Source organism: Benincasa hispida, chromosome 12, assembly GCF_027475165.1.
Source record: "Benincasa hispida cultivar pf3 chromosome 12, pf3_genome.v1.1, whole genome shotgun sequence".
Classification (NCBI taxonomy): Eukaryota; Viridiplantae; Streptophyta; class Magnoliopsida; order Cucurbitales; family Cucurbitaceae; genus Benincasa; species Benincasa hispida.
Genome location: NC_143489.1, coordinates 46,418,734 through 46,562,912, shown reverse-complemented (window position 1 = coordinate 46,562,912; position 144,179 = coordinate 46,418,734). Strand labels below are relative to the sequence as shown.

Below are 144,179 nucleotides of genomic sequence, written 5' to 3'. Positions count from 1 at the left end.
ACTTATAGAATGGATTAGAGATATTAATTCTTGTTTGTAGATAAATTATTATAGAAGTGTGTTTCATTGCAGGTAACTTTATATTTAGTATTGTGGTGGAGTGTATTATTCTATCTATTGTTATATTTTAGGTTTGAGTTCAGTGAATTCATAGGTGGAAGACAAATATTGTTGGCTTGCCATGTAGAATATAACATACATGCATTACAATGAACAATTTATTTTTTAATAAAAAACAATGATGGACATTTTCTGACCTATAATGTCCTTTTTAACTTTTTGACTGACATTAAAAATGGATTCGACAACGGAATTTTAAAAAATGGACAATAATTGAAAAAACGGACATGAATTTTGGGCTTCAATGGCAGTTTAAAATCGACATTAAAGGGCTTTAATGTCGGTTGCAACTGACATTAAAGATAGTGTTATTAAGGCCCTTTAATGTTGGTTGTCTTTGATGTCGGTTTTAAACGGACATTGTATACCCTCTTCAAAGTCGGTTTAAAACCAACATTAAAGACAACCGACATTAAAGGACTTTAATAATACTATCTTTAATGTAGGTTGTCAGCCGACCCTAAAGCCCTTTAATGTCGGTTTTAAACCGACATTAAAGCTCTTCAATGTTAGTTTTAAACCGACATTAAAACCCATAATTCTTGTAGTGACTTGATCTTCCCTATTATTCTCTTGGACCTTAGATTGAATTGTGAAATTCAAAATGAGCTGAAATTTTAGGGAATATTGAAGTGCAAGGGATTGGTTTTCAGCTGAAATTGAAGAATACCCTCTTTAAAAAAAAAAAAAAAAAAAAAAAAAAGTCCAAATGACCTTGCATGGCCCCTCAATCTCAGGACATTCAGCTGAGTTTTATGAATTTTCAACATGCCAAGACTCTTCCCAAGAGTTTGACACCTTCTAAGTGCAATTGTGAGTCAATGTCCTAAATATGGGATAAACTCACTTATTTAGAAAATCCAATTTTCTAATTTAAAATAAAATTTTATTTAAATTTGATTTAAAATCAATTTACTGAATTTTCATTAAAATTTGGTTTTAATTTAATTTTCCAAAAATTAAATTAAAATAAAAATTGATTTTCTAAATTTAAATTAATTGAAATTTTTAATTTTTTGAATAAAATTAATTGATTTAATTAACTAAAAAATTTAATTAATTAAAATAATTTTATATCCATTATTAAATCATTAAAAAACCAATTCCACAATTATGGATTCCTATTCATGTAATTAGTATTTAAATCAAATTTAAATATTATCCAATTCTCCAATTTCGTTTAATTCAATAATTAAAGTGTAATTATATCGTATATAATTACTAATTCCCTTAATTTTAATTTGAACACTTTAAATTTTCTCATCACTATTTTCTATGGATTAATCCATTTGTGAGCTAGTAGAGGGACCTAATGGACCTACAGATATGGGCTCCAACGATCCGAGATTAACTGGCTAAGCTCTTTAACCTAAGTAACCAATATGTGTTCACTACCAGGTCACTCCACTAAAGCTCAATGGTTGCACTCCCCTCAGTGTAGATATATTTGTGTCCAGTTGATATAACCATAATCAGTAAGTCAATCATTCATAGGTTGTTCATAATAACGGCTGGTCAAAAGTTGTTTTACCCCAAGATTACATCTTGTTCCTTGAGTCCCACTGATCCTCTAATGAACAATTGGTTTGTGATCCAATCACTAAACCGAATCCCTCTCCAGCCAATGAGAGGGTGGCGCCCCTTGTTTAAGACCCAGAGTCAATACTCAAGGAAACAACCTCTCTACTATCTCTAAAAATGGGTAGAAGTGAATTCTATCTTACATCCATATCCCTATTTATCTAACCGACCTTACCCCTGAAATGGGAGGCTTGTTCAGCTGGCGCTGTTGAGCGAACCCTCATTCATGAAAATCTAAGGATAATCTCCAATAAACAGGAGTTCATAGTTAGCTTGGGATTAAGGTCATGTTACCTAGGTCATTGCTTTAAAATAGTTAGTCTTAAATAGTAAACATCGTTATAAAGTAAAAGTGACTTTATTTCTTGGTCCAAACTTATACAAACTCTTTACATAGGATGCCCCCACTCACATGTCTCCACATGAACAAATTAGGATCACCTCGTTTGTAGAACTTTACAACAATTGTAACATCTACAAAGTGGGTCACATCTGATAGTGTCCCCAGAATAAGGTACTCAACCTCATTCGTATACTATTGTAACGACCCGACCCCCTAGGACTTAAGTTAGGCCGTTACTAAATACATGCATGCATGGAACTCAAAACGATACTCAGTTATGGCGAAATAAATGCTAATTAAATAAGGTAAGTTCAAAAGTCTTTCATTAAATTCAAATACTAAAACAATAGTAGGATACCCATAAATCATAAAGGACAATAAATAAGTTTGAAAAATAATTCTTAAATGTAAGTTTTAAGCATCAAAACTAAAAGTTAAGAGAAACATGAAAAGAACTTTAAATCTCATGAGCGGAAGCGTAAAAACTAGTCTAGTGGCTCGATCACGAATTTCGCTAGTCACTCGCCAGTGCGTTCCTACTCTTACCTAAAACATAAGCATGAGAAAATAGTGAGTATAAAATACTCAGTAAGTAACCCCAACACTTTTTATATGAACTCCTGTACACTCGGAATTATCCTTAGATCTACATAGGTGAGGGCAGCTCATCATCGTTGGCCCAATAAGCCTCCCATTTCAGGGGTAAGATTGAGTGGATAGCTGGGAACATAGGGTGCAAGCCAGAATTCACTCCTACCCATTATAGGGATAGTAGATAGGTTGTTCCCTTTAGTACTGAATCCAGGTCTTGAACAAGGGGCCCCACCCTCTCCTTGGCCCGAGAGGGATTCGGTTTATAGGTTGGACCTTAAACCAATTGTTCATTAGAGGATAAGTGGAACTTAAGGAATAAGATGTAGTCTTGGGGGTAAAACGATTTTTATGACTCAGCCGAGATTACGAACAACCTGTGAAGGATTAGCTTACTAATTGTGGTTATATCAAATGGACACAAATATATCTATAGTGAGGGCAGTGCAACTATGAGACTATAGTGAAATGACCCGTTAGTTAACGAATGTTGATTAGCTCTATCTAAAGAGTTTAGCTAACTAATCTCGAATCGTTGGAGCCCATGATCTATAGGTCCATTAGGTTCCCCTACTAGCTCATATGGAATAAACTTAGAACAGTATGATAGAATAATTCGAATTGTTCGAATTAGGTGAAGAGAGAGAAACTGACAAGTATATGTGATATAGTGGTAGGGTTTTTCAGTTTAGAGATACAGCTTTAATATTTAAATGTGATTTAAATGTCAAGAATATGAATACGTTCATATTTGAAAGCTCGGAAATAATGGAAATGGTCAAAGATGTAAAAAGTTAAAGAGTTGACTTTTAACTTTGAAAAGTCAAATTTTGACCGACCTTATATTCAAATGTGATTTGAATTTCGAGAAAATGAATGTGGATTCATGCTCAAGAGGTCAAAATTAGTCAACATGGAAAAATCATAAAAAGTCAAAATGTTGACTTTTTGGTCAAAGTTTGACTTTGACCAAATGACTATTTTGCCCTTTGACTATGGTTAGTGGGAAAATCCAAAATTTTGTTAGATAATTCCACTAACAAAATAGTGGGCTAGATGTTGGTTTATAATGGAGACATTAAGCCAACTAAAATAGTGGATTATAGGTGTTGGATTTTTATAGATTTGATTCATGCAATTGTTGCATGGCTTTCTTCTATAAATTGGGCTTTTCAATTTAGTCGAAAGAGTTTTTGACAATTTGCCAATTTTTGTTTTTCAAAATTGGGCTGAAAAACAAACCCAAACCCTACCCAAATTCTCCTTTATTTTCCATTTCCTTTCTCTCTCTCAATTTTCTTCATCCACCGGGTCCCACAACCCGGTTCTGAGTCCAGAGGATAGTAGGTCAACTCTAGTGATGGTTCGGAAGAGTTCGTGTAGCAACCCGACCCTCTAGAACTTAAGTTAGGCCGTTACTAAAATACATGCATGCATGGAACTTAAAACGACACTCTTTTATGATGAAATAAATGCTAAATAGATAAGGGGAGTTCAAAAGTCCTTTATTAAATGCAAATATTAAAAACAATAATAGGGTACCCATAAATCATAAAGGTTAATAAATAAGTATGAAAAAAAATTCTTAATAATAAGTTTCAAACATCAAAACTAAAAATTAAGAGAAACATGAAAAGAACTCTAAATCTCATGATGCGGAAGCGTAAAAACTAGTCCCAGTGGCTCGATCACGAATTCAACTTATCCATCGCCGGTGCATCTCTACCCTTACCTGAAATAATAATATGAGAAAGAATGAGTATAAAATACTCAGTAAGTAACCCCATCACTGGGGTCAGGCTAGCCATCTATGTCCTCTAGATACCTACCTCTAGTGAAACATATAAACTGCTCTAGTCCTTATGGGACACATATGCACATGAAACAAGAAGAAGACTGAGTCCTATCCTACTATAGTTAAGTATGCCCACTACCTCTGATGAATCCCGAAGGAGACACAAACTGGTGAATCTCGAAGGAAACACAAACTGGTGAATCTCGAAGGAAACACAAACTGGTGAATCCCGAAGGAAACACAAACTGGTGAATCCCAAAGGAAACACAAAATCTAATGGGTATCTAACTAATCAGTAAGGATATTTGCACAGTCTCAATAAATAAATCTCATCATCATGGCTCTACAACATACACATATACCTCAACATCATGGTTTACAACATACATGTATACCTCAACATCATCAGTTTAAATACAACCATATGGAAGCATATACCATCTCATACTAGCATTCAAGTGTCTATGTGCATAAATAAATAATTCAGATCTCGTAACAGAACATACTTTAATCATATTATATTATCAATCTTTCATGTTGTCATTCTGCCATAACCTTCATTTAACATGCTAGCATACATCTAATGCTTGGCCCATGGGCAGTTCCAGTAGTAATTGAACTTTTGTGAAATTCTTGAATCCTTAATCAAGCCTAAACATAAACTAAGCTTTAAAATTAATAGTTAAGGCCAAATTCCAAACACCTAAATATTACAAAATATTTCCAGATAACATTACCTAAGGTGTGGTCTAATTCGAATTCACCTTCCAAACCTCCAATTTTAAGTCCAAATAATTAGAAAATCAAACTCTTTTTCATCTTGAATCAACCCCCTAATCATAATTTGAAATTAGGCTTACATGATTAAAGCTTGAATCAAATACATACTTCACTACCAATATCTCAAATAAATTATCCATATGTAGCTTCGTCAAAAAAATCACTTCCAAATGATTTTACCAAAATTTCTCAACAACCAAAATTAATCCACAAGAGGGTCATCAAAGCATAAAACTTACCAAAACTCGCTAAAACAAACTCCAACTTTACTGAACAGCACCTCAATACCTTCACAAACTTGAATCTAAAGTTGAAACACAATGGGTATCAACCAATTGATGCCAAAAGTAAATGAGTATTCAAGAATCAACCGAAAACAACTCAAACGGCAGAAATCTTACCCAAATTGATAGATCTAGTGACGGCAAAAGAGAACGACGCTTGAGCAGTGGTGGATGGAGGTCATAAAGAAGAAACTAATGCGGCAGCTTTGGGCGAGGAAGAAAAGGGGGGTGGGGCTTGACTTTTTATAAAAAAAAAACAACAATAATAATAATAATAAAACAAAAAAGGAAGTAAATATAATTACATTTAATTCCTTTCCGTTTTATACTATTAAATTTCTTTCCGTTTCAAAAGAAAACTAATTCCTGCTATTAATTTTCAATTTGAATTTCAAATTGAATAATTTCACGCCAACAATTAAATTTCTGCACTTACACTTGAAGTCCAAAATTCCAAAAATGCCCTCCAATTAATAACAATTACTGAAATTCCAAATAATAAAGTTATTTAAATTACATTATTACTAAAAAAAATGTGCGGGGTGTTACATTCTTCCCTCCTCAAAGAACTCTCGTCCTCGAAAGTTCATTCTTGAAAAAAAAACTCTGGTTACTGAGCCCTCATTGGTTTACCTCTTAATTAATGAAGCATCAACATACCATGTCAATAGTTCTTGAACATCTACTGTTACTAGTAACTCCATTTTAGCTTATTCATTCTCAATATTTTATTTTGATAACAGATTCTTGTGTTAAAACAAAGTTCCATAACAATCATCTATGTAAGCTATCTTTCCATCTAATACATATTGTTCCAAAGTCCCACATGATCATTAGATATTTTTCTTTTACACCAAAACAAATACCTTGTAACCCCTCTTATCAAGCCATCAAACCATACTTAACTAGGAGTTTCGAACACATTAAATTTTTTTCTCTTTACAAAAGAGTAAACTTTCTTAGATACTTTTCTCTCATTCACACTTATCTCTGATAAAACCACTAAATTTAAGACATCTTTTTTTTTTTTTCACTGTCCAATTGGAACATAATCTCTTTTCTAAGTTATATTTTACTTAATTTCTCTTTAAGTCTTATCTTTCTCACTAAGAATTTTCATCTTGTAGATTCCCCCTTGCCAATTTGCATACTTTTAAACTCCAAAAGACTTTTGTTTCTTCAAATTTGCGTAATCGGATCTCCTCATCACAATAAGATGTCGGGTTTAGTCTAGGTATACTAAAATAATCCTTCAACCTACACAAATAACACCTTGTTTTAACCCCTTTAAGTCCAAGGTCATGTCCAACTATTTTAGCTTCCTTTAATGACATCTACTTCGCCAGATATTCCAAAAGAATCCTTCATATCATTACACATATTTTACCTAGTCCATCACGTCGTAGTATTACCCAAATGATTATGACTTATGAATCCTTTCTAAAATTCTTCTCAAAATGTTGGGTTTTTAATATCTCAAAACCTTTAATAAATCTATAGACTCTTCTTCTTTTCCTCCTTATTCACAAAACAACTTTTAATCTTATACTTGAGCACTGGCCTGTGCATTTATACTTCCACCGATTGCACTATCCAACACAAATATAACACTAGTCCTTGATCAATTCTTGTCTCGACAATTTTATTCTTTGGCTTAAACATTTAAATACCTTCATTCCTAAATTTTCATAACTCTACATAGTTTCATCAATCTTTAGCATCTCTGAACTGAGGCATATATTTGTTTGTTCCTAACATAATTTCCATTCGATAAACTAGTACCAAGTGACCTCATAATTTACTCTATTTTACTTTTCTCCTTTTGCAGTATCGTACCTGATAATCCTCTTTTAATAACTTTTAACGAGTCACTGACCTAGCATTAGAACATAACTAGTGCACTTAAGCTAAACAAATATTTTAATGCACAACTTTCATAAAACTTGTTATTGATAAGACGTACCTGGCGATGACGAGGAATCCGTTCATGGGCCATAGGGACAATCTAGACTTACACAGTAAGTCAGTCTACAGAACCCAAAACATGGGCTCTGATACCAACTGTAACGACCCGATCCCCTAGGACTTAAGTTAGCCGTTACTAAATACATGCATGCATGGAACTCAAAACGACACTCGGTTATGGCGAAATAAATGCTAATTAAATATGGTAAGTTCAAAACTCTTTCATTAAATCCAAATACTAAAACAATAGTAGGGTACCCATAAATCATAAAGAACAATAAATAAGTCTGAAAAATAATTCTTAAAAGTAAGTTTTAAGCATCAAAACTAAAAGTTAAGAAGAACATGAAAAGAACTTTAAATCTCATGAGTGGAAGCGTAAAAACTAGTCCTAGTGGCTCGATCACGAATTCCGCTTGTCACTCGTCTGTGCGTCCCTACTCTTACCTGAAACATAAACATGAGAAAATGGTGAGTATAAAATACCCAGTAAGTAACCCCACTACTGGGGTCAGGCTAGGCATCTATATCCTCTACATGCCTACCCCTATTGGAACATATAAACTGCTCTAGTCCTCATGGGACACATATATACATCAAAAACTTATTTCTATCGTACTATAGTTAAGTATGTCCACTACCTCTAGTAAGTCCCGTAGGACCCACAACCTCTGGTGAATCCTGAAGGAAACACAATCTCTTTCGTACACATGGTTACGTATACACCTCTTTCGTATACATATAACCCACTGAATGTGTACCTCTTTCGTACACCTAGTTAAGTATACACCTAACTTACTAAGTATGTACCTCTTTCGTACATCTAGTTATATATACACCTCTTTCGTATACACATAACCCACTGAATGTGTACCTATTTCGTACACTTGGTTAAGTATACACCTCTTTCGTATACACCTAACCTACTGAGTATGTACCTCTTTTGTACATCTAGTTATGTATACACCTCTTTCGTATACACATAACCCATTGAGTATGTACCTCTTTCGTACATCTAGTTATGTATACATCTCTTTCGTATACACATAACCCACTGAGTATATACCTCTTTTGTACATCTAGTTATGTATACACCTCTTTCGTATACACATAACCCACTGAGTATGTACCTCTTTCGTACACCCCAGATCCTCTAGGTATGTATCAATTTCATATACACCAGCCCTAGTACATCACTTTCATGTACTAGCGCCTTTGGACGTGCATCATTTTCATGCAGTCACATTGTCTGGAAGGGAAAAGAGATTGCATCTAACTTCATATTACATATAACATTCACCTAATCATGATTCTTCTAAAAAATCTCCTGATCAAGGTCAGGCTAGTTAACCTCAACATACGTAATTAATCTAGTATTAATGGATCCACTCTAGTACATCACTTTCACGCACTAACTCATGTAACAATCAAACATTTGAAATTTCATAATACATCATATAACTTACGTACTTTCATAATAAATCACATCAATAAGCACATCAACAAAATGCTCCAACTTTCACCTAACTTTAAGACATTTTCGTATTGACGCGGTGGCTTTGGGCGGGCTCACGAACGTGAGGAAGAAAATGGGGGTGGGGTTTGACTTTTTATAAAAAAAAACAACAACAACAACAATAATAATAAAACAAAAAAAGGAAGTAAAAATAATTACATTTAATTTCTTTCCATTTTATACTATTAAATTCCTTTCCGTTTCAAAAGAAAATTAATTCCTGCCATTAATTTTCAATTTGAATTTCAAATTGAATAATTTCACGCCAACAATTAAATTCCCGCACTTATACTTGAAGTCCAAAATTCCAAAAATGCCCTCCAACTAATAACAATTACTGAAATACCAAATACTAAAGTTATTTAAATTACATTATTACTAAAAAAATGTGTGGGGTGTTACAACTATAGACCATTTTGGCTATTTACTCCAACTTGATCTACTCTTATGTATCCACATCAAGTTTAAGTACTCATGTAATAGCCATGGATCTTAGTTTATTGGATTTTAAGATTTTTCTAAAAATGAAAATGAGCAATTCAAGCATTCAATAATAACTTTGTTGAATCAAACTTCAATAAAATCTATATTGATTAATAGAATAAGTTTATTTTTTACAAACGACGAGTTTTAGGACATAAAACCCAACATAATAATATTATATCTCCTTGTAAGATAAAACATCTAATTCTATCCACACACGCACACGCGCACAAACACACAAAACACACAAACCAAAATGTTACCTCCACATATATCCAAACTGGTGTGTCATGTGCAGAAATCTCTGTGAATCCACTAAGCACTTGTTTTGTAAACCCCGAACCCTATTTTCCCTACTTAAGTATGTTAAGTATAAATTAATGTTATGTTTTTAGGAAAAAGCTTGAGGATGGTAAGGAAAGAGAAAATGCTCTAAGTATGGAAGATGAAGCTCTCGGCTAACAAGGTATTAACGTACTTGATAAGGGGAATTTTGCTAAGTGTGGAAGTCTAGCATTGATTGACTTGATGCGCTATTGGGAAGGCGGCAACCATGCTCATGGAGGTTAGACGAGCGCATGATGAACGTGAAGCATAGAGGAAATAACTAAGTATTAGGCAACAGTATGCCATGCGATGGGAGTAGGCTATGCATTGGCCAAGCTTCGGGTAAGGTTAGTCGAGTGTTGAGGTACGTAGTGAGGGGCGATATGCCTTGAGCGCTTACGTTGTATGCACGTTGGCCAGATGAGATATGTTGGCTAGACAAGGTCAACGAGCAAGGAAAGCCAGGTGATGACCCTAGGGCAGGCAATGGGCGCAAGACGCGATGAGTATGCATGTTGGCCTTGAGAGCATGGGTCTAAATGAGCCTTGCATTGGTAAAGTGCTGAAGGAAAGAACCTATGCGTTGGTGATTAGGGAAGTTCTGAGTTAGTCACTCACTCTAGTGGACTAGTTATCGAGATTAAGGGAATTAGTCCCACTTAGTGGGCTAGCTGGCACGTATGGACTTAAGTTGAAGCATGTAGTCTCAGCTATATAAAGGAAGGCTTCAGTTCAAGGGGTTGGTTTAAGCAAACTATTTGTGCTATTGAGGTGATTCTAGAGTCATTCAAATGATATTGAGTGTAGTTGATGCTCTAAGGCTGCCGGAAGGAATCTCCTAAGGATTCAAGTTAAAATATGAAGTTTCTCCAAGAAGGTCAGGCTCTCGGATGAAGCGGGGCTAGAGGTGAAGATTGAAGGTTTCCAGTCTGACCACGAGGAATTTATAGCTCAAATTTTAAGGTAAGTAAGTAAAGACGTTTTTAAACAAGTTTATAGAGGAAAGTTTCCAAGATAAGATTTGAAAAATAAGTTATTTGAGCTCGAGATGAATCTGGAATTTTGGTTTGAATAAGTAGGTAGCTGCTTAGGATGAGCAAGCAAGCAGCTTGAACAACCCGGGCATTGGCGCTGACGGACGTGCACGTGAAGAACTAAGTTGCATATAAAGGATTTGTTAGGCTGAGTGGTAGGTTGCATGCGAGGCACTGAGTGCAAGGGAAGTACGGTGTATGCGAGGATGTGCGACTAGTTGAGCGCTTAGGATATGCATTAGCACATAGGTGATGTTTGTGGCCACATGGTTAACCTTAAAACCAATAAATTTCCTAAGTGTTAAACGCATTGAGCTAGAAAGAGATGTTTTCAGTTAAACATTAAGCTTCTTAATAAGAGATAGTCTCACAAAGAGACCAATGGCATGAGCTAAACATGTTTATCATCTCCATAGGGTTAACCAATAGGGGAAACCTATCAACCTTAGGAGGAACGTCCAAGGCTGTGAGTGACAAACTAAATATTAACTCTTTAGACAACGCATGATTAATACAAAAGAATGGCTTTCATGCTAGCCTATGGAAAGTATATTAAAATGATAATTTTCAAGGAAACTAAGTCTTAAAAGGCTATAAACGCATGCTAGTTGAAAAGAAGTTTATGAAAGCATGTATAAATATTTATATACTTTATGTTAAAAGTATGCATTGGAAATTCATGGCTATGTACTAAAGATGTGTAAGCATATGTTTTATGTTAATATGCTTTATATATACATATTTTAATGAGGAAGTCTTATGATGAACTTGATACTGAAGGACAGTGAAATTGAGAAGGTATCTGAGCCATATTAGTACCTAAATACTTAGTTATTATCATGTGAACATAGGTAGACTAGACGTTGGTAATGTTGAGGTTACTTCACACCAACTAAGAATGGACGTTGAGGGATTGAGCAAAAGGGTTCTCTCAACTAAGGACACAAATGTTTAATGTTTACTAGCAATTTCATGTTTTAAAGTTTTAAGTATGGGTTTTCTTGGTAATTTCTAGTTTAAAACTTGATGTTTATGATTACTTGGTCACTCACTACACTAGTAGCTCACTCTTTTTAAATGTTTTCTCCTCCCCAGGTAGTGGTCAATTCCCCTAGAGGTTAACTGCACTGTTGCTCTGCCACTCGAAGACTCCGGTTAAAGCTCAAGTTAAAGAGAAGTTTAGGTGTTTACTTATAAATGTTTGTACATATGTGTGTGCATGTTAGGGACTAATGTTAACTGTTGGGACTCACTGAACTCTGTTTATATATGTAAGATGTAACTATGTTGTTTGTTGAACCTTGGAGGTTGTTAAGTTGTTTAAAGTTCTTAAAGCTTATCGAATGTTGAGTTTGTATTTTCAGGGTTTTCTAAGTAGGTTAAGGATGTTAGTTAGGCAGTAAGTGCCACAAAGGGTTGGTAACTGTTGTCGTCACAGTCTCTTTCGAATTAAGAGGGTAATCTGAGAAAGGGTGTGACATGTTTATGCAATGTTCTTTCTCTACCAAAATATGGACCATTATTGCTAATTCGAATTATGCATCTTTTCCTTCCTTTTTGACCTCCCTCCTACACAATCGGATGCACCTTCCACAAAGAAACAAGGCCAGCATTCTCTGGAGCAATATTATTGTGGTTGCATTATGGAGCATGTGGATTGAAACAAGCAAATGAATTTTCCAGGATGTGGACTCGACTAATGGTGGCATTTAGGAGGACATCATTTATTTGGTTGCCCTTTGGTGTAAAAAATCCCCACTCTTTAATGGCTACCATGTATCAACTATAGCACTCATTTGGAAGGCTTTCTTCTAGCCTCCTTTTATATTTATCTTTTGTCTTTGGCACACTCTTCTTGCTAATTGTACATTATCACTTTTTGAATGAACACATTGCTTTTGATACTAGGGTATGATGAGCATGCTACGAAAGTATAAATCTAGTTGAGATGTCTATGCCTAATGATCCCATATCCTATAAATTGAGAGAGAGGATGCATAGAATAACTAGGGTTTCACATTCAATAGAATTGCTTAATAGATACATACAGCTAATAACTTATGTATACTTATAAAAAGATTTAAAATACTAATCTAAGTAACAAGATATCTATATATAAACCAAAGCCCAATTCAAATACAAAATGCAAACTTAATTGAAATAACATAATCTAAATGTAGTAATATATGGTAATACAATGACAAAGAAACAAAACATAAAAAGTATTGGGTTGGAAATTAATAAAAGAACGGTGGGCATAATGTTAATTTTATGTGAGCATTAGGGTTGATTTAAAATTGATTGAATATGATAATAATAGTAAGAGGGTATATAGTTGGTGTGATGTGTCCTGGAGTAACTAAAAACAAAGGCAAAAACGTCCTTCACAACCAAACGAGACCAGAGATTTTACACATAATAACCCTAAACCCTTTGATTTCTTCCCCTTTTAAAGTCACGAGAGGCTTCCTGTTGTCTCTTTGTTGTTGTTTCAAGAGAGAGAGAGAGTGGCAGATGAACTGATAGAGAACTTTCAAAGCTCTTTTTCTTCAACACCCCATTACTCAACTACCATCTCTCTCAAACTCCAACTCCAATTCTTTTTTTATTATAAAATTTTCAAATACCCTCCTCCTACTCCCTCATCTCCCACCACATACTCTCTCTTTCTGTCTGTTTCATCATGTAATTAATAACTCTTCCCCACAAAAACAAAAAACAAAAACAAAAATCCTCTTTATTAAATTGTTATATATATTATATATATGTTTTGAAATAATTGATGTTGTTTAATCTTTTGGTTTACAGGCGATCCGAGGGCAGCCCTTTAGACCTCAACAACTTACCTGAAGATTATATCAGAGATGGGAAACAGATTATTGAAGATAGCTCAACTGGTAAGCTAAATAAAAGTATCAATAATGATGGTTTGGGAGTTAATAAAATGGTGGGAAGAGTTGAGTAAAATTAAAATGGTTTAGTATTATACACTATGTCTTGTTGTTGCAGGTCATCGGAAAAAGAAAAGTGGGTTGAAAGAGGGAAAAGAGGAGGCCGGAAAAGTGTATGAATGCAGGTTTTGTTCACTCAAGTTTTGCAAATCTCAGGCTCTTGGTGGCCACATGAACCGCCACCGCCAAGGCAAAATTACTACTCTTTTCTTTTATTTATTATTATTATTTGAATGAATGAATGATTAGTCATGTCATGGAGGAGGGAGTTTTGGGGGTATTTTGTTGTGTTTTTGTTTTATGGATGAATTATTATTAGTTGCAGCAGCCAGGTTTGTTTGTGTATGATTTGATTTTTGACTTCATTTGTGTTTGGTTTTTGGTCAGAGAGAGAGACAGAGACACTGAATCGAGCTCGTCAGCTTGTTTTCAGTAACGATAACCTCGCCGCCCAACCACCTCCTCCTCCTCATTTAGGGTATTCATCTCTCTCTCTCTCTAAACCCTTCTTCAACCTTTTTTCTCTCATCTTCCATCTTAAACCTCTCATCTTTAAATTCATTATTTGATTCTCAATTCAACTCTACTTATATTTCCCTACCTAACTATTATATTTTTTAAAAAAGTTTAAACTGAAACCAACTTGTTTGCTCAAACATTGAAAAATGGTAAGCTAATCTTGAGATGAAACTTCATGTTTCTCTTATACAACATGAGCAATGAGGCTGCAGCTAATCCTATACATCCCATTTTCTTTCTTTTTTTAAAGAAAAAATGTCATAGGGTAGATTTTTATTAGGATGCAATACTCTGCACCAAGTTTTTTTTTTTTTTTTTTTTCATACAACATAAGCTCTTAAAAAGGTTGAAATTTTTTAAATTTTTTTTGTGATTATAAAATAGTTTTTCTGTAATTTTCCACCTTTAATTTCTAGAATTGAAAGATTACACGTCCCTAATAAAATTTGTGTTTTTTTTATTAAAATAAAATTTGTGTTCTTTGGGTGATTAGGTGCTGCCATTCAATGGCACCGGCAAACTACCACACCGCGGGCGGCGGTGGCAGCGGCGTAGGAAGTGATTCAACGCTGCCTCTTAGGTTCCCAACGAGAATGTTTTCTGGGTCCTCACCGAGCAGCCTTTTGCCGCAGCCGCCGCCACCACCACTACCTCCGTCGCACCAGCCATATCTATACAGCTCGCCGTCACGGCCTTCGAGTTTCCCTTCCTACTATCCTCCTCCACAAGCCTCCATCAATGACTACTACGTGGGGCATGTCTTGGGGAACCCTTCACAGTGCAGCCATCAGACAGTGAACTACGGTTCCAGCTCTGTGGAGCCGAATAGCTACGCTTGCGTCGGAGCTCCGGTAGGGCATGGGGCGGCGTTCGGTGGACGAGATGGCGGTGGCAGTGGCGGTAGAGACGGATCACAGCAGCAACAGCAGCAGCAGCAGCGTTTGGACGTTCCTTCTTCGATCAATCGGTTTCAAGATGGATTCTAAAAAGAAGATTAGAATATTTTTTTTGTTTTGAAATTTTTCGAAGTAATGTAATCGAAATTCTGCAATGACACGCCACCCAGAGAAAGAGAGAGAGACATAACAAGCTGACAAATGGGGTCATAAATCATAATACAAGGGAAAAGGGGGGGAAAAGAGGAGGGTTCTTGTTTTGTTTTTTCTTTTTTTTTTTTCCTTTAAATTTGATGTGTTTAATTTGAAACAGCTTTTGAGCTCAGAAACAAGCTCAGCTAGTTTGGCATGGAGCTGTGGGGGAGGATGGAAGAAGGGGTGGTGTCTTTGTAATTGGCTTGTATTGTACTACCTATCTGTGAAAAAGGAGCAAACTGTGAAACAAGAGATTGATGGGACAAGAAGTTAGATATGAACTGAAAGTTCCCAACCCCCTTTTTGCAATTTCATTTCTTTTTGCATGGCTTTTGTCTTTTTTTTTTTTTTTTTTTCCTTACAAAAAATAATTGGAACCTACTAAATTTCTATAATAATTAGAATAGTGTTTTAATTAGTGCTTTAATTTCAAATGTGTTTATGACTTTAATTGGTTAGAAATTGAAGAGTAAAGAAGATAATTGTTAGGGGTGATTTTGGGATCAAAGGATAAATCTAATGAATAAGGGAAAAAATGGGATCGAGTCCAAGATAAGATCATGACGGATCAAGGGAAGAGAGTTGGGCTAAGCCCAACTCCTAGTCGCGCTCGGCCTCCAAGGCAATGGGCAATCCTATCTCCTCACCCTTGGAGGAGGAGACCAAGGAGTCCAACTTTCGCATAGGGAATGTCCAACACGCCCTTGAGCTCAAGACTTCCATATAGAATCTCATTAAGTTATCACATAAGTAGATTTTGAAAGGGAATAAGAGAAGACCAAGGTCAACCTCTCTAGAGCTCTATATGAGATAGCTTGAATCATACTCTCAAACTCTCTACCTTCCACATTTTGTTCACTCTTTGACCTAGGCATCGGAGTGTATATAGCAAACATCACACCAGTGTGCGAATTTTTCGTTTTGCAGGCTACATTCTTCTCCCCCTTCAAATAAATTCATTGCTAATTTTTTGTGAATTTCATGTGTGTTTCCCTATCCGAATTTTGGCATCAACAATAATTAAGTTTTATAAGCTTGAAACAACATAAATTTATTAGTATACTCTATAAGATCTCTCAAATATATGGAGTTTGAAAGAAATTTATATATGAGAAAGAGTTTAAGTGAAAATTGTCAGGTCGTGTTGTCCTTGGATTGTACCTGGTTGTATTGGTTTAATAAGATAGGACCACAATATAAAGTAAGTAGTTCAATCAAATTTTTTCATGTTTTCCCCCTTTTACGTAATGATTTTTATATTTAAGATCATATATGAAACTCATGCCAACTTATCTTTCAAGTATTTTCACAACATTTTTCTAACTTTATTTATCATGAATCGCTTCTTTCACAGCTTGATGATATATTGAGTAGTATACTTCTATGATTTTTTTAAAACAACTTGTCCGGCTATTGTTTTTGCTATTTCCTTTGTTATAACATCATGAAAGATGCGTCTTTTAAAATAAATACAAATGCAACACTCGTATATGGGAGGGTATTATATTATATTATTTATTATTATTATTATTATTATTATTATTTGCTACCCTTTGTTCTGCCCAATGAGAACCTTTTTTTTTTTAATTACTCATCCACTACTATACAAGTAAATTACTCAATTGAAATGCTTTCATGTGTTAATATTTATATGTCTCACACATATCATATTGTTTTTCTATATGAAAAAAAAGGGGGAGCTTGGTTCCATTTTGATCTAACATTTAGAGTCTCAGCCCAACTTTTTAGGAGTAGTTCTTAGTTTTTAATATACAAAAAAAAATGTCTAGGAATTCAAAAGCCATTTTAAAAATGAGAAAGAAAAAAGAGTTTAGATCCCCATTTATATACCATCTTTCAATTTTATCGATAATATTTTTTAAAGGTTTCGATCTTATATTTAATTAAAATATAAACTTAGACCATCTATTTTGATTACTATATTTATTTAATTACTAAATTAGAAATTTTGAATTATATGTTCCTAGATTTTCACTCTAATAGTTTCTTGTAATTAGCACAATTAAATGATTTATTTCTATATACTAATTGGAGAAATAGTGGTCGTTGTATATAATTTGACACAAGGAGTGTATGTTAACCGGATAAAATAGGAGGACAAGGCAGTAAATAAGTTATCGATTATTCCACTCTCCTGCTCCATTGAATTTTTTAATATATATCTTGAACCTTTCTTTTATCCACTTGATCTTACTATCTTATGCCAATCATGCCAAATCAATAAATATTTGTCCAATCAACATACTACAATATTATTTCAAGAGAAAAAAAAACATACGACATCAATTATTTTGAATAACGAGGACAATGCTTAGAGGAAAAAACCATTTTTTTTAGTGTTTGAAAATTATATTTGTTTCTAACACAATTTATATATATATATATATATATATATATTTTTTTTGTTCTTAAAAAAATAGATTTGAATTCGAAATCATTTTTTTTTTTAAATAAACTTTTAAAAACTGCTTTCATTTAAAGAAAAAAAAAGAATTGGCTGGTTTTCCTTTGAAAAAAAAAAATGCAAATAAAACAAGAAAAATATAGCTATAGGTAAAGTTTATAAGTTTAATGACAAAATGAACATAATTCAATTGACATGATCAATCTTGTACTGTTAGAGGTTTAATTTTTTTCATTCCATATATTATAGTTATGTTTAATTTTCAAAACTAAAAAATCTAAATCCAAATCAAAATGATTATCGGGCCTTTTTTATTTGATTGAAAATTTTAAAAGTTTAGTAAAATAAACTAAATACTTCTATGAAAGTTGATGAATTAAATTTATCGTTTTTTTTAATATAACTAAATTTGTAGCTTAGTTTTAATAATTTATGTATCATTAATTTTCAATAGCAACCTTATTTATATGTCAAAAAAGACGATGGTGTGAAAATGAGGTGAATATACCAATAAGTGTAAAATGAAAATCATGGCCGTACATATAATTGAGAGATAATATCTTTATTTTGTATTTTTAAAAAGAATGCTACACGAGGACTTTTCAAGTGGTCACCCAACTTAGTAATGCTCTCTCCTAAGCAGGCTTAATCGCAAAATTCTAATTGGATTCGATGCATGAGAGATAATATCTCTATTAATATAAGATATTTTGAGTGATTAAAAAAAAACCATGTAGGCTTATGATCAAATTAGACAAATACCATACTATTGTGGAATTATGTGAATGGTTGTCTCACAAGAGATATCAAAGTCATGTCCTAAACTTACCATGTTGATAAAATCCTTTGATGTCGAACAAAGAATTAAGTGGTGAACCTTTGAAAAAGGGGAGACTCTATATTACTTTCTTCGAGGAAAATATTAATGGAAAGTAATGTAACTAAAGAGATTCACGTTGGGAATGGAGAAGAGATCATGAATATATGGATGGTATGAGACCTTTGGATGGTTCTAAAAATAAAATCATAAGAGCTTATGTCCAAAGTGAAAAATATCTTGTCATCCACAAAGATATATGGATGAGTTCTAGCCTCCCTAACAATGTTAAATTAGTTCATTTTGTATAGAACGAACCACACTTATGTTATTAAGATTGTGAGGTCTTTTGATTTTTTTCAATATAATATAGAATTCTCAACATGCCTTCTTAAGATGATGTTTCTTTTGGTTCACTATTCTTGGATCACATCCCAATTTTTGTTTTTGGACCAAATGTCTATTTGAACATCATAGACACTGATACCATATTTGATAATACGAGATTCTATCTCAAAATTAATTGACAATGAGAGATTGTGAAGTTATTCTTTTATTTTCTATGGTGAGATCTCCCACCAGAACCAAAGTTCAAAGTTTGAATAAGTATTATTATGAATCAAGTCATGTGAAATGTAAGTTAATTTTTTTATTTTTTTTTATTTTTGTGGATGAGTATTTCCAATTCGTTAAATTTAAAGCAGCAAATATTGCTTTTTAACTTATAAATGTCATGATATCATTTTATCCATTAATTTTTATGTTTATTGAATATGAAAGCTGAACACTGGAAAAAACTTGAAAGATTTAAAAGAATAAAATAAAAATTTTAAAGTGAACAGATCCAAATATTATACAAATATTGTAAAATATGGAGAGGATGAGAGAGAACGAAGAAGCTAAAGTAAAGCTACTAATAAAGTGACGACTTTTCGCATCGAATTTAATCTTTTCATTTTAGGAGAAATAATACGCATGTAAATTACTACTAAATAATGCTCAATACTAACTTTGACATATGAACTAATAAGTAGGTTGACCTATACAATTTTTTAAACATTATGGACTATTTTCATAATTTTCAAGTTTTAAGCATTATGGATCTTTTTTAGGCTATGGATTTTCTTTTAGTTATATTATCTTTATTTCATTTCTTACTTTAATTTTGAAATTTTGTAAATATTATGAATTACAATACTATAAAGGCTTATTTGGTTAGGCTGATTTGCTTATAAACTCGACTTTCAGCCATAGTTTTCTTTTGGTAAATTGTATTATACTTTTTACATATGCAAGCCAAATTTTGGAATTTTTATTAGATGTTTTTTAAATATAAATATTTGGGAGTTTGTTTCTACCGTATATTTGACTTATTTTATTTCAAGCAAAATTTGAACAGTTTAGTTCTGTAACATGTTCCATGTCGTGCTACAGTTTAGTTCTGTAACATGTTCCACGTCACTTATTCTATCTTGAGATTGGTTCTTAGATGTTGACATGTGTGGTGCATATTTGCTGGGTGATTTCCTATCCTCTGTGTCATGTCTAACGAAATGCTAGAATATTGTCAAGGACATAGTAACATGACCAATAAAAAATTTTGAATAATATTTTTTTCTTTATATGTCAAGCTTATTTTATGTAGATTTTGTGGCATGCCGTATTGTTTTCTGAAGAGATGATTTCATTCCTTCCTTGAAATCTTCCCAAAGCTAGCCATATATATATATTTTGTGTTTTGTTCAATTATAGGGTTGGCCGTCTTGAAGATTCTTTGAAGTCGATTGTCTTATGCATTTTCTCATAAACCACAAGTGTGTCAATCTTTCATTGGAGAAAGATTGTATTGTTGTAGATCTTGAGACTTACTCTAGATCATGTTGGTTTATTCTACAACAACTTGAGAATCTTTCCGAAGCTAGCCATATATATTGCGTTTTGTTCAATTTTAGGGTTGGTCGTTTTGAAGATTCTTTGAAGTCGATTGTCGGTTGTCTTATGCATTTTCTCATAAAACATAAGTGTGTCAATCTTTTATCGGAGAAAGATTGTATTGTTCTTGAGACTTACTCTAGATCGTGATTTATTCTTCAACAACTTGAGAAGAGATTCTCAAATTGAGGGAGACCTTAAGTTCATCAAGTAGAGTGGTCTTCATTTGAAGGTGGAAAGATAAAATTTGGTAAAAAGGAGTTTCACACTTAGGGAAGCATAAGTGTCGTTGTCTAAGTTAGTCTATTAGAGTGTCATTACAATTATTGTTATTTATAGATAAGTATATCATTGTAATTGCTTGATTTTATATTAGTGAAAATACATCTTTCCATAGGCATACTGCCCCTAGACATAGGTGGTATTTACCTATGATTTTTTGGAAATTATGTAACATCATGTGTAACAAGTTTTTTTTTTTTTATTTAGTACAAATTTGAGGTAGAGGGATTTGAACTATGGTTCTCTTGGTCTCAGCACATACAACTACTAACTAAACTAAGCTTTTGTTGATAATATAACAAGTTTTGTTGTAAGTTAGGTAACTTTTATGTCAATATTTTTTTAAAAATTTAATTAAGAATTCAATATTTCTAAGAAGAAAATTGAAATGAGATAGAATTGTACTTGAGACTGCTGAAAGTCTCAATCTAGACCCTTTTTTTTCCATTGCACTAGCCTTTCAAAATGTGAGAGTAAAAATGTGTACTTTTTTTTTTTTTAATAAAACAATAGATTATAAATGTGCAACATGTACTGTGGCATAAGAACATTTAATTCTAGATCTTTGTGTTAAATAATGAATTATAGATTATTAATGCCATAATTAATTGATGAATTTTTTTTCTCTTTCCTATTTTTACCACTATTCATGAGTCAAGAAAAGCCCAATTTATCGTAGTCGATACTTCAAAACTTCTATCAAGATCCATATTTAAAACTTGTTAAATATTTTAGATAAATGGAGGAAAAAGAAGAGGTTAGAACCTAAAAAAAAAAAAAAAAGAGAGAGAAAAATGAAAGCAGTACATTCATTAAAATTTTCTTTTATTTTGTGAAAATCTAAATAGTTAATTCCGGCCTCTTACAATAACTTCAAGTTCAAATCTTGAACATTCAGTTTTCACTTTTCATCACTTGGATTCTATAACCATAGCTTCATCATTAAATTAAAGTTTTATTTTAAAAAAATTGCTGAAAAACACAATATTAATCTCCACCCAAAATGATAATTTCCCTTCTATCTGCATACCTCGATTTTCTCAACCACTGCATAAGATGTATTAAAGAGAATTTTTACTTGGATAAATTTAAAAACACACACACACACATCTCAAACAAAAATGAAAAAACAGTACATTAATAAATGATATCTTGAGATACCAAATTTGATTGGGTGTTGTAATTAGTGGTTGTATTGGGCAGGGGCTTGGAAAAGAGAGTAAGAGATTTGTCAAATTGAAGGTGGGGGAATGCAGTCTAAGTGGAAGTATGAGAAGCACCTTTTTCAGTGATAATTTAGTTAGGGGTTTCACTGTCAAAAGCCTAATAACCTACTAATATATATAAAATATATCTTTCTAATGACCAATTAACATTTATGGGTAGGGAGTGGAAGAGAAAGATGTTGAAGAATCAGGTACTGAAAAGTGCAAAACCCAAGTTTTAAAAGTAGCTTAAATAGGGTAGTGAGGTCTAGATTAAATATATGTATAAGAGATAAAGATTTGTGTGTATTGGAAAGAACCAAATGAAAAAAAAAAAAAAAAAAAAATACAATGAAAAAAGGCATATAGGGTAGCCCTAATTGGGTAGGGTAAAGAAGATGGGCAGAGTAGAGTAGAGTTAAGCTGGGACCAAACATGTTCAGCTTATATATCTAGGGTATGTTAGCTATAAAGAGGCTACTCATTGGGCCCTTCTTGTTATTGCTTAACTTAATTTGGTTACCCAGCTGGCTTTCTTTATACTACTCCTCCAAGCTAACATGACTCTCTCCCTCTCTCTTTTTAAAATATTTCACTTCATTTTTAATATTAAAATACTGACATGTCTCAATTGTTTAAGACATTCTACTTTTGATCTAAAGACTAGAGTTGATTATTATATTCCTAAGTTATTATAGTTGAGTTTTAATAGTTTGTGTTTGGGGTGTAGATTATTTTAGTTTTGGTTCTAATAGTATGTGTTTCAAGTGTAAACTATTTTAATTTGAGAAATAAATAGTAAATATTGTAGCAAAGAATAAAAAAATTATGAATATAAAATAGTAAAAACAGTAGCAAATAATAAGTACTAGACTATATCAATAGGATTTGGAATTAGTGTTTACTGTACCTAATTAGAGGTTTTGAAATAATATTTACCGTAACAAGAGGTGGTTATGATAATCTTTGCCCCAAGATATTTAAATTTATGTCCTATTTTATTGGACTAAAATTATTATTAATTTTATATGATTTTTACTCAATCAAATTAACAATGTCTAAACATAGTATTAAGTTTCAATCGACATGTCAATATTTTTATCGATATTTTCACGTTTTCGTAGATTTAACATCGATATGAGAGATTAATCGATATTTCTATTGTATCGTAGAAAAATTCATGAAACGTGAAAAATAAGTAAGAAAATGTCACTAACGTAAATATAATATAAATAATAGACATCTTAACTTATTTAAAAATCATAAAACCTTTATTTACTAAATTAAATTTATTCTTTGAATTTTATATTTTTATAATTTTTTCCAAAATATCCATCGAAATCGATTTTTTATTGATATTTCAACCAAAATTTCAGTAAAATGAAGACCTCGATATTTTCGTCGATATCTATATTTTAAACCTTCTAATATTTTTTTCAAAAAAATATTGAAAAAATTGGTTTAAATGTTTAAATATTTAAATTTGACTTGACTGCTTATGTTTATTGTATTGATGAAAGTTAAAAACTTGTAAATACTTGGTTTTTTGGGGTAAGCTAGAATTAGAGATGTCCACGGGACGGGGTGGGGCTGGGATGCCATTATCCATCCCATCCCCGCTTTCCATTTCATTATCCATCTCTGCGAAATTTCCCATGAGGATCGGGGCGGAGATTCCCTGCGGAAAATTTTTTCCATTACCTTTTGTTTTATAAAAAAGCAAATTAATTTAAATCATTAATATGAGCAAATTTTAATTAAATAATTAACTTTTCACTAAATTGTTTATTATGGTTAGTTTTACATGACAAATTGAATTTAAACATAAATTACTCAGATTTTAGCCTAAAAAAGCTAATTAATTTTTTTAATAGAAAGAAATAAATATAAATCAAATTATTCACATATATAATCTATATTTAAATATTAAATTCAAACATATTCATTATCTTTCCAAATAAATAATAAAATTTAAAATTTAAATGTAATATTTATATAAAAATAATAATAACATAACATTAAATAACTATATTAAATAAAATATAAATAAGTAGAAGCTAATCGGGATGGGGACGGGGAACGAGATAGGAGCGGGGGTAGGGGCGGGGACGGGGAATCCATTTTTTTTCCTACTTCCTCCCTCATTCCCCACTTAATCAGAAAATCTCCTTCCTCTTGAGCAAATTGGACATCTCTAATTATAATGTTGATCGATGAAGTTTTGACCATTCCAAGATTTGAAGTTAATTTCAAGTTTGGTCATCTCATCGATTAATCAAAAGTACATGTTTGGTCTCAAGTTTGAATTTTTATTTCTCATTGGTCTTTAATTATCCTCCGAGTTAAGTTGAGTGTTAGACTTTATTGATATATATATTAATTTTTAATGTTATATCAACGTTCCATTAGATCAACTGCAGTCAACCCAAACCATGAACAGATTAGAAACATATTTAATTTTAAACTACGAAGAGCAATCTAAAACAAAACATTGAACATATTGGCAATCAAACATGTCAATTTAAAATTTACCAAATAAAAACTAAATTCAAATTTCAAAAAAAAAAAAAATATAGTTTTAAAAATTCAAGTACCAAATATAGATCAAGTTCAAATTTTAGAGACCAAAAATGAATTTTTCTCTTGTTTTAGTTATAGATTTTGCATTAAAAAATCAATTTATATTCTTAAAATTTGGGGTTGTATATGAATTAAAATTTTGAACTAATAATAGTATCAATTTAAACTTGAAATTTTTGTAATTGTATCAATTTATATGCTACGCTATGTTCAATTTCGTTAAACATGGTGTGAGACTTATAATTTTATTGATTAAATCTCTAAACTTTTATAAGTGAATGAATTTTGACTCTTAGTTAGAATTTCATTGAAAATCATCCTTGTATAAATTCTAGTCGTCTACTTTGTTCATCTTGTTAGGAATGCAACTAAAGTCCTACATTGTTTAGATAATGGAATGATCATGAATACATAAGTGTGAACGAACAACTAGTCCGAAGTCTTATAAGTCAAACTAAAAATAAAATATTTATGATCAAAGTAAACAATATCATATCATTTTATACTCTTCGTTATAAAATTTAAAATCAGTTTTAGAGTTTACTTTTCAAAAAATACCAAAGTCTTTACCTATATAGTTTTTCCCTTATTAATTTTGGTAACATCTTAACGTTGTGACTTTTCTAGAATAGAAATTTTATTATTATTATTTTAACAAATTTGATAAATATTAATTTTAAACTAAAAATTAAAAGTAATTAATTGTAAGTTTTATTAAGAATATATAAACTAAAGTTGAGGTATAGACAGATTATAACAATGTGACAAATATGACAAAAAGTACATGAACAAAAAAATAATTTAACCAATAAACTACCATAAACTTCAAAACTAAATGTTTGGTAGTGGAGAAATGCTAACATGTCCGCATGAGCTAGGCAATAGGCATACACTACGGTATGCACAGCTAACATATTAAACAAGAGGTCACATTTATTTATTGGAATTACATTTTAATGGTGAAAAATAATAGTGGAATATAAATATATATCAAATATAATTGATTTAGACCAAACTCAGAGATTCAAATCTCCATATCCCATATTTGTTCTAACAAAATGACGTAACTAAATAGATGAGAGGTAGAAATTAATATGAACATATATAGAATTAAGATGTGCGTTTATATTTATAATATGGATGAAACTTGACCCTAATTTAGTATCATACATAGAAGATCAAAATATCAATATGCCGATAAAAATTTAAACCCCAGTTTTTATGAAAATGTCGATAGGCCGACGCCAAATCTTCCAAATCATCAAATGAATTGTACGTAAAGAGAGGGTTTTTTGATCCCCGATCTGAGTCCCGTCTTTCGAAGGGTCTCGTTCCGTTCATATGTCGCTCATTTATGGCAGAGTTTTGTATGTTTTAGATAAGTAAGACAAACGCTTCATTACACATAATTCTAATTCTAGTATATGCTCAACTGCTCCTACTTTTCAAATGGTTGAGCTCGTGTCCAACCAGGTCTCGGATGCCTTAAGCTTAAGTAGGAAGACAGAGTTGGCGACATTTAAGTGTGAGGCAGTGGACGGCCACCAGCAGGGTCACAAGTACCATATGGGGATATATCAATAAAATGTCAATCGATAGATATTGTTTAAAAATTAAAAGCAAAAAATAATTACACTACATATACACACACATCTTTCACATTAATGACAATTGTTAGCTTCTTTTTTATGTTTATGGATGAATTTCTTTTATGATATAATGAAATTGTCAATTCTTGAATCATATCAACGTCAAATATCGTATATGTAGAAATATAAATGAAAATGTCTCAAATTTAATAGAATCTAGGATATATTTAAGGAAGTGTTGAGAGAGTAGAAAAAGAAGGAAAAAGATGCTGATTTGAAAGGGGGTGGCGTAATTAAGAAGGCAGTGTGTATATTGGGAATAAAACAAAATATGATTAGAAAGAGACCCAATGGAAATACAAGTGTTGTATTGAATAATATATAATAGAAACAAAAAAGGGAGGGGAGAAATAATGTGTGTTTGTGAGAGGGTGCGATCCCAAGGGCTGAAGATGAGAAGAGTACGATGGAGAGTTGAGGTTGAGGAAGATGGCACAAGAGAAAAGGGAGTGTGGGATGTTTTGTTTGTGAGTTATAGGTGCAGAACTACTACACTAAAAAAGTTGCATTTTTAAAGTGTCAGAAAGAGACAGAAAGAGAAGGGAGGAATACATGCAATAGCTTAGCGCCGCAGGTAAAGTGGACGGCCATAGGCTCCCCTTCGTTGATGCAATAAATCAATAAGGAATGTTTAAAGCTGGCTTTATAGGGCTTTTACTAGCCCCCATTAGCCCTTTCGACCTCATCATCCTATTTCCTTTTCCTATTTTTTCCTTCCTATCATTTTCATGCTTTTAATTTATTTTCACACACTACCATGTTTAACTCTCACATTAACGAAGATAATGATGTGTCTCTACACTTATATACTTATGTTTTCATTATTTTTCATGATTAAGTCTCCCATCATTAATGAAGATAATGATGTGTCTACACTTATATACTTATGTTTTCATTCTTTCTTAATCGATGTTGGTCTTTATTTGCATTTCTAATATTGAATTTGTAGTTTTTTTTTTTTTTTTTTTTTTTTTTTTTTTTTTTTAAATTTTGTTCCTATTGTTTGAAAGATTTTTATTATGTTCACATTATTTGATTAGATTCACAAAAATGATCGACTAAAAGAGGATTTATGAGATCTATCAAATCATAAGATTAAATTTCGTTAAAATTATATATTAAACAAAATTAGAACTAAAGCTAAACTATTATGGAAAATTTTGTAATGCAACTTTGGTTAAATTGGTTCCTTTTTCTACCTTCTTGTACTTCATAAACGATCTAATATGAATTGATAACCTTTAAATTTCTATTTAATAGGTGTATTGAACTTTTAATTTTATATGTAATAGATCTTTCACTTTCTTTAAAATTTATATCGGATAAATTTTTAAATTTTCAATTGGTGTCTATTGTCTTATAGGTATAGTTATAGATCTTAGTGAATTTTAAAGATTTTCGAATAGGTGAATTTAAGCTATAGATGTATGTGATTTTTAAATTGTCTAATAGGATAAACCTATTAAACATTAAATTCATTAAGAATCGGATCCTTAGACCTTTTTCATCGTTCACAAAGATATATTACTATTAGATATAAATAGAAAGTTTAAGGATATTTATTAGACATTTTTTTAGTTCAAAGATTGATTTTAACTAAAATTTAACCTGAAATTTAAATGGCTAAATTAATAAATGTAATTGTTTTAAATTATAAAACTGTTGAAAATATTTTCAAATATAGTAAAATATCGTTGTCATCAATGGTAGACACTCATAGATATCTATTAGTGTCTATTACTGTATATCACTGATAGATTGTGATATTTTACTATGTTGATAAATAAGTTGACTCATTTTGTTATATTTAAAAACATCATAGTTTGTAATTTACCTTTTTATTATAAAATAATAATTAATTTCCCTTCTAAAATCCTCTCAAGAAATATCTTTGGAACTTTTTTTTTAGACATTAATTACTCATAATTTATGCGTTCAATGTCTAGGTGCAAGCTACGAGTTACGGTATCTTGTTTCTTTCGATATTTCCAGAAAATATTGATAAAACAATGTTAAGAAATATTAGTGATGAAATGTATTAGAGTTGTCGAGTGAATGAATAGAACGAATGCGATAAGATGTGTGTATATATGGACTAAGTAGTAAAGTATTATTTAGGTCGATTTGATAATTATTTAAGTTTGGTTGGTTAATCATTTCATTTTTTTATTTTTGATTTTTAAAAATTAAGTCTATTTTCTCTATATTTCTTACCCTAATTTACATATTTCTTATGGTGAAATTCTTAACTAAATTCCTGAAACAAAAACAAGTTTTAAAAGTTAATTTTTTTTAATTTCTAAATTTTGGCTTGGTTTTCTTAACCATGTGTAAAAAGTAGATTAGAAAAGAAGAAATTTGAAGGTGGAAATATCGTCTATAGGTTTAATTTACAAAAACAAAAAATCAAAAACTAAATAGTTATCAAACAAAGTGTTAATTTTTTTATTTTTAGTTTTTGAAAATTAAGATTATAAATAACCTTACTACCTCTAAATTTCTAGTTTTATTATCTATTTCTTTTCATTATTTTTAAAAATAAAATTAAACTATGAAGACTAAAACATAATTTTTAATTTTTTTATAATTAAGTTTGATTAAGAATTTAACTTTTTTTAATTTAGAAAAAATGTAAATCATTGTAAAAAATTGAGAAGAAATAGGGTATAGTTCTTAAAAACAAAAATTTTGGACCCATTTTATAATAATTTTTGTTTTTTGTTTTTTGTTTTTGAAAATTAAGTCTATCATCTCTCATTTTCTTACCATGGCGGGCATCTTTCTTAATTACAAAAGTTAAATTCTTAACCAATTTTTTTAAAAAAATAAAAAAAAAATATATCTTTTTTTAGTTATCAATTGTTTACTTAATAAAAAATTTAGCGATAGAATGAGTATTTATAGGTTTAATGTTAAAAAATAAAAACAATCAATTATCAAATAGACCTAAATAATCATGAAATGGAATCTTTATTTATTTTGGGCTAGTAAGAGAAACATCAAATTTTGAAGTTTCATTTGAAAAAATGACAAAACAGTTGCAAAATTATAAAATTAGCAAAACGAATTTATATAATAAAAATACTAATTAGTAAATGACAAAACTACCATAAAACAACAAAATTAAGCAGAAATGAAAATGCAAAGATACATTGCTTAAAAAATAACACGAATACCACAAATACACTCTATCTAGACATTCTAGAACTACAAATACATAGTATATAAACATTCCAGAAGCAAAATTAAAAATCACCCAATATGGTCATTTATGCAAAAGAAGATAACGAACAGGCGATGGGAGTCATTAGAAACTTATGAATGTAAACAACAATGGACTTCCTCTAAGGTGAGAAGGAGCAAAGTTGATTTTACCAGTAAAGTTGTTGGCAAGTGAATATGTGAAGGAATTGCAACTTCATGATGATGTGACCATTGGAAGTATGATTGCGTTTGACATTAAACCAGTTGTAGGGAGTCTCATCATCTTCATTCCATGTGACCATTTTGCTCATTGGATCTTAAAATGAACTTTAAACACTATCAATCCTAGAACGTTATTGTTGAAAATGATGTTCAAAGTAGAAACAAAAGTAGAAAACATGTGTGCAAGCGAAAAAAGGTCGGCAACTTGGTGAGGATGGTCGTTAAAAGCTAGCCAAGATGATGGAATTAAAGAAAGAGTTGCTGAACCAACAATCGAAGACATGAGATTGTAAAGGAGAAAATGAGATTTTGGAGACGACTAAGTGAAGAAGATGAAGATGATGAGATTTAGGTTTTTTTGTTATCTTCTTTTAATAAATAATAATAATTATGATAATAAGAATAAGAACAAGAACAAGAACAAGAATAAGAATACTAATATTAATATTATTATTAATATTAATAATAGTAATAATAATAAACTGAAAAAATATATATACACACCCACATGTTTCAAACATTTAAAATTTAATTCTCATTTATATGTTTCTTTTTAGGTTCAACAAGCCATTTTTACATGTTTGTATATGAAAAATTGAAAACATTGAAAATACGAAGCAAAACAATCAAATTAATTTGATAAAAATATGTATAAAATAATAAAAAAAATAGATACAATTGAATTTGCAACAAACATATAAACAAATTAAAAATTAGTTAGATAAAATCAAATTTGATAATAAAAAATAAATTCAAATATAAATTAGAGAGAAAAACCGTAAGTTTTTGTTTATTCTGATTAAAAAAAAATTGATAAGTAGTTAGATAAAATCTAATTTGATAATAAAATATAAATTCAAATATAATTTAGGAAGAAAAATCAGGAAGTGAGTTTGCTTATTTACAATTACACTATATTCATAATTCCATTTTCATAAGCTTCAACAATTACACTGTATTTATAACTTCATTAATCACAAAAACCTATAAAATGAGCCTAACTTGTTGTAGAGACATAGTAAAGACAGCAAGATTGCAAAAGTGAATACTTATTTGTTTGTTAAAAAGACAATTTAATGATATAATAATATAATAAGATGATAATGAATAAAAGGTAATTAAAAAATACAAAAAATGATCAAATTTAAACGAAATATACAGTTTATTAGATGATAATATGTATAAAATATTCCGTAAAATCCTAATTAAAATTAAAAATTTAATCCGAATTTAGAATAATAAAAAATGAATAAAATAATATAAAATCTAAAAATGTATTATAAATTAAAATTCAAATGGTGATAAAACTAAATATTGATTAATTTTGAATATTTTCGAAAAGTGGTTAAATCAAATCAAAACAAATAACTAATTTGAATCAATTAAGGGAGAAAAATAGGGAAGAGATTGGTTTAGTTGAAATCAATTCATGAAGTAGTTATCAAAATCTAGTTTTAATATTTAAAATAAATTTAAATTCTAAAAGAGAAAAAAATGAGAAAAATATTGGTTTATTTTAAATCAAATCCTAATTGTAAAGTCATAACAAAAAATAGTAGCGTGTTAAAGAAACCACATAAAACCTAAATCGATGAAACCTTTGTGTAAGTAACAAAAGTTATAGCAATATATGGAGCAACAATTGTATGACCATTTTTTTAAGAAGATATTTCTTTTCCCAAAACGCTAAAATGATATAAAAAATAGCATATACAACTAATCTATTAAGAATGTGAGAAATATATAGTTAATTTATTAAAAATGTATGTAAACAATTAAGAAAAACAATATAGAGATTTGAATAAAATATATGGATAAAAGAAGTTTTAATAATATATAGATATTTCAAATATAAATTTGATAAAATTTTTTGAATATTTTATTAAAGTGAAATAAATTTGAAAAGTGGTTAAACAGAATCTAAAATAATAATAAAATATAGAGATTATGTTAACCCCATGAGAAAAATTAAGAGAACAGTTGTCATTAAAAAATATCAACAATTACTATGTATATATACCTCCATCATATTTTCTATTTTGGAATTACCTAGCATTTGTACAACAACAACATTTACGAACAAGGCAAGAAAAAGTCAGGGATTTAGAATTTTTTTGTCATGTGCATGTCACATGAGTTGCCATAATTCTTATTCCTCGACGATTTTGTCATTTTTAGAATGAAATATCAAATTTCACCATACACTCAAGATTATGTTGGCCCAATCTATTTGCTCAACTCATGGGTTTGTTCAAGACAACTGAGATTTAACAAGCATTTTATTCCATGTACTCGTGCAACTATAGCTTACGGTAAGTTTTCAAATCTAGCCTTCATTCATTATTATACTGTTTACGTCTTTCCATATATTCATTTTCATTTATCGAAACAATTTAATAGAGTAACTCGTATATTTTATGGGATGCTTAATATATCTCCGAACGATCGTGTTTCTTTGTATTTAACATTCTTGAATCAAATCTCATTTTTATTTTTAATTATTTTTTTTCATTCTTTTTACAAGTTCCATGTTATAGGGTGTGGTCGATTCAAATTTCATTCTCATCTTTGTATGGTAGAAGCGTGTGATAGACGCTCACAAATAGATAACCAACAAACGATTATTTGAGAGGAAACAAAAACACTTTTAATTGAAAGACTCTTCAAGCTTAGTTAACACTATTGATTGAACTCTTTGTGTGTTTTTCTCTACGTACTTGGACGCATCAACAATGTCAATGTCGATCCTATTTATAGGATTGTCATGAGTAAATTTGAATACATAACTCATACTCTAATTAAATATATATGGAACAATTAAAATCCTACACTTGATTCTTGTGAAACTCTACTAAATTAACTACTACATTAACATACTTAATTAACTCTCATCCTTTAATTTTTCCAACTCTTATAAATTAATTCATCTATAACTTATCTAATTAAAACATCTTCGTTAAACATGTTTTCTGAAAACTCCAAGTAAAGTTCTTAACTTGTTAAGCACATCAACTTTGAGTGGTTTTGTGAAAATATCCACAATTTGATTTGCAGTCTTCATATTCAACTTGAACCTCATTTCTTGAAATGTAATTTTTGATCAAATGAAATCTTGTATCAATGTGCTTGCTATGATCATGAAACACTGGATTCTTTGCTAGAGCAATTGTTGACTTATTATCTACATGGATCACAGTTGCATCATCTTGCAAAATTCTAACTATCTTCAGCAAATTCCTTAACCAAATTGCATGACAAATACATGAGGCTGCAACAACATATTCTTGCATATTCTGCCTCACAAGTAGATAATGTCACAATAGGTTGCTTCTTAGAACTCCAAGTAAATGTAATATTACCAACAAAGAACACATATCCACTTGTACTTTTTCAGTCATTAACATCTCCAGCCTAGTCACTATCACAATAATCCTTCAATCTTGAGTTCTTTAGATGGAGAATAAAATAATCCATAATAAAGCATATCTTTAAGGTAACGAAAAATTCTCTTTGCCACTTTCGAATGAGTGATTGTAGGAGATTCTATAAATTCACTCACCAATCCAATGTTGAAAAGAATATCTAGTCGTGCAAGTCAAATATCTCAAACTTCCAATTAAGCTTTTGAAATATGAAGGATCAACAACATCCCCTTCTTCATATTTGGACAATTTTATCCCAACTTCAATTGGAGTTGTGACAGGATTATAATTGATCATAATGAACTTCTCAAGAATTTCTCTAGCATATCATTCTTGAGAGATAAAAATACCTTCCTCTGACTGTTTCATCTCAATGTGAAGATAATATGACATCAACCCAATATCTATCATTTCAAATTCTTGGGTCATTGCCTTCTAGAGATCTTCAAACATACTTGCATAATTTCCTGTAAAAATTAAGTCATCCACATACAGACAAACCAACAAAATATCTCCACAATCATTAGTCTCAATATATAGAGATTGTTCATAAGGACATCTCAAATACACATTGTCAAGGAAATATCTCTGTTGATTATGCTATTCCACATTCTAGGTGTTTGTTTTCAATCCATACAACGCCTCTTTTAATTTCAAGACTTTATCTTCTTGACCTTTCACAACATAGCCAAGAGGTTGTTCTAAGTATACTTCTTCTAAATATCCATTCAAGAATGTTGATTTAACATCCATTTGAAAGATCTTCCATTTACTTTGGGTAGCAATTGCAATTAACAACCTTATGATTTACATGCAAGCAACGGGAGCAAATACTGTTGGGTTTTATGTCCTAAAACTCGTGGTTTGTAAACAATAGAACTTATTCTGAGAATTCAATAAAGTTGTTATTGAACATATTGTTTTTTAGAAATCCAATAAACCTAAGTTCTTTGACTATTACATGAGTACTTGAACTTTATGTGGAGACATACAAGTGGATCGGGTTTGAGTAAATAGTCAAAATGATCTATAATATATGAATAAGGTTGGGTGCCTTATTCTGATAATACTATTGGATGCAACCTACTCTGTAGTTGTTACAAAGAGTTGTAAAGTGCTACAAATGACGTGATCCTAATTCATGCATGTTGGGACATGAAGAGTAGGGGTGTCCTGTGCAAATGTGTTTTTTGCAAGATCGGACCACGAAACTAGTCACTCTTACTTTATAATATTGTTTACTGTTTAAGACTGACTATTTCACAACGATGACCTAGGTAACTTGGCATTAATCCTGAGCTAACTATGAACTCTTATTTGTTTAGGGTTATCCTTTGATCTACAAACGGTAAGAATAGACTAACTGCCTCTGCTCAATAAGCTTACCATTTTGGGGATAAGATCGAATGAATAGCTGGGAACATAGGGTGCAAGACAGAATTCACTCCTGGGTTAGTAGAGAGGTTGTTCCTTTCAAGTACTGATTCTGGGTCTTGAACAAGAGGCCTCACCTTCTCATTGGCTCGAGAGGGATTCGATTTGATAATTAGATCACAAATCAATTGCTCATTAGGGGATCAGTGGGACTTAAGGAACAAGAGGTAATTTCGGGTGAAAACAGAGATTCGACTAGCCGTTATTACGAGCAACCTATGAAGGGTTAACTTACTAATCATGGTTATATCGAGTAGACATAATATATCTACAGTAAGGGGAGTTCAACTATGGGCTTTAGTGGAATCACCCATTAGTTAACGAATGGGGGTTAGATCGGTCTAATAAGTTTAGTCGATTAATTTCGAATGGTTGGAGCTCATGATCTATCGGTCCACAAGGTCCCCCTACTAGCTCGTAAATATATTAGCTCTAGAATAGCGTGATAAGTTGATTTGAAATATTCAAATTAGAATTAAATGAAATTGGAGAAATAATATTTAAATATGATTTAAATATTTGAAGATGAAATTGTGTAAAAATTAATTTAATATTTGATATTAAATTAATTAGAATTATTTAAATTGTTTAAATAATTAATTATTTATTTTATTAAGAAAATAATTTATGAAAATAATTTTTTAAAATTAATAATTTTTTCATTTTTATTAAATAAAATTGATTTATGAAATCAATTTTGATAAAATAAAAAATGAGGAAAATCACAAAGTTGGAAAATGGTTTTTCCATTGTCTTTATGTAGTAGCTCACCAACAACTCACTTTAAGTCTTCACTAACTCCAAGCATGAATTGAATCTCATGCAGTAAATCTCTTTGCATGAATGTTTGCAATATATTGAAGAGATTGGAGTGTTTTGAAGGTAATGCAACCGAACAAATTTTTCAGAAAATTCGTGAGAGAAGAAGTTGTTCTTCTACTGGGTTGCTGCTATGAGTTTCTCCAATTCCCTTAATTCAAGCTTATTTTGAGTCGCACTACTCAATCTAGAGCACCGAGAGGATAGTAGAGAAGATCTTGTGATGGTCTACAACAAGATTCAGAGGAGATTTGCAGCTAGATTCGAGCTTAGAGGAAGTTCTTCAAAAGTATGTCATGAAATCCATTTATTTCTATTGAAGTATGTTTTCTTTTCTGCCAAAATAATGAATTAGAGTGCTTATAGATCCTGATTTTTTTTCGCTGCGTATTGGTACCTTCTAACAAATACTTCATCACAGTTTATGCCTTTTCTTTGAGAGTAGCCTTTTGCAATTAATCTTGTCTTATGCCTCTCTACTTCTCCCATTTCATTTCTTTTTGTCTTGAATACCCGTTTGATACCAATTTCTTTCTATCCACTTGGAAGAGTAGAAAGTTCCCGTGTATCATTCTTCTTTATGGCCTTTATCTCTTCATCCATAGCAGTTTTCCACTTTTCATCTTGCAAAGCTTCTTCAAAATTCAAAAGTTCACTATCACCAAATAGACAAAAAAGAGTAAGATTATTAAAACTTTTACTTAATTCTTCAGTCTCATCATATATGTCTCAAAAACTTCTCATGCCACGAGGTCCTTCACTTGAGCTTGTAGATGATGAAGGTACGTTTTGTTATGGAGTGATTGGCAACATTGGTGGTGTTGATGAAGAAACAATGTCACTAGACTCATCATCATCATTAGGAGAAGGTTAAGAAGATATAGTCTGATTAAGAAGATATAGTCTTTTGGTTCATCAATCCAATTCCATGTTGCTTTCTCATAAAACACAACATCTCTACTTACCACTGTCTTCTCTATAGAAGGATTATAAAGCTTGTAGCCTTTTGAGCTTCCATTATAGCCAACAAAAATATGCTTCTCACTTTTATCATTGAGCTTCCTATGCTTTTGATCAGATATATGTATATAAGCTATACTTCCAAATATTCTCAAATGAGCAATGGATGGTGTTCTTCCTATCCATGATTGGTTTAATAAACTTAGCCACGACAACTTCCCAGTTAAGTGATGGTCTAAGCTGATCATCTTCTCTTAGTCACCAACGCAAGCCTCCTTTTGGTTCTTCAACAAGTCCTTAATGCATGACAGCCCCCATCAACGCACCTCATCCAATTTTCGCATGTCTTATGTTTAATGCTTCCACCTTTGCCTACCTTTGTCCGCATGCCCTTGTCCATCGCTTTGCTTCAAGACCAACGCCCATGGCTTTGCCTTGTGGCATGCCCCACATAACTCACTAACCTAGCATGGCCTAGATCACCACATGGCTTCCACAAAAGTTAGCTTGCTCTCGGCTATCACCCATGCTATACCAACGCCTAGTGTCTTAACAACGTCTAAGCAACGCTAGCGCATGCGTTAGTGCCACCCTTGCACCCAACACTTAGTCTTCAAGATCATCGCATGCATAGGCCACATCACTTAAAGCGTCCTACCTTCTTCATCGCAAGGCTTGACTAACGCATAGCCCCACCTTGTCATTAACACTCATCAACGCATGGTGCCTACCCTTGGTGTCATGCTTAGCCATGTACGACTTGCCAATGCACGCACGTCCATCCTCGGTGCAATCTCAACTTATTATCGCCTTATCTCACACGTCCAACATCCATGCTCATCAATGCCTTAGGCTTCCATGCCCTCGCGCGCACACCCTTGCCCATCTAAACTCTCATAGGCATTGGCCAACGCATGGCATCTCACTCGATCAACACTTAACTATTTCCTCCATGTTACATTCTCCCCAAACGTTCAACTAACCTCTTAGGAGCTTGATATGGCCACACACTTTAACAGCCTTCAACGCATGGCTATTTTACCTTCCACACACTTAGCCAATTTTTCCCTTACTAATGGTTTCCATACTTTGAACATTTCTCTTCTTTTCCCTTATCAAGTTTTTTTTCCAAGAAACATATTATTAACTTTTCCTTAATCTTGATTAACACGTTAATTATCACACTTTAAGTATGGAAACTAGGGTTCGAAGTTTACAATTACTTCCCCCTTATGAAATTTCGTCCTCGAAATTTGTCCGAACTTATTCCGGGATAAGGTTCCATAGTAACCTTTTCATAAAACTTCATAACACTTTTTCTATCACTATGTTTCTGCTGCGTCACCCTGATATTTGCTTCCTCAACTCTGTGGTTCCTTTAACTACGCTCATCCCTTAGTTACCGCTCTTCTAACGCTATTTATAGTGTAAAACACGCACCTTACTTTCCCTTTTTTCATTTTCTTTATTGTTTAAGTAGGGGAACTTAACCTTCGCTTACTTATTGATCTAGCCTTACAAAGAGAATTTTTGGCTAAGTGTTGGTCGTGTTAAGGGATGCTTGAACATCGAGTGGGCATAAGGCAGACATCGAGTAAATGCTACCGAGTGTCTAGTACAAGTGATCGAGGAAGGGTAGAATGTCGAGTATAAGGAATCGGGGAAGGGTCAAGTGTCCAGTATAAGGAATTGAGGAAGGGTCGAGCATCAAGTATAAGTGATCGAGGAAAGGGTCGAGCTCAAGGCTAAACGAGGAAGGGTCGCGGTTGACTACAAGCGATCGAGTAAGGAGCGTGCATTGAGCGAGCTCCCTGTACCGAGTTTCCCATCGAGTATCGAGTCCTTCCATCGAGTATTTAATAGAGAGTCACATAATCCTTCATCGAGTTTTCCCAGCGAGGATCGAGTTGTCAAAACGCTTAGTTTTAAACTTCTATTTTAGTTACCCGGATAGATGGCTTAATCTCGACTCTTAATCTCCCCTAATGGGTGAGGTGACTTAAGAAGATTTCACGCAAAGAATTGGATGGTAGTATAAAAAAGGAGGATAAATTCTAGGGCTCGTTTTGGGACGATTTAATCGAGCAAACCAGACAAACTTGGTACCATTAGAAAGCTCTCTAAGTCTAATTTCTAAAATCGAGCCATTGGAAGGGAGTTCTCATTGGAGAGAGGGCTGGAGAAGGAAGGAAGAGTCGAAGATTCTTTTTTTTTTCGGGCATTTCCGGGCACTCGACGAAGAAACATAGATCTAGACTAAACCACATGGAATTTTAAGTTGGAAATTTAAGGTAATATTGTTATCACCTTTATGAGTAAGTTTGTAGAAGAAACTTTGAGTAAGTTTGTAAAAGGAACTCTTACAAGATAAGGTTTGGGGTTTGAGTTACATATTTTGGAAGCTAAACCTAGAAAGTGTTGAATAAGCAGGTAGCTTCATGGTCTAGGGCCACTGGGGAAGATTTAAAGCTCCAGATCAAACCACAAAGAGTTTTATGCTGAAATTTTGAGGTAACATTGTTAACAAAATTCCGACCATGTTTAAATAAGGAATTTTCTTAAAACGAGTTATGGAATTCAAATTATTGACATTAGAATATGAATCTGGAATTTGTTGGGCGAATAGGCAACTACTTGTTAAACGTGGGCTTGGCGCCCCAAAAACCCTACTAAGTACTAGGTGTGGGCGTCAGAAAGAAGGTGATCCACTAAAGTTTATATCCTTTTAAATTCGACCAAGTACCTGACGCCCTAAGGTAAGTTATGATGTTTTGAAAGCGAATTGAGTAAATGTGAGCTTAATTCTAAAAGCGAGTCTAAAGAGGGAAACCATGATTAGTAACTAAAGTAATTTGATATGTTTATAGGGTTGACATTAGTAGGAGAAGTTCAACAATCTTAAAAAGTTTTCCCAAAGATTGTGAGTGACTCTAATGTTTACAAACGTTTATGAATGATTTAACAAGTCATCCTTTTATGAAAAGTCACTTATTGATAGCCAGCCTCAAATGTTTACCTAGCTATTTATTTTACTGATGTTTACGAATGCTTGGTAGACTAATAACTTATAGAGTATGAATAGTTATAGACCGGGTATGATGTTCTTAAGTAATTAATGTCTAGTGCTTATGAAATATGTTGCCCTAGACAAAACATGAATGGTTAGCGTATGCCACTAGGGAAAGCTAGGTCTATAAGACAAGATAAGTGTGAGATTTATGTGAAGGACTCCTAGTAAAGTATGTTTAGCTCAATACAAGTGGTAACTGAGCTTAGAGACGGTTGATGATAGAATCATAGCTACGTACACGTAGGGTCAGTATGACTGGGAAGGTGATGGACAGAGGATCCACATCCCAAGAGATGAATTCAAGTTTCAGTAAAACTTGTAAATGAAGAATGCTATGCGTTGAGTTAGTTCTGTATTAGCAAGAACGATGAAGAGGGATAAACTATGTCATTTAATGATAATTGTAGATAAGTTTATATGTTTTCAAGTAGTTAAACTTCATGAGATTGCTTAGCATTTTCCTCAAGTATGTACTTGTTTGATCGCATGCCAAGGTAATATGATAGCCTTATTTCATATAAAGCATTCTATATTGAAGCATGCGTTCTAAAGACTATAGCTAAGTTTCCACAAATGCTAAGCTTATAGCTACGTTTTGAAATATTCATAATATATATGATGTTAAAGCATGATATGTTTTTAGTAAGTCGAATATTGAAAGCATGGAAGGTATCCAGGAAGTACCTAAGGTGTTGACGATACTTAGAAAGTCCACTTGCACGTAGAAAGTTCTGAAAAAGAGGTGAGAGTATGGGTTTCTTAGGCCATATTTGAGAGACCGATGTATGGGTCTCCTAGGCCATATGCTAATGATCGAGGTTGAAGTATGGGTCTCTCGGCATGATACGGATGTTGGGAGCTTGAGCGATGAATACTCGTTCTCAACTAAGATTCAGGAAGTATCCACATAATGTTATTATGTTTTATGCTTCAAGTGTTATGAAGTTTTTCGATGAGTTACAGTTAAAGACTTAAGAAATGGTTAGAAGTGATACACCTCGACTAAGGTGATAGTGGAAGTTGGGTCGGAGGGTCCCTCCCCCAACCAAGCTGAGGTTTAGTAAGGTTACGCTCAAGAGCAGACCAGAGGAGTTGCTCTCTTGTAAAGATATTTAATGTGGAAGTTGAGGCCTAAGGGCCTCCTAGAGCTGATGTCTATGATGCCTATGTTATGTTTAAATTCTAGTAGAGAAGTTTTAGGTAATTACTTGCTTGACTAACTTCTCAGTTTTCAGCTACGTTTTTTAGTTCATGATCTCTTTGTTAAGCATGATTAATATGTATGTCTTTTACGTTTCATAGGTTAGTCACTCACTGGGCTTCTAGCTCACTCTGTTTAAATGTCTTTTCCATATGTAGCGGTCACTCCCCAGAAGATGACGCTGCTATTGCTCTATCACTCAAGACCAAAATGTTAGAAAGCCTAAGTGAGGGTTATGTATAAAGTAGTACACATGTATTATGTCATGTAGGGACTAGTGGAGTGTATTGGGCTTACTACTTATGTAAAGTGTACAAGTCGTATTACTGAAGAGTAATGGAGAACTCTACTAATGATTTTCATTTGTCTTAAGTTGATGATTGAGTATATATATGCATTTCAAGGTTCTAAGTCAGGTTAAGCAGGTTAGTAGGCAGTAAGTACCAGCAAGAGGCTTGGTAACTACTGCGGTCACATCTCCTTGCAGCTTTAAAGGGTAATCTGGGCAGGGGTGTGACATACAGTGGCTATGATGTTCTCTTACTAATACCACATCATCAACCATTGCAAAATAACATATTTCATCTTACATACTTTTGAACATTTAATAAAATACAAAGTGAACATGTTTGAAAGAAACAACATATAATATCAGAACTTATTAACATAAAGACAATCTACTCATTTGGAGTTACTTTACCTGTTACATTATTGTGCAGCTCTTCCATCTCTTGTTGAGTTATTGCATACATTCTGCCCCTGGTTGCCTTGCTCTTCCTTTCTGCTTGGCACCACTAGAACCTTCTTTTATAACTTTAATTTGTTTTGGGTGTTCAATAGTTTGAACTTCTTGAATTAACTGAGCACAGTTCTTGATGTGACCTATCAATCCATACTGGAAACAAACATTCTTTCCACTGTAACATATTTCTATATGATACTTCCCACAGTTCGCACATAGGGGTTTTCTAATTGTACTGGCTACAGACTCGCCAATATGCCTTGTCCCAAACACTTTAGTTGTAGTATCCAGTTGTCTGGATCTCTTCTTACTCAAACTCATCTTTTATGAAATTCTTGGCTGATTGTCATTCCTTTTCTGTAGTTGTTCTCCCTCAGCTAAACTCTTCTCAACTCTAGTAGTTGTTTCAACTAACTGAGTAAAATCCCTCCAATTACCCGTAGAAGTAATTGGAGTTCGGAACTCTTTCCTTAATCCCTTTTCAAATCTTCTACATCTATATTTTTTTTCGCTATAATCGGAAGTGCATATTGAGATAGTTTCGTGAGCTTCTGCTCGTATTCAGTGACCGACATTGATCCCTGAACTAACTTAAGAAACACATCTCTCTTAGTCTCCCTAAATGAGCTAGGATAATATTTTTCCTAAATAATTTCTCTAAATTCTGGCCAAGTCATAGGCTCAGATCAACTTCTCTTGGTGTCTACGATTTTCCACCGTTTCTCAGCTCCCTTCTTTAGTAGAAATACCACTAGCCAAACCTTATGGTCATCTGGACATCTCATCATGGTAAAGCATTTCTCTATAAAATCTAACCAGACCTCAGCGTCTGCTGGATCCGTAGCACCCTCAAATGTTGTTGCACCTAAGGCTTTGAGCCTCTCAATACTGTACCTTTTCTCTGGGTCTGCCTGTAAGGACCCTAAACTCGCTGCCAACCTTTGAGTGATTCTGTAAAAAAATTCTTTCCTTAACTGAGGATCTGCTCCCACCTGCGGGGTATTCGATTCACTTTTTGAAGTTTTTCCTAGACTACTAGATTTTTACCTCTGCTTCTACTTGAATCTGGATCCCTTCTAATTTCAGGATCTCTAATGGTAGGGTCAGGATCCCCATCTGCCATCTGCTTGCATCGCCTGCCACTTTTTCTTGGCATTCTTACCTAATTATGAAGTACACATTTTAAGGACTTAAAATAGGGACCTATACTAATGCATGGACTCTCTTCCCTTGCCATTGAACCTTATGCTCTGATACCAACGTGTCACACCCCCTCCCAGATTACTCTCTTAACCTAGATGGATGTATGACTATAGTAATTACCATCCTTTTATGTGGCACTTACTACCTAGCTAACTTGATTAGAAACCCTGAACATCATAGATAACAATCAAGAACTAACAGAACTTCAAACCTTAAGACAACCTTAGAGTACCATTCATAGTCACTTATAATATGTATATACACAGAAGCAAGGTTTAGGTCCCACACACTCATTACTAGTCCTTAATATGCAATACATGTGTACAAATATTTACAAAGTAACCACCTATGTTCCCTTCAACTAATCTTTAAGTGGCAGAGCAGCAGCGTAGTTAACTTCTGGGGAGATGACCGTTACCTGGAAAGGAAAACATTTAAAAACGTGTGAGCTACTAGCCTAATGAGTGAATAAATTTAAAAACATAAGTATAGTGCTTAAAACTGAAAGAAAGGACTGAGTGTTGTAAACTGTAAATTGAAAACATTGCCAAGTAAAGATTTACATAAAACCTTTTTAAACATAACATATCTGGAAACATAATTGAACTGATACTATGTTCAGAGGGAACCCTTTTATCCAACTCTCATGATTACCTAGGCTAAGGTGTGGACCCTTTTTCCATCACCTTACAACTGACCTTCATGTGAGGGGGAGACCCTTTTGCCTAACCCTCCATGTCGATCTTCTCTTAAGGGAAAGACCCTTTTTCTCAGCCCTTCATCCTAAAACTTTATACTTAACATACGTGCACATATAGCTAATCTAGATCCTGACATCAAGGTTCATAACTAAAACTAAGCTTAGATACCTTCTCCTAGTACTTCAATCTTGAGTTGTTCATACTGTAGGAGTATATCAGCATGCAGCAGAAGCAATAAGGATCAATAAGCATTCTAATTCATTAATTTGGCTATAAATAAAGCATGCTCATACAATAATAAGAGTGTTTCAAGACATACCTTTGTAAAACCTCTTGAAACTCGAATTTAGCTGCAAATCTTCTCCAAATATTCTTGTAAACCACCTCAAGGCCTTTCCTACTATTCTCTTGGAGCCTTAGATTGAGTTGTAGGACTCAAAATAAGCTTGAATGAAGGGAAATTTGGAGAAGAAGCTCACCGATGCAACTTAAAGAACACCTTCTTCAACCTCTCAAGTTTTCAGCAAAACTCGACAAGTACATCAGATTTTGCATCCTCGATTCTTAGTCCAATCTTCCCTATTTATTGCAAGACCATTACGCAAAGAAGATAGTTGCATGAAGAGCACTTCATGCTTGGAAGATTGAATCGAGAAGAAGATGGGAAATGAGTGAGTTAGTATATGGAGAAAGTGGAGATTTCTCACTTTTCCATTTTGTGTTTTCCAATTTCTTTCCAATTTCAGATTTATTTCTAAAATCAATTTTGATTTCAAAATTAGAAAAACTGTATTAATTTTACAAAATTAATTTCATAAATTAATTTTCAAATAAAAAATAATAAATAATTAATTAAACAATTTAATTAATTCTAATTAATTTAATATCAAACATTAAATTAATTTTAGACAAATGCCACCTCATGAATCCTATTCATGAAGTATATTTAAATTATATTTAAATATTAATTAATTCTCCAAATCCGTTTAATTTCAAAATTAAACATGTAATTATATCACATATAATTACTAATTCCCTTAATTCTAATTTGAACGTTTCAAATTAACTTATCACGCTACTATAAGACTAATCCATTTATGAGCTAATAAGGGGACCTTATGAACCTACAGATCATGGGCTCCAACGATCCGAGATTAATTGGCTAAACTCTTTACATCGAATTAACCCACATTCGTTAACTAATGGGTCATTCCATTAAAGCCCACAGTTGCACTCCCTTCACTGTAGATATATTATGTCCACTCGATATAACCATGATTAGTAAGTTAACCCTTCACAGATTGTTTGTAATAATGACTGGGTCAAATGTCTGTTTTACCCTCGAGATTACCTCTTGTTCTTTAAATTCTACTGATCCTCTGATGAAAAATTGGTTTATGACCCAATCAACAAATCGAGTCCCTCTCGAGCAATGAGAGGGTGGGGCCCCTTGTTCAAGACCAGAGTTAGCACTTAAGGGAACAACCTCTCTACTATCCCTAAAAGCGGGTAGGAGTGAATTTCATCTTGCATCCTATGTCCTAGCTATCTACCCTTTCTTACTCTTGAAATGGAGGTTTATTGAGCCGGTGCTGTCGAGCCAACCTTAACCTATGCAAATATAAGGATAATCCCAAATAAAGATGAGTTCATAGTTAGCTCAGGATTAAGGTCAAGTTACCTAGGTCATCACTTTTAAATAGTCAGTCTTAAATAGTAAACAACGTTATAAAGTAAGATGACTAATTTTGTGATCCTATCTTATACAAACCTGATAACGGCCAGAAATGCACGTTATCATAGTGTTAAGTTCTTAAACAATGTTGGATTGCGTTGATTATGTTAAATTGCGTCCATTAAGCATAAATTCTATAATATTGCGGTCGCATGCGTTCAACGCATTAGAGCTATTGATTTTTGTATTTTTGTGCAGAATATGCGTTAACGCAATGCAAAGATTGTGATCATAAGAATTCATTGGTTGAGCACAACTTCATTGGAAGGCTTTGTGTTGATCGTGCCCATAAACATTCGCCCGAGAATGATCGCCGTAACTTGGTCAGCGCAACATGGTGGGCGTATCTGGGTGAAAGGCCAATTAAGAGCGATGGGACAAAAAACTTATGACAGTCGAATCCAAATTAAGTTGACAGCCGATAACGGTCACAAAGTACATTTAGCTTTATCGGTAACAATCCTTCGGCACGTTAATCAGGAATTAAAGTTGTCCCATCTGTACAACCGGGAGAGAGAAGTCACCTTTCACCATAGATGCTCTATAAATATCAAGTGCATTCTTCAGAAAAGGGGTTCACGATATATGTAACCGGTTGTTCAGTTCGCACGTCTTGTTCTTAGTTTTCTTCCATTTTAAGGCGGAGCAAGAGAAGTGTGGTGGCGCCGGAGATCGCCCAGGGCAACTTGAGAGAGAACCTTGGGGTGTAAGAGTAGAGAGTGGGCCGACTCTCGCGAGAGCGAGAATATCTTTAGAGCACGAGTAGAAACAGTGTAAACGCCTGGCAGCAAGAAATTGCTACCAGGCTTTTTATTATACTTGCATTGTTATTTGTACTTCATCTTCATATCTATTTAATGGAAGTTCTATTTCTACATCTGCTCACTCTCTTAATACGCATGAGTAGCTAAACTAGTTGAATGGGTTGAGAAGAACTAAGCTAACATGACCTAGGAAGTTCATTACTTGCGATTGTCTTGTTTTATGCTGTGCAAAATACCCTTTAGAGTTACTCGAGAGAGAGTCTAAAGAAAGAACCTAATGTCTCAAGAGAGCTAGGTTAGAATCTGGACTCGAAAGAGCAAGATTAGGCTTGCATAAACAAGAGATAGAGACTTAGAGATAAGCTCTATTTGTCAACTTGCATCGCATGCATCCTAGGAATATAAATGATATTATGTGGTCGCATATTTGTGTGGATGTCATTTTGTCATTGCATAAATAGGAATAGAGGTTTATGTGTAAACCCTGTATACTTATCGCATATATATCGCGTGCATTCTAGCCTTAGAAGCCGTGGTATTCACACCGAGAGGTGGTTTACTGTTGTATGCATGTTGCATGATCATAAGCATGATCGCATTCTAGGGAGTGTTAGCCGAAACCTTTCTCAAACCGTTCACCGTATATTCATCGCATTTCCTATTTACCAACTCTTTTCAAACTCCGCCGCATTTATTATTTATTTTTAATCAACGCAATCGACAAACCAAACACTTTATTTATTTTCCCAGTTACTGCAAAGTTTTCATCAAAATTACCAACGCAATCTATTTTCACACATCCTGTGTTCGACCCTAGACTTACCAGGAAACTCAGAGGAATTTACACTTGAATTCTGCTGGGGAAACTTGAGTGCACAACGCAATTCTATCAATGCCTACCATATTTCCACTTCAATAAAATATTGCATGAAAACCCATTGCACAGGTTGACCCCACTCTTCATGTCTTAACATGTACAAATTGAGATCACATCGTCTGTAGCACTTTACAACTTCTTGTAACATCTACAGAGTGAGCCTTATCCAATATTATTACCAGAATAAGGCACACAACCTTATTCATATTCTATAGATCATTTTCACTATTTACCGAATTTGATCCACTTTTATGTCTCCTCATAAAGTTCAAGTATTCATGTAATAATCATGGATCTTTTAGTTTATATGATTGATTTCTTAAATGAAATAAGCAATTCATATATTCAATAACAACTTATTGAATTCTCAGAATAAGTTTTATTGTTTACAAACCACGAGTTTTAGGACATAAAACCCAACAAACTCCTACTTGGACTAAAACTCCAGTGGTAACCTATATATATGAATATATAATAATGAGTTTTTGAGATTTAGAATAAAATACAATAAACTAGGGCATCACATACCCATGGTTTACTATTTGGTATCCCATACCCAATTTTCTCCCACTTTCCCTAGGTTATATACCTGGTATTCCTAGTCTTACTAGAAGATTCTCAAACACTTTAACTGGGAGAATCTTTGTAAACATGTTAGTGTACAATAGACTTCCTATTAAACTATAACTCTTTATTGATATATGCAAGTTTTTATGGAAATAAATAATACAAGGTGATCTTGAACAATATTCCAATAATTGGAATGATGTCGAGAAAACAATTTAAAGCAACTAGAAAGTTTTTCAGTGGATTTCATGTTCTATTAAATAGACCTATAAATCTTAAACTTTCTATGCTTGGATCCAATCGAAGTATTTTGGTTTTATTTTACCTAATAAGTTTTGTACACTTTGAACTTTTCAAGTGTTCTAAACTTATCACTTAGGTTAAATAACTACTTGCCTTTATTGATTTCTAGCCGTTTTAAATATCTAAATATTTACAAATGGCTTTTAACTAGGTTGGTTCTTAACAGAAGTTGCTATGCAATAGAACAAACATAACTTTTTCTAATGAAAATTTCATTTACAAAAATATATACAATTTGTTCTTTACAACAAGATAAACTAACTCTTATTACAATAACAAAAGTTAATAAGATTATCTTGAGATAGCAACATAACCCACTGGTCATTCTGAGGTCAGCAAGAAATCTTCAGGAACTAGTTTGCCAGTTTTGCTTTCTCTACTCTCTTCTTAGCGAGGTATTGAGGGTAGTTTCTCTTACAATGCCCTTCCTCGTTGCAGTGGAAATACTTTCCTTTGTCTGCAGCATTAGCCTTGCTTTTTCTACCAATGGTTTTCTTCTTCCCTTTCCCTTTGTTCTTCTTAACAGGAATACTCTTACTCTGTTAAAAGGAAGCAACATCAAGATTTTTGGAGGACGTTCCTTTCTTCTCAGCAGTAGTAACGTGTACTTTCAGTTATAGACCTTTAACTCTGATCATTTTCTGGTAAGTCTGTAACTCATTCAGAAGAGTAGTTGATAGCTCTAAAAAAGAGCTATTCTTAATTTGAGCTCGTTAAGGATTTTATGTGTTTATTTTTCTATTTTGTAGGTAATGAGCAACGAAGAGGTAAAATTAGGGATTTGAAGCTGATCGTGACTAATTTGAAGCGATTTGGAGTAGATTTAAAGTATCCAAGCTTCATGGGATATTAAATGACCAAAATACCTCCAGCATTAACGTCACAACACTGTCCAATGCTTCAACCCAATGTTGTAAGATAGTAGCGTAGCGTTGCAATGCTTCTTTAGAGCATCGCGATGTTATGACATTTGACGAATGGATGAGAAGCGTGCTAGCGAGTGAGCATTACAACACTGCCCTGAATTTTTCTATAAATGTCTCCTTTTGCTAGGTCAAATGTATGCTTAATTGTATAGAAAAAGGCAAAAAACAAAAAATAACGCCGAACTCTTCATGGAGACAAAGGAGGCCTTTATTTTCTCTTTTTCCTCTATGTATTGAGTATCATAGGTTAGATTTATTTTTCCGGATTATGGTTTTGTATCAGATTGTATCCCGTTGCTTTGTCTATGAATTAATGAGGTAATTTTCGATTAGTTCTTGGACTAAGTGTTCCTTCTAATTAATGATTTATGTGTTAAATTTTGTGCTTCAAATAAGAATTGTGTTTTTCTTTAATCTCGCATGAATTATACTTGCTCTTGTGTGTTGAGCTGACGACCCTATCACGATTGCATATCTTTGCTAGTTAAATTAAGGCTCGCACGTATCCTTGTAATCGTCCATGTCTTGAATTTACCCCTGTAGCATAAATTAGATTAGCATGCTTAGGTGTATAGGCTAACCTTGAATCTTTGCATCATACATTTAATCTAGAATTAAAGAAATACTTTGATTATTTTAACATGGCTTTCCTGACACTTAATCAACATAGTTGAATCCTTGATTTTCATGCATGTGTTTCTAGTTCTTTATGGCTGCTAAGGACCTAATTGCATCTAGGAGCATATAGGCTAGTTAAGGCACGGTTTTTCCAGCCTCAACTACAGATTAGGATGCTTAATTTGGTTTGTATTAATTGATTTTCAACCTTTGAGAGATTGATTAGTTTTTATCAAATTAAGTAGCTATGCATGCATAATTCGAATATTAGTTATTTGGCATATAACAATGACATAATTTACATCGAATGAGCACTTGATCTGAGAACTATACGAGTCCTTTACTATTCCATATATCCCTTGCAGTTTACTTTTCTTGCATCTTTATAAATCAAAACCAAAACCCCATTTTTACTATTTTTCCCGCAGTCAAATCTAACACAAAAAGAAATTAATTCCTCGCTTCTTTGTGGTTCGACCCCACACTTAGCACTGTTGCTACATTTTAGTAGTAATAGGAGTAGTTCAGTGATATTATAAATTTTCTTTTACTTTGGTTCGGAGTTGATTAACGACGTCGACTCACGATCCGAACAAAAATGGCGCCGTTGTTGGGGAAGCAAGCCAATTAATGTCTTTTAGTTAGAGTTGATTGTTAAACTTTTCAAAGAAAAAAACTACATATTTTCTTTTTTCGTGTCTATTTGTTATTTTATGGCAGGAAATATTAACAAGTATGGTTTTCCATATGCAGAGCAATGGGAATCACTAGATGTACGAGAGGTTCATGGTCTCAGAGATCAAATTTCTGAACTAACCTTTGTTGTGCGAGTTTTGGCTAATATGCAGGTTCAATTTTCACACGGGCCTGAGTGCGGATATTATTCTCCTTAGGAGTTGGTTGGGTAAATACCGTTGCTAATGCCATATAAGTCTAGCCATGCATGTACTTCCTTAGAAGATACAGTTAGGTAACATTCTAATCGCTTTGGTGAGTTTGTGCAGGAACGCCCCTACTATGATCAAGAACCCATCAATTTCTGCAGGACGACCTCTATTTCGAACATGAGGTCAAAGCTGAAATTCAAAATTTGAGTGACCAAATCGCTCAAATTTTTGAATCAGTTAGGAAACTGGAGGAGTCTTTTGAAACACCTTCTGAGGATGCCGAGGTGAGCAGCAGAGATATGAGCATAGATGATCCGACAGAACCAATAGTTCGTCAAATTTTAGAGCAAGGTAAGGCACTGGGTTATTTAATATGTGAACGTACTAATGATTTTTCCAAGCATGCAAGAGATCATTTAGAGCCATTCCACGTCTGTGGCACTGAGCTCGATCTTATGATGGAATATGTGTGGATTGATTCGGATGATGATGTTTATCTTCTGGCACAACGAGAATGAGTTAGTAAGGTTAAGTATGAGCATGGGCTTAATTTAGAAGAATTTCAGGTAAAAGAGTTAGAGGCTCCCAAGCCTCGCTCTGTTCTTTGTCCGGTATTCCTCTTATTTTTTAATTATGCTGGCCTTCGCCTCATGAGTCAGTTGAGTCGGAGTCTTTCTTTTTCAGTTGTGTAAGTTTTAGAGTCTTTTATTTCCCCACCATTTTCAAAAATTGAAAATAAAAAATTCAACCTGTCCGGTTCATTTCAGAAGATGAGAAACCTTATAGCCTTACTAGGCTATATCAATTCATCCAAGAAAGGATCGGAGAAATACGAGAACTTCTTTGTACCTTGACAGGGGACGAGTCACATCGAGCAACCGACGTTAAAAATTTGCGCTTCCTAGAGGTAGCCAGGCTTTAAATTTTTTACTTTTTCATAGATATTATTTTATTTTATTATTTCCTTTTTAACTTTAAGGATGATATTTTTGTTTTGTTTTTACTTTAAGATTAATTTTCGATTAAAAAAAAATCGAATTTAGGGCACATTGTCATTACGTTATGAGACAGAACAACGTTAAAACATTGAGATGTCTCCCTTTCTTCTTCATCTTCTTCAAATTTTCTCTCAACCCCGAGCCAACCCTCTCACTTTTCCTCAAATTTCTTCACTATTTTTCACCTTCCAAACGTTTTTTTCCCATCCCTTCACGGTTTTCCCTTGAATCCGTGAAAGGATTCGTGGGGTTTTCGTCCACTCAAGATTTAGAAAGTTCTTGAGATTTTTTTTTTATTTTTTTCAGATTTTGTCACTCAAAAGGTATAAATCTTTAGCCATTCTTGTTTCCTATTGCATATTTCTTGTGTATGGGTATAAAGAATCTGTTTCTACTTGTTTGTTGCTTGGTTCTTGTATGGGTTTGAGATGATATTGAAAATTATATAAATATGTTGGGTCTTTCTGGATGCAGGTTGAAATTTTGGGTAATTTTTGGAAGTTGGGGGCAGGTTTGTGTGAGTTTTAGAAGAAGGGTGTTGGATATTATCTAGGAACCAGTTTTTGTGAACCCTTTTTGAAAAAAAATCTAAAATGGGTCCTAGAAGGGCACGAAGAAGCAAAGCTAGCACTAGTGGGCAAGACCCTGCGCCAGAATTTTACTAGGTTTAGTTCTAGGGAGCCCTAGATAGATATAACTATGTTGTCTCTTCTACGAGGTTAGTTCCCAAGGGAGCCCTGAGCCTAGAGGCTAACTATTAACCTCATATTACTAAGCAGATTTATGAGTGAGGGTGAGAATCTTTAGGTGGCCGTCATGGCGAGGCTATTGTACCCATAGTCGGGGAGTTTTACGCCAACATGGACAAGACTAGGGATAACTCGTTAGTTAGAGGCGTTAGGGTTTCCTTTTCATCATCACACATCAACCAAGTCTATGATTTATGTGACTTCAATGATGAGTACGACAGGTTTTGCTCCAGACAGTTCCCAAAAAAGGCGGTTATTCAGACCTTGTGTGGGCTAGGAGTTCAGTGGGCTAGATCACGAGGGGTCGCTGTGAGGTTCAGAAGCACAGATATTGATAACTTGTAGAAATAAAAGTTATTTATGCCACCTTATCTAGATATTGCGGCCAAAAGTTAGTGAATATACGCTAATTGTATGAAAATGAGCTTAGAATTACAATAATTATAAATGATCGCAATTACACCCACTAACACCATAAAGATGGAAGACAATCCGAATTTTACTCTGTTTTGTAGGAAACCAAGTCACCGCTTAAGCTCAAGGCTCACGAGAAGCTGATCAACGCATCTTTGTCACATTGCGCCTGTCAATCAACAATGAAGAGATGATTACCGTAATGACGACACAATGCGACAGTCGATTCAGAGCTGACTTTCAACCGCATGCGATAATAAAAACAACACCGTATACGAACTCATGATCGAAAGATGCAACTAAGCAATGCAAAAGTGGAGGATTGAGACACGTGTACAACTAAAGGTTGTGCAGAATTGATGGTCTGATTACATAATAGAAGGAATAATATCCCTCCATCTTCGGAATTACCATAACCATCAGTGGGGACCACAAGGCCAGATTCAAAAACCTGCACCTATAAATACCCCATAGATTTCAGAGAAAATGTATGCTACTTGATACGGGGCTAAGTGCTTCTAAACTGTTGAGAGAAAAGGCCGAGCTAAATGCTTAAGTGAAGAAATCCAGGAAGAAGACGAGATAAGGTTGAGAGGTGAATCTCAGATCCAACCTGCCGAATACCTGATCAGAAGCTCTGTGCATAGATCTCTGCTATCGGTGGAGCAAGCCTAAGAGGGAAGCTCTTCCTACCATCAAATCCATCCTATCCGGCAAGCATATCTCCATCGAATCAGTGCCAAGACATTGGTACTTGTTTGTATTTGTTCTATTTCTTTAATCATTGTATTTCACTTTCTCTTTATCTCTTCATTCACACACCATGTATCAAACGCTTAATAGACATATTAAATGTTTTGATAGCTTTCATATACCATTCTCTGTCTATTTTCGTTCCTCCATTAATCACTTTCTCCATGATGTCTTTTTTTTATCCCCTGATAGTTAATATGAATCAAACAAGTACTTAATCTGTGTTAAAGGTATAAAATGCGTTTAGCTAAGGCATGCTAGACGACATCTTCACTTGTGAGAGCAGAAGTGAAGATGCCATTCTGATCTATCGGAAGAGGGTTAGAAGAATGCGTTAACTAAAGAGAGTAGTACTTCTAGACATGGAAGCAACCTTGCGTTCATTACGTTATTCTCTGTTTCACCACAGACATGCGTTAACCTGTATCTTGTATCATCTAGCTTAGGTTTTTTGTATTTTATTTTATTATCGCATTTTTACTGCTTTACTTTACTTGACCGAAATTTTAATACTTGTACAAACACACCTTTAAAGATTGAAAAACCTGGGCGCATATATCATGAACATATCACAATAACCTAAAACAGTCCCTGTGTTCGACCTCGGATCACACTGAGAAACTTGCGGTGGAATTACACTAGGTTCCATCGTAAGGAAACTTGTGACAATGCATGGCATACTACGTGAACATCCATAATGAACGCATATCTAGTAGTAGTATCGCATCATTTCGAGCATAGAACATCATCAATCATACCTATCAGCGTTATCATCGACAAGTTTATGGCGCCGTTGCTAGGGACTGGTTAACGGTTTATTGTTTGAGTATGTTTTTGGTATTTTTCAGGATAAATCTCATTATACTAGCTGTTCAATGTGGAGAGCAGCCTGACGGTTTACGAGTCCTGGTGCTGAACCGGAATTCGAAGTTGACCCTGAGATCGAGCGTACTTTTCGCGCAAGGGCACGTCAGAATCGAATCAGACAAAAGAAGGCAGCCAGTATGGCAGACAACAATGACAATGCGGTATCGATTGCAAATCAAGGGGCTATTCGACCGGCTCAGGATCCTGTCTTCCTGGCAGCTGATTGCAACATCCCAATGTGTAATTATGTAGCACCCAATTTGTATGATTTTTCGCCTGGAATCTCGAGGCCAACTATGGAAGAGAACATGCGTTTCGATATTAAGCCGGTCATGCTGCAGATGATTCAAAACGTCGGGCAGTTTGGGGGTCTACAAGGTGAAGACCCACACGCCCATCTGACCAGCTTTGTCGAGATGTGCGACAATTTTTCCTTACCTGGCATGACCCCGGAGAATATAAGACTGTATCTGTTCCCTTACACTTTGAGGGACGAGGCTAAGAGGTGGGCTTACTCCTTTGAGCCAAATGAAATCACTTCATGGGATCAACTGGTAGAGTGGTTCATGAAGAAGTTCTTCCCACCCGCCGTCAACACAAGGCGACGAAAGAATGTGTTGAATTTCGACCAGATGGAGAATGAGACCCTAAGCACCTCCTGGATGCGATTTAGGAGACTGGTGAAAAACTGCCTACATATCGAGATGCCCGATTGCGTCTTGATGGAAACGTTTTATAATGACCTGAACAGAGCAACGCAGGCTATTGCTGATGCCTCCGCGGCAGGAGGTTTTATGGATAAGACATACACAGAGGCTAAAGTCATCCTCGACCATATTTCGCGGAATATGGATGAATAGATCGATGATGGATATGGAGGCCGAGGCACTGAGAGAAGGAAAAGTGAAACAGCCATTGTCCCTGCGGAGACAATGACCATGTTGGCCGATCAAATGGCCGCAGTGACCTCGATCCTTCAGTCAATGGTAGTCAACCAAAGAGCTATTGCTCCACAAACAGTGAAACCCGCTGCATCGGCTCAAGTGGCCACAATCAGTTGTGTCCATTATGGAGGGGCTCACGGAGCTGACTTGTGCCCATTGAACCTTCAGCAAGTGTGTGCTATCCAGAACAACCCCTTCAGCAACACCTACAATCTGGGCTAGAGGAGCCATCCTAACTTCGGTTGGGGAGGCAATCCTAACCTAGGAGGGCTAGTTAACCGTCAAGGGGGTAGTAGAGTGAATCCGTCTTTTCACCACAATCAAGGGCAACCAAGATCGCATAACCAGCAACCATCATCATCTAACACCTCGGGAAGCTCGTTAGAGACGCTGCTGAAGCAATATATGGACAAAAATAATGCAGTGATGCAGGCAGAAGGGTCTTCAATAAGGAATCTGGAGATCCAGGTGGGCCAGCTGGCCTCTGAGCTAAGAAGTCGAACACCGGGAACATTGCCCAACAATTCAAAAGCCCCGAGATCTACAGGAAATGAGCAATGTCGTTAAGACATTCAGCAGGCAAGCCTGATCGCCTACGGAGATGTGGATTGCGATTACTCATGACAACGCAATTTTCGGTCCATATCTCAATACTATGTTTAATGCTTTATTGAATTTTTGTCTCCTTAAATTCTGAATTCTGTCTTCAATTCTTCATTTAATTCAATTTTGACTTTATGAATTTATTTCCTCATTTATTTCTTTACATTTAATTATGTCTCATCTTAAATTCCTTGACTTTTTCTATAATTAATGCGATGAAATTTAGATGGTGAATGATTGAGTAATAAAGAGAAAATTTATTGCCGCAAGTCATAGCACTTGCGTTGATGAAAAATATATAATAAAAATAATAAAACAATTAACAATAAGAAAGCAAGGTGACAATGGACGCATCTCAAACAAGTAAGGAATGCTTTGCGTTCACCTAACTCAACTGTATTGAGTTGAGGGGTGTGTTGCACTCGTATATGTCCTTTGCCCATCCTTAGCTAAATGCACTATGTTGAGGTATCCTCCAGAAATGCATTGGTTAAGGGGTGTGTTGCGGGGATATATGCGCTGTTGCCCGTCCTCTACGAAAATGCAGTTGTCTTGGTAAGCACAATGTGTTATTCTTTATCATGCGTCCATTCAAATAAAATATTAAAGAAAAATTCTGTTGACAATTTGAGGGGGGAGTCCAATCGATTCGTATCCCCAAGCAATTATGACTTGGTAGACGAAAGGATAGCTTTATCTAAAATTCCATAAATGAGGGAGGTGGAACGATGCGCCTGTTGAGCTGCTTGAGGCCTGACGCCGCAAAAATCGCGTTGGGCCCTACCACGGCCCAACCTATAAATACGGCCTCCTCCTTCATATGAAGCTCTTTACCTCACTATGGCAAATTAGAAACCCTAAGCGTCTTGCAACCAGACCTTTCTTTCTCCCCAGCAGCTTAAGTTTTTACCAGACTTTTGCAAGCTCGTATCCATTGCTGACCAAACTCCAAACCGATCCACTTCACCTTCCACCCCTGACCAAGTAGCCATGTGAGAGGCAACATTCCTAACTACCAGTCGCAGGCTTGCTGACCAAGCCCACACTGTCCCCAGACTCGCCAGGAGAGCTCGGAGAAACCCTCTGGTTGTTAGGTCTTCTGTGTTCAAGAGAGGAAGAAGCACCGAGAGCATGCTTATGCCCGTCTCAACTGAAAGTGAAAGGAAGAGACGCGATGATACGAAGGTGTTTGGCAACATCTTGAGTACCTTAGAGTAAGGAAGTAGACAGCCCGAGGTAGGGGTTGTAAACCAACCACTGCCTACGGAGGACGAGGCGGTGGTAGTGGCGGATGGAGCATTAAAGGGTGGAGTAGTGGTGGTGAAAGAAGTGGTGGTTGAAGAAGAAGAAATGGGGAATGATGTTCTTGTCCATGAGACTTAGGAGGCAACTGTCATCGCAGAAGCCTATGACGGGGCTCCAAGAAGAGAAGAAGAAGAGATTGTGAGAAAAGAAAGAGAAGAGGAAGAGATTGCGATGGAGGAGGTCAAGGAGGGCGAGGTTGCGTTGAAGACCCCTGACATTTCATTGGAGGAGGTTGCGGAGGAAGCACAACCAGAAGTGGCTGAAGAGAAGAAGAAGAAGAAAAAGAAGACCAAGGGAAAGAAGGCTGAGGAGGCTAAATCCTCCATTCATCGCAAAGAAAAGAAGAATAGAGAGAAAAAGGATGATGGTGAAGATGAGGAGGCCAGGAAAGAGAGAAAGACGAAAGAGAAGGAAGAAAGAAAGATGCGCCGGCGTGAAGAGAGGCGCTTGAGAAAAGAAGAGGAAGCAAAGCAGAGGGCTGCGAGCCCTGAGAAGGATGGAGAATCAACCTCCGTAAGGGAGGATAGGGGGGAAATGGAATAGTTAATGGAATCGGCGCAGACCATACCAACGCAAATAGTTGCAACCGATGAAGGAGAAGAAGCAGAGGGAACCCCCCTAATGCGGCGTTGTAGGGAGAATGCACCACAAGGGTCCACAATTAACCCTCAAAGATTAATTTTGGCTTTGGAAGAGAAGGAGAGAAAAAGAAAAGAAGAGGAAGAGAAGCAAGAAATGATGGAGCGGGGTGCAGAAGGGAATAGAAGAAGAAGATTGGAGTTTGAGGAGATGCGAAGCAACAATGAGCTTGCCCGACTTGAAGGAATCCGGAAGCGCAAGGAGGAACAGTGGCTGTTGTTGGCCTCTGAGCAATTTGAAGAAGAATTTGCGAGTTAAGAAAGAGAAGTCGTAGCATTCGTGTTGAGAAATGATTTTCTATTGTATGTGTGTAGCATGATCGCATAACATGAACGTAATCCTAAGAAGTGTTAGCTAAACCTCTTCTCAACCCATTCTCCTGCATATTAATCACATCTTCCGTAGTATTAACTCTTTTCTTAACTCCGTTGCATACATTTTATACTATAAACAACAACCAAACAACTCTTTGATTTATTGGTTACCGCAAAGTAATCTAAAAATTATTGCAGCATATTGTTTTCCTTAGTCCTTGAGTTCGACCCTAGACTTACCAGGAAACTCAGTAGGATTTATACTTGGGTCCTGCTGAGAAAATTTGTTGCACAACGCATTTTCCATCACCGCAATTCCTTTCATTAATTCATCGCATAAAATAACGCATCACCTTCTGCATGAAATTTCCTTAAGCCACCTCACCCACTATTAGAGATTAAAGGCCCAGATTAAGCCATCTGTTTGGATAAGTAAAACAAAAGTTTAAAACTGAGTGTTTCGAGGAAACTCAATCCTCGCTGGAAAAACTCAATTGAGAAGGGTCATTACTCGATGGAAAATTCAATGGTTCTCTGTTGAATACTCGATGGGAAGGACTCGATACTCGATGAGATACTCGGTGCTGGATGGCTTGCTCGACACAAGTTCTTTACTCGATCGCTTGCATTTCATACTTGACCCTTCCTCGATCACTTATACTCGATGCTAAAACATTCCTCGATCGCTTATACTCGATGCTCGACCTTTCCTCAATCAGTTATACACGATGCTCAGCCACCACTCTTCACAACTAACACTTAGCCAGAAATTCTTTTTGCAAGGCTAGGTTAATAAGTATCCGAGAGCTAAGTTCCCAAACTTAAATATTTTACCCCATTACATTTCTTAACTCAAATAATAAACATAATGAAAAAGGGAAAGTAAGGTGCGGGTTTTACATAATCAGTATTTCTTCCAGTGTCTGTATTGTTCGCTCTGACTGATCATCTGTATATGGAGGAAAAGTCATGCTAAAATGTAGCTTGGTACCCAAAGCCATCTGCAAACTAAGCCAGAACTTCAAGGTAAACCTCAGATCCCGATCTGATACTATTGATAGTGGAGCTTCGAATTGGCTAACTATCTTGTCCATGTACATCTTAGCCAACCAGTCCAAGGTAAATGTAACTTTTACTGGTATAAACTTCTCCGTCTTGGTTAGCCTATCAATTATTACCCAGATTCCATCATACCCCGAGGGTGTACAAGGCAATCCAGACAAGAAATCCATCCTTACATGATCCCACTTCCACTCAGGCACTGAGAGAAATTGAGTAATGGGTCTCTGTCTCTTGGGTTTAACTTGTTGACAAATTATGTATCGGTCTACATATTCAACTATTTCTTTCTTCATCCCAGGCCACCAATACGATCTCCTCAAAGTTCGTACATCTTAGTGCTTCCTGGATGCATGGCATAAGCTAAACTGTATGCCTTCTCTAGTATGGCCTGCTTAAGCTGCAACAAATTCGGAACACACAATCTACCTTCCTTTAATAAAGCACCATATGCCTTTACATGGAAATTGGTTCTCAGTCCTTTACTTGCCTTCTCTACCAACTTTTGGAGGTTAAGATCCTTCAACTGTTTGCATACAATTTCATCCATTAAGGTGGGCCATACTTGAAATGAGGCTAACAATCCACCTGTTTGTTCTACTGCTAGAGTCACTGTGGGATTCATGAATTCTTGGATCAACATCCCCCTCACCGAATAAATAGTAACTTTAGACCATTCGACTTCCTACTTAAGGTATCAACCAATACATTGGCTTTACCAGGGTGATATTCAATCGAACAGTCATTGTCTTTGATCAGTTCGATCCATCTTCTTTGCCTCAAGTTTAGCTCCTTCCGCTCAAAAATTTACTTTAAACTCTTATGATCAGTGAAAATACGGCAATGCTCCCCGAACAAATAATGCCTCAAGAGTTATAAGGGTAAGAAAATTGCCGCTAACTCTAAGTCATGAGTGGGATAGTTACATTCATGATTCTTTAGCTATCGAGAGGAAGGAAGAGAAATGGAGGGCTAGCTGTAAGCAATGTCTTGCTTTCAGTAGATGTATGTCAAGGCTGCCGGTGGTGCCATGGATGGGCAGTGGAGTAGACTCTCTTGAGATTTAACTCCAGCGAAGGCTTCGGTCGTCACTCGGAATGATTGAAGGGATGAAGAACTCTCAAGCTATCTTCTCACACTTTTGTCTAGATCATAAGGATCCACCCGAACGTAGAAACTTGGATGGAAAACCTTGGATCCTTTGAAATTCTGCTCTATGGCTGCTATTTATAGAGTTTGATCGCCGACAACATTTATGGACCTGCTCTGAATCTGACACTCGCGGCGCGATGGTCCTTTTCTAAATCTCTACTGCTAACGCCGTGGTAGGTGAAATGTCAATATCACCTTTTTTATAATCCCAATGTATGTGTTCATGCTTGCATTTCAACAACCTTGCGATCACCCTTCTATTATGGTTATTATTCTTCTGTAGTCGCAATCTCTCTTCAATGACCGTAGTTGCTTGACAAACCACAACTTCTATGCGATGGATGCATGCAGTTAATGGCCGCAACATCCATGCACCGAACGTATACGATCACCGCATGCGATCGTCTCCGCGATAGCCTGGTTCCCGCATATGCGATCAATTTCTGCAGTTGCTAAAAAAATAAACAATTGAACGCATAATAGTGGGTTAGCCGAGATTCTTAATGCCGATAGATGCAAACTCATTTTCTCATGAATTTTAAGTATAATCGCCGCATCTTTTACTTAAAAGCCCTCACAATTCTAAATAAAAGCCTATAATGACGTGCATTTTTTCCTGTCATCACACCCCCAAACTTAGAATCATGTTTGTCCTCAAGCATGCTTTATACTCAAGAAATTCAATATTCACCCTCTGACTTTTCTCTGCGATGACCAGCCTCTCAGAATATAATTTACTCATACCTCTAACCATGGCAGCAATGCTCGCCTCCACTATGGCTACTTCTCCAAAGAGATCTTTTCTAAGTTTAAATCCGACAATCCTCTGCTAAAAAACCTTCTACTCATTCCCCGTAATTTTGCGTTTAGTTGTTCAGAATGTGTTGGTTGAAACAATTCAAAGCTTTGCAATTTCTTATTAGAATGTGGCGTTGAACTTGGTTACGCTCTTCGTTTTGGCTTGCCCTCACGTGTGTCATGCGGACAATCAACTTTGGTTGCATGCCATATTCAACTCAACTCTTCTCTTGGCTTAATTTGGATTGCGCCAAACAGAGGTGTTACGCCTATGCGTTGATCATGGTGACTTACTTTCGTTTTAGCTTGCCCCCACGAGTGTCATGCGAACATCTGTTGACCGTTTTATATACGCTAACACTGAGATGTATGATTGATGATGTTCTATGCTCGAAATTATGCGATACTACCCCTAGATATGCGTTATTTATGGATGTTCACGTAGTATGCCATGCGTTGTCACAAGTTTCCTTACGATGGAACCAAGTGTAATTCCACCGCAAGTTTCTCGGTGTGATCCAAGGTCGAACACGGGGGCTGATTTAGGTTATTGTGGTATGTTCATGATATATGCGACCAGATTTTCAATCTTTAAAAGTTTGGTTTGTACAGGTATATAAATTGCAATAAAGTAGAGTAAAGCAGTAAAGGTGCGATAATAAAATAAAAATACAATAAACCTAAGCTAGATGATACAAGATATAGGCTTCATGTTACAAGATGCTGAGGTCAAGCTGGTTGTGAAAGTTATGCAAAGAACGTGGAATGTGGCGGCAAGTATTATGAATAGAATAGAAAGACAAAGACAAAGAATATAACAACGAAAGTTCTCAATTGCGTTGAAGCTACAAATGTTGTTCCGCTCTTCTCTTGGCATACACCTTTCAGTGATCGGTCACGCTTCCACATGTCTATGGTGAAACAGAGACCAACGTAATGAACGCAAGGTTGCTTCCATGTCTGGAGGTACTACTCGCTTTTAGTTAACGCATTCTTCTGACCTTCTCTCGATAGGTCGGAATGGCATCTTCACTTCTGCTCTCACAGGTGAAGATGTCGTCTAGCATGCCTTAGCTAAACGCATTTTATATATTTAACACAAATTAAGTACTTGGTTAATTCATATTGCTTATCAGGGAATTAAGAAGATATCATGAAGAAAGTGATTGATGGGTGAAGGGAAATAGACAGAAAATGGTAAATGAAAGCTATTGAAACATTTCATATCTCTATTAAGCGTTTGATACATGGTGTGAATGTAGAGGTAGAGAAATAGTGAAATACAACGATGAAAGAGATAGAATAGATACAAAGAAGTGCCAATGTCTTGGCACTGATTCGATGGAGATCTGCTTGCCGGATAGGATGGATTTGATGGTTGGAAGAGCTTCCCTCTCAGGCTTGCTCCACCAGTAGCAGGGATCTTCGCACAGAGCTTTCAATCGGCTGTTTGGCAAATTAGATTTGAGATTCATCTCTCGAACTTATCTCGTCTTCTTCCCGGATTTCTTCACTTAAGCATTCATCTCAGCCTTTTCTCTCAACAGTTTTATAGCACTTACCCCGTATCGAGTAGTCTCCTTTTGTTCTCTGAAATCTATGGGGTATTTACAGGTGTAGGTCTTTGACTCCGACCTTGTGGTCCCCACTGATTTTTATGGCAATTCCAAAGATGGAAGGATATTATTCCTTCTATTATGCAATCAGACCGTCAATTCTACACAACCGTTAGTTGTACACGTGTCTCAATCCTCTGCTTTTGCATTGCTCAGCTGCATCTTTCGATCATGGGTTCGCATGCGGTTTTGTTTTTATTACTGCATGCGGTTGCAACATAGCTCTGGATCGACTGTCACATTGCGGTAATCGTCTCTTCATTGTTGATTGATGGGCGCAATGTGATAGATATGTGTTGATCAGTTTCTCGTGAGCCTTGAGCGCATGCGGTGACTTGGTCTCCTGCAAAATAAAGTAAAATTTGGCTTGTCTTCAATCTTTATGGTTCTAGTGGGTGTAATTGCAAACATTTATAATTATTGCAATACTAGGCTAATTTTCATAAAATATTTGCATATTTACTAACCTGGACTTACCAACTACAAAATACTAAATCTCTTATTGTTTGGCCGCAATATCTAGATAAGGTGGCATAAATAACTTGTATTTTTTACAAGTTATCACACCCCCAAATTTAGATATATGCTTGTCCTCAAGCATATCTTCTACTAAGGCAATCATGCTCAATTCCTATCCTCTATTTTTGGATGATTGGTTGCTTCTAATGTCACACTTAGTCACATTACTTGACATCGCAATTTCCTTCTATCCTTGCTAATTCTTAGCAATCCCTACTTTATTCTTCTATATGAAAAAATTCTGCTCAAAGATGCTTTTCTAGTTTTCAAAATAGAATGTTTATCTCTTCTTTGTCAAAACAACTCGATGTATCTACATGCGGCGAGTAAAAATTTGTGTCATTTCTTTATTTAGAGACTGTTGGTCATGGTTACACTCTTCGTTTTTGCTTATCCCCACGGGTGCCATGCGAACATCCAACTACGGTTGTGTTCCAATGTCAACTTCAACTCATGAGGATCAGAGGAGTTGTCTCTTGCATTCTTTTATTTTTGTTTTTGTTTCTTTTTTCTTTCATACTGCGTTGTTCTTGGAAACCCACCTTCGTTTTGGCTTACTCCTACGAGTGTCATACGAACATCCAACTACGAGTAGGCTCCTTTCACAACTAAACTCATATCAGGTTGGGACAGTTTTGAGGTTTTCCCTTGCGTTGACATTGGAGTTTCGCAAAAAAAAAAAAATAATAATTAAATGAAGATGGACACATTTTCTTAAATACAGTATAATCTTGATCTCATCTGCTTAGACCTTCCTCATCCTCAAATTTAAAGATGAGTAAGGTCTTCATTGCGTTGTTTGGAGAGACTAGACAGATACTTAGAAGAAAATTTCAAAAAGAAGGTTTGAGCAAAACTTTGAAAGATAAAACGTAAAGTACTGCTAAACTAAGAATTAACTAAGTGTTCGTTAGAATTTACTAAGTATGGGAAATGTTTCTAAGTATAAACATATAATACATCTTAGCAACGCAATGAAGATCGTAAAAATAAGATATTTAGAACGTCACAAAAATTAGCAAAGGAAGATAAAGAAAGAAGCACAGGGAAAAAGTGGAGTGAATATATACTCTGATTGTATTGACTATTAACAAAGTATACAAAAAAATTACAAATTAACGCATTACAAAAATGTACTATTGTTTGTACAAGAGTCAAAGAATTTGATTACTTTACAAATAATAAATTAATTAAATACAAATAAAGAATGGCCGTATAAAAAAAAAATCATACTGGAAGAGGGTGTAAATATTAAGGTTGAGGAGCAGGGGGATCCGGCGGGGGATGTTGAGGCGGTGCAACAGAAGCATTATCAAATAGTAAGTGCTGCCTTAGATGCAGAGGCACCATTGGACCATGCAGATAGGTGGTAAGAAAGTTTACCTACTCTTGATTGCGCTCCGCTATCTGTCTCTACTGCAGGAAGATCTTATGCATATTGCACTACATATTAATGAGTGCCTCCCTTGAAGTCGCAACACTACATTGAATCTCATCAATGCGCTCCATTACTACCTTAAATCGTTGATTGAAGAAGTGAGGTTGTTGAGAGATAAACTCTTGCTGTTGAGAGAAAAGGGTTCCCATTTCAGCTAACTCAGTAGCCATGGAGGTAGAGGATGGTTGTGCCTGCGATGTCTTTCCAGCACTGTTTTGGGGTTGGGCAGATGTGCCTTCACCCAAATCGTGTGGGTCATCAACTTGCGGCGATGGGATGAGGGGTTGTGGTGATGAAGTTGTTGGTGAAGGTGGGGCTACTGGGTAAATAACTGGAGAGTTGGGGACAAGAAGAAGGTTGTAAAATCTCATGTAAGGGGGAAGAGGGTTGCGCTGGCGGGCTCGGAGGGCTTGGAGGCTGGATGACTAAGGGAAGATGGTCCATAATTTCAGGATTTTGTGTTGGTGATTACTAGACCTTGTCTTTTCCCTTATCCTCTCTTCGTCTTCTTTTTGGTCTGGGTTCCAGCGGCGCATTCAAATCGATAGTAGGCCTCTTTGCTGGCAGCTCGGGGCAGTGTGGAGAATCTTTGAGGAGCATCCTCAAGATTTTTATGTTGATGAGGCCGTGGACTTCTGGCATGGGCTCCTCATCAACGCCTACACCCATAGACAGGCATAGACTTGAAACGATCAACAGGAAGAAGTACTGCCCCCGAACATGCCTCAATAATGCTCTGATCTGCCTCGCGATCAACTGCCCTACGCTGATAGGAATGCCGCAGGCTATGCAATACGTAGCCATGACCCGATCCCTTGATACAGTTCTGTCGTGCGTTGTTGGGATCAACCGCTTGTTAACCAAGTAAACCCAGAGCCTTCCCTCCGGTAGCAAGAACTTGGACTCTAAGGTACGGATGCCTTTGGGAGAGACCGACCACTTCGTACTTGGTTGCATTAGTATCCTTACCGCATCTTTCATCTGCTCTTCTGTGGGATCATCAATAATCTTGTTCCCTGGCGCATCAGGGTTTTCCTTCATTTGATAAACTTTGTTGATGTCCTTTGTGTTGAAGGATACTGTATCTCCTTTAAAGGTCACCGCATCCCTATCTCCATATAGCCGCCCGCGGTAAAAGCTTCACACTACCCGAGGCACTATTATGGATGGGCACTGGTAGAATGTGTCCCACCCATGTTCCACAATTACACTCGTGATAAGGTCAGGTAGTGGATTCAGCACAGGAAAGAAGCCTATCTCAATCAACATATGATCGTTTTCTTTTTTCTTTGATGATCGCTTCTTCGCCGCCACGGGTTTGCTGGTTTCTACTATAGCCTTGCATTTGGCCAGTGTAAGGTGGGCTACTTGTCGTTCTTTCTTTTCCCACTCCTTGCGCTACTCTTCTTTCTCACGCTTAGTGAGTTCTGTGCCCTTTCTCTTATATAAGCGCCGTTTGTTGGCTTCGCGCTTCCTCCTCTTCTCCTTCAACAACAATCTGTCTTATTCTTCCTTCTTCCTCCTCTCTTCAGCTTCTTTTCTCTTTCTTCTTTCACAAACTACTCTTCAAATTGTTCAGAGGCCAGTAATAAGCATCGTTCCTCTTCGTGCTTCTAGATCCCTTCAAGTCGGGCAAGCTCATTGTTGCTTCGCATCTCCTCAAACTCCAATCTTCTTCTTCTATTCCCCTCTGCGATGATGAGCTTGCCCCTCTCCATCTTTCTTTCTTCTCCTCTTCTTCTTTTCTTTTTCTCTCTTCCTCTTCCAACGCCAAAATTAACCTTTGAGGGTCAATGTTGGACCCTTGCGGCGCATTCTCCCTGCGACGCCGCATTAGAGGGGTTCTCTATGCTTCTTCTCCTTCATCCATCGCAACCATATGCGTTGCTTCAGGTTGCGCCGATTCCATCAACTGCACCGTTTCCCCTCTATCCTCCCTTACGAAAGTTGATTCTCCATCCTTCTCAGGGCTCGTAGCCCTCTGTCTTGCTTCTTCTTCTTCTCTCAGGCGCCTCTTCTCACGTCGGCGCAATCTTTTCTCCTCTTTCTCCTTATTTTTCCTCTCCTTCTTGGCCTTTTCATCTTCATCATCATCATTCTTTTTCTCTTTGTTCTTTCTTGCCTTGCGATGATGTGAAGACTTCGCCTCTCCAGCCTTTTTTCCCTTCTTGTTCTTCTTATCTTCCTTCTCAGCCTCTTCTGTCTGCGCATCCCCTGCAACCTCCTCCATCGCAATGTCAGGGGTCACTAATGCAGCCTCCGCTTCCTTGGCCTCCTCGATTGCGATCTCTTCTTCTTCACTTTCTTTGATCGCAATTTCTTCTTCTTTTCTTCTTGGAGGTTCGTCATAAATTTCTGCAATGATAATTGCCTCCTGAGTCCTAGGGATCAGAACATCATTCTCCATTTCTTCTTCTTCAACCACCACTTCTTCCAACACCACTACTCCATCCTTCACTACTTCATCCGCCACTACTGCTGCCTTCTCCTCGATAGGCAGTGGTTGGTTTACAACCCCTACCTTGGGCAGTCCACCTTCTTGCTCCAAGTTACTTGGGATGTTGCCAAACACCTCCGTATCACCGCGTCTCTTCCTTTTGCTTTTAGTGGAGACGACAGGTGTTAGCATAAGCATGCTCTCAGTGCTTCCTCCTCTCTTGAACACAGGAGGCCCAACGGTCAAGGGATTTCTCCGGGATCTTCCGACAAGTCTAGGGATGGTGTGGGCTTGGGCGGCAAGCCTGCGACTGGCAGCCAGGAATGCTGCCTCTCGCATCACTACTTGATCAGGGGTGGAAGGTGAAGCGGATTGGTTTGAGGTTTGGTCAGCCATGGATACGAGCTTGGAAAGGTCTAGTAAAAACTCCAGCTGCTGGGGATAAAGAAAGGTTTGGGATGCAAGACGCTTAGGGTTTCTGGTTTGCCAAAGTAAGGTAAAGGGTTTCCAATGAAAGAGGAGATCATATTTATAGGTTAGGCCATGGTGGCGCAACACGATTTTTGCGACGACTGGCCTCGAGCAGCTCAACAAGCGCGTCGTTCCACCTCCCTTATTTATGGAATTTCAGAAAAAGTGTCCTTTCGTCTGCCAAGTCATAATTGCTTGGGGATACGAATCGATTGAATTCTTCCCAAATTGCCAAACAAATTTTTCTTTAATATTTTATTTGAATGGATGCATGAAAAAGAATAACGCATTGTGCTCACCAACGCAACTGTATCTTTGTAGAGGACGGGCAACAACGCATATATCCTCACAACACACCCCTTAACGAACGCATTTCTAAAGGATACCTCAACATAGTGCATTTGGCTAAGGATGGGCAAAGGACATATGCGAGCGCAACACACCCCTCAACTCAATACAATTGAGTTAGGTGAATGCAAAGCATTCCTGATAGGTTTGATATGCGTCCATTGCCGCCTTGCATATTTGTTGTTAGATGTTTTTGTTTTTATTTTTATTATATCTTTTTCATCAACGCAAGTGTTGTGGCTTGCTGCAATAGATTTTCCTTTATTACTCAATCATTTACCATTTAAAGCACAACGCATTGATGACAAAAAAGTCAAAGAATTAAAGACGAGACAGAATTAAATGTAGAGAAGTGAATGAGGAAATAAATTCATAAAGTTAAAATTGAATTACATGAAGAATTGAAGACAGGATTCAGAATTTAAAGAGACAGAAATTCAATAAAGCATTAAACATAGTATTGAGATATGGACCAAAAATTGCATTGTCCTAGATGATCGCAATCCACATTTCCACAGCCGGTCAGGCTTGCCTACTCAATGTCTTAAGGACATTTCTCCTTCCCTGTAGATCCTGGGGCTTCTGAATTGCTAGACAATGTTCCCGGCGTTCGACTTCTTAGCTCAGAGGCCAGCTGGCCCACTTGGATCTCCAGATTTCTTATAAAAGACACTTGTGCTTGCATCACCGCATCACTTTTATCCATATACTGCTTCAGCAGTGTTTCTAACGAGCCTCCCGAGGTGTTAGATGATGATGGTTGTTGGTTATGCGGTCTTGATTGCCCTTAATTGTGGTGAAAAGGGGGATTTCCTCTACTACCCCCTTGATGGTTCACTGGCCCCCCTAGGTTGGGATTGCCTCCCCAACCGAAGTTAGGATGGCTCTTCCAGCCCGGATTATAGGTGTTGCTGAAGGGGTTGTTCTTGATAGCACACACTTGCTGAAGGTTCAATGGACACATGTCAGCTCCGTGAGCCCCTCCACAATTGACGCAACTAATTGCAGCCACTTGAGCTGGTGCTGCGGTTTATGTTGATTATGGGGCAATGGCTCCGTGGTTAATTGCCAATGATTGGAGGATCGAGGTCACCGTGGCCATCTGTGCGGCCAACGTGGTCATTGTCTTCGCAGGGATAATGGTTGTTTCAGTTTTCCTTTTATCGGCGCCTCAGCGTCCATAACCATCGTCGATCCAATCATCCATATTCCACGAGATGCGGTTGAGGATGGCTTTGGCCTCGGTGTATGTCTTATCCATAAAACCTCCTGCCGTGGAGGCATCAACAATAGCCTGCGTTGCTCTGTTCAAGCCATTGTAAAATGTTTCCATCAAGACACAATCGGGAATCCCGATATGCGGGCAGTATTTCACCAGTCTTCTGAATCGCACCCAGGCAGTGCTCAGGGTCCCATTCTCCTTATGTTCAAAGTTCAACACATCCTTTCGTCGCCTTGTGTATCAATGGCAGGTGTGAAGACTTCTTCATGAACCGCTCCACCAATTGCTCCCATGAAGTCATCTCATTTGGCTTCAGTGAGTAAGCCCACCTCTTAGTCTCGTCCCTCAAGGTGTAAGGGAACAGATACAATCTTATATTTTCTGGGGTCACACTAGGTAAGGAAAAATTGCCACACATCTCGACAAAGTTGGTCAGATGGGCATGTGGGTCTTCACCTTGTAGACCCCTAAACTGCCCGACATTTTGAATGATCTGCAACATGATCGGCTTAATCTCAAAACGCGCGTTCTCCTACACAGTCGGCCTCGAGATTCCAAGCAAAAAATCATACAAATTGGATGCCGCATAATTACGTATTGGGATGTTGCGATCAACCGCCAAGAAGACAGGATCCTGGCCGGTCGAACAACCCCTTGGTTTTAGCTGGTACCGCATTATCGTTATTGTTCGCCATGCTGGCTGCCTTCTTTCGCCTAATTCGGTTCTGACGTACCCTTGCACGGAAAGTTTGCTCGATCTTAGGGTCAGCTACGAATTCCAGTTCAGCACTAGGACTCATAAACCGTCAGGCTGCTCTCCACGTTGAACAACCAGTACAATGAAATCTATCCTACAAAATACCAAAAACACACTCAAACAATAAACCATTAACCAATTCCCCGACAGCGGTGCCATAAACTTGTTGACCGTTTTATATATGCTAACACTAAGATGTATGATTGATGATCTTCTATGCTCGAAATGATGCAATATTACTGCTAGATATGCGTTATCTATGGATGTTCACGTCGAATGCCTTGCGTGGTCACAAGTTTCCTTACGATGGAACCAAGTGTAATTCCACTGCAAGTTTTTCGGTGTGATCCGAGGTCGAACACGGGGACTGATTTAGGTTATTGTGGTATGTTCATGATATATGGTACCAGGTTTTCAATCTTTAAAAGTTTGGTTTGTATAGGTATATAAATTGCAATAAACTAGAGTAAAGCAGTAAAGGTGCAATAATAAAATAAAAATATAATAAACCTAAGCTAGGTGATACAAGATACAGACTTCATGTTACAAGATACAGGCTTCATGTTAGCTGGTTGTGAAAGTTATGCAAAGAATGTGGAATGTGGTGGCAAGTCTTATGAACAAAACAGAAAGAGAAAGACAAAGAATATAACAATGCAAGTTCTCAATTGCGTTGAAGCTACATATGTTGTTCTGCTCTTCTCTTAGCATACACCTTTCAGTGATCGGTTGTGCTCCCACATGCCTGTGGTGAAACAGAGACCAACATGATGAACGCAAGGATGCTTCCATGTTTGAAGGTACTACTCGCTTTAGTTAACGCATTCTTCTAATCTTCTCTCGATAGGTCGGAATGGAATTTTCACTTCTACTCTCACATGTAAAGATGCCGTCTAACATGCCTTAGCTAAACACATTTTATATCTTTAACACAGATTAAGTACTTGGTTAATTCATATTGCTTATCAGGAAATTAAGAAGACATCATGAAGAAAGTGATTGACGGGTGAACGGAAATAGACAAAAAATGGTACATGAAAACTATTGAAACATTTCATATCTCTATTAAGCGTTTGATACATGGTGTGAATGCAGAGGTAAAGAAACAGTGAAATACAACGATGAAAGAGATAGAACAGATACAAATAAGTGCCAATGTCTTGGCACTAATTCTATGGAGATCTGCTTGCCAGATAGGATGGATTTGATGGTTGGAAGAGCTTCCCTCTCAAGCTTGCTCCACCAGTAGGAAGGATCTTTGCATAGAGCTTTTAATTGAGTGTTTGGAAAATTAGATCTGAGATTCACCTCTTGGTCTTATCTCGTCTTCTTCTCGGATTTCTTCACTTAAGCACTCAACTCAGCCTTTTCTCTCAATAGTTTTGCAGCACTTACCCTGTATCGAGTAGTCTTCTTTTTTTCTCTGAAATCTATGGGGTATTTATAGATGCAGGTCTTTGACTCCAGCCTTATAGTCCCCACTGATTGTTATGGCAATTCCGAAGATGGAGGGATATTATTTCTTCTATTATGCAATCAGACCGTCAATTCTGCACAACCGTTAGTTGTACACGTGTCTCAATCCTCCGCTTTTGCATTGCTCAGCTGCATCTTTCGATCATGGGTTCGCATGCGGTTTTTTTTTATTACCGCATGCAATTGCAACACAGCTCTTGATCGACTGTCGCATTGCACCGTCATTACGGTAATCGTCTCTTCATTGTTGATTGGCTGGCTCAATGTGATAGATATGCGTTGATCGGTTTCTCGTGAGCCTTGAGCACAAGCAGTGACTTGGTCTCTTGCAAAACAAAGTAAAATTCGGCTTGTCTTCCATCTTTATGGTGTTAGTGGGTGTAATTGCAAACATTTATAATTATTGTAATACTAGGCTAATTTTCATTCAATAGGTGCATATTTACTAACTTTTGGCCGCAATATCTAGATAAGGTGGCATAAATAACTTGTATTTCTACAAGTTATCAACATCCAACTATGGATAAGTGCCTTTCACAACTTAACTCTTATCAACATGGGTTTCCCCATTGCATTGACAGTGGAGTTATTATTCCCAATTTTTTTTAATAACATCTCAATGTAGTGAACGCATTTCTCTGGGATCGCTGCCACCCTTAAACATAAAGATTGGCAGCGCTCTCACCGCAAAGCTAAAGACAAACTCAACAGGAATGCGGTAACAAATGTTTAAGCAGAGGTTTACACATGATAAAACTTAAACTGCCAAATTGTGAAGAAGCTATTAGAAGTAAGGTGAGCTTTGCAATACTTAGTTGGAGGATGTAGTGAATTATACGTACCATCATAGATGCATCGCAAAGGAAAGCAATCGGACAAAGAGAATTTCAAAAGGATAATCCATAAAAGATAACAAGAAAAGAACCTTGAGTAGAAAAACGCTTGTGACCATGCCTTGGAATTCATGCAGTCAAAGCCATGCGTTGAATGATGAAGAGGATCCTTCCATTGTAGCTACGCACCGAGGAGAATTATTGTCGCACCTACAAGGAGAAAATGCACCACATCCAAGAAAGTAGCCTCATATCCAAAATAATAGTAAAAATAAACTAAACTAGAAAAGCAAGTTAAAGATATAGTAGAAGACGTCCTTGGAGAAATTGGAGTGATGTCACCACAAGGAGTCTTCCATGCAGGAGATTGCTCTCAACTTCTTAGGCAATAGGCTCGTCTTGACCATTAGAACTTCCGGCAATTGTTGGGCGCATGGTGGCCACCATGTGCTTATAACTACCTTCAGCTCATGCGACTGATTGTTGATGCGTTATTTTATGAGGTGAAATTATGGATGACATGTGGTGATGGAAATAAACCCCACTGAGTTTCTTGGTAAGTCCAGGGTCAAACTCAAGGACTTGGTGGTAATTTTCAAGAAGACTTTGCGGTAACCAAATAATCAAATAGTTGTTTGGATTTTTGTTTGCGGTAATAAAAATAAAAAAATTCGGTGGAGTTTCGAAAAGTGTTGATAAAACGGAAGATGCGATGAGTATGCGGTGAACAGGTTGAGAAGGGTTCGGCTAACACTTCCTAGGATGCGTTCATGTTATGCGACCATGCAACACACATACAATGCGAAGCAGGGTTCAATCCTTGATAAAAGATCTCAATTTGCAAGCAGTCTGGTAAGCTATTATGTGGATGGTCTCTTACCAGCCTCTTGAACCTTGCCCCGGCATCGCTGAGCAATTCGTTATCTTCTTGTTCAAAATTTGTTATTAGTTTCCTTCTTCTGGCATTCTCGGTTGGTGGGAAGTACTTCCTCATTGATGACTTGTTCCTACGAGGTTATCTCCCCCGGTTCGAGAGAATACGCCCATTTTCTTGCTTGATCACATAAGAAAAATGGGAACAGAGTGAGTCGAACTTCCTCAATGGAGATATTCGAGATAAAAAAAGTATTGCAGATTTCTATGAAGCTTCGGAGGCTAGCGTGCGGGTCCTCGCCATGCCTTCCTCCAAAATTCCCAGCAGCCTGAATCATCTGCAACATTACCGGCTTCATTTCAAACCTTGATCCATCTAATGCTGGCCTCATGATTCCTCGATAGAAATCATAGAAGTTTGGTGACGCATAGTCCCGAATGGGTCGATTGCGGTCATTCGCCAGAAAGACGGGGTTGGCCATTATATTGTTCGCGTTTGTGGCCCTTGCTTCCGGTTGTTTTGCCATTCTTGGGGTTTTATCTTGTTGTTGGCGGTTGTTTCTCAGTCTTCATCGAAATGTCCTCTCAATCTTCGGGTCGTAATTCGCCAGAGATTGAGAGATGCAAAGAAATCAGAAAAATTACCGTTAGCACACTGATTTGTCGAAGTCACCGGCAACGGTGCCAAAAACTTGATGCGTTATTTTATGAGATGAAATTATGGATGAAATGCAGTGATGGAAATATGTTGATCAACAAGCTTTCTCAGTGGAATCCAAGTATAAACCCCACTGAGTCTCCTAGTAAGTCTAGGGTCGAACTCAGGGACTTGGGAAAACAGTTTGCGGTGGTAATTTTCAAGAAGACTTTGTGGTAAGCAAATAATCAAATAGATGTTTGGATTGTTGTTTACGGTAATAAAAATAAACAAATACGGCGGAGTTTCGAAAAGAGTTGACAAAATGGAAGATGTGATGACTATGCAGTGAATGGGTTGAGAAGGGTTCGACTAACACTTCCTAGGATGCGTTCATGTTATGCAACCATGCAACACGCATACAATAGTAAATCATCTCTCGACGCAAATGCTACGACTTCTAATGCTAGAACTGATGGAACTCGAGACATACATAGCATAATTGGGACCTAATTACACTCTAATTGCTTTTAATTTAAGGGAAAAAACATGCAAATTGAAGGAAAAAAACAGTAATTAACTTACTTTTGAAGCTCCCGAAAACCGCTTTTCCTCGCTGAATCTCGACCCGAACTCTTTCAAACCACCACTAGAATTGGCCTACTATCCTCTAAACTCAGAATCGGGTTGTGGGACCCGGTGGATGAAGAAAACGAGAGAAAGAAAAGAGATGGAAAATAAGATGGATCTTTGGGTTGGGTTATGAATTTTTCTCAAAGAAAATAGCTTTTTTTAGCCCAAATTTGAAATTTTTTTTTGGCAAAAATGGGCAAAAGTCTTTCAACTAAATTGAAAAGCAAAATTTATAGAAAAAAGCCGTGCAACAATTGCATGAACTTCCTTAAAAACCCAACACTTATAATCCACTGTCTTAGTGGGCTTAATGTCTCCACTATAAGCCAACACCTAGCCCATTGTTTTGTTAATGGAATTATCCAACAAAAGTTTGGATTTTTCTACCAACTTTAGTCAAAGGACAAAATAGTCATTTGGTCAAAGTCAAACTTTAACCAAAAAGTCAATATTTTGACTTTTTATTATTTTTTCCATGTTGACTAATTTTGACCTCCTGAGCATAAATTCACATTCATTTTCTCGAAATTAAAATCACATTTGAATATAAGGTCGGTCAAAGTTTGACTTTTCAAAGTCAAAAGTCAACTCTTTGACTTTTTACATCTCTGAACATTTCTATTATCTCCGAGCTTCCGAATATGAACGTATTCATATTCTTGATATTTAAATCACATTTAAATATTAAAGTTGTATCTCTAAACTGAAAAACCCGACCACTATATCACATATACTTGTCGATTTCTCTCTCTTCACCTAATTCGAATAATTTGAATCATTCTATCATACTGTTCTAAGTTTATTCCATATGAGCTAGTAGGGAACCTAATAGATCATGGGCTTCAACGATCTGAGATTAGCTGGCTAAACTCTTTAGATGGAGCTAATCAACATTCGTTAACTAATGGGTCATTCCACTATAGTCCCGTAGTTGCACTCCCCTCACTATAGATATATTTGTGTCCATTTGATATAACCATGATTAGTAAGCTAATCCTTCACAGGTTGTTCGTAATCTCGGCTGGGTCATAAAAACCGTTTTACCCCCAAGACTACATCTTGTTCCTTAAGTTCCACTAATCTTCTAATGAACAATTGATTTAAGGTCCAACCTATAGACCGAATCACTCTTGGGTCAAGGAGAGGGTGGGGCCCCTTGTTCAAGACCTGGATTCAGTACTAAAGGGAACAACCTATCTACTATCCCTATAACGGGTAGGATGAATTTCGTCTTGCACCCTATGTTCCCGGCTATCTACCTAATCTTACCCCTAAAATGGGAGGCTTATTAGGCCAGCGATATTGAGCTGCCCTCACCTATGCAGTTCTAAGGATAATTTCGAGTGAACAAGAGTTCATAGTTAGCTCAGGATTAAGATTAAGTTACCTAGGTCATCAATTAGAGCGTAAAAAGTGACTATTTCATGGTTTAGTCTTATGCAAACTCATTGCATAGGATGCCCTCACTCACATATCTCTATATGAACGATTCAAGATCACATCGTTTGTACTAACTACAAAGTGGGCCACATCCATAGTGTCCCCAGAATAAGGCGCCTAACATTATTCATATACTATAGACCGTTTTGGATATATATTTGAACTTGATCCACATTTATGTCACTACATAAAGTTAAAACTACATTAAATAGCCTCAGGACCTTAGTTTATTGGATTCAAGATTACAATTTCAATAACAACTTTATTGAAAAACAAAACAGAATCTTAATTTACAAACTACGAGTTTTAGGACATAAAATCCAACAAACTCCCACTTGGCTAAAACTCCTAGTGGAGTATCACAATGTTGAATTTAAGTGAGAAACATATGAGTACAATAAACACATGAATACAATAAACTAGGGCATATACCTAAAATTTCTCACAATAAACTAGGGCATATACCCAAAAGTTCTCCCACTTGTCCTAGTTTACAAACTTCGTAGAACTAGACTCTATAGGTGACCTTCAAACACTTTAGCCGTGAGGGCTTTTGCAAAAGGATCAGCAATGTTTTGCTTAGAAGATATCTGGGTTACTACAACGTCTCCACGATGTACAATCTCCCAGATCAGATGATATTTGCGCTCAATATGCTTGCTGCGCTTGTGGCTTCTTGGTTCTTTTGAATTTGCAACTGCACCACTATTATCCCAATATATGGTGATAGGCAGATGCATATTTGGAACGACTTCCAAATCTATCAAGAATTTCCTTAACCATACTGCTTCCTTTGCTGCTTAGCAAGCAGCTACGTATTCAACTTCCATTGTGGAGTCCACAATACAGTTTTTCTTCACACTTCTCCACACTACTGCTCCTCCATTTATAATGAACATTGATCCCGATGTAGACTTTCTTGCATCTTTATCAGTTTGAAAATCAGAGTCAGTGTATCCAGTAAGAATCAAATCCTTAGTACCATACACGAACATGTAGTTCCTCATTCTCCTAAGATACTTGAGGATATTCTTAACGGTAGTCCAATGATCATATCCAGGATTGGACTGATACCTACTGACTATCCCTACTGCGTAGCATATATCAGGTCTAGTACATAACATTGCATACATCAGGCTCCCTAATGCGGAAGCATAGGGAATGCGTCTCATATCCTCAACCTCTTGAGGTGTCTTAGGACATTGATCCTTCGACAAATGAATTCCATATTTGTAAGGTAATAGATCTCTTTTGGAATTCTGCATCTTATACCTAGACAACATTTTCTCTATATAAGTTGCTTGAGACATGGCTAGTGTTCTGTTCTTGCAGATCCGAATAATCTGAATCCCGAGAACATACTGCACATTTCCTAAATCTTTCATTTGGAACTGCGTTGCTAGCCATTTCTTGATGTCAGTTAGGTAATCTACTTCATTCCCAATGAGTAGAATATCGTCAACATATAAAACAACATATAAAACTAAGAACGCTATAGTAGAATTGACGATCTTCTTGTAAACACAAGGCTCGTCAACATTCTGTTCAAAGCCATAAGATTTGATCGCAGTATCAAATCTTATATTCCAAGATCTAGAAGCTTATTTCAACCCATAAATGGATTTCTGAAGCTTACAAACCTTTTGTTCTTCACCCTGTGCAATAAACCCCTTTGGTTGAGCCATATAGATACTCTCCTCAAGATCGCCGTTTAGAAAGGCTGTCTTGACATCCATCTGCCAAATTTCATAGTCATAAAAGGTGGCAATGGATAAGCGTATTCTAATCGACTTAAGCATGGCAACGGGAGAGAAAGTTTCTTCATAGTCCACTCCCTCTGTCTGGGTATAACCCTTTGCCACAAGTCGAGCCTTAAAAGTCTGTACTTTACCGGCTTGGTCTCGTTTTCTCTTGTAGATCCACTTACAATCAATTTGTTTTACATCATTTGGTTGATCTACAAGTTCCTAGAAAGAATTGAAGTACATAGACTCCATTTCGAGGTCCATGGCTTTGACCCACTGATCACGATCCACATCTTTTATCGCCTGTTTATAGGTCGATGGATCCTCTATGCCGTCATCAGGTATGACAACTTGTGTTTTTATTAAACCCAAGTAACGGTCAGGCTAATGAACAACCCTTCCACTACGTCGAGGCATTCTCAACTCTTGAGAAGGATGTGACTGACCAGATGTACTAGTTTTATCTACTACTTTAGTAGATGAATTAGCTCTATCTATAGCCTTTTTGGAAATTTCATTCAATACTAGTCTACTGCGAGGTTGATGACTTCTTATGTGGCCTTTCCTCTAAGAATGTGGCATTTGTCGATACAAATATCTTATTCTCTTAAGGATCATAAAATAGACCACCTTTTGTTTCTTTTGGATAACCTACAAATAGGCATAGTTTTGAACGACGTTCCAATTTTTTAGGATTTTGCACCAACATGTGTATCGGGCATCCCCAAATCCTAAAGTGACGTAAACTTCCTTTACGCCCTTTCCATAGCTCATAATGTGTTTCTGAAACACTTTTAGAGGGAACGTTATTCAAAATATAGACAGCAGTCTCTAATGCATGTCCCCAAAACGAATCAGGTAACTCAGCAAAGCTCATCATTGAGCGAACCATGTCCAACAAGGTTCTTTTTCTTCTTTCAGATACACCGTTTTGCTGAGGCATATTAGGTGCAAAGAGTTGTGACTTGATTCCGTGTTCTATCATATAGTCCTAGAATCTTAAGTCCATGTACTCCCCACCTCGATCTGATCATTGTGTCTTCATTGTTTTATCTAACTGGTTTTCAACCTTAGCCTTATATTCTTTAAACTTTTCAAAAGAATCAGACTTGTGATGCATTGGGTAAATATGACCATACCTTGAATAATCATCAATAAAACTGATGAAATATTCATACCCACCTCGAGCTTTGACATTCATCGGTCCACAGAGGTCCGAATGTACGAGCTCTAAGGGTATTGTGGCTCTGAGACCTTTTTTAGTAAAATATCTCTTAGTCATTTTTTCCTCAAGACAAGACTCACATGGAGGTAAAGAATTGTCTTCTAACTGATTTAGGAGTCCATTCTTAACCTATCTCTCAATCCTATTGAGATTTATGTGACCATGTCTTAAGTGCCATAGATAGGCATTTGAAGTAACTTTTTGTCTTTTAGTCTAAGTTTCGACTGTTCTAAACATCTCAGTATTTAAGACAAATTTTTCTTTAGTTGGTCTTAACTTATATAAGTTGTTTTCAAGTACAGCAGAACAAATTTGAATACCTTTTCTGAAAATGAACGCTTCATTAACTTCAAAAGATATTTTATACATTTGTTCCATAATACAAGCGATAGATTTTAAATTCCTTTTCATAAGAGGTGCATACAAAACATCTTTAACTATGATATATCTATCGTTGAAAAATAACTTCAATTCTCCTACTTCTTTGGCTAAGACATCCTCTCCTGTTCCAACCTTGAGGGTGATCTTGCCTTCTTCAAGCTTTTTCCAGGAACTAGTTTCCTGAATATAGAAGCAAATATGATTAGTGGCTCCTGAATCCAATATCCAGGTTGAGGTATCATCCTCCACTAAACATGTCTCAGCAACTAGTAAATCATATTTGCCTTGTGCTTCTTTCAAGGAAGGTGCCTGAGGACATTCCTCAGTTAAGACAAATCTCAGGTCATCTATACCAGTGTTGAATTCATATTGTTTTTCCATGTTGAGTAATTATCGCTGTTTAGTTTCTCGGAAGCTAAGAGTTGATCTAGAGAGCTAGTCATGCTGAAAAGAAAAACATATCCTTTTTAGTAAAAAACATTAATCTTTTAAATCAAATCAAATTTAGCAAAAAAAAAAAAAAAACTAATAATGTACCCATCATTATTATATTTTGCAACGATATTTCATTGGTTTAGAATAACCTCCACCGAGGGGTGATCGACTATTCCTCCGTTGTCCAAGACTATCTTGACTAGATACTATCACCAGAATAACTCTTATCCCTATAGTAACTCAGTTATCGCTACTTTGGTCAAGAATTTACTAACACTTAGTAATTCTCGTAAGTGTGACCCTCCATTTTCAGACCTCAAAGATCAGAATCATTATGCTCTCGAAGTTGGAAAGACAAGAATGAAAACGGACCTAAGAGACCCTATCTATTTCTAGAGTTCGTGGAGTTTCGAATCCTAGCCCTGCAATTGGTAAGGTCGCTCTAGGGCAGACAGGCAGGCACATTATAGGAATCTCACAGTGCGACCTAATGGAAGAGACCGTAGGATGTGTTGACACACTTCCTTCTCCCACTTCTATAAACAACTTCCCCTATTCACCTTGGTATTGACTCATGCAAACACTCTCCGAATGGAGTCCACTCCGAGGGCGGCCCAAAGCAAGCATGAATCTCACGGTGTGAAGTCTTAGGGACGCTGGAGCTAAAAGTACATTACTTCTCTCCAGCTGAGGTGTTCTAGACAATTAAGGTATAAAATACTTAGCATACATTTCGTCTAACTAAACATGTCCTAAGTCTAGGTGATTCATTCAAGCATAACTTTTATACTAGATTTTTAACCTACGATGTCTAGGTGATAAACAAATTTTATTACCTCACACCGCTCACGCATGCTCATAAAACTGGTTTAACCTAACTTAGATGCGAACTCGATCTCCAGGTAGTAGGTGTTCCGTGAACCGTCAACTTAAAAACCTTCAACCTTTGTCATCTTATCTGACTTTTTGCCAAGATCTTGCCAGGTGAGTTTTCTTGTAACTTCGATTTTACAAGATATCGACCTATTTTCTATGAAAATTGGGATTGCTCGATGGTTATACCTAAATGAGGATGCATCTATCTTTGTTATAGATTTTAGAAGTCTAGGTTATTTTATAACAATTATAAAATAAATTATAACAATTATAACCCTAGAGCATTCTTCTATAGCATGCTTCCTTCAATCAAACATGCTTTAATATAACACTTATATTAAAACTAAACATGCATAGTTATATCTTATAACACTTATAAGATATAACAAATGCATGTCACATGCTTTTCTTATGGTGGGATTTTAAAACTATATGGCATACTATATGCACACCTAATCAAACAATATTATCATCACATGTATAATAGGTAAACAACACTAAAGTGGACCGATTTTGGCATTAAAAACAAACAAATAACTAATTTATTACATAAATCAGCAACCAGCTTCCCGGAATCGACTTCAAACACATTGAACCATCTTGAACTGGCCAAAAAACTCTCAAACCGGCCCAAAAACTTCAAAAACCAAGTTGAACCGATCAAACCGGCTCAACCAGGTCAATCGGACCGATCCAGACCGTCTGGACCGGCTGGTCAACGGTCGCTGACGCAGTCAAAGGAGGCATGGGTCGAGTAGGGTCGACGGAATGCGCGGGTCGTGAGCGTAGCGAGCGTCGAGCTGGGTCGGAAAATTTTGTCGACAACTAGAACGCGCGAGGTTCTCCGAACCGAGTCAGACCCGGGCTGATGGGTCGGGTCTGGGCGGGACAGGCATACGAAGTCAGGTGCGCATGCGAGACAGCTTTAAACCGGGTCAGACAGCTGCTCGGGTCGGATCATGGAGTCATTCTCAAGTCTAAAGGCAAAATTCAGGTCTGTGATGCAATTTTTCCTTCAATTTGCTGCTGTTCTCTCTCTTGGAATCAAGTAATTACAACCTAATTTCAACTCTATTGACTCTAACAAATTTACAGACCCTTTTTCACACATTAATGCTCATAAACATGTGAGCAATTACAAATTTCTACAAGAAATTTAGAGAAAAACAATGCCAAAATCATAATAAATCCACTTTAGTCCACATTTCATTCAAAACTTGAATAGATAGGAAAAAAAACACCCACCAAAAGTAATTGAGCGTAATTCTAGTATGCTTTGATACAACATGATGGAACTTGAGACATACACGGTGGAGTTAGGACCTAATTACACTCTAATTGTTTTTAATTTAAAGGAAATACGCATGCAAATGGAGGAAGAAAACAGTAAATAAAAGTGGATAGGAAACAACCTTTATAGCTTCCGAACACCGCTTTTCCTCACTGAATCTCAACCCGAACTCTTCCGAACCACCACTAGAGTTGACCTACTATCCTCTGGACTCAAAACTGGGTTGTAGGACCTGGTGGATGAAGAAAATCGAAAGAGAGAAAGAGATGGAAAAGAAATGGAATTTTGGTTTTTGGGTTTTCCTTTTTTCAGCCCAATTTTGAAAAACTAAAGTTGGCAAATTGGCAAAACTTTTAAATCCAAATTCAAAAGCCCAATTTATAGAAAAAACCATGTAACAATTGCATGAACCAAATCCATAAATACTCAACACCTATAATCCACTATCTTAGTGGGCTTAATGTCTCCACTATAAGCCGATACCTAGCCCACTATTTTGTTAGTGGTATTATCCAACAAAAGTTTGGATTTTTCCAATAACTTTAGTCAAAGAGCAAAATAGTCATTTGGTCAAAGTTAAACTTTTACCAAAAAGTCAAAATTTTGATTTTTATATTTTTTCCGTGTTACAAATTTTGACCTCCCAAGCATGAATCCGCATTCATTTTCTCGAAATTCAAATCACATTTGAATATAAGGTCGGTCAAAGTTTGACTTTTCAAACTCAAAAGTCAACTCTTTGACTTTTTACATCTTTGACCATTTTCATTATTTTCGAGCTTTCGAATATGAACGTATTCATATTAGTGATTTAAATCACATTTAAATATTAAAGCTGTATCTTTAAACATAAAAACCTGACCACTATATCACATATACTTGTCGGTTTCTCTCTCTTCACCTAATTCGAATAATTTGAATCATTCTATCATACTGTTCTAAGTTTATTCCATATGAGCTAGTAGAGGAACCTAATGGACCTATAGATCATGGGCTCTAATGATCCGAGATTAGTTGGCTAAACTCTTTAGACGGAGCTAATAAACATTCGTTAACTAACGGGTTATTCCACTATAGTCCCGTAGTTGCACTCCCCTCACTATAGATTTATTTGTGTCCATTTGATATAACCATGATTAGTAAGCTAATCCTTCACAGGTTGTTCGTAATCTCAGCTGGGTCATAAAAACTGTTTTACCCCCAAGACTACATTTTGTTCCTTAAGTTTCACTGATCCTCTAATGAACATTTGGTTTAAGGTCCAACATATAAACCGAATCCCTCTCGGGCCAAGGAGAGGGTGGGGCCCCTTGTTCAAGACCTAGATTCAGTACTAAAGGGAACAACCTATCTACTATCTCTATAATGGGTAAGAGTGAATTTCGTCTTGCACCCTATGTTCCCAGCTATCCACCCGATCTTACCCCTGAAATGGGAGGCTTATTGGGCCAACGATATTGAGCTGCCCTCACCTATGCAGATCTAAGGATAATTCTGAGTGAACAGGAGTTCATAGTTAGCTAAGGAGTAAGATTAAGTTACCTAGGTCATCAATTAACGAAATAGTCAGTTTTATACATAAAACGGCATTTAGAACTAAAAAAGTGACTTCTTGCTCCTGAACCTCGCAATTTTTTAATCTTGGCAGATGATCTACAACTTGGTTTTCGATACCTTTCCGATCCTTAATCTCTAGGTCAAATTCTTGCAGGAGTAACACCCACCTTATCAGTCTCGGTTTTGCATCCTTCTTTGTCATAAGGTATTTGATCGCAGAATGATCAGTATACACCATAACATTTGTTCCAATCAAGTACTACGAAACTTCTCTAGCGCAAATACCACTACGAGCATTTCTTTTTCCATGGTTGTATAATTTTTCTGCGCATCATTCAACGTTTTACTAGCATAATAGATAGGATGCAAAACCTTATCTTTGCGCTGACGCAAGACTGCGCCCACTGTATATCCACTAGCGTCACACATCAACACAAAAGGTTGCATCTAATTCGGCGCAATCAGAATGGGTGCGGTGATGAGTACATTTTTCAGTGTGTGAAATTCTTTGGTGCATGCGTCATCAAAATCATATTCGCGGTCATTCTCGAGGAGCGCACTTAGGGACCTTGCGATCTGGGAAAAGTTACGGATAAATCTTCGATAAAACCCTACATGTCCCAAAAAACTGCTAAGTTTTTTCACATTGACTGGTGGTGGTAACTTGGAAATTGCGTCGATTTTCGCTTGATCAACTTTCAATCCCGTCTTTGATATTTTGTGACCTAGGACAATTCCTTCTTCAACCATAAAGTGGCATTTCTCCCAGTTTAGAATGAGATTCGTTTCAACGCATCTCTTTAAGACCTTTTCAAGATTTGATAAACAGGAGTCATAAGTATTGCCAAAAACTGAAAAGACATCCATAAATACCTCGACTGACTCCTCAAAGAAATCTAAAAATATTGCCATCATACACCTCTAGAAGGTACCTGGTGCATTACAAAGTCCAAACGGCATGCGACGGAATGCAAATGTGCCGCTGGGAACGTGAAAGTTGTCTTATCTTGATCTTCTGGGGCAATCGCAATTTGGTTATACCCTGAGTACCCGTCAAGAAAACAAAAGAATTCATTCCCAGCAAGTCGATCTAACATCTGATCAATAAATGGGAGTGGAAAGTGGTCCTTCTTTGTGGCCAGATTTAATTTGTTGTAATCCATACTGATTCTTCACCTCATAGTTGTCCTTGTAGGAATTAACTCATTCTTGCTATTGGTGACGACAGTCATCCCCCCTTTCTTTGGAACACATTGCACTGGGCTTACCCAGCTGCTATCTGATATGGGGTAAATGATGCCTGCATCAAGCCACTTCACTATCTCTTTCTTCACAACGTTCCTCATGGCAGGGTTCAAATGACGTTGCCTTTCTATAGATCCTGTTTTTCCTTTTTCCAGACGAATCTTATTCATATAATACGAAGGACTGATCCTTTGAATATCCGCTAAGGTCCATCCCAAAGCTTTTGCGGTGTTTTTCAGGATCTGGATAAGTGTGTCGTCCTTCTCTTTACTCAATGAGGTAGATATAATAACCGGTAAAGTGTTATTGCCTCGTAAATAAACATATTTGAGGTGCACTGGCAACGACTTCAACTATAACATGGGTGGTTCTTCTACAGATGGCTTAGTACGTTGCGTTGTTCGTTCAGATAATGTCACACCCCGCCCCAGACCAACATCTTAGCCTAGAGAAGGGCGTGACTGCAGCAGTTATCAACCCTTTGGCTGACACTTACTGCCTAATAACTCTTGCGGAATAACTCTGATACCAAAATATAACTTATATACAGTGGAATGTCTTTAGGCCCAAAATTTATTAATTTAGAAACATAACATATTTAGAGTCATTACAACATTAGATTTACAAGTCCCAAAACCCAAAAACCTAGTCCGTATATGAACAACAGTAACATGTGTACAATATTAATAGTAACCACCTAAACAGACGGGTTACAAATCTCTTTATCCTTTAGTGGCAGAGCAGATGTAGAGCTATCTTCAGAGGATTTGACCGCTACCTGTGGGGGGGAAGAAAACATTTGAAAACGGGGTGAGCTTACGCCCAGTGAGTGACTTAAGAAAGATAATTGATTCTCATGCAAAATCTCAATAAAGAGTTTAACTGAAATATAAGCTTCTACAGTACTTGTACTGCAGTATAAACATATTCCAAGCATAGAACATATAAAGCTGTTTTAATCATAAAACAGTAAAACTATTTCTCAGTTGAGGATAACCCTACTGTGGGTAAAAACAATCCCAACACCAACTACTAGTCAAGAGAGAACCCTTTTGCTTAATCTCTAACTCTACCTATGTGCACGTGGCCATACTAAGTACCGTCATACCTTAGGTACTACTGTTCAGATACCTTCTCAAACATCGTTTATTATCTGGTTGGTTTGGTACCTTCTCAAACGTCCTTCGGTACCAATAGATACTTTCTCAAATGTCCTTCAGTATCTAGTTGGGCGGATACCTTCTCAAATGTCCTTCGGTATCGCGTTTTAAGTAAAACTAGTCATAAATGACTTTCTCTTTGAAGCATGTAAAGTATAACACATATAAAAACATGGCTTTAAAGGTACTAACGCATGCTGTACATATAAATAGCTTTTTAACAAACTGCTCACTCATGCATGCGTTTAAAACATAATTCATAGCTTTGTTGGAAATCACTTTGTAAACTAGTTGGCATGAGAATATTCTTCTTTAAAACATACTTTCTATAACATGTTGTAATCAAACATTTAAGAAAATGTTTTATTCAAAACGTTTTAGCCACTCACCTTGATTGCTTAGGAGCTTTTCACTTTAGTTGTTCCCTTTTTTACCTCGGGCTCCTTTTTCACCCCTAGAATTGAGATTCAATTTACAGCTCAAATTACTCATAGTTCTAAATTTTATTCTAAGATACTTCCTTCTACAAAAATGTTCTAAAATGTCTCAGGACGCTTGCCCTAAACTTTGAGCTCAGAAATTCTCGTGGTTTGGCCGGAATCATAGAATTGTCAAGACTGGCCCAAACTGATCCGACAACCTGACCCTTCTGTCTTCTTTTCAGTTTCCATCTCGATCCCTTTGAGCTTTTCTTCTGGCAGCCCTACCCTAAAAACTAGACTTTCAGATCTTTTAGGTGGCTTTAGAATCACTCCAAACTCACGAGTAATTGGGAGAACTCCTCGTCCCAAGTTGACGCATCCTCCTCAGACCTCACTGTCCAATGTGTCCTTTATGTCTAACGCATGGATTTGGCTCCAACGCAAGGTTTGTTCCACTCTCCCACTCTTTTACGGTATTTCTGAGTTGTGATCTAAAAAATGAAGTCTCTTGGCTCTTTTTATAGGTGTCCAAACCTTCTCCGGAGTTAACACCACCTACTTGGCTGCATGGCCAAATGTATTCTTCTCATCCCATCAACGCAATGCTATGGTCATCACAAGCTAAGTGTCTTCCTCCCATGTTGCCAATGCGTGGGCCTCCAATCTGATGCCACCACCTCAAATTCTTAAGGTTTAAGGCTTTCCTCCCAAGAAGACACATGTTTGACGTTTTCTATGTGACCTCACCCTTGTATGCGTCTAACTCTTGGATGCTCAACGCCTAGTCCATAAACAACGCATAGCCTCCACTCAACACATAGCAAGCCAATTTACTATCATGACAATTTAACTTAACCATCGCAAGGAGCTAACCCTCACCAACGCATAGGGTGATCGTCCATTCTTGACACATAGCTCACTCGCATGGCTTGCTTGGCATGGGCGCATGGTGTTGGCCACCAACGCATAGGCTGGCCACTCGACGCATGGGCACGGTAGCCACTCGATGCATGGACGTGCTTGGCCGCATTGTCTGTGCGCAGTGCCTTGATGCTTGGTCGGGTGCTTAGGCGCATGGGTGTGCTGCTTCGACGTATGGGCATGCGGTGGGTGCTGGCCATCACTCGCTCGCTCGCATGGCCACATGCCATGGGCTGCGTGCTTGGCTGCAGGGTAGGGCATCTCGACACACGGCATGGCTGCTCGACAGGGTGCTCACTGCATGGGCGTGGCCGCTTGGTAGTGCGCCCAATATACGGGCATGGCCGCTCGGCAGTGTGCTCAACGCACGGGCGTATCCACTCGATGCATGCGTCCGACCGGGGCTGCTCGATGCATGGCCTGGGTGCTGGCCGAGGCTGCTCGACTCATGGCCTGGGCGCTATCCGAGGCTACTTGACACATGGCCTGGGCGCTGTCGAGGCTGCTCGACGCATGGCTGGGCATTTGGCCGAGGTTGCTCGACGCATGCCACCTTCCAACCCTCATAACATCCCAATGCATGACTTCCATTTTCCGTCACCTACGCATCCAATGCATCCAACGCATCCATCATCCAACAACTCTTCCAACGCTCAACACCACTTTAACACACAAAATTCTATACTTAGCCAAATTTCCAAAATTTTCCCCAAAAGTTAACCTTCCAAATTTCCTCTTTTCTTCTAATTTCCACTCTTTTCTCTATCATTTCACCCTAGTTTCCACATCAACCTACTCATCACACTAATCTCAATAGGGAACATACTCAAGTAGAGAAATTGGGATTCAGGGTTCACAGATAACTTGAGCGTTTCAAAATCTAACTCAGTTTGTATTGCGGCACAATTTTCCACCCACATTGCGCCGATCTCAAAGTATTCTTCCTCTGATTATTCCTGATGCTTGTGCCAATGATCATCTTGCAGTTCTTCAACATATTAACAATTCTCCATATCACTTGGATATTTCACCGCATTGAGAATGTTGAATTTAACTTGCTGATCGTCGACCCTTATGGTAAGCTCTCCTTTCGATACGTCGATCAGTGCTCGCCCTGTTGCAAGAAATGGGCGACCAAAGATGATAGACACCTCTCTGTCAGCTTCATAATCTAATATGATAAAGTTAGCAGGGAAAATAAACTTATCTACTTGCACAAGTACATCCTCTATTTTGCCAGCGGGATGCGTTATTGATCTATCGGCCAACTACAACGTAACCGTGGTAGGTCTTGCTTTGCCAATATTTAACTTTTTGAAGATTGATAAGGGCATTAGATTTATACTTGCCCCCAAATACACAACGCATTCCCGACTTCTTTTCCCCCTATCGAGCAGGGCAGTGTGAAACTCCTGGGATCCTTCATTTTGGTGTTCTGAAATAGCGCACGACATTCATATGTTAACGCAACAGTTTCATTCTCCCCAATCTTCCTCTTGTTGGCAAGTATGTCCTTGAGGAATTTCGCATAGCTCGGCATCTGTTCCAACGCTTCTATTAAGGGAATGTTAATTTGCAATTGTCGGAGAACTTCTAGGAACCTCTGGAATTGTTTGTTGTCTTCTTTCTTCCTTAGCCTGGATGAGAAGGGTGGAGGATCCCGCCGTACTTCTTATTCAATTGGCTGTTCATTGAGGTCCTTTGCTTGCTATGTTTTAGGAGCTAGAGGTTTCGTTGACTTTGCATTGGAGTCTTGCTGAGATTCATTCCTTGTAGATGTACCTTCTTCTGAACTGGTAACTCTGTCATTAATTGTTGATGGGTCATCGTTGATGGTTAAATCTATTGGTCTTGTTACTGAATTTGGTACAGGTGACACGGGGCCTGTTGTTTTACCACTTCTCAATGTCACTACTTGACATTGTTCTTTTCCACGTGGCCCCGATGCTCCCGAACTGCTAGGAAACGTACCAGGCATTTTATTCTTAAGTTCAATTGCAAGCTGTTTAATCTGTTCCTCCAAATTTCTAAGGGAGGACGCTTGTGATTGCTTGATTGCCTCGTTCTTCTCAATATAATGTTTCAATAATGTTTCCAAAGACAAGGTACTACAAGAGGTGTCAAAAAAGAACGGTTGGTCGTAGGGTTGTACACTTTGAAAGTTGCCTTGGTAGAGATTCTGATTAATGAAAACCGGAGGATTGCCTCAAATCCCAGAGTGACTGCTCTTATGATTACTTTGGCCCCCTGATTATGATTCCCGCACCAACTGAAAGTTGGGTGATTCCGCCAACCAGGGTTGTAGGTGTTGTCGAATGATTCGTTGTGAATATAGTATATGAATTGTTGATTCAACGGGTAGACTTCCAAAGAGTGTCCTTCTCTACATTGAACACAATTTATTGCAGCCACATGTGTCAACGCATTGGCTTGCGCTGAACCTTAAGAGAGATGTCCTTACTGAATAGCCATAGTCTGAAGGAGCAAGATCATTGTGGTCATCTGGTCTACCAGGGTGTGCATTGTATCAGTTGGTACAATGGCACCTTTTGATCTTCTTTGTCCTGAACCTCTTTCCTCATACCCGTTATCTAACCACTCATCTGTATTTCGCGAGATGCTATCCAAGATGACTTTTTCTTCCTTATACGTCTTTTCCATTAATCTTTTTGCTACGGAGGCATCAGCAACTACTTACGTTGATCGATCCAAACCATTATAAAAGGTCTCCATTAGAGCACAATCGGGAATCTTGATGTGCGGACAGTTCTTCACTAATTGTCTGAATTACACCCAGGCGGTGCTCAAAGTTTCATAACCCTTTTGTTCAAAATTCAACACATCCTTCCATCTTCTTGCATTGACGGCTAGAGGGAATAATTTATTTATAAATCTCTCGATCAACTGATCCCATGCATTGATTTCATTTGGCTCTAATGACTGAGCCCACCTCTTTGCCTCATCCCACAGTGTATACGGGAAGAGATACAATCTAATGACTGAGCCCACCTCTTTGCGTTGCATATTTCTACGAAGCGGGTCAAATGAGCATGCGGGTCTTCTCCTTGTAGACCTTCAAATTGTCCCGCATTTTGAATCATTTGAAGCATAATCGGTCTTATCTCAAACCTTGCATTCTCCTCAATTGTGGGTCTTGAAATTCTGAGTGTGAAGTTATAAAAATTCGATGCTGCATAGTTCCTCATAGGGATGTTGTGATCGGCAGCAAGAAATACAGGGTCTTGCACTGGCCAATTTTCCCCTTGATTCTCTTCGGGCCCCTCATTATTATTAGCCATGTTTCCTCTTCGCCTAACTTGGTCTTGATGTGCTCTTGCGTGAAAAATACACCTAATCTCTGGGTCAACTTAGAATTTTTGGATCAATTCCAGTACTCATAAACCATCAGACTGCTCTTCACGATAAACAGCCAGTACAAAGAGATCTGTCCTGCAAAATACCACAAAAGTATTCAACACTAACCGTTACCAATCCCCGGCAACGGCGCTATAAACTTGATAACGATTAATTTATGTCTTTAAATTTAAGCATGTTGACAAATATGAATATGAATGAATGAACAAATATATGCGTTAAAGAGAATTTTATGTGATACTACGTTTAAATATATGCATTATTAATGCTATGCTCGTAGTATTCAATGGAGTAATGCGTGTCACAAGTTTCCTTGCGCTGAAACCAAGTATAATTCCAACAAAAGCTTATCAGAATAATCCGAGGTCGAACACAGGGATTGTTTTCGTTAATGTGTTACTGATGTGGTATATGCGACTAGTTTTTACAATTAATAAAGAATGATTGTTCATACAATAATGTAAATTGCAACAAAATTGCATTGATAAAATAAAACCTAAACTAAGATGATTCAAGATACGAGATACATGATACATGATACTGAGTTCGATAACTGACTGTGAAGTTGTACAAAGAATCGATATATGCGATGGCAAGTATTTATGAATGTAGTAGAAAGAGAAAGAGTAAATGGTAAAAACAATGCAAGTTTGTCAATTGTGTTAAAGATGCAACTAAAGTTCCACTTTCCCTTGGCGTACACCTCTCAAGGTTGTTTCCATCTCTTGAAATACTTCTCACTTTAGTTAACGCATTCTTCCAACCTTCTATCGATAGGCGGAATAACATCTTCACTTCTGCTCTCACAGGTGATTATGTCGTCGAGCATGCTTTAGCTAAACTTAATTATTTCTTTAACACAATTAGCTCACTTGCCTAATTGTTTCTATTTACCCAAGGAATTAGGAAAACATCATGGAGAAAATAGATTATGGATGAACGGAAATAGACAGAGAGATGACAATGGTAATTATCATAACATTTAATTATAGAATTAAGCGTTCGATACATGGTGTGAATTAAATATTAGAGTAGATGAATACAGATGATGAAAAATAGATTAGAAACAAATACAGAAGGAGTGTCAACATCTTGACATAGATTCCGAACGGAGGTTTTGCTTGCCGGCGTGTGGAAGTAATGGAGAGAAGAGCTTCCCTCTCAGGCTTGCTCTTCTGGTAGAAATGACCTTCACATAGAGCTTCAACGGCGGGGATTGGAAGGATTCATTGCTCGAAGACTCACCTCTCGGCCTTGTCTCGTGATTGTCCCGGATCTACTCTGGATAGTCGCTTCAGACCAGTCTCTCTCTCAGAATTGATATATGCACATCTCTATGTATTCATGTATATCTCTCAGTTAATTTGCAAAAGCTATTTATAGGTGAAGCTTGGCTCTTTGACTTTGTGGTCCCCGCTTTATGGTTATGTTAGTTCCTAAAATGGCAGAGTGAATATTCCTTCTGTTACGCAATCAACCCATAAAAAATGCACAAGTGAAAGCTATACATTTGTTAGAATCCTCCGCAAATGCGTTGCTCTTTACATCTTCGATCGATCGCCGCATGCGGTGTTATTTTTTATTACCGCATGCGGTTGAAATTGTGTTGATCGCTAAGCTCTTGATTGATTGTCCCATGCGCCGTCATTGCATTGATCATCTCTTCATTTCTGAATGATGGGCGCAATGCGACGTAGATGCGTTGTTTATTTTATCTTGGAGCCATTAACGCATGCGGTGACCGATTTCCCGCAAAACAGAAAATGAAACACTCTATTCTACCATCGCAATGGTGTTAATGGGTGTATTGACGACATTTTATAATTCCCGCAATTTTTAGCCAACTTCTATACTATCAATGCAACTTTTCTTTCTTTTAGCGCAATATCTAAATAAAACAGTATAAATAACTTGTATTTCTACAAGTTATCACCTTCTCACCTGCATTCCCTCTTCTCACTTGATTTTATTCCTTTCTTCTCCTTTCTTGGCTGGGCTTCTTCATGTCCTTCTACCTTTTTCTCCTTGTTCTTCTTCTTTTTCTTCTCCTCAGCTGTTTCAGGCAGCTTCTTCACTTCCACCTCCTCCAAAGCAACCCTAATGAGTCCCTCATAGGATTCTGTTTGAACAGTTTCCTTAGGATCCAAAACTGCCAGGGCGCTTTTCCGCGAAGCTTCTTCCATCTTTTCACTTGAAGGCAAGGGTTGATTAAGGACTCCCGATTCAGGTAGCCCTCCATTCATCTCCATATTACTCAGAATGCTCCCGAACAATTCTCTCTTATCTCTTCTCTTCTTCTCTCTTTCAAATGACAGTGTTGGGAGTGGGGCACTCTCTGTGCTCTGCCTCTCTCTGATTTGGAGTAGTCTAGCTACTAAAGGCTTTTGTTGAGGTTTTCTGGCACTTCGTGCGATGGGTTTTGGCTGGGCAGCTTGCTGCGAGGAATGCCGCCTCTCTTGCAATGATTTGGGCTGGTGAGGGCGATGAGGGTAAAGAGGATGAATGGGAAGATTGATCGGCCATGGTTGTACTGAGTGAAAGAACTTGGAAGGTTCTTAAGGTTTTAGGAAGAAAGTTTGAAGTTAGGGTATGCAAAGGATTTACTAGGGTTTTGTTTTCGCTAAAGACTCAAATAGACGACCTAAGAAAGGGGAGGACGAAATTTATAGGTAGGGCCTCGATGGGCCCAACGCAAATTCTACGATGGCAGGCCTCGAGGTACTCAAAAAGCCTGCCGTCGTCTCCTTACATTTATGAATTAGCAGAGAACTACGTCCTTTCATCTAAGAAGTCATCATTTCCTTAGAAGCCTAAACGATTGGACTATTCTATTTGTAAAAAGAATTTGCCTTTGGTGTTTTATTCGGATGGGTGCAAGGTTAAGATTAATGCAATGCATCCATTAACGCAAATGCATATTTTCAGAGGACGGGTAACAACGCATGTGTCAGCATAACACACCCCTCAACTCAACGCATTTTTGGAGGACGAGTGCACTGTATTTCTACTGGTGTAACAATACCTCGACATAGTGTGTTTTAGCTAAGGACGGACAAAAAATACATACGAGCGCAACACACCCCTCAGTGCAATACATTTGTGAAAGATGAACGCAAAGTGTATCTTGTAATCACAAGATGCCCCCATCATCGCAATGCATACCAGATGTGTTTTATTATTTTTATATTTATTTATTTATTATTATTATTTATTTTTATTTTTTTTCTTTTCATCAACGCAAGTCACTAAGACTTTGCGATATTTACTTTCTTCTTATTAATCATTCACTAAAATTAAGAATAACACAATCAATACAGAAAAGTAAGGGAATTGAATAAAGCACTGAAATTGACGCAATCAAATTAAATGAAAAAAAAATTCATAATGCAATAAAATCTAGTTTAAGGAAACAATAAATGACGAAATTCATGAAGCATTAAAGGTAGTAATTAAGAAAGCAATTAAACATAGAATTTAGAAATATGGATTGAAAGATGATTTTCCATGATTACCACAATCCACACCTCTATAGGCGGTCAAGCTTACCTGCACAATGTCATCAAGGACATTTTTCCTTCCCGTGAGATCCTGGGCTTCGAAATTACTTGGCAGCGTTCCAGGTGTTCTATTGCGAAGTTCGACTGCCAGTTGCCCAAATTGGATCTCTAAGTTCTGATTGAAGATGCCTGCGACTGCATGACGACATCGTTTTTCTCACTATACTACTTCGATAGGGACTCCAATGATAATTAATTTCTAGAGGTGTTTAAGGAGGACGGTTGGTTTTGCGGTTGTCCCTGAAGACCCTGATTCTGATTTTGATGAAAAGGTGGAGGATTTCCTCGATTCCCAGAGTTGCTGTTCTGATGGTTAATCGCCCCCTTGGTTGTGATTTCCTCCCCAACCGAAGTTAGGGTGATTCCGCCAACCGGGATTATAGGTGTTGTTGTATGGGTTGTTTTGGATAGCAAACACTTGTTGCAGGTTTGATGGGCACATTCCTCCAGCATGGCTCCCTCCATATTGGACGTAATTTATTGTGGCCACTTGTGCCGAGCATTGGGTTACACTAAACTTTGAGAGAGGGCACCTTGATTAAGTGCCATCGTTTGGAGAAGAGAGGTCACCGCAGCCATTTGTGCGGCCAAAGTTGTCATTGTATCCGCTTGTACAATGGCATTATCGCTTCTTCTTCTCTCAGAACCTCTACCCCCGTACCCGTCATCCACCCAGTCATCCGTGTTCCGTGAAATGCGATCAAGGATGACCTTGGCGTCTGTGTAGGTCTTATCCATAAATCCTTCTGCTGCGGAGGCATCAACAACGCCTTATGTTGATCTATTCAAGTCGTTGTATAACATTTCCATCAGAACGCAATCAGGAATCCCGACATGCAGACATTTTTTCACCAACCTTTTGAACTGCACCCAAGCGGTGCTCAGAGTCTCGTTATCCATTTTCTCGAAGTTCAACACATCCTTTCGTCTTCTTGCGTTGACTGCTGGAGGGAAGACCTTCTTCATGAACTGTTTCGCCAATTGGTCCTAGGATGCGATTTCATTTGGCTCCAACGAATGAACCCACCTCTTTGCCTCATCCCTCAGTGTATATGGGAAGAGGTAAAGTCTAAGCCCTTCTGGGGTGACGCCAGGAATGGAGAAATTACTGCATATCTCCACAAAGTTGGTAAGATGTGCATGCGGGTCCTCACCTTGTAGACCTCCAAATTTCCCCATGTTTTGTATTGATAACTTGTAGAAATACAAGTTATTTATGCCACCTTTTATAGATATTGTGGCCAAAATTTAGTAAATATGCACCTATTGTATAAAAATTAGCCTAGTATTACAATAATTATAAATGTTTGCAATTACGCACACTAATACCATAAAGATGGAAGACAAGCCGAATTTTACTCTGTTTTGCAGAAGACCAAGTCACTGCTTGTGCTAAAGGCTCACGGGGAACTGATCAATGCATCTTTGTCACATTGCTCCCGTCAATCAATAATGAAGAGACGATTACTGCAATGACGACGCAATGCGACAATCGGTTCAGAGTTGTGTTTCAACTGCATGCGGTAATAAAAACAACACCGCATGCGAGCCTGAGATCGAATGATGGAGCTGAATAATAAAAAAGCGAAGGATTGAGACACGTGTACAACTAACGGTTGTGCAGAATTGACGGTCTGATTGCATAACAGAAGGAATAATATCCCTCCATCTTCGGAATTACCATAACGATCAAGTGGGGACCACAAGGTCAGAGTCAAAGATCTGGACCTATAAATACCCCATTGATTTTAGAGAAAAGGTATGCTACTGGATATGGGGTAAGTGCTGCTAGATTATAGAGAAAAGGCTTAGCTGAGTGCTTAAGAGAAGAAATTTGAGAAGAAGACGAGATAAGGCCAAGAGGTGAATCTTAGATCTAATCTGCCAAACACCCAATTGAAAGCTCTGTGCAAAGACCCCTGCCATTGGTGGAGCAAGCCTGAGAGAGAAGCTCTCCCTACCATCAAATCCATTCTATCCGATAAGCAGATCTCCATCGAATCAGTGCCAAGACATTGGCACTTATTTGTATCTGTTCTATCTCTTTCATCATTGTATTTCACGTTCTCTTTATCTCTTCATTTACACACCATGTATCAAACGTTTAATAGAGATATTAAAGGTTTCGATAGCATTCATTTACCATTTTCTGTCTATTTCCGTTCACCCGTCAATCACTTTCTTCATGATATCTTCTTAATTCTTTGATAAGCAATATGAATTAACCAAGTAATTAGTCTGTATTAGAGATATAAAATGTGTTTAGCTAAGGCATGCTAGACGAAATCTTCACCTATGAGAGCAGAAGTGAAGATGCCATTCTAATCTATCGAGAGAAGGTCAGAAGAATGCGTTAACTAAAGTAAGTAGTACTTCCAGGCATGGAAGCAACCTTGCATTCATTACGTTAGTCTCTATTTCACCACAGACATATGGGAGCGGGGTCGATCACTGAGAGGTGTATGCCAAGAAAAGACCGGAACAGTATTTTTAGCTTCAATGCAATTAAGAACTTGCGTTGTTTATATTATTTGTCTTTCTCTATCTATTCTATTCATAAGACTTGCCGCCGCATCCCACGTCTTTGCATAACTTTCACAGCCAGCCTTGAACCCAGTATCTTGTATCATGAAGCCTGTATCTTGTATCATCTAGCTTAGGTTTATGTAATTCTATGTTATTATAGCATCCTTACTGCTTTCCTTTATTTTATTGAAATTTATATATCTGTACAAACACACTTTTACAGATTGAAAACCTGGTCGCATATATCATGAACGTACCACATAACCTAAACCAGTCCTTATGTTCGACCTCAGATCACACCGAGAAACTTGCGGTGGAATTACACTTGATTCCATCATAAGGAAACTTGTGACAGCGTATGGCATACTATATGAACATCCATAATTAACGCATATTTAGAAGTAGTATCACATCATCATGAGCAAAGAACATCATACATCCTTAGCATCCAAAGTAAGTCAACAAGTTTATAGCGCCGTTGCCGGGGAACTGGTAACAGGGACATGGACTTGAACCTTGCGTGCATCATTGTATAGTTTTTGCATCAACAAGTTTATGGCGCCATTGCTGGGGAACTGGTAACGGGGACATGGACTTGAATCTTACGTGCATCATTGTATAGTTTTTGCGTCAACAAGTTTATGGCGTCGTTGCCGAGGAACTGGTAACGGGGACATGGACTTGAACCTTTGCGTGCATCATTGTATAGTTTTTGCGTCAACAAGTTTATGGCACCATTGCTGGGTAACTGGTAACGGAGACATGGACTTGAACCTTGCGTGCATTATTGTATAGTTTTTGCATCAACATGTATCAATTGGAGCATGATCGGGTTAATTCGAAATGTGCATTCTCCTCAACCATAGGTCGGGAAATTCCAGGCGAGAAGTCGTAGAGATTGGGCACCGCATAATTCCTCATGGGGATATTGTGGTCAGCAGCAAGAAATACAGGGTCTTGCGTTGGCTGGTTTCCCCCTTGATTTCCTTCGGGTGCCTCGCTATTATTGTCTGCCATATTGATTCTTCTTTGCCTTGCTCTGTTCTGGCGTGCCCTTGTGTGCAAAGTATGCTCGATCTCTGGGCCAACTTCGAATTCTGGAACGGTTTCAGTACTCATAAACCATCAGCATGTTCTTCGCATTAAACAGACAGTACAAAGAGATCTGTCTTGCAAAATACCACAAAAGTATTCAACACTAACCGTTACCAATCCCCGAAAACGGTGCCATAAACTTGATGACGGAAAATTTTAATCTTTATTATGCATGTAGTGTGATGATAGATAATGTGCTACAAGCTCATGTCCCTGACAACGGTGCCATAAAATTGATGACGATAAAAATTATCCCTTTTTATCTCACTCTAACGCTGCTCTAATTACGCTCAAGTGCTTTGCGATAAAGAGAATTTCTATGCAATACTACATCTAAGTATATGCGTTGTTAATGATATGTTCGTAGTATGCGATGAAGTAGTGCGTGTCACAAGTTTCCTTGCACTGAAACCAAGTATAATTCCAACAAAAGTTTCTCAGAATAATCCGAGATCGAACACAGGGATTGTTTTCATTAATGCATTACTATTGTGATACATGCGACCGATTTTTAACAATGAATAAAGAATTTTGGTTTATATAGAAATATATAATGCGGTGAAAGTAAAAATGTGTTAATAAAATAAATTCTAAACTATATGATACACGATACAAGATACTTGATACACGATACTGAGGTCGAGAACTAACTGTGAGCGATGGCAAGTCTTTCTGAATGAAGCAGAAAGAGAAAGAGTAAATAGTAAAAACATCGTAAGTTTTTCAATTGCGTTAAAGATGCAACTAAGGTTCCGCTTTCCCTTGGCGTACACCTCTCGGTGATTAGCTGTGTTCCCATATTTCTATGGTTAAATAGGGATGAACGTGGTGGACACAAGGTTGTTTCCATCTCTAGAAATACTTCTTTCTTTACTTAACACATTCTTCCAACCTTCTCTCGATAGGCGGAATAACATCTTCACTTCTGCTCTCACAGGTGAAGATGTTGTCGAGCATGCTTTAGCTAAACTTAATTATTTCCTTAACATAAATTAACTTACTCACTTACATCTTGCTATTTACCCATGGGATTAAGAACACATCATGGAGAAAATGGATTATGGATGTATGGAAAGAGACAGAGAGATGACAATGGAAATTATCATAACATTTAATACTAAAATTAAGCATCTGATACATGTGAATGAAAGAGTAGAGAAGATGAATACAGATGATGAAATCGAGATTAGAAACAAATACAAAAAAAGTGTCAACGTCTTGACATAGATCCTGAATGGAGGTTGTGCTTGCTGGCGTGTGGAAGTAGTGGAGAGGAAAGCTTCCCCTCTCAGGCTCGCTTTCTTGGTAGAATTGACCTTCGCAAAGAGCTTCATCTACGAAAATTGGAAGGATTCTCTTCTCAGAGACTCACCTCTTGGCCTTGTCTCGTGGTTCGCCCGGATCTACTCTGTAAGTCGCTTCAGACCAGCCTCTCTCTCAAAATTAGTCTATGCACGTCTCTATGTATTCATGTATATCAGTATCAATATTTGTATGTGTATATCTTTTCAGCGAATTTGAAGAAGCTATTTATAGGCAAGGCCTTGGCTCTTTGAATTTGTGGTCCCCATTATATAGTTATGATAGTTCCTAAAATGGTCGAATGGAAAATTCCATCTGTTACGCAATCAACCCATCAGAAATGCACAACTGATAGTTGTACACTTGTAAGAATCTTTCGCAAATGAATTGCTCCTCATCTCTTTGATTGATCGTCGCATGCGGTGTTGTTTTTGACGATCGCATGCGGTTGAAATTGCGTTGATCGCTAGAGCTCTTGATCGTTTGTCGCATGCGCCGTTATTGCGTTGATCATCTCTTCATTTTTGATTGATGGGCGTAATGCGACGTAGATGCATTGTTCATTTCATTTTTGAGCCATGAATGCATGCGGTGACTGATTTCCTGCAAACAGACACTGAAACATTCTATTCTACCATCACAATGATGTTCGTGGGTGTATTGACGAAATTTTATAATTTTCGCATTTCTTAGCCAATTTCTATACTATCGATGCAACTTTCCTTGCTTTTAGCCACAATATCTAAATAAAACAATATAAATAACTTGTATTTCTACAAGTTATCAGTCACCGCATGCTTTCTCTTTCCCAATTATGATTTCAATGATGAAACACATACTTCTATTTTTTCATATATACTAGAATCAACTTAATTTTAGGACAAGTCACCTCATGAAATATTTCTAGAAGTCAGTGGTCTACTAGCTTTCTTTCAAACTGACCCTTTACCAAACTTCCTAAGAACATCGCATGACTTCTTTCAATCTTTTGGCAATGGGGACATTGCCGCATTTTAAATTTGGGGGTGGGGTATTTATTTTTTACCTTGCTATTTCTTTTAGCTTTATGAAAAAAAAATTGAGAATAACAACTCCACTGTCAATACAATGGGGAAACCATGTTGATAAGAGTTATGTTGTGAAGAGCACTTACTCGTAGTTGGATGTCCGCATGATACGCGTGGGGCACGCCAAAACGAAAGTAAGTCACCAGGTTCAACGCATAAATAAATGACAGCAACTCCGTTGCCAAGTAGGTTCGAGTTTAGTCTGAGAAAGAGTACATTGCTCGTAGTTGGATGTTCGCATGACACATGTGGGGGCAAGCCAAAACGAAGGCGAGGCACTTGGATCAGTGCAAGCTTAGAAAAGAAAAAAAAATTATGTAAAGAATATGCAAGGATAAAAATCATTTGACACCGTAGTGAAAAAGTTTTTTTGAAATAAATCATGCGATGTCCTGGAATCTAGTAACGTCCTTTTAAAGGTTAAGCTTGAGATCCCTAGGTTTTAGAAATATTTTAAAGAGGAGACCTGAATAAGAATTAAGGAAATTTTGGTGTATAAGATTTGAATGAAGTATTCTTGAGAAAGTTAGGAAAAGAGATTGTGGTCGACTTGCTAAAGGAAATCTTTAGTTTATGCTTGAGGACAAACATTGTTTAAATTTTGGGGTGTGATAACGGGCAGAAATGCACGTTATTATAGTGCTAAGTTATTAAACAATGAAGGTTTTCGTTGATAAAATATGTTAGATTGCTTCCAAAAAGCATTAAAGTCATAACATTGCGGTCGCATGCGTTCATCGCATAGAAACAGTTAATTTTTATATTTTTATGCAGAATATGCATTAACGCAAGGCAGAAAGCGCGATCACAAGAAATCAATGGTCGAGCGCAGCATTACCGCAAGGCTTTGCGGTGATTGGTGCTCGCAAACATCTTCTCAAGAAGGATTGCCGCAGAGAGCTGGTGCAACTTGGTGGGCGCATCTGGGATAGAAAGGCATAATTAATCATGATGGGACAAAAAGTTAATGACGGTCGAATCCGAATTAAGTTGACAAGCCGCTAATGGTAACAAGTACACTCAGCTTTTCAGTGACAAATATTCGACACATCAGTCAGAGAATTAAAGCCATCCCATCTGTGCAATCATAAGAGAGAAGCCACCTTTCACCCCGAAGCTTTACAAATACCGAAGGCAACCTTCAGAAAAGAAGTTCAGCAGTTCAGCGAGTTCAACAAGTTTTTGTTCGTATTTTAGCCTTGTTCTTAGATTTTTTATTTTTATTTTAAGGCGGAAGTGAGAGAAGGAGATTGTGCCAATAGATTGTTCTGGTGAACTTGGGAGAGTGCCAGAAGCTTCAAGATCTGAGAGAGGGCTGCGGAAGTAGGAAAATCTTTTGAACCAAATAGAGTTGACAGTGTAAAAGCCTTGGGAAGCACTTAGCAAGCATAACTGGGGATCTTCATTCTATGCGATTAACTTGTATTATGTATGCTTCATTCATCCATTAGAGATACTCGGGAGGGTAGTCTAAGGACAAGATCTAGGCTTGGAAAAGCCAGGTTAGAATCTAGTCTCTAGAGAGTCAGATTAGAACGCATAATCTAGAGATAAGAGCTTAGGAATAAGCATTGTTTGCTATTAACGCATTGCATGTATCCTGGAGATAGGATATGATTGTGTGTTGTCACCTTGTCTTTGTGTACATCTTGCATCATCGCATAGGAAAAGAGTAGAGACTTAGGAATAAGCTCTATGGACACATGCGTCCTAGACTTAGGAGCACTGCATTTGCATTGGAAAATGATTTGCTATTGCATGAGTGTAGCATGATCGCATAGTCTGACGCATTCCTAGGTAACGCTAGTTAAAGACCTTCTCAACTCGTTCATCCGCATACTCAGTGCATCTATCGCATAATCAAACTTTTCTTAAATCCGATGCATTTATTTATTTCATTACTGCAACCAACAACACCAAACAACTATTTAAGTTATCGGTTACCGCAAAGTCTTCGTGAAAAATTATCAACGCATATTGTTTTCCCAAGTCCCTGAGTTCGACCCTGGACTTACCAGGAAACTCAGTGGGGTTTATACTTGGATTCACTGAGAAAACTTGTTGCTCAACACAATTCTATCACCGTATATCATTCCATATTTTCACCTCATAAAATAACGCATCAAGCATGTGCATGCATCATGAAATATAAGAGTTATATTTATGCGTGCTCTAATCATATTCATGCATCATCTTTATATTATAAGCATTATAGTATAAGGGTGAATGGAAGCATGTTTGCTTGGTTGTATAAGTGTTATATAAAAGTAGCAATGAATGAACAATGCATGGAGCATGATACTTAGGCTAATTTGAAGCATTATGAATGCCTTGTATGCCTTTCTTTCGTGTTGTGGATGGTTTTGGTTTTTTCTGTTATAAGCATTATAATGGAAATTAGAACTAAAATCGATAAGAAAGAGTTGCATGTGGACTTAGGCGAAGTCATGTTTTAAAAGGGTTTTAAAATTGGATTGAGATAGACTTAAGTTCAAGGTTCTAATGGGATTAGCAACCTAAGTTTAATCTTTTCAAATCGGTTTAATAGGATTAAATTGATTGGCATAAAAGATTAAAATTTTATTAAATAAATCTATAAGGGACCTTTTGTTTAAGGCGGGTTTTGTCTAGGCTGGGGTACTTTAAGCTGACATAAATGGAATACCCCTACCTTGGAACCTACCTAGAAAGGTGAATTAGATAGATTTTCTACAAGCATGCGACAGTTGATCAAAGACTCCGTTAAAGAGTTTAATGGATGATGATCAAAAGTTGTTCAACTATCCAAGGTAAATGTTACTCTTGGGCAAACTTCTAAAAAGTCACTTAGTTAAAATCCCTAGTCGTGTTTTTTTTAGTAAACAAAATCCTAGGTTATAAAATACTCAGTGGGAGGAAGAGATATATATGATATGTCAATGATTCCACTCACGTTTCTCCCTGAATGTTCACGCCATGAGATTCATGCTTGGCCTCGTTGTGCCCTGGGAGCATCCCCCTTGGATGGTGTTTGCACGAGTCAATATTAAGGTGGACGGAGAAGGTATTTATAGTAAGTGGGTGAAGGGTGTGTGTCAACATGTCCTATAGTTTCCTTCATTGGTTTGCACCGTGAGATCATTCTTGCACTCCCTCGAGGCACCTTGGGAGTGTCCCCTTTCGGTGGGTTTTGTACAGTTGGTCAATATCAAGATGAATTCCAGAAATGGATAGGTTCATTTTATTTTTTTGCCTTAATTGGATTTTTTCCCTTCGGATCGGTTGCTTGGGGTGGAACTCTAGGGCCTAAAATGATGAGTCACACTTACCGAAAATTGTTAAGTAATTTAATGATTTCTTGACCAAATCAATGATGGCTAGTCATTATAGGAGCAAAAGTTGTTCTGGTATTAATGGCTGGTTGAGAATGTCTCAATTCAAAGAAGGGATTAATGGGCCACCCTTCGGCAGTTTTTGTCCTAAACCTTTGAAGCATCATTGCGAAGCTGGATGTCACATGGGGTTGATTTTAGTTTTGCTAAACCGTATTGGATGTTGTATGTTTTTCAATAAGTATTTGCTTAAAACCTAATGTAGGTCAATGTGTTTGTTTTTTCATCAAAATGTTTGATTTTCTGTTAAATGCCTCTAGTTTGACCGATTTCATAAAGTGGAAAGAGTATTGTAAAACATATTTCGTGGTAAACAACCTCGAGTTTTTCATGGTTGAGGAGTGTCCTCAAGTCCCGACCTTTGACGCACTGCGAAGTGTTTGTAATGTATATGAGGAATGGATGAAGGCTAATTCATTGGCCTACTTCACATTTTGGCTAGCATACATGATGCTTTGTCCAAAAGGGTTGAGAACATGGTCATTGCACATGAGATCATGGAGTCGTTGCAAGAATTGTTTGAACGTAAGTTCTTACCTTTCAAGGACAAAGGTATGGATGACAAAGACACATGTAGTGTCAGTTCCCAAGATAACCTCCAGGAAGAGAAAGCAAGTGTTGTTGACTCTGTTAAAGTTCATCGACGAGAATCTCTGAAATGGAATTTGAAGCTTATTTAGCTTCTGATACTGATCCCACTACTCTCTAAAATAGAAGGAAGTCTAAAGACAGTAAATATGATTTATTTGTCTTGGAGACGTGTTTGGTAGAGAATGATGATTCTGCCTGGATCTTTGATTCGAGTGGTACTAATCACATCGGTTCCTCTTACCAAGGATTTAGTTCCTAGAAAACATTGCCACAGGCAGAGTTGACTCTTCGTGTCGGTACTGGTGAGGTTGTTTCAGCTGTTGCTGTAGGCAGGCTGAAGTTATCTTTAGACAAGAAACGTTATCTATTATTGGATAATGTTTTTGTAGTTCCTCATATTAAGAGGAACTTAATCTCGGTTTGTTGTCTCATTGAAAAAGGCTATACCGTCTCCTTTTTTTAGAGTAAAGTGTTTTATTTTCAAGAATGGTATGGAGATTGATTTTAGTTCAATGGAACATAACTTGTATGTACTAAGGCCGTTAGTCATAAAAGTCTTGTTTAATACTAAAATGTTAAGTTCGACGACAATAGCTAAAAGACCGAACGTCTCTCCTAAGAAAAATGCCCATATTTGGCATCTAAGGTTAGGTCACATCAACCTTAATAGGATTGACCAGTTGGTGAAATGTGGACTTCTAAAGAGTTTAGAAGAAAACTCCTTGTCGGTGTGTGAATCATGCCTTGTAGGAAAGATGACCAAACGACCCTTTACTGGAAAAGGTTATATAGCCAAGGAAACCTTGGAGCTTATACATTCTGACCTTTGTGGTTCGATGAGTGTTAGGGCTCGAGGTGGGTATGAATATTTCATTTCTTTTATAAATGATTATTCAAGGTACGAGTATCTCTACCTAATGCAACGTAAGTCTGAAGCCTTTGATAAGTTCAAGGAGTATAAAGCTGAAGTTGAGAACTTGTCAGGTAAGAAGATAAAATCACTATGATCTAATCATGGTGAAGAGTATATGGATTGCCAATTCAAAAACTATATAATAGAACATGGAATTACGTCCCAACTCCTGGCCCCAGGTACACCTCAGTAGAATGATGTATCAGAAAGAAGAAATAGAACCTTGTTGGACATGGTTCGGTCTATGATGAGTTATGCTCATCTTCTAGACTCGTTTTGGGGATTTTTAGTGGAGACTGCATGTTACGTTCTGAACAACGTTCCCTCGAAAAGTGTTTCTGAAACATCTTTTGAGCTGTGGAGAGGCTGTAAAGGTAGTTTACACCACTTCAGGATTTGGAGATGTCCGGCCCACGTGCTTGTGACTAACCCGGAGAAGTTGGAACCGCGTTCGAAAGTTTGCCTCTTTATAGACTACCCCAGGAAATGAGGGGTGGATACCTCTTTGATCCGAGTGAGAAGAAAGTTTTTATTTCTACAAATGCTATCTTTTTAGAATTAGACCACATCAGGGATTATAAACCACGAAGTAAGATTGTTTTACATGAGATTTTTAGTGAGACTACTGAGAGTTCAACAAGAGTTGTTGAAAAGACTGACAGATCAACAAGAGTTGTTGAGGTCGGTATATCTAGTCAACCATATCAAGAGTTAAGACTACCTTGATGTAGGGTGTAAGTTGACAAAGATGAGTGGATTAAGGCCATGAACCATGAAATGGTATGTACTTCAATAATGTTTGGGAACTTATAGATCAGTGTGATGGGGTAAAACTTATAGGGTGTAAGTTGATCTACAAGCGAAAATGAGGTGTAGATGGAAATGTGTAGACCTTTAAGGCTAGACTCGTGGCAAAGGGTTATTCCCAGGTCGAGGGAGTGGACTATGAGGAAACATTGTCACTTGTTGTCATGTTCAAGTCTATCAGGATACTTCTGTCCATAGCCACATTTTATGATTATGAGATATGGAAAATGGACGTCAATACTATCATTCTTAAAGGTAATCTTGAGGAGACCATCTACATGGCTCAACCAGAGGGGTTCATTGTTCCAAATCAAGAGAAAAGAGTTTGCAAGCTTAATAGGTCCATTTATAGGCTGAAACAAGCATCTAGATCGTGGAACATTAGATTTGACAGTGTGGTCAAATCGTTTGGCTTTGATCAGAACGTTGATGAGCCTTATGTCTACAAGAAGATCATCTGTAACGACCCAGATTTGTACGCATACAGGAAATTAAATGTCAAATATTAAGCAGGACGAAATTTTATTTAAAGGGGTGGAAATTTAGAAGGAAAAAAAATGAATAATTGGAAATTGGAAATTTATTGGATTAATTGGAAATTTATTCATTATCCAAAAATAATGAATAAGGGAGCAGAATCAGGGAGGATTAATTGGAAGTTGGACGCTAGCTAATTTAGGAGACAACGAGCAGTAGATAACTTTTGTTTGGACACTACTCATTGGAAGAATTGGAGGTGAATGCCAATATACTCTTAAAATTTGAAAGAGTTAAAAAGAGGAAGTGGAATTCACAAGCAGTGAAGGCAACCACGCGTGAAAACTAGCGTGAGTGGAGAGAACGAGATTCCTGGAGAAAACAAGATTTAAAGAGAAAATTGGAGAAAGCGAGAGTAGAGAGAACGAGATTGAAGGAAAATTGGAGAGAGCGAGAATTGCAGTGAGAAAACTGGAGAGAGCGAGATATTGAGAAGAGAGTTGCGTGATCGAAGAGAAAATTGGAGACCGAGAAACCCCAACAAGCAAGGCTAGCGAGATTGAGGCTGGCGAGAGTAGAGAGAGTGAGATCCCTGGAGAAAGCGAGATTGAAGGAAAAATCGGAGAGAGCGAGAATTGTAGCGAGAAAGCTGAGAGCAGCGAGAGCAAAGAGCGCGACCGAGACCAGCGAGAGCGAGAGTGTGACCAGCGAGAGCGAGAGCGTGACCAGCGAGAGCGAGAGCGAGAGCAGAAGTCGTGAGAGCCAAACCAGCGAGAAAGCTGGAGAGAGTGAGATTCTGAGAACTAAGAGAGCGAGATTTGGACAGAAGCGTGGATTATGCATTGAATTTGGCCACGATCTTATAGATTATACATAGAAAAACCCTAAAATTGAATAAAAACAAAGAATGATGACGTAAGGGAAAACGTTAGCCAAGAATTAGGTGTCTTATTGAGAGGAATCCTTAAACCCTAAGTAATTTTAAAGAAGCCACCTGTAGGATGATTTGTCACACTGAGAAAAGCTGAAAACTACTATAAATAGGACCTTTTGCCGAAGATCATTCTCAAAAAAATCTCAGTAACAAAGAATCGTGTGAAGTGTGAGTGAGGAAGTTCTGTGAGATTAAAAGAGAAAAGCTCGGATAAGGTGCTGCCCAAATTTCTTCTGGTTTAAGGGAAAGCTCTACTGATCAAATCATAAAGAATAATAAGGAATAATTAGATCACAATCAAGTAAGTAGTTTATCTCACCCTCTCTTTAAGTGTTCTATGGTAGTGTACCTTTATTATTTTGCATGGTTATGTTAATTGTTATATTGCATTACATGTTTAGAACACGTTTCTCTACAAGGGACCCCATGCATTATGTTTGTTCACGATTACGTTAAAATCAAGTTTTAATTAGGTGTAAGTTATGCTTCCAATCTAATCTTACGTTTATGTTAATGGTTGATGTTGGATGCGACTCTGGCCCTACTGACTACATGACCCGCTAATCATCAGATGGGTTAGTTTCTGTTTAAGTCCTTATCTTCCTATCAGAGCGGAGAAATTTATGGGCTGGCAGGGTATGTATGGTTGCACCCCTCTAGTCTAATCTTAAGTTTATGTTAATGGTTGATGTTGGATGCGACTCTGGCCTTACTGACTGCATGACCCACTAATCATCAGATGAGTTAGTTTCCGCTTAAGTCCTCATCTTCCTATCAGCGCGGAGAAATTTATGGGCTGGCAGGGTATGTATGGTTGCACCCCTCTAGTCCAATATTACGTTTATGCTAATGGTTGATGTTGGATGCGACTCTGGCCCTACTGACTGCATGACCCGCTAATCATCAAATGGGTTAGTTTTCGCTGAAGTCCTCATCTTCCTATCAGGGTTGAGAGATTTATGTTGGAAGCATAACCGACCACCACATATTATTATACGTTTTCAGTCCCGACCATATGTTTTCATGACATGTTGCTTGTGATTATGCATTTGGTCACTACCTTACGTGAGAACTACTTACTGGGTATATTATATACTCATCCTATATTTTTACAGACTTTATAGGTAAGGATACAGTGTAGATGGCAGAATTGGACGTCGCTCAAATGGCCAACCATCAAACTCACTATCATAGGCATATGAATTTTGTACCACCACGCAAATGTTTTATGGATTCTGGTGTTTTGAGAAATAAACTTTTTATATAGCTTTTCTATCTAATCAATAAAAATTTAGATATGTTCTTTGAAATTTTCACCAAAACTCATTTCATGATAGAAAAGTCTAAGTATGCATGTCGTAGCGGTCGGATCATAATGTGTAAGGATCCGGTCGTTACATCATCAATATCTTATAGCTTTCCTAGTACTGTATGTGGATGATGTCCTACTCATTGGGAATGATGTAGGGTTTCTAACAGACATTAAAATGTGGCTAGCCGCCTAATTCCAAATGAAAGATTTGGGAGAGGTGCAGTATGTTCTAGGGATTCAGATTATTTGGGATTGTAAGAACAAGAGGTTAGCCTTTTCTTAGGCATCGTACATCGATCAAATGTTGATCAGGTACGGGATGAAGGATTCTAAGAGGGGTTTATTACCCTTCAGTCATGGAATCATTTTTTCTAAGGATCAGTGTCCTAAGACACCTTAATAGGTTAAAGAGATGACACGGATTCCCTATGCTTCAACTGTTGGAAGCTTAATGTATGCAATGTTATGAACCAGGCTTGACATTTGTTATATAGTAGGGATTGTCAGTCATTATCAGTCCTATCCAAGATTAGATCATTGGACGGCGGTCAAAACAATCCTCAAGTATCTTCGATGAACAAGGGACTACATGCGTGTATGGAGATAAGGATTTGATCCTTACAGGATACATAGACTCTTACTTTTAGACTGATAGAGATTATCGAAAATCGACATTAGGGTTAGTGTTCACTTTGAATGGAGGGCCTGTAGTGTGTCAAAGCATCAGGATGCACCACAAAGTCCATTATGGAAGCCGAATACGTAGCTGCTTATGAAGCACCTAAAGAAGTTGTTTGGCTGAGGAAATTCCTTACATATTTTGAAGTTGTTCAAAATATGTCATTGTCGATCACTCTCTATTGTGATAACAGCGGGGCTGTGGCAAATTCAAAGGAACCTTAGAGTCATCGTAGAGGCAAGCATATAGAAGGAAAATATCATTTGATCAAGGAGATTGTGCATCGCGGTGATGTGATAGTCACGAAGAACGCGTCGGAGCACAACGTTGCTGATCCATTTACAAAGGCTCTCACAGCTTAAGTGTTCGAGGGTCATCTGGAGAGTTTGGGTCTACAGGATATGCAACATCTTATCTAGGGAAAGTGGGAGATGATACTGGGGTATAGAGTAAGCCCTACTTTATTGTATATTGTACTTGTATTTTTTATGCATTGTACATTAGTCTCCTGAGGCATTAGGATAAGTGGGAGATTGTTGGGATTTGCGTCCTATTCTCCCACAGTCTCGTAGTTTGTAAACATTGTACACATTGTTATGAATAAAATAAGAGTTATTTTATTTTCCATTTACTCATATCCAATAAACAAAGATCCATGGTTATTGTATGTAAACTTAAGCATTTATATGAGATATACAAGTGGATCATACCTTAAGTGATAAACTAAAAGGTCTGTCAGTTATTCACATACCGTTGGAGCTTCAAGCCACAGGTCCATAAGGTCCCCTTGGTAGTTCAATGGATTCAAGTTGAGAATCAATTCTTGGGGTTGATTTGAAATGTTCAAATTGACAAGAGGAAATTCGATTATATATGATATAATCGGTGTGATGTATGAGATACATCAAGTGGACAATTAATGTAAATATAATTTACATTAAGTACCATAAAATAGAAAAAGAACAATGGTTTATATGTTTCATGAGATGAAATATTAAAACTATAGGTTATAAATATAATATGGTAAATTGGTTATCATATTTATTTATAATAATATTAATTAGTTGATAATTATCTCTTTTTCTTTAATATTATTGGTGGTTTTATGGTAGCCGTGAGATAAAAGGAAAAATGCTTTCCTAATTTGATAGAGTTACTCAATTCGGAAAGTACTCACGATGAAGGCTATCAAATGAACATTAACTATACAAAAGTTCACTCAGTTGGTCATAGCTAAACGATCGGGTGGCATTGTCTATACGATAGGCTACCATCTTCTACACGATCAAGCATATCGTCTATACTATAGACAGTACACCATCTCCCAGTTGCTTAATTGTCTACATGATTGTTGTTCCTCCAGTCTCTTTCTCTAACCAAGTCCATACAGAGCCCATAACTCCTGGATTCTCACACCAAGAATACCAAGGTAACCATTGTGGTTGTGTCGTCACGCAACTCGATTGATTTCGGGGTTCTGGAGGCCATTCGTTGGGTTTGTGATTATTGTGTTCGTTGTGTTCGTGTTGGTGTCCATGTTGAAGTGGTCATTGCATTCGAGGGCTGTATTGTTATGGACGCTGGTATAATGATCTAGAGAGTTTGAAGAATAAGTCTTCAAAGGTAAGCATACTCTATCCCTCGGTTATCTTGTTAGCATGTTGTAATTTCTAGTAGTTGCATGACCTGTTAGTTTTTGCTCTTGTACTATAATTATTGATGTTCAATTTTGAATGGAATTTTGAACGATCCTTCCACTGCTCGTGGAAATTTTCATGTCTGATTTCTTTTAGTCATATCGTAAGATTTCTATGATCTGCCTACATATTGTTCTGGAGCAACAATCCCTTCGGAGGGTCTGGTCATAGTATTCGAAACATCGTGAACTCCTGAAAAGGATAGGGTTTCTTAGGTTAATTACCAACAGTTGTCTTTCCTAACGGTAGCCTGTTGGTACGTACCTTTGGGATCTTAAAGTGAGAGGGTTACACTTACGGAGATGAGTTAAATGTGTTAACAAATCCTTGGCCAAAGAATGGTGGCTAAAGTCTATAGGAATATGAGTTATTCTTGTATTAGATTTAGCTGAGAATTGACTCATTTTAGAGGATGAATAGATGATCACCCTTCGGTGGTAGTTACACCAAACCTCTGAAGCATCATTGCAAAACTAAATCAATAGTTTCTTAGGGTTCTTTGATTACTTGTTTTGTGGAATTTGATTAGATTTTATTCATTAATTTGCTTGTGTGATGGGTTAAGGCAAAGATAACTAATACGATCATTGTTTATTTTCAGCAATGGCTTCCTCTATAATAGCACTACTTAAAAATGAAAAATTAACCAATGAAAATTATTCTACTTGGAAATCTAACTTGAATACGATTCTTGTTGTTGACGATCTTCGATTTGTCTTAACGAAGGAATGTCCTCTGGCCCTTGCTCGTAATGTATCCCAAGCGATAAAGGATGTTTCTGACCGCTTGACAAAGGCAAATGAAAAAGCTCGAGTCTATATCTTGGCCAGTATATCTGAAGTCTTGGCCAAGAAACATGAGGCTATGGTCATGCCAAGAGAGATTATGGAATCTCTCTAGGAGATGTTTGGATAATCGTCGTACCAACTCCACCATGATGCCTCAAGTACATTTACACATGCCGCATGAAAGAGGGTACTCTATTCGGGAACATGTCCTGGACATGATGGTCCAATTTAACATCGCAGAGGCAAATGGAGCGGTTATAGATGAGCGTAGTCAGGTTGCGTTCATTCTGGAATCTCTTCCAAAGTGTTTTCTTCAGTTTCGCATTAATGCGATGATGAAGAAAACTCAATTCAACCTGACTAGTCTCCTGAAAAACAAGGGAAAAATAGAAAGAGAGGCAAGTGTTGCCCATTCCAAAAGAAAGTTTGAAAAGGGTTTATCCTCTGGAACTAAAGCTGTATCTCAATCTTCTACTTCTAAAAAGATTCAAAAGAATAAAGGAAACAAGGGGAAGGCTCCCGCCGCTGCTGCTAAGGGCAAGGGAAAGACCAAGTTGCCTGATAAGGGCAAATGTTTCCACTGCAATGTGGATGGACACTGAAGAGGCATTGCCCTAAGTACCTCTCTGAAATGAAGAAGGAAAAGGAAGGTAAATTTGATTTACTTGTTTTAGAAACATGCCTTATTGAGCATGATGAGTTTGCCTGGATACTTGATTAAGTAAGAACTAATCATGTTTGCTCTTCGTTATAGGGAAATAACTTTTTTCAGCAGTTGGAATAGGGTGAGATGACGCTTAGGGTCAGAACAGAGGACGTCTTTTCAGCTCGTGCAGTGGGAGATGCAAAGTTGTTTTATGGAAATAGATTTCTTTTATTAGAAAATCTATATGTAGTTCCCAAGATAAAGGAGAACTTAGTATCAATTTCCTGTTTATTAGAACAATCGTACTCAATTAATTTTTCATTTAATGAATTGTTCATTTCGAAAAATGATGTACATATTTGTTCTTCTAAATTCGAAAACAACTTATATGTGTTAAGACCAACTGAAATAAAAGCACTTTTAAATTATTAGATGTTTAAAATTGTCAATACTCAATAAAAAAGGAAACGTTTCTCCTAAAAGTAATAATATCTATCTTTGGCACTTAAGACTAGGTCACATAAACATCGATAGGATCGGTCGTTTGGTAAAGAATGGACTTCTAAATGAGTTAGAAGATGATTCATTACCACCTTGTGAATCTTGTCTTGAGGGAAAATATATAAAGGACCTTTGATTGGAAAGGGCTATACGGCCAAAGAACCCTTAGAGTTGATATATTCGGATCTTTGTGGTCCAATGAATGTAAAAGCTCGAGGAGGATACGAATACTTCATATCTTTTATAGATGACTATTCAAGATATGGCTACTTATACCTAATAGGTCATTAGTCTGAAACCCTTGAAAAGTTCAAGGAGTATAAGGTTGAAGTTGAAAACCTATTAGGTAAAACCATTAAACTACTTCGATCTTATCGAGAAGGAGAGTGCATGGAACAAAGATTTCAGGACTATATGATAGAACATGGAATCCAATCCCAACTCTCCGCACCTAGTACACCTCAGCAAAATGATGTATTAGAAAGGAGGAATAGAACCTTGTTAGACATGGTTCGCTCGATGATAAGCTATGTTCAATTGCCTAACTCATTTTGGGGGTATGTAGTAGAGACTGCAGTACACATCCTGAATAACGTTCCCTCAAAAAGTGTTTCTGAAACACCTTTCGAGTTGTGGAGGGGGCGTAAAGCCACTTTGCGTTACTTCCGTATCTGGGGTTGTCCAGCACATGTGCTTGTGACAAATCCTAAGAAATTGGAATCTCGTTCAAGGTTGTGCCAATTTGTTGGTTATCCAAAAGAAATGAAAGGTGGTCTTTGTTGGGAATGTCCTAGAACTCACAGTTCATGTTAAACATTCTATTTTATCAATAATAATGACTTGTTGATTTTTGCATCTTATTATGAAAATCCAATAAACTCATCCTTGGCTATAGTCTGAATGCTGTAACTTTATGTAGTGACATAAACAGGATCAAGTTGACAATATATAGCCTAAATTGTCTAATGAGTATATGGATGAAATTGGGTATCTCATCCTGGTAACACTATTGGATGCGGCCCACTCTATAGTTGTTACAAGAAGTTGTAAGGTGCTACAAACGATGTGATCCACAAATCGTTCATGTTGAGACATAAGAGTGGGGGCATTCTATGCAATGAGTTTGCATATAGACTGGACCATGAAAATAGTCACTTTTCTTTATAATGACCGTTTACTGTTAAAACTGACTATTTCATCTATTATATAACCTAGGTTAACTCGATCTTAATCCTGAGCTAGCTATAAACTTCTGTTTATTCGGGATTATCCTTGATCTGCAAACAGTGAGAGTAGTCCAACAGTGCTGCTCAATAAACTTACCATTTTGAGGATAAGACCGGATGAATAGCTGGGGGCATAGCCTTGCAAGATAGAATTCACTCCTCCCCTATTTAGGGTTAGCAAATAGGTTGTTCTCTTAATTACTGAATCTAGGTCTTGAACAATCGGGCCCCCGCCTTCTCATGATAGAGAAAGGATTTGATTCATAGAGATTATAAATCAGAATTGTTCATTAGAGGATCAATAGGAACTTAAGGAACAAGATGTATTCACAGGGGTAAAACGGTATTTTTGACCTAGCTGTGTTTACAAACAACCTGTGAAGGATCGACTTACTGATTATGGTTATTAAGTAGACATAATATATCTACAGTGAGGGGAGTTCAACTATCGGCTATAGTGGAGTGTCCCGTTAGTTAACTAACGGGGGTTAGATCGAACTAATGAGTTTAGCCGATTAATCTCGAATCGTTGGAGCCCATGATCTATAGGTTCGCGAGGTCCTCCTACTAGCTCGTCAATGGATAAGCTTTAGGGTAGCTTGAGAAATTAATTTGAAACGTTTAAATTAAACAGAACAAGAGAATATATATTTAAATATATGAAGATAATTATTGTGAAAAAGTTAATTTAATATTTGCTATTAAATTAATTAATATTTAAAGTTAATTTATGGAATTGATTTAAGAAAATCAATTTTCAATTAAAATGGTTTTAAAATCATTTTATTTTTAAAGAAAAATTAAAATTCGTTTTGCATGTTGCACAAAATGGAGATTGAATTTTTCCCATTACCTTCATCTTCATGCTCACACAAAGGCCATCATCCTCTCTTCATTGATTCTCCAAGCATGAGCTTCAAGCCATGCACTTCATCTCTTTGCATGTTCATCTGCAATATATAAAGAAGAATGGAGTCATTTGAGAAGAATTAATGCATAATTTTTTAGATAAAAACTTATGTGAGAAGAAACTGTTCTTCTTGTCCAGCTTTGTGTGTTCTTCATTGTTCTTCACTTCCTCAAGTTGTTCTTGAGTCTCACAACACTTTCTAAAGCTCCAAGAGGATAATAGGGAAGGCTTTGTGGTGGTTCACGATAATTTGAAGTGAAGACTGCTGCTGTACACTCGGATTCTTGGAGAGTTCATCGAAGGTATGATCTTAAAACCCTCTTTTTAGAAAAGCATGCTTTAGTTTCTGCAAAAATTAGTGAATTTGAATGCTTATAGATCCTTGATACTTCCGTTGCATGTTATTTAACTCTTTCAATTGGTATCAAAGAATCTTTTAAGCATTCAATTCGGTCTAATTTTGGCATGATGGGTGTTTTTCATGAGATATATGAAACTGATGCACTGATATGGTTTTCTGAGTTCTGGCATCTTAATTCTCTTTAATTTCTCAATGAAATTTGTAATTGGCTCTTGTTTGATAAGCTTTTGTGTGTTAGCAAGAGTCTTTAATTTATATGGAGTCATTAGAGTTGAAATTAAGATGTAATTGAAGAAACAAGCGAAGAAGGTCGAGCTACTATCTTAGCTTGTTGCTGAGGTCCAGATGCTAAGCGATGTTTAGCTCCAGATGTTACATGATGAGAAGAAAAGCTAGACGATCATTTAGCAATGGTCATTGTGATGTTGAACGCTAAACGATCGTGCACCTACGGGAGCTAAGCGATGCGTTCATTTGCTATACGATAGCATTACGTGATCATTTAGCTTATTTTTGGGAACTAAACGATACGTTGAATTTTTTAAACGATGGCGTTATACGATCGTTTAGCTATGATGCGCACTAAGCGATGTGATGAAATGCTATGCGATAGCACTGAGCAATCGTATGGTCATAGAGCTAAGAGATCATGTAGATAAATGCTATGCGACGCGATGATTTTCTATACGATGGAGCCAAGCGATTGTTTAGCTGTGGCGGATACTAAACGATGACTTGAATGCCTTGGGCGATGGTGTTAAGCGATTGCTTAGTACTATGCAATGGAGCTAAGCGATTGCACTGCGATGGAACTAAGTGATCGTCTAGTCCTATGCAATAAAGCTAAATGATTGTTTAGCTTTCAACAAACACTATGCGATCGTGTACTTCCTCTCAACCTAAGTCGATGAGACTAGACGATTACCTTCAGCACTACACGATCGGCCTTAGCAGCACTTTGAGGTTGAACCGAGAGCAGCCGGTTTGACCAAATTACTCAAGGTTCAATCTGGTTCAGCCTCAATTGTTTGGGTTGGTTCAGTTCAGGCTTTGTTGGTCCGGTTCAGAATCATCCAACCTGATTAAAGTTATTTGGGTTCGGTTCGGAGCAGTTCGAGCGGTTCAAAGACGGTTATGAAGCTATTTGTAATAGTTAGCCATCTGTTTGCTTGTTTATGCCAAAACGAAAACCATAACAGTTAGTATTTAATTGTTTATGCATGAGATGTATGTGATAATTAAATAATTCATATATATGCATACAGTATGGCATGTAGATTTAGAACCCCATCGTAGGAAGCATGTTACATGCATTGAAAGTATGTTATAATTGTTATAATATATAGTATGCATGTTAGGGTTTTGTTTAATATAATAGTTATATTAGATACCTTTGTTGAATGTTCTGGATGTTAAGCATGTCTAAATTTTTTAAGTTGTTATAAAATTTGTTAGACGTTTAAAATCCATAAAAAAGAATAGTTGAATGCTCCATTAGGTTAACAACTAATTTTAAATGTTAAAGTAGATTGTTACCTTATAAGGTTGGGGTACTTAAGTTGATTTTTTACGGAACACATCTTACCTGGGGATTATGAACGAACTATTAAGAATTGTTAACTGATTTAATGAGCTTGCATGAGCGATGTGAGTTAATCAAATGGTTTATCACCTAGACATTGTAGGTTAAATCCAATTATAAGAGTTATATTTGGACAACTTAGACTTAGGTTGTATGAAATTAGTCGTCGTGCCTAAGTAAATTACCCAAACATTTAGAACACTTCAGTGGGATAACAATATATTTGATATATAGTTATTAGCTCTCACGTCCTCAAGAGTTCACACCGTGAGATTCATGCTCGGCTTCTTGTCGATTTTACCTCGACTGCTTCATAAGGGAAGTGTTTGCATGGGTCAATAACAAGTTGAATGAGGGAAGTGGTTCATAGTAAGTGGGTGAAGGAAATGTGTCAACATTTTCCTACGGTCTCCCCCATTAGTTTGAACCGTGAGATTCCTATGTTGCGTCTGTTGTGGTTTTTATGCAGCACTAGCTAGTCGTTAACTGTGGTGATCCTTATGAAGGGTTGTAACATAGAATTTGAAACAACTCAGGCTTTAGTAAAATGAATAGGGTCTTATAGTTTCATCTTGGATATTGTCTTCAATTTCGAGGCATACTCATACTGTCCTATAAGATCTGAAATGGTGGGTCACACTTACAAGAATTACTAAGTGTTAGTAAAGATCTTGACCGAAAACGATAACCAAAAGATCTCTTGGAATATGAGTTATTCTAGATCATAGTATTTGGTCAAGAACTGTCTTGCTTCTGTGATGGAATTCTTGACTACCCCACGATAGCACTTGTTCTAAATCACTCAAGTATCGTTGCAAATAAATAAGGATTTATTGGGTACTTTATTAGTTTTACTAAGATGGATTTATATGCATATTTACTAGAGTTTGTTTAAAATGTTTCAGCAATGTCGAACTCGATCATACAATTGCTTGCTTCTGACAAATTTAACAGAGAGGGTTACTCGATTTGGAAATCAAATATCAATACAATATTAGTAGTAGATGATTTAACAGAGGAGCGTCCTCCAGTTCCCAGCTACGGCTACCTGAAATGTTTGGGATGTTTATGATAGGTGGGTGAGGGCGAACGAAAAAGGCCGAGCCTATATCTTGACGAGTATCTCTGATGTACTCAACAAGAAACATGAGGTCATGCCCATAGCTGGTGAGATCATGGCATCATTACAAAAGATGTTCGGGCAACCATCATCATCTATTAGACATGAAGCCATCAAATATGTGTATGTGACACGTATGAAAGATGGGACCAATGTAAGAGAACATGTTCTCGACATGATGGCCCATTTTAACATCGCGGAGGCTCATGGGGCTATGATAGACGAGACAAGTCAAGTGAGCATTATATTGGAATCTCTTTCTGAGAGCTATTTGTCGTTCAGGACAAATGTTGCCATGAACAAAATCACTTATAACTTAATGACGTTGTTGAATGAATTGCAAACTTATCAATCTATGATGAAACTCAAGGAAAAAGAAATAAATATTATTTCAAAACCGAAAAAGTTTTATAAAGGGTCCACATCTGGTACGAAACCCGTTGATGATAAAAAATATGGTCCTTCTACTTATAAGGATAAAACCGTTCCAATGAAGAAGAAAGGAAAAGGGAAAAAGAAAATCGGTGCGAAGAAAAACAAAAACAAAACTCCCAAGGTAAATATGATTTACTACTTGTTGAAACATGTATAGTGGAAAATTCTCAACTTACCTGGATATTAGATTCAAGCGCCGCTAATCATGTTTGTACTTTTCTACAGGAAACTAGTTCTTGGAGAAGACGTTCTAAATATGAGATGACTTTGAAGGTGGGCACAGGTGAAGTAATCTCAGCTGAAGTAGTGGGAGATGTGAATTTTTTTTTTTGGAGATTCTTTTATCTTACTCAAGAATGTGTTCTTTGTACCTAAGATGAAAATAAATCTGATCTCCATATCTTGTCTTTTAGAGAATATGTACAGTGTATCTTTTGAATGTAATGAAGTATTTGTTTATTAAGGAGGTGTTCATATTTGTTATGCTAGACTTGCGAATAACTTATACATATTACAACCAACGGAAGCAAAAGCTATTTTAAATATAGAGATGTTTAAAACGACTGAAACTCGTAATAAAAAGTGGAAATTTTCTCCTAACTCCTATCTTTGGCACCTCAGGCTTGGTCATATTAATCTTAATAGGATTGAGAGAATGGTAAAAAAAACATTCATCTAAATCAGTTAGAGGATAGTTCTCTCCCTCCATGTGAATCATGTCTTGAGGGAAAAATGACGAAAAGATCTTTTTCTGACAAAGGTCTTTGTGCCAAAGCACCTCTTGAACTTATACATTTAGACCTTTGTAGTCCGATAAATGTTAAAGATCGAGGAGGATATCAGTACATCTATTTTATTGACGATTACTCGATATGGCTTTACTTAATCAATCATAAGTCTGAAACTTTTAAAAAGTTCAAAAAATTTAAGGCTAAGACTGAAAATCAGTTAAGTAAAAGAATTAAAACACTTCGATCTGATCGAGGTGGTGAGTATATGGATTTACAATTCCAAAACTATCTAGTAGATCATGGAATTCAATCCCATCTCATAACACTTGGAACACCACAACAAAACGGTGTTGTAGAAAGGAGAAATCGAATCTTGTTAGATATGGTTCGGTCTATGATGAGTTATGCTCAACTACCTCAATCCTTTTGGGGATATGCAGTATAGACTAAAGTTTATATTCTGAACGTTGTTCCATCCAAAAGTGTTTCAGAAACACCATATGAATTATGGAAAGGAAGCAAAGCGAGTTTAAGTCATTTTCGCATTTGGGGTTGTCCAGCACACGTGTTGGTGCAGAATCCTAAAAAATTGGAAACACGATCGAAATTATTCCTATTTGTAGGATATCCCATGGAAACAAAAGGAGGATACTTTTATGATCCCTAAGAAGATAAAGTGTTTGTATCGACAAATGCAACATTCTTGCAAGAGGATCATATTAAAAATAATCTACCTCGAAGTAAGCTAATATTTCAATAACTGTCTAAAGATACTACAGAAAGATCAACAAGAGTTGTTGATCAAGTTAGTCCATCAACAACGGTTGTTGTCCCGTTACGTCCATCCCAAGAGTTGGGAATGCCTCATCGTAATGGGAGGGTTATTCAACGACCTAAACGCTACATGTGTTTAATAGAAACTAAAAACGTCATACAAGATGATGGTTTAGAGGATCCATTAACCTTTTAGAAGGCAATGGAAGATGTTGATAGGGAACAATGGATAAAAGCCATGGACGATGAAATGGAGTCTATGTGTCACACCCCCTCCCAGATTACCCTTCTTAATCCAGAAGTGAATGTGACGACAGCAGTTACCAATCCTTTTGTGGCACTTACTGTCTAACTAACATCCTTAACCTGCTTAGATCCCTGGAATACATATATAACATTCACCAAACTAAGGAAACTTTAAAAATAACTTCAGAAATCCAGGGATCAACAACAACATAAGTACATCATATTAACACATAAAGAGTTCAGTGGTCCCAATATACTTTACTAGTCCCTGATATGAGCAACACATATGTACAGACATTTAGGGAATAAACACCTAAAACTTCTCTCTAGACTTTGGACTTTTAACTGGAGTCCTTGAGTGGTAGAGCAGTAGGATAGCTAACCTCTGGGGAGATGACCACTAACTGGGAAAAGAAAAATATTTGAAAGAATGAGCTACTCACCCAGTGAGTGACTTAATAAAAACATAAATCTCATGCTTAAACTGAAAGCTAGAAAACAGAATACTAGAACTAAAACATGCGAAACAAACGTGTACATAAAACTTTTAAAACCATTGTATCTGAAAACATAGCTAAACTGATTCCCGATTGAGAGAGAACCCTCGTGGTTCAATCTCAATCGGTCGCCACCCAGAAGGCAACGAAAAGCCACCCCCACACAGCCTCAAGACTAGTTCTCCCCCGCTCCATCCCTCCAAACAGCCTTATTAGTGCTCAAAAACCTACAAGCTTGTGGTTGATTATATAATTGTCCAAAAGAGTTATAGATATTTTTCTATTTGTGCTGCCTTTTGAAAAGGTAATACACAGAAGGGATTTTTAATAAGATATAATGACAATAACAGGTGCATGCAGACACTGCTTTCGATCACCCACACACCAACCCCCGTCCTTCTTCTTTTAACTTAAAACTCTCATTTCTACCTAATACTCCATTTATTTACATTGCTTCTGCTCTCTCTCTCTCTCTCTTTCATACTTTTGTGTGATAACCTTATGGTACTGAGTAGCACTTCGAGAGCTAACAATTAAGTATATAGATAATTGCAAATATAGCAAAATCCGTTGGTAATATACTCCTATCAGCGATAGACTCTTATAGCTGGATCTAAACTTTGCTATATCTACAGATTCTTTTGCATTGTGCTATATCGGCTAATACTTGATAAACCAAAAATAGATCGTTGTATCGTGGAGGAACCCATTGCCTTGAAAGCAAAAATAGCGTGACCTCAATGTTAAATCGCTACAAGTTGATAGCTCCTCGAGGGTTAACACAACATCCGAACATGCACTTGCCAGATAACGGATTGGAACCGAATGAAAAATAACTCAAAAACAATAGATCAAGAAAAAGAAAAGAAAAGAAAAACAGTCCTAAGAAGGAAAGAACTTTCTTTTTACGTGTGAACGCAGTTACCCGAATACAAACCTGCCCGTCCAATTGGATGGATGGACGGTGGCGGTGCGCAAATGTGGGAAAAATCCATGTCAACACCTTCTCTTTTGAGACAGACATTAAGTAAAGAACATTCAATTAGTGATCAGTTAATCAAAAGTATTAAGAACAAACATGCTAAAATAATTATGCATGAATTCAATCCAAGAAACAACTAATTCAGTTTTCACAATCCATAAAACAAAATAAACACCTTAGAAACACAAATCAGTTACTCATGGTTACAACACAAACATATACCATTCATGAGGTTTCTAAACACAAAGAACGAAAAATAAAAGAGGGAAGAAATTACAAGCCGTGTTATTGACTCTCGTCCTCGAATCCAGAATTGCAAGCCAACGATCTCTTCGATTCTTCGACCCTTTGAAGCTCCAAGATGCCGTCTCTGTCCAGAATTTACTCTCCAGGGAGGCCTCATCGAAATATTGCTTTACGCTATCAAAATAGACCTAAAAGTGCCTTTATTGGCCTCAAATTGGCCTCCAATCGGCCTCCCCCCAACCGTCTCCGCCATAAACTACTAATATAGGCAGCAGTCTCAGCGTTGCAATGTTGATGTTAATTCATCCGTACCACACCTCTTCTAATCATAGAATTGCAACGCTACCTTATTTCCATGAGCTTTCTACCTTGCAGTGTCATGGGGCAGCGTTGCAATGCTTGTTCAATGCTACCCTACCTTCGAATTTTGAATTTTCTTTCCTTTTTCTCCATTGATCAATGCCCTAGGTCAAAACTTTGACCTTCTTGGGGGTATTTTGGTGATTAAACTTCTAAAGTTTCTTGTTCTCATCCAATTGCTCGATTTTCTACAATCAAACAATAAAAGCATCAATGATCTCAAATTAAGCATAAAACTAACTAAATTCTAAGACCAGAAAATGCACTTTTTGGATGCATTTCAATCAGCTGAGTTGTCTTCTAAGGCTATATGCATGACAATCACGTCTCGTATGTGTATAATCTCCTTGATGAGATGGTACTTTCGCTCGATGTGTTTTCCACATTTATGGCTTCGAAATTCCTTTGAGTTTGCAACTACTCCACTGTTATTACAATACAGGGTGACTAGCAGGTGCATATTTGGAACCACTTCCAAATCAGTTAGGAACTTTCTGAGCCATACTGCTTCTTTTGCTGCTTCACTTGGAGTTACATACTCAGCTTCCATTGTAGAGTCAGCAATACAACTTTTCTTGATACTTCTCCACACTACTGCTCCTCCATTCAGAGTGAATACTGACCCCAAAATTGATTTCCTTGAATCTATATCGGTCCGTAAGTAAGAATCATGTATCCAGTAAGGATCAGATCCTCAGTATCATACACGTAAATGGAAACTCAACATGAGGAGATCCATGAGTGGAAACAGATCATCCAAATTCCATTTCGATTGAAGTATAAATTTATAGTACAATGAACAAATTATGTAATCAAAATAAATTACAGCATGCCTTTCAAGTAAAATACATAGTTCTAGGGAAATCACCTTTGAAGAACACTTCTTCTTGTAACCTTCGAATGGTCACAAACTCCTCAATCAAACAGTAATAAGAACATAAAGACCTTCTTCAAGTGAATCATGAACCAAATGGGAAGAGAATACTACCACTCGGATTCCTTGGTATGCTTGGGGTGAGAACCCAGGAGTGGTGGACTCTAACTATTTTGGTTAAGAAGGTATTTATGAGTTTCGAGGAGGAAGACGATCGAAGAAGAAGCGCTATCCCATAGTAAGCTTCTCAATAATTTAGGCTATCACATATCAAATGTCTTCCTATCGCATAGACAAAAAAAGCCTATCGTATATACTTTTTGTTTGTCCTGTAGACTATCACATAGTCTCTCATTGTGTTCTCATTGTAATTTTGTTTTCTTAGTCGAAAAGAAAAAAACAATTTTTTCTTTTATTCCGATTGCCATAAAATTTCCATAACCACCCACTACGGTAGTTTTTGAGAAAAATGGATTATTATTCAAAATAATAAATAATATAAATAAATATGATAACCAACTTGCCATATTATATTTATAACCTATAGTTTTAATATTGCATCACATACAATATAAACTATAGTTCTTTTTCTTTATTTTATGGTATTTAATATAAATCATATTTATATTAAATTAACAACTATTTGAATCTCATTCAAATATTTATTTCTCCATTTAATGATCAAATACATCATATCAATTATATCATATATAATTGAATCAATTTAATTATGTCATATATAATTAAATTCCCTCTTATTAATTTGAACAATTTAAATTAACCCAAAAACTGATTCTCAACATAATCTTTTTTAGTTACCAAGGGGACCTTATAGACCTGTAGCTTAAAGATCCAACGATACGTGAATAATTAATTTAACTCTTTAATTTCATTATCCACCATCCATTAACTGTCGGGCACTCCACTAAAGACCGACAGTTGCACTCTTCGCACTACAGATATATTTCTGTGTCCATTAGATGTAACCAATCAACAGTGCAATTACCATTCACAAATTGCTCGTAAGTACAGTTGGGCCAAATTACCATTTTGCCCCTGTAGTTACATCTAACACTTTAAGTTCCACTAATTCCTCTAATGAACAATAAGTCATAGTCTCACTATGACCAAGTCCTCTCGGGCCAAGAGAGGGTGTGGCAACTATGTTCAAGACCCGGAATCAACTTTTAAGGGAGCAATTTATCTACTTGCCCCTGCATCGGGGAAGGAGTGAATTTCATCTTCTGTAGCTGAGTTCCCAGCTCCCCAATCAGATGAATCCTCAAAATGGTAGGTTTGTTGAGTTGACAGTCTGGCCACTCTCACCCATACAAATCAAATGACTGCCTTCATGAGCAGGAGTTCACAACTCACTCAGGAATCAGGTCATGTCATCTAGTCATTCTAGTGAAATGTAAGTCTTTATTATTAATGGTGTTATATAAAAAGACTAATCATTTCATGGTCCGGTCTTATACGAACTCTTTGTATAGGATACTCTCGCTCGCTAGTCTTCGCATGAGTGATCGGGATCAGATCATTTGTAGCACTTTATCACACTTGTAACACCTACAAAGCGGGTCATATCTGTAGTGTGATCAGGAAAATATACCCAGCCTTATCCATCTACTATAGACGATTTAGGTTATTATTTAAACAAGATCCACCTGTATGTCACTACATACTTGTTTAAATTTACATAAAATAACCTCAGATCTTAGTTTATTGGTTTGAGTATATGCTTATAAAATAACACTTATTTTATTAATAACAATATGTTTATATAGAGTTTACAAACTACAAGAAGGATATTTAGGACACCAATCCCAACAATACGAGCATATAATTCCTCGTTATCTGAAGATACTTGAGAATGCTTTTAACGGCAATCAAATGATCATATTCAGGGTTGGACTGAAATCTGTTGACTATTCCAACATGTCAGGACGACTACACAACATGGCATACATTAAACTCCCTACTATTGATGCATATGGAATTCGTTTCATAACCTCAACATGTTGAGGTGTCTGACTGAAACTCTAGTGGATCAATATACAAATATATACAATGTTGAGTTACATTTAGAGAATAAAAGGTATAAATACAATAAACTAGGGCATCAGGTACCCATAAATTCTCCCACTTGCCCTAATGATAAATATCTTGTAGACTTAGTCCTACTAGGTAACCCTCAAACACTTTAGCCGAGAGGGTCTTCATAAATGGATCAACTAAGTTGTCTTGTAAGGCTATCTACATGATGATCACGTCTCGTCGGTGTACAATCTCCATGATGAGATGGTACTTCCACTCGATGTGTTTTCCTCGTTTATGGACTTAAGGTTCCTTTGAATTTGAAACTGCTCCACTATTGTCACAATTGAAGGTGACCGATAGGTGCATATTAGGAACTGCTTCCAGGTCAATCAGGAACTTTCTGATCCATACTGCTCTTTTGCTGCTTCACTTATAGCTACATACTCAGCTTCCATTGTGGAGTCAGCAATACAACTTTGCTTGATGCTTCTTGTAACGGTAAAATTAGTTCCTTGTTATGCATGCACTGAGATGATAGATAATGTGCTACAAGCACATGTCCCCGACAACGACACCATAAACTTGTTGGACAAAGAATTGAGCTATACAGTGATGCACACATGAGGTACAAGTCCACTGATATGCACTAATGACCTGACTTGACTTCAATTCATGCAATACTACTTCTAGATATGTGTTATTAATGGATGCTCTTGTAGTATGTTGTGCGTTGTCACAAGTTTCCGTACGTTGGAACCAAGTATACTTCCACTGCAAGTTTCTCGTTGTGATTTGAGGTCGAACACAGGGACTGTTTAAGGATATTACGTTATGTTTATGATACAAGCAACCAGGTTTTTCAATTTAATAAAAGTATTTGTGTACAAGTATATAAAGTTGCGATAAAGTAAAGGAAAGCAGTAAAAATGCGATAATAAAATAAAATGCAGTAAACGTAAGCTAAGATGGTACAAGATACAGGCGGCATGATACAAAATACTGAGGGCAAGGCTGGCTTTGAAGATTATACACAGATCATGTGATGCGATGGCAAGTCTTATGTACGAAGCAGAAAGAGAAAGATAACTAATATAAACATCGCAAGTTCCTGAATTGCGTTAAAGTTATAAGTACGATTCCCTTTTTCCCTTAACGTATACCTTTCAGTGATCAGCCACGTTCCCACGTGTCTGACATTCTCTGGAAGTATTACTCGCTCTAGTTAACGCATTCTTCTGACATTCTCTCGATAGATCAGAATGACATCTTCACTTCTGCTCTCACAGGTGAAGATGTCGTCTAGCATGCCTTAGCTAAACGCAAATATCTCTTTAACACAGATCTAGTACTCGTTTAATTCATATTAACTACCAGGGGATTAAGAACATTTCATGAAGAAAACGATAAACAGAGGAACAGAAATAGACAGAGAAGTGGTAATGAAAATGATCGAGACATTCAATATATCTATTTAGCGTCTGATACATGGTGTGTGAATGAAGAGATAAAGAAGATGAGATACAATGATGAAAAGAGATAGAAAAAAATACAAACAAGCACCAACGTCTCGACATCGATTTGGATGGAGATTTGCTTGCCGGAATGGATGGATTGTGTGGAAGGATGAGCTTCCCTCTTAGGCTTGCTCCACCGATAGCAGGGATCTGAGTATAGAGCTTCGCGGCGGGGATCTAGGAGATTAACACTGAGACTCACCTCTTGGCCTTGTCTCTTCTTCTTCTCGAATTTCTTCAGTCTAATACTCAGCTCAGCCTGTTTCTCAATATACATATCAAGTAGCATATTTTTATGTGAATTCTATGGGGTATTTATAGGTGAAGATCTTTGACTCTGACCTTGTGGTCCCCATTGTTGTTATGGAAATTTCAAAGATAGAGGGATATTATTCCTTCTGTTATGCAATCAGACCATCAAATCTGCACAACCGTTAGGCGTACACGTGGCACAATCCTTCGCCTTTGCATTGCTCAGCTACATCTTTCGATTGAGTGTTCGTATGCGGTGTTGTTTTTATTACCGCATGCGGTTGAAAATCAGCTCTGGATCGACTGTCGCATTGCGCCGTCATTGCGTTAATCGTCTTTTCATTGTTGATTGATGGGCGCAATGTGACAGAGATGTGTTGGTCAGTTTATCTTGAGCCTTAATTGCAAGCGATGACTTGGTTTCCTGCAAAACAGAGTAGAAATCTCGTTTTCTTCCATGTTAATAATGTTAGTGAGTGTAATTGTGATAATTCAAAATTATTGTATTTCTAAGCTAATTTTCATACAATTGGCACATATTTCTGCGTCAATTGGTTGCTCCGAAGGTTATACTTAGGCACATTTCTTGACATCGCAATTTCTTCCTATCCTTGCTAATTCTTAACAAGCCCTACTTTATTCTTCTACATAACAAAATTCTGCTCAAAGATGCTTTTCTAGTTTTTTTCAAAATAGAATATTTATCTCTTCTTGTTAAAACACTTGATATATCTACATACAGTGGTCAAAACTTTTGCATCATTTACTAGAGACAGTTGGTCATGGTTACACTCTTTGTTTTGGCCTTTCCCCACGGGTGTCATGCGAACATCCAACTATGGTTGTGTGCCAATCTCAACTTCAACTCAAGATATTCAGAGGAGTTGTCTTTTGCATTCTTTTATTATATATTTTTTTCTTTCTTTTTTTTTCTTTTATACTGCGTTGATCTTGGAAACCAACCTTTGTTTTGGCTTGCTCCTACGGGTGCCATACGAACATCCAACTACGAGCAGGCTCCTTTCATAACTAGACTCTTATCAGGTTGGGAACATTTTTTTTTAAGGATTTCCCTTGCGCTGACATTGGAGTTTTGCATAAAAAGTTTTTTTTTTTCAACAGAAAATGAACGCATTTTCTTAAATATTGCATATTCTTGATCTTATCTGCTCAGACCTTCCCCACCCCCAAATTTAAAGATGAGCAAGGTCCTCATTGCATTGTTTGGATAGACTAGACAAACACTTAGAAGAAAATTTTCAAAAAGAAGATTTGAGCAAAACTTTGAAAGATAAAAGGTAAAGTACTGCTAAACTAAGAATTAACTAAGTGTTAGTCAGAATTTATAAAGTATCAGAAATGTTTCTAAGTATAAACATATATTACATCATAGCAATGCAATGAAGAACACAAAAGTAAAAGATTAAGAACATTGCAAATATTGACAAGGGATGATAAGGAGAAAGCCATAGGCAAAAAGTGGAGTGAATATGTACTCATTGTATTGAATATTAACAAAGTATACAAATAATTACAAATTAACGCAATACAAAATTTGTGCCTGTACAAGAATCAAAGAATTGATTAACTCATAAAACAATAAATGAATTGAAAAGAATACATAATGGTCGCATAGATGAAGAAAAAAAATATGGGAGGATTATTGTTGAGGGGCTGACGGGTCTGGAGGAGGATTTTGAGGTGGTGCTGGAGGAGCTTCTTCAAAATTTAAGTGCTGTCGAAGATGTGGAGGTACCGTTGGACCATGAAGATGTGCGGTGAGAAAGTTGAAGTACTCTTGATTACGCTCTGCAATCAGTCTCTGGTGCATATGGACCTTATAAATGTTGCACTGCATGTTGATCAGCACCTCTCTTGATGTGGCAGCACTGCGTTGAATATCATCAATCTGCTCCATTACCACTTCAAATCTTTGGTTGAAGAAGTGTTGTTATTGAGAGAAAAGTTGTTGTTTTTGTTGAGAGAATAGGGATCTCATTTCTACTAACTCAGCAGCCATGGAGGTGATGGAGGTTTGTGCCTACGATGTCTCACCAGCATCGTTTTGGGGTTGGTCAGAGGTGCCTTCACCCAAATCGTGTGGGTCATCAATTTGCAGTGATGGAATGAGGGGTTTCGATGATGATGCTATTGGTGAAGGTAGGGCTGCTGGGTAAAGAGGTGAGGAGGTTGGGACAAGGAGGGGATTGGTAAAATGTTCGTGTAGTTGAGAAAAAGGTTGTGCGGGTGGGCTAGGAGGACTTGAAGGGCGAATGACTAAGGGAAGAGGGTCCACAGGTTTGGGATCTTACGCTGGCGACTCTGGAACCCTTTCTTTTCCCTTATCTTCTCTACGTCGTCTTTTTGGCTTGGGCTCTTGTGGTGCATTCAAATCGATCGCGGGCCTCTTTGCTGGTAGCTTGGGGTAGTGTGGGGAGTATTTGAGGAGCATCCTCAAGATTTTGATGTTGATGAGACCGTGGACTTCTAGCTTGGGCTCCTCATCAATGCATACACCCATAGACAGGCATAGACTTGAAATGACCCATGGGAAGAAGTACTACCCTCGGATATGCCCCACCAACGATCTGATCTGCCTTGCGATCAACTGCCCTACGTCGATAGGAATGCCGCGTGCGATGCAGTATACGGCCATAACCCGATCCCTTGATATAGTTCTGTCATGTATTGTTGGGATCAGCCGCTTCTTAACCAGGTAAACCCAGAGCCTTCCCTCTGAAAGCACGGACTTGAACTCCAGGGTGCGGATGCCTTTGAGAAAAATCGACCACTTCGTGCCCGGTTGCGTTAATACCCTCAGAACATCTTCCATCTGTTGCTCCGTGGGATCTTCAATAATCTTGTTCCCTGGTGCATCAGGGTTGTCCTTCATCTGATATATTTCGTTGATGTCCCTTGCGCTGAAGGATACTATTTCTCTTTTAAAGGTCATCGCATCTCTGTTTCCATGTAGACGCCTATAGTAGAAGTCCTGCACCACCTGAGGCAGAATGATGGATGGGCACTAGCAGATTGTGTCCCACTTATGTTCCACAATCATGCTTGTGATGAGGTCAAGTAGTGGTGTCGGCACAGGATAGAAGCCCATCTCAATCAACATGTCATCATTTTGCTTTTTTTTTATGAACGCTTCCTGGCCGATGCAGGCACGTTGCTCTCCGCGATTGCCTTGCCTTTTTCCTTAGTCAACACAAGGGGGGCTGCTTGTCTTTGTTTCTTCTCCCGCTCTTTGTGTTGTTCCGCCTTCTCGCGCTCAGTGAGTTCTTTGCCCTTTTTGTTCATTAAGCGTCGCATATTAGCTTCACACTTTTTCTCTTTCTCTTCCAACAATGTCCTCTCCTCTTCTTCCTTTTTCCTTCTCTCTTCTTCTTCTTCTTGTTGTTCTTCCCTGGCAAATTCTTCTTCAAATTTCTCAGAGGCCAGCAACGGACGCTGTTCCTCCTCATGCCTTCGTATCCCTTCAAGTCTTGCAAGCTCATTATTGCTTCACATTTCTTCGAACTCCAATCTTCTTCTTCTATTTCCTTATGCGATGATGAGCTTTCCCCTCTCAATCTTTTCTTGCTTCTCTTCCTCTTCTTTTCTTTTTCTTTCTTTTTCTTCCATTGCAATAATTAATCTTTGCAGGTCAATAGTGGACCCTTGCAGTGCATTCTCCCTACGATGCCGCATCAGGGGGTTCCTTCTGCTTCTTTTCCTTCATCGGTTGCAACCATTTGCGTTGTTTTGGGTTGCATCGATTCCATCAACTGTGTCGTGTCCCCCTATCCTCCCTCACGGAGGTTGATTCTTCATCCTTCTGCGGGCTCGCAACCCTCTGCTTTTCTTCTTCTGCTCTTTTTAGGCGCCTCTCTTCACGCCGACGCATTTTCTTTTCTTCTTTCTCCTTCTTGTTTCTTTCGTTCTTTGCTTCCTCATCTTCATCATCATCCTTTTTTCTCTTTGTTCTTTCTCTCCTTGCGATGATGGGAAGATTCAACCTCTCCCGCCTTCCTTCCTTTGTTTTTCTTCTTCTTCTTTTTCTTCTCAGCCACATCTGGTTGCGCCTCCCTGCAACCTCCTCCAACGCAACGTTAGGGGTCTCCAACGCAACTTGAGCCTCCTTGGCCTCCTCTACCACAATTCTGGGAGGTCCATCATAGGCTTCTGCGTTGACAGTCACCTCGGGAATCTCTGGGGCCAGAATGCCTCTTCCAATTTCTTCTTCACTCACTACTGCCTCCTCCTCCACCACTCCTTCCGTCACTACCACCGTCTCCTCCTCCGTAGACAGTGGTTGATTTACAACCCCTGCCTCGGGTAGTCCACCTTCTAGCTCTAGGTTACTCAGAATGTTGCCAAACACCTCTATATCATCATATCTCTTCCTTTCACTCTCAGTGGAGATGGAAGGCGTTAGAACAAGTATGCTTTCAGTGCTTCCTTCCCTTTTGAACAAAGGAGGTCTAACGGCCAGGGGGATTCTCCGGGCTCTCCTGGTGAGTTTGGGGACAGTGTGGGCTTGGGCGGCGAGTCTACGACTGGCAACCAGAAATGCTACCTCTCGCATGGCTACTTGGTCAGAGGTAGGGGTAGATGGTGAAGCAGAATGGTTGGAAGTTTGGTCAGCCATGGAAGCTAAGCTCAGAAGAACTAGTAAAACATTACGATGCTGGGGAAGAAGGAATTCTGTATGCTATGGTGCTAGGGTTTCTGATTGTAAAGATGCGGTAATGTTTCCAAAATGAGGTAAGGATCCTATTTATAGGTTGGGTCGTAGTGGGCCCAACGCGATTTTTGCGACGACAGGCCTCGAGACACTCAAAAGGCGCGTCGTTCGACTTCCCTCATTTATGGGGTTTCAGAAAAGGAATGTCCTTTCGTCTACGGAATCATCATTACTTTGGAATACGAAACGTTTGGACTTCACCACATTACAAAAAGAATTTTCTTTAATATTTTATTCGATGAACGAAAGATAAGGATAAATGCAATGTGCTCGACAACGCAAATGCATCTTCGCACAGGACGGGCAACAACGCATACATCCCCACAACACACCCCTTAACCAAACACATTTCTGGAGGATACCTTAACATAGTGCATTTAGCTAAGGACGGGCAAAGGGCTTATACGAGCGCAACACACCCCTCAGCTCAATACAGTTGAGTTGGGTGAACGCAAAGCGTATCTTATTGGTTCAAGATGCGTCCATTATTGCCTTGCATACTTGTTGTTGATTATATAATTTTATTTTTATTTTTCATTAACGCAAGTGCTATAACTTGCGGCAATAAATTTTTCTTTATTACTCAATCATTCACCATTTAAAGCTCAACGCATTAATTACAGAAAAGCTTAAAGAATTAAAGACTATACGGAAATAAATGCCAAGGAAATAAATGAAGAATTAAATTCATAAAGTCAAGAACAAATTAAATAAGCAAGTGAAGACAAAATTCAAGAATTCAAAGAGACAGGAATTTAAAAAAGCATTAAACAAGTGGTGAGATATGGACCGACAGATGCGTTTCTTGAATGAGCGCACTCCATATCTCCGCAGGCAGTCTTACTTGCCTACCCAATGTCCTAGGGACATTTCTCCTTTCCTGTAGATCTCGGGGCTTCTGAATTGCTAGGCAACATTCCTGGTGCTCTGCTTCTCAGCTCGGAAGCCAGCTGGCCAACCTGGATCTCCAAATTCCTAATTGAAGACGTATGCGCTTGCATCACTACGTCATTTTTATCCATATATTGCTTCAACAAGGTCTCCAAAGAGCTTCTAGAAGTGTTAGAAGATGAGGGTTGCTGGTGATACGACTGTCTCGGCTGCCCTTGAGTTGAATTTTGGTGAAAAGGAGGATTCCCTCATCCGCCACCTTGATAGTTGATTGGCCCCCCTTGGTTGGGATTACTGCCCAACCGAAGTTAGGATGGCTTCTCCAGCCAGGATTATAGGTGTTGGTGAAAGGGTTGTTCTGGATAGCACATACTTGCTGAATGTTCGATGGGCACACTTCAGCTCCATGAGCCCCTCCACAATTGACGCAACTTAATGCGGCCACTTGAGCCAGCGCAGTAGGTTGCGCTGATTGTTGAGAGATAGCTTCTTGATTAATTGCCATCGATTGGAGGATGGAGGTCACCGCGACCATTTGTGCGGCCAACGTGGTCATTGTCTCCGCAGAGACAATGGCATTTTCTCTCTTTCTTATGTCGGCGCCTCGGCCTCCATATCCATCGCCAATCTAATCATCCATGTTCCGCGATATGCAGTCAAGGATGACCTTAGCCTCTATGTATGTTTTATCCATAAAACCTCCTGCCGCGGAGGCATCAACAACAGCCTGCGTTGATCTGTTCAGGCCGTTATAAAAAGTTTCCTTCAAGACGCAATCGAGGAACCCAATATGCGAGCAGTTTTTCACCAATCTTCTAAATTGCACCCAGGTGGTGTTCAAGGTCTCATTCTCCTTCTGCTCGAAGTTCAACACGTCCTTTCATCGCCTTGCGTTAACGGCTGGTGGGAAGAACTTCATAAATCGCTCCACCATTTAGTCCCATGATGTAATGTGAAACCCAAATCTCCATTTTCCTACTTCAGTAAGTGATTAAGGGGTTAATTAGGAGAAAGTTAAATTCTATGTTATGTAAATAATCTAATAATTTTACAATTGTCATAATAACTGTAATAATTGTCACCTTCTATGGATCAACAATTAGTAAGAGTGAATGTAAACTATTATTGTTAGGTATTATAGTTATGTTAACCATATTTGATTCTGGAGTACGAGTAGAGAGGACCCTAAAAGGATAAAAAGAAGAGAAAATCTTGTAGACTTAAATCCTGAATAGTGAAGAAAGGATTGAAGAACTGGGAAAATATAGAAAATTATTTGGGAAAATTCGTGTGGAAGTTGCACGAAGATAAACCATATTCACAGTAGCTAACGAGATTGGAGGAAGTTGGAGAGAATGGAGAGAGCGAGACTGGTTGAGCGAGAGAATGGGAGAGAGCGAGACTGGTTGAGCGAGAGAATGGGAGAGAGTGAGACTGTTTGAGCGAGAGAATGGGAGAGAGCGAGACTGGCTGAGCGAGAGAATGGGAGAGAGCGACACTGCCGAGATCCAAGCTAGCGAGAAGGCTGGAGAGAGCGAGATCCTTAGCGAGAGTGAAGAAAGCGAGAGTTTGAGCGAGAAAGTTGAAGAGAGCGAGAGTGGAGAGAGTGAGATTGTGAGCGAGAAAGTGGGAGAGAGCGAGAGTGGAAAGGGCGAGACCAGCAAGAAAGTGGGAGAGAGCGAGAGCAGCCTGAACGCCTTATTCGAACGTCATGCCCACACGATCGAAGGAAACCGCCTGTGCATCGAATGGTCGGGCATTTATACGTTGAACTTGGCCATGATCTTATAGATTATGCATTGAAAAACCTAAATTGAATACAAAAAAAGCTTGAAGACGTAAGGGAAAACGTCAATTAAAATTTAGGTGTCCGATTAAGAGAAATTCTTAAACCCTAAGAAATTGTGTTGGATGCGTTTGGGAAGAACGCATTGAACGAAGGTGAAGTCAGCCTACGTTGATAAAGGGAGGATTAAACATTTGGCCATGCAGCCAAGTAGTGATGTCAACACCATAGGAGGTTTGGACACCTATAAATAGAGCCATTGGGATTTCATTTTCAAATCACAAATCATAAAATTCGTAAAAAGAGGGGGAGAGGAGAGTGCATTAGACAGTGAGGGTGAAAGAGAATGCATCAACTTGAGATGAGGAGATCTCCCAATCTACTCAAGCGTTTGATGTAATTCCAAAGCCATCTGAAAGATAAGAGAGCGTAGTTTTCATGATGAGGCTGCCGGAGAAGAAGCTCTAAGGAATTGGGCTGGAGAATGAGAAAAAGACAAGAGGGGTCGAGCTATCAGGTAAGCTGGGCCAGTCTTGATATTTGGATGATTCCGGCTAAACCATGAAGAGTTATGAGCTACGATTTTATGGTAAGCATCTTGAGACAGTTTAGAATAGTTTTGTAGAAGGAAGTATCTCAAAATAAGGTTTAGAACTATGAGTAATCTAAGCTGTAATTTGGATCTAGATTCTAGGGGTAAAAAGGGAGCCCGAGGTAGAAAAGGGAACTATTAGGAAGGCTCCTACGCAATTAAGGTGAGTGTTATAGTTTTGATAGTTAACATATGTTGTGAGTGTTAGGTGGCTTTGATAGTAAATGCATATTATGAGTATTTACTTAGCTTTATACTCTGATATTGGAATATATGCATGTGTAGATACAAAATACATGCTTTTGGTGATAGGATGATTGCCATGATATTGTTTGTGTGTGAGTATGGAAACTGCGATTATGCCCGGGATGTGGTTAGCATGCTTAACAAAAGGTGCTTGGCGGGAAAAAGTTGGTCGGCTTCGGTCGTCTGGAAATAATAGTCGTGACGACCGGCGGGAAATATGGTCAAGTACCTAAGCATGACTAGCGGGATAAATAAAATGGTCAATGTGCACATTGGCGGGAATTGGGGTCATAGGAAGGTTTCCATAGATGATTGTATTGTTTGATGACATGATATGCATGCTACGTGTAGCTTTTGGGATAAAGATTACTGGTTGCATGATTATATCTTTGACTGTGCATGAGTTATAATGCGAGTGTTGGCATGTGATTGATTTCCCAAAAATGATGATTTTCAAAATGATTTTCATCTTTAAAAGATCACTCACTAGGCTTAGTAGCTCACACTCTTCAAAATGTTTTCTTAATCCCCCCCTCAGGTAGCGGAAGATGAGGAGTTTCAGGGTGCTGCTAAGGTCAAGGTCTGCCACGTGCCCAATTACACTTCCGGAGGGTTTTTACGGTTGTCGTTGTAAACTTTGTTGTTAAGTCCTTAAGATGTATAAACGTTATATCACTGTCGTAATAAAAGATGGGCCTACTTAATCCGTTATAGTTTATCTCCTTGACTTAATCATTCCGATTGTATAAGTTATAATATGGTATCAGAGTTATTCCGCAAGAATCATTAGGCAGTAAGTGTCAGCTCAAGGGTTGGTAACTACTGCAGTTGCATCCCTCTCCCAAGCTGAGAAGGTGGTCTGTGGGCGGGGTGTGACATGTAATTTCATTTGGCTCCAGTGAGTGAGCCCACTTCTTGGCCTCGTCCCTCAAGGTCTAAGGGAACAAATACAGTCTTATACTCTCCAGGGTTACGCCAGGTAGAGAGAAGTTGCCGCACATTTCGACAAAGCTGGTCAGGTGGGCATGCGGGTCTTCACCTTGCAAACCCTCAAATTGCCTGAAATTTTGGATCATCTGAAGCATGACCGGCTTAATTTTAAACCTTGCGTTCTCTTCGAAAATAGGCCCCAAAATCCTAGGTGAAAAGTCATACAGGTTGGGTGCTGCGTAATTCCTCATGGGAATGTTACGGTCAGCTGCCAGGAAGATAGGATCCTACGCTGGTCGAACAACTCCTTGATTCACTACTGGTACCGCATTATCGTTGTTGTCCGCCATGCTTGCTGCTTTCTTTCGCCTAATTCAATTTTGACGTGCCCGTGCGTGAAAGGTACGTTCGATCTCAGGATCAGCTTCGAATTTTTGTTCAGCATCAGTACTCATAAACCGTCAAGTTGCTCTCCGCGTTGAACAACCAGTACAATGAGAGCTATCCTGCAAAATACCACAAACACACGCAAACAATAAACCATTAACCAATCCCCAGCAACGGTAATCAAATGATCATATCCAAGATTGGACTGAAATCTGTTGACTATTCCAACATGTCAGGACGAGTACACAACATGGCATACATTAAACTCCCCACTGTTGATGCATATGGAATTTGTTTCATAACCTCAACATGTTCAGGTGTTTGACTGAAACTCTAGTGGATCAATATATACAAATATATACAATGCTGGTTACATTGAGAGAATAAAAGGTATAAATACAATAAACTAGGCATCAGGTACCCATAAATTCTCCCACTTGCCCTAATGAAAAATATCTTGTAGACCTAATCCTACTAGGTAACCCTCAAACACTTTAGCCGAGAGGGCCTTCATAAATAGATCAACTAAGTTGTCTTGTAAGGCTATCTGCGTGATGATCACGTCTCGTCGGTCTACAATTTCCATGATGAGATGGTACTTCCACTCGATGTGCTTTCCTCGTTTATGGCTTCAAGGTTCCTTTGAATTTGAAACTACTCCATTGTTGTCACAATTAAAGGTGACCGATAGGTGCATATTAGGAATTGCTTCTAAGTCAATCAGGAACTTTCTGATCCATACTGCTCTTTTGCTGCTTCACTTGTGGCTACATACTCAGATTCCATTGTGGAGTCAGCAATATAACTTTGCTTGATGCTTCTCCACACAACTACTCCTCCATTCAAAGTGAATATTGACCCTGAATTTGATTTCCTTTAATCAATATCGATTTAGAAGTCAAAACCAGTGTATTTAGTAAGGATCAGATCCTCAACACCATACACGAGCATATAAATTCTCGTTGTCCGAAGATACTTGAGAATGTTCTTAGTGGCAGTGATGATCATATTCAGGATTAGACTGAAATCTACTACCTATTCCAACTACATAGCATATATTGGGATGTGTACAACATGGCATACATAAGACTCCCTACTGCTGATGCATATGGAATTCTTTTCATATCCTCAACCTCTTGAGGTGTCTTAAGACTTTATTCCTTACACAGATGAATTCCATGTCTAAAAGGAAACCTTCTTTTCTTGGAATTTTGCATTTTATATTTGGACAACATCTTGTCTATATAAGCTACTCGAGATAATGCTAAAGTTTTGTTCTTGTGATTTCAAACTATTTGGATTCCAAGTGAAGGATCTCTTACCGAAGAGTTCCATGAGCGCATTTGGATTGCTCCGATCTCACAGTGACCGAAATACAACAATGTACATTCAAACGCACAGTTATGCAAACAAATCTTAATTAACGGCATGCTAAGAACAAGATATAACAAGGGAGAGAGTGTCATACCAGTTGAAGACAGTCTTCACAATTTGGAACTCAACGTAGTGAAACCCTCCACTCGATCAACCAATGCCCAGTAGTAGCGTCGACTATAGCAACACGAACAACCACATGCACATGAATGCCGCGGGGACGACACCACCAGAAAAAAGCCCCGGGTATTCTCGGAGTGAGAACCCAAAGCGTGGTCTTTGGTGAATTTGGTAGAGGAAGGAGGAAGCATGGATTATGTAGGCGATAAGCAAGTCGGAGGGAAAAAGGTGCTATCACATAGCACGATGCTTATCGTTTAGGAGACACTACATGATCGTGTAGGTTTTACTGAACGATCATTTAGGAAATGGTATATGATCGTTTAGAAAACTTGGCACACACGATGATTGTTTAGAGAAGCCATGCGATCGTGTAGGAACTAGTGTGTGATCGTTTAGGTGCGAGGTGGACGATCGTTTAGGCAGAGAGTGACTATCACATAGGCTCTCGATTCTTTTAAGTGATCCTTCACTTATCACCAATGCGCTCTCTCTATTTCTTTTGGACGATTTGACGAACGATTTAAAATGAAAACAATTTTCATTTTAATTCATTGGTTACAATAACCGACATTGCCCCACTAACCCATGTTCAAACGTGATTTTTGGGTTAATTATTATATAATTAACCAACTAAAATATTAATAAATATAATCATATTATATTTTTAACCTATAGTTTGATATCACATATCTACTATAAGATTTTCTCCTCTACTTGATATAAATCCTATTTATATATAACTTCCTCCAAAATATTGTATCTCATACATTTAGCCAATTATATCATATATAATTAGCCAGTCCAATTATATCATATATAATCGAACTTCCTCTTGTCAATTTGAACATTTCAAAATTAAAACAAATACTAGATCTCGACTTTATCCAAGCTATCCAGGGGACCTAATGGACCTGTGGCTCGAAGCTCCAACGGTTCGTGAATAGCTGACTAAACTCTTTAGCCACGAGATCCACAATCCGTTAACTGTCAGGCATTCCACTAAAGATCAATAGCTGAACTCTTCTTACCACAGATATATTTTTGTGTCCATCGGATATAACCAATCATGAGTGCAATGACCCTTCATAGATGCTCATAAGTATAGCTGGGCCAAATTACCATTTTTCCCCTGTAGTTACATCTCACTCCTTAAGTACCACTGATTCCTCTAGTGAACAATACAACATAGTCCAACTATGTGTGAACACCTCTCGGGCTACGAGAAGGTGTGTGGCAGCACATCGTTCAAGCCCCCAGAATTAGCCCTTAAGGGATCTATCTATTACTTACCCCTGCCTCGAGGAAGAAGTGAATTCCATCTTATGTAGCTAAGTTCCCAGCTCCCAAATCAGACGAATCCCCAAAATGGTAGGTTTGAATCGGCGACTTGGCCACTCGCACCCATACAAATCAATGGACCCCCCTCAATGGCAGGAATTTCTAACTCACTCAGGATTGAGGTCATGTTACCTATGGTCATCGTAGTGAAATGAAGTCTCTGTCATGAACGGTGTTATATAACGAGACGTTAACACTTCGTGGTCAAGTCTTATACAAAATATTTGTATAGGACACCCCTGCTCGCATGTCTCCAACACGAATGATCAAGATCAGACCATATGTGACAAGCAACACTTGTGACTATTCCACAAAGTGGGCCGCATACATAGCGTTACTAGGATAAGGTTTCCCTCTTATATCCATATACTATAGACCATTTTGGTTATCACTCAAGACATGATCCACTTGTATGTCACCACATACATGCTTGAGTCACATACAGATAACCAGGGATTTTATGTTTATTGGTTTGTGGTAAAGCAAATAAAACAAGAAACTGAGCAAAAATACAAGATATGAAGTAAATATCATATATTAACAACACAAGCGTTCGTACATACTATTTACAAACTATAGGACATGAGACTTTAGGGCATCATCCCCAACACCAAGAACATACTATGCTTCTCCCAAATCATTCATTTGAAATTGCATAGCCATCTATCTCTTAACGTCAGCTAGAAATTCTATGTCATTTCTAATGATTAGAATATCATCAGCATACAAAACTAGAAAAGTTACAGTTTTGTTAACAACTTTCTTGTAAACACAAGGTTTGTCAATATTTTGTTCAAAGCCATAAGATTTGATCGCAGTGTCAAATCTTATATTCCATGATCTAGATGCTTGTTTCAACCTATAAATGGATCGATTAAGATTTCAATCCTTTTGCTCTTGACCCCATTCAATAAACCCTTATGGTTGAGACATTTAGATACTCTCTTCAAGATAGCCATTTAGGAAGAATGTCTTGACATCCATTTGCCAAATTTCATAATGATAAAACGTAGTTGTTGACAAGAGTGTTCTAATAAACTTTATCATTGCAATCGAAGAGAAGGTTTCTTCATAGTCTACCCCCTCTCTTTGGGTAAACCCTTTTGCCACAAGTCTTGCTTTGTAGGAATGTACCTTACCAGCTTGGTCTTGTTTTCTCTTGTAGATCCACTTGCAACCAATGGGTTTTACCCCTTCAGATTGATCTACAAAATTCCAGATAGAATTGAAGTACATAGACTCCATTTCAATGTTCATGGCTTTAATCCATTGGTCTTTATCCACATCATTCATTGTATGTTTAAAAGTCAATGGATACTCTAAGCCATCATCTGGTATGATGACTTGATTTCAATTAACCCATGTACCGATAAGGCTAGTGCATAACCCTCCCACTACAATGAGGCATTCTCAACTTTTAAGAAGGATGTGAAGTACCAGTTTAATCAATAACTCTTGTTGATGGACCTGCTCTATCAATAACTCTTATTGATGTACTTGTCGTTTCTCTGGACATTTCTTCTATTACTAGCTTACTGCAAGGTTGGTGATTCTTCATGTGGTCTTCCTCCAGGAAGGTTGCATTTGTCGATACAAATACCTTGTCTTCCTAAGGATCATAAAAGAAACCACCTTTTGGTTCTTTTAGGTAGCATACAAATAGGCATACTTTCGAATAGTGTTCCAACTTTTTAGAATTTTTCACCAACACGTGTGCTGGGCAACCCCAAATTCTGAAGTGATGTAAGCTTCCGTTATGTCCTCTCCAGAGCTCGTAAGGTGTTTCAGAAGAACTTTGCAAGGGAACCCTATTTAAAATATACAATGCAGTTGCAATCATGTGTCCCAAAAAGAGAATTTGATAACTGAGCATAACTCATCATGGAATGAACCATGTCCAACAAGGTTCTGTTTCTCCTTTCTACCATACCATTTTGATGAGGTGTGCTAGAGGCTGTGAGTTGAGACTGGATTCCATGATCTATCAAAGAGGTCCGAAATTCTAAGTCCATATACTCAATACCTCGATCTGATCGAAGTGTTTTAATCTTTTTACCTAATTGGTTTTCAACCTCAGCCTTATATTCTTTGGACTTTTCAAATGTTTCAGACTTTTGGTACATTAGGTAAATATGCCCATACCTAGAATAGTCATCAACGAAGCTAATGAAATATTCATACCCTCCTCTAGCTTTAACATTCATAGGACCACAAAGGTCTAAATGAACCAACTCCAAGGGTTCTTTCTCTCTAAGACCTTTTCTAGATAAAGAACTTTTAGTCATTTTACCTTTAAGAAAGGATTCATAAGGTGGTAATGAATTGTCTTCTAACTTATTTAGATGACTATTCTTAACCATTTTCTCAATCCTGTTGAGATTTATGTTACCAGTCTCAAGTGCCAGAGGTAGGCTGTGAAACCCGAATTTCCATTTTTCCTACTTAAGCAGGTGGAAGTTAAATTCTATGTTGAAGTGAAGGAAATTTCTAAGTGTTGAATAGATTTTCCTTGAGTAGTTTAAGATAAGCCTTAACTAGTAAAAATTGGGAAGTATAATGCCGAAAAGGAACTATGCGTTGGAAGCCAAGGCAAAAATGACTAAGTATTTGACAATGCATTGGTGTGGTACCATGCATTAGCCATGAAGCTTTTAGAGGTTATTTGAGGCATTGAAGAAAGGAAAAATGTGGCCAAAAGAAACGCATGCGGCAACCAATGTCTTAAGAGGTTAGAACAACGCATGTGGCGTGATGGATGCGAGCCGAGGTCATGTGGTGTTACGGCCGAGGGCATGTGGTGATACAGCCGAGGGTATGCGGTGATGCGACCGAGGGCATACGGTGCGAGGGCAAGCAGTGATGCTACATGATGGATGCATCAATGCTATGCGAGGGGATGCGGTGGCCTTGCTACATGAGGGATGCGGCGGCCTTGCTATGCGAGAGTATGCGGCCGAAGGAATGCGTTGGTAGTATGCGGCGTGAGGGCATCCGGTGATGCTACGTGAGGGCATGTGGCGATGGAGGCATGCGGCGATAGAGGCATGCGGTGATGGAGGCATGCGGTGATAGAGGCATGTAGCGATGGAGGCATGCAACGATGGATGCGGCAGTGCTATGCGATGGAATGCGGCGATGCTACATGATGGATGCGATGGTATGCAGCGATGGATGCGATGGATACAGCAGTGCTACGCGATGGTATGGAACAACTCTATGCGTTGATGATATGCTATGCGTTGGACATCCGAAGGCATGTGGGTGCATAGGACAACCTAGTAGTATACGTTGAAAGAGTGTTGATCATTATCCTAGTTAAGTGCATAGGGCAAAGTTAAGCCATGCGAAAGGAAAGGATATGCGGCTAAAGATGAGCTTTGCGAGTATCTAGCATATGTGACCAAGTTGCGTCAATTAGATGCACAAGGAAAGACTGAATGGACACGTGTGCCAATTGATGGTGTCTGGACATAGGAAGGTTGTGGCATTTTGATGGACACATTTGAGGTTAGATGACCACATATGAGATTGGATAGACGCATGCAAGGACGTCATCCAGACATGTGGCTTGTGAGGAGAAATCTTAAGCCTCAAGAAAATGAGGTGGATGCACAAGAAGGCATGCAAAATTAAGAGCTATGCATTGGTAAAAGGGGAGCAAGACACCTGGGATTGCGATGACGCAAGGTTGCGTTAATAGTTTAAGGAAAAGACACTTGGACATGCGGCCAAGTAGAAGGTGTCAACCTTAGAGAGATCTTGGACACCTATAAATAGGGCCAAGGACTTCAGATGGGAACTCAAATTCTCTTCAAAAGACGTAAAGAAGAATGTATGAGGACTAATTGGGAGGAGACTAGGCGTTGGTAGCAAGACCATGCGTTGGTCAAGGGGTTCCAAGAGGGGAAGTTGCTGTCGGACAGAAAGGACAGGAAATAGCATCAACTTGGGACGAGAAGTTCTCCCAGAATACTCGTGCGTTTGGAGTGATTTCAAAGCCACCTGAAAGATAGGAGAGTCTAGGTTTTAGGGTATGGCTTCTAGAGAAGAAGCTCCAAGGAATCGGGTTGGAAAATGTGGAAAAGACAGAAGGGTCGAGCTGTTAGATAAGCTGGGCCAGTCTTGATGTTTTGATGATTTCGGCCAAACCAAGAGGATTTCTAAGCTAAGAATTTATGGTAAGCTTCTTGAGACATTTTAGAACATGTTTGCAGAAGGAAGTATCTTAAATAAGTTCTAGAACTATAAGTAATCTAAGCTGATAATTGAATCTGAAATTTAGGGTTCAAAATGGAAACCAAGGAAACCTAAGGAACTTCAGAAAGGAAAGACCATAACCAACCAAGGTGAGTCATCATTCTATTGTTTGAATGGTTGATTTCTATGTATATATGTGAATATATATATAGGTTGTGTTTGAAATATTGGCATAATCAGGAAATGTGTTTTGCCTAAATTTGATTGTTATTGTATTGTTGTTATAATGCATGTGTCATTATGTCTGAACAAGGTTTGTACTCAGGATACTGTTAGCGCTTGTGGACGCTTGGCTAGAAATTTCAAGGTACCTGACTGGAATTGTCAACGTACTCAAGCATGACTAACAAGAACTAATAATATACTCAGCGGACTATAGGATTATGTCCAAATTTGGTCATCGTAGGTTATTTGCGGAGAATACCCGGGGAAGGTACATGATCATGCCAGGGTTGTCTAGTTGACAGGCTGGGGTGACTACATTTTATTATGTGAAATTTGTTGATCGTGGAATTGTATTCCCAAAAATGAATTTCTAGAATCAAACTTATGTTTGTTTAAAGCTGCCACTCACTGAGCTTTGTAGCTCACGTTTTCCATATTTTATGTCTTCCCCCCCCCCCCCCCCGAGGTAGGGGAAGGTGAGGAGTTCCAGGGTGCTGCTAAGGTCAAGGTTCGCCACAAGCCACAATTATACTTTCGGAGGGTTTTAAGAATGGCTGTTGTAAACCTTGTAATTAAGTCTTAGAGTTGTATGAACATTGCATTGTTGTAATATAAAATGGGCCTACTTAATCTATTGTTGTTATCTCCTTGACTTAAAGCTTATTGAGTGTAGTAAAGAGGTTCAGTTGGGCAGTAGGCATCACAAAAGGGTGGTATCTGCAGTCTCTCATGCCTCTCTTTGGGCTCAGGAGTGTGGGCTCGGGGCAGGGTGTGACATAGGCATTTGGAAAAACTTTCTTTTTCTTATGAGTCTTAGTAGCTCTAAACATCTCTATGTTCAAAATAGCTCTAACCTCAGTCAGTTGTAACAAATACAAGTTATTTTCTAATTTTGCAAAACAAATTTGGTTATTTCCTGAATTGATGAACACTTTATCATTTTCGAAAGAAACTTTATAATTTTGTTCTAGCAAACAAGAGATAGATATTAGATTCCTTTTCATAGAAGGAATGTAATAAACATTTTAAAGATAAATGTATTTATCTCCTATAAATAGCTTTATATCTCCCACTACTTTAGCTGAAACAACCTCC

General features: G+C 37.4%; 1 protein-coding gene across 2 annotated transcripts; it reads left to right on the top strand.

Moving 5' to 3' along the window:
- The first annotated feature begins 13,294 nt into the window (after positions 1-13,294).
- LOC120068430 (zinc finger protein JAGGED-like) lies at positions 13,295-15,635 on the top strand. Of its 2 annotated transcripts, XM_039020195.2 has the most exons (5): positions 13,295-13,504; positions 13,628-13,716; positions 13,829-13,960; positions 14,158-14,248; positions 14,783-15,635. In XM_039020195.2, coding segments are annotated over exons 1-5 (807 nt in total). In that variant the 5' UTR covers positions 13,295-13,502; the 3' UTR covers positions 15,276-15,635. The 2 variants fall into 2 exon arrangements, with proteins under 2 accessions (XP_038876123.1, XP_090164780.1); XM_090308654.1 differs by lacking the exon at positions 13,295-13,504 and having other exon boundaries at positions 13,602-13,716.
- Positions 15,636-144,179: the final 128,544 nt, after the last annotated feature.

What these genes read in the sequence shown, in the direction of transcription:
- LOC120068430 (XM_090308654.1), top strand. Translation starts at nt 13,602, where the DNA reads ATGTTGTTTAATCTTTTGGTTTACAGGCGATCCGAGGGCAGCCCTTTA. An exon ending in TATTGAAGATAGCTCAACTG is followed by an intron (nt 13,717 to 13,828) that starts GTAAGCTAAATA and finishes TTGTTGTTGCAG; the next exon opens with GTCATCGGAAAAAGAAAAGT. An exon ending in CCTCCTCCTCCTCATTTAGG is followed by an intron (nt 14,249 to 14,782) that starts GTATTCATCTCT and finishes TTGGGTGATTAG; the next exon opens with GTGCTGCCATTCAATGGCAC.